This window comes from Caloenas nicobarica, chromosome 5 (assembly GCF_036013445.1).
Source record: "Caloenas nicobarica isolate bCalNic1 chromosome 5, bCalNic1.hap1, whole genome shotgun sequence".
Classification (NCBI taxonomy): domain Eukaryota; kingdom Metazoa; phylum Chordata; class Aves; order Columbiformes; family Columbidae; genus Caloenas; species Caloenas nicobarica.
The window spans coordinates 58,318,486-58,462,664 of record NC_088249.1 but is presented as its reverse complement, the minus strand read 5'-3'; the positions used below and the strand labels follow the sequence as shown (position 1 = coordinate 58,462,664).

At 39.2% G+C, this 144,179-nt stretch overlaps 2 protein-coding genes across 5 annotated transcripts; one reads left to right on the top strand and one right to left on the bottom strand.

Moving 5' to 3' along the window:
* The first annotated feature begins 32,299 nt into the window (after window positions 1–32,299).
* On the top strand, window positions 32,300–64,690 carry DKK3 (dickkopf WNT signaling pathway inhibitor 3). Its single transcript, XM_065637113.1, has 7 exons — window positions 32,300–32,530; window positions 34,479–34,616; window positions 35,127–35,210; window positions 53,934–54,026; window positions 56,073–56,217; window positions 58,956–59,112; window positions 61,268–64,690. The coding sequence occupies exons 1-7, from the start codon at window positions 32,351–32,353 to the stop codon at window positions 61,509–61,511; spliced, it is 1,041 nt and encodes a 346-aa protein (XP_065493185.1). The 5' UTR covers window positions 32,300–32,350; the 3' UTR covers window positions 61,512–64,690.
* USP47 (ubiquitin specific peptidase 47) lies at window positions 63,258–122,784 on the bottom strand. Of its 4 annotated transcripts, none has more exons than XM_065637112.1 (29): window positions 122,607–122,784; window positions 105,730–105,789; window positions 102,199–102,402; window positions 101,145–101,261; window positions 99,875–100,013; window positions 98,201–98,297; window positions 97,518–97,663; window positions 96,611–96,690; window positions 95,623–95,772; window positions 89,377–89,472; window positions 89,134–89,286; window positions 87,331–87,498; window positions 84,930–85,061; window positions 84,143–84,219; window positions 83,780–83,835; window positions 80,508–80,620; window positions 79,504–79,608; window positions 78,277–78,484; window positions 77,728–77,843; window positions 76,557–76,676; window positions 74,587–75,364; window positions 72,626–72,801; window positions 72,359–72,439; window positions 71,184–71,299; window positions 69,752–69,870; window positions 67,999–68,129; window positions 65,928–65,975; window positions 65,705–65,835; window positions 63,258–64,688 (listed from the first exon to the last, which is right to left on the bottom strand). In XM_065637112.1, the coding sequence occupies exons 1-29, from the start codon at window positions 122,643–122,645 to the stop codon at window positions 64,514–64,516; spliced, it is 4,131 nt and encodes a 1,376-aa protein (XP_065493184.1). In that variant the 5' UTR covers window positions 122,646–122,784; the 3' UTR covers window positions 63,258–64,513. The 4 variants fall into 4 exon arrangements, with proteins under 4 accessions (XP_065493184.1, XP_065493181.1, XP_065493182.1 ...); XM_065637109.1 differs by having other exon boundaries at window positions 101,145–101,258; window positions 122,607–122,739; XM_065637110.1 differs by lacking the exon at window positions 122,607–122,784 and adding an exon at window positions 121,574–122,083.
* Window positions 122,785–144,179: the final 21,395 nt, after the last annotated feature.

Below are 144,179 nucleotides of genomic sequence, written 5' to 3'. Positions count from 1 at the left end.
GTCCTGATTCCATGCCAAAAGTGGTCGGAAAAATAAGAATGCCATATCGTCTGACAGATAGCGTCATTCTGATAAACGTCTGAGGTCAAATTCCAGTGCTATCATTGCTGGCCTTTCATCTGCAGAAGCTGTTCTCTCACTTTCACAGCCAGCAGTACAGCAAAGTGACTCAAAAGCAGCTGAAAAACATATAACTACCATAGAAACAGTAGGGGAAAAATAAAAATACTAGCATGTTTTCAGCTACAAATGTAGGTTCAAATGTGCTAATATTTATTTCTACTCCCAGCTTTGTTCGAAGTATCTACCTTTCTACATCACTACAGGCTTACTGTGGGTTCAGTATGGAAAACTGACGGAAGGTATGAAAAATGAACAAGCGCTTACAAAAGCTTTTTATATCAGTATCTGCAAAATGCCACGATTTCTCCCATCTCTGAATGGCATTTCAGGTTCTGCATTCCTCTGCCCCTGATATCAGGTGATATTATTACGGTAATAATGAAGCTTCCTGTCAACACTGCAAAATCTAAACATGCTTTGCTAAGTTTTTGCTGTTAATTAGGAAAAAAATTAAGGCTCTTACATAAGATATGCCCACCTTCCCTCTCTTTACTGAGTCAAAGTTCCCTCAACTGGTCCAATAAGAGACAAGGTAAGCTCGATTTCTCCTGAAAAATAAACATTTTTATAGCTCTATATCATGCATATATTTACTGGGAGAGGAAAGAGAGATGGGTCTGCAATGCCATCACAAGTTTTCCTGCCGACCCAGGGAAAGTACATGTGACCCTCGCCCTATAGCTGCAAGAAGCTTTGATTTAAAGTTTTGTTTTAAAATAGATTTGGATAACTGCCTAAGTCTGACTGCCTGAGGATGTGTTCTGCAACAGAGGGGAAAGAAGGAAAGAAGAGAGAAAGAGGGAGGAAATTGGATTAAAAAGAAAACTCCCCACATAAACATAGGTGAAATAATTAAACAGAGAACTTGGCAAACTCCATCTCCTTGAAAGTTATTAGGAAATAAGGATTCAAAAATACATGCAAGTCCGCCAAAGTATAATTAAATAGTTCAACAGTGTAACTTTTATTTAATAAAATTCATTATGCAAATGCAGTTTTTAGGTTAGACGGAGTGAAATTATATATATACAGTAGAGAACAAAAAGTCAGCTAATACCAGGCACTAGTATTACTTCCAAGGGCCGTGTTTGTATTGTGTTCTTAAACAATTCCTTCACCCTCTTCTGTGGAGGGTAACTTGCTTAGTTTCCCCTTTCCACCTTCCCCCCTACTCTGATCTGGTGAGTTCAGAAGTGGATGCAACAACCAGACCAGCTGGAATTCAGCTTGGTCACATCCCATCCATAGGTAAGTCAGTGTACCTTTCCAGGGAGCTCACAAAAGCAAACTTCATCAAGACACGGCAAATTAAGAAACACAACAAACTGCTATTGGTATCTATCTTGTCAGACAGAATAATAAACCCAAACACTCACCAAGGAGTAATGTATCAGTTGGCCTTTGGTTAAGAAATGCTCAAGAAGCAAGAATTCATCGGTTATACCAGAAATAGTTCCAAAGAAAGCACCAACATCGCATACTCAGAGGCTCTTAGGCAGTAAGCTGGGAAACCTGTCACCACAGGCTGCTGATGTATTCAGCAGGGAGGGAAGACTGCCCAAAGTGACAAGTCAGATTAAAACTTCTTCCCTAACTTGGCCCTGAAAAAGTTTTACGAGACCCAGAGGGAACTCTGTCTCCCAGCCTCAAGGGATGCAGCATGAGCACATTTTTGCACATACAAAAAGTTCACAAGACCAACATCCGTTGAGCTTCATCACACTTCCACTGGCTTCAGTGGTGCAGGATCAGATCTGCATCTGGGTGATAATAACTTAATTTCTTACAACAAATTATAACCATATTCTTCAGTGCACTTTCAGGAAGTGCTCACATATGACAAAAAGATAAAAGGCTGTAGATAGCACAGGATAAGTGATTTCTAAACTCAGTTACACATTCTTTAGGAGTTACTACTCCCCTAGATGCAGCACCTCATCAGACAATAATGCCATTGTCATGCAAAGTAAAAGGATAATCTTAAATCATGCCTTTTACCAAAACTGAACAGTAAAGCACTCAAAGTATTGGCTTATTTTAAAACCACTCAGTAATTTAGCTGGTTCTGATAAACTTCTGTGAATTGTTGCATGTGTAGGTGGAAATAGAATCATAGAAAGGTTTGGGTTGGAAGGACCTTCAAAGGTCATCTAGTCCACCCCCGCCCCGCAACGAGCAGGAACATCTTCAACTAGATCAGGCTCAGAGCCCCGTCCAGCCTGGCCTTGAATATCTCCAGGGATGGGGCATCTACCACCTCTCTGGGCAACCTGGGCCAATGTTTTACCACTCTGTAAAAAATGTCTTCCTCATGTCTAGCCTGAATCTACCCTCTTTTAGTGTCAAACAATTACCCTTTGTCCTGTTGCAACAGAAAATAACAGGAATGGAGCCACATCTTCTACTGTTTTAACACATGTTGAATATACCCTTGACAGCAGAGGTTACTAATAATCAGAAGGAAAATAGGATTCAAGGAAGATAAATACATAGATTAAGACCTGAGGAACTTTATCATCATTTAACTTGACTTCCTATCTAACATGGGCTGTTAATTTTCAACCATATACTTCCTGCTTGCATCATAGTACCCATTTTAGAAATATTTTAGCCTTTATCAAAAGGCTCAAGTATTAAAGAAGTTTGTGCATACCAAAGAAGATTGCACCAAGAAGTAGCTTGCCTCAGAATAAAAAAACCTGCTGCAGGTTATTTGTGGCTTGAAAGTATCTAGTTTCTGCTTCCAAATTTAGGGTGTTTCTTTTGCTTGAGTATAGAACATCCAGTCACCTTTCCTTTACTTGTGGGCTTTGACAAATGTGAACTCTTGGATTAAACAAATAAAGTAGACTTTGTTAGACTCTTCCTCCATAAGCATTGGTTGTTAATATTCAAACACATATTATTCGAATGATCGTGCCTTATCAAATTATTCAGGTCTGGTTTTATAAGTGACTTGCTGTCCTCAGCATTTTCCGTGTTGACTGATAAAAACACGGCATTTCACCAGAGCAAGAACAAATTCCTGGGAGTAACAGAAATAATTCAAGCTAACTAATCTTCTCTTAAACCACTTTTTCAGCCTATCAGTTAATTAGATATTTAACATTGCATTTCTTTCTTTATTTTCTTTTTCTTTAAAGCAGAATGTCCAATGTCCTTAGGATGATTTAATCATATATTAGATCAACATAGGTATATTTATTAGCCACACTTAAAAATGCACATTACATGTCCATTATCAAGCTCTGTCACCTATAAAATTACGTCAACTGATACTAATTATGTTACCATTAATTATTTGTTTTCTTATTGCAGCCCATCTCAGATTTTATCTGATTTTGCCTCTAGAAGTCTTAGAGTAACTACTCTGCAGTTCATGATCCATTTTCCCAGTTTAAGTAATGGTACACCATCTATTTTCAGTACATTGTATCCTAAAATTTGGTAAAATTGCTACTTGATAAAAAAATTATTTAACTGTCCCAGCTATATCCTGTGAATTATTGGACTACAATCAAAGCTGTAAACATCTTTGTATCTACAACAAATTAAAAGTAGAATCAAAAGGGACATGTCATCACATAATGCAAAGAATAAGAACCTGAAAGTTTGAAAAGATTATGAAGTTCTGCTCTCAGTATATTGACTCTAACAAAATCTTTTAATAGCAGTGTCTGGGCGGGAAGTTTGGCAGGAATCACGGTAATCCAGCTCGCAATAAATAAAGGTGTGGGCAAGTTTCAAAACATCCTGGGTGGTGACAGGGTCAAAGCCTAGAGCTCTTCTGCAAATGGTAAAAAGAAAATGATCAAATGCTTGAAATACTGTTCTTGAATGAGAAGTTTCAAAAATAACACAATAGCCTCAATCTGAAAGGATACAGTAGCTGAAAAGTAATTCCATTGACGAAAAAAATTAAAATCAGTAAATACAGTAATGGGCTATATTTAGAAGGCCCTAGTGCCAGCTTTTTTTCTGGTAATGAATTGTTGCCAATCCTCCTCCTCCTAAAGATAAATCATATCAAACAGGTAGCTTTTTGGTCATGAGAAACAAGCATGAAGATGGCGAAGACTTACCTGAAAAAGACAGTGAAAGGCTGCACCAGATCATACATAGTAGCCACTCAAGGGATCAAAACCTGATATTGTGGATTTCTATGGCATTTAGATCAAACAGAAGAAACAATTTCATTCACAGAGCTGACACACTTCACTCTTGGACAGTAAGTCCAGGTTTATACTGGCCCTAAGCCCTTTCACCCTAGGACAAATATGACCCTAAAACAAAATCAGGCCAAAACCAGAACACAAAGTGTGACAAATAACATTTGACTTTGAATAGTCGCAGCAATATTTTGTCTCCTATAAAGAATTTCGATCTTCCAGTAACCTGCAGTTAATATTCTGAAAGCTTTTTCTGAGTTAAGCTACGTTCTTGTCCTATTGATAGATTTTGTTTCTATGCGTTCTCTATACAGTGTGATTGAGTGGATTAGAAGTAATTAGTTATTCACATGAGAGACGACTATTCACCTGGATAAGTATTCTTGTTGTCCCAAACACTGCTGACCAATATGCCAGAATTGGCAATGCATATTGAACAAAATCCAGCTTGTGAAGAAAGACATTTTTAAAACACACAAAACTGCTGAAATTGCATGCATGACATGACAGAATTTTTTTTCTACAAAGCAACAGAACAGACCTGTGTCAGCTGGAGATCCTAAATTCAAACCAAGCAGCATCAGGTTTCAGATATGCACCAAAACCACCTACATTTAAATATTTATTGGGACTTTTGGATTTGTAGATGCATTTGAAAGGAAGAAAGCTGCTGATGGAGAGCAGATGTACTGAGTTTTAATTCCAGTTCCTGTTTGCGTAAACTTGGCCTCTTCTCTCATCTTCAATGGGATGTGAAAGTATATAGAAATGTTTCTTCTGTGTGAGGAAGACCTTACTCATGTGATTACTGGGTTAAGAGGTACAGATTAATGATTGTAAAGTGCTTTGAAATCCTGAGATGAAAGGTATTATGCAACAATGAATGATTATCTTATACTATTTAATATCAGTTTGTTCATGATGATGTTATATAATGAGAAAGGAAGTATTCTTAAACTCAGATCTGGCAAGGGAACTTGTATTCTGGCTGCAACAAATTGTCCATGTCCATGTGGCACAGCTACATCACAAACCCTCACCTTCTTCATCACAATATAGATGTAATTATTCTTTTCCCCCCTCACCCTAGCATTCTTAAGCAAAACTAATGCATGTTTGTAATGGGTGCAAAGGTGCTTGGGTGGAATGGCCATGTAACACATGGTAACAGGACTATCATCATATCAAACAAAACAAGACAACATAATTTCTGTAGTCCTGAGATAAATTGCAAACCACGTGGGGAAAAAGAAATACCATGGGGTTTTTTGTACATAAAATCTTCCAGGCTAGCATGCTTTTACTGGGTCACTGGCCTTTCTAATTCATTAGCAGATTTCTCATGTGCAGAAAAACGACTCACCACAATTTTTTTTTTTTTTCCGCTTAGTCTTCAATCACCTGGTGAACACTTCAGCAATACTGCACCCCTCTCCCATTGTAGGTCATCCTATATCTCCTGCCAGCTGGTGAAACAAAAAAAGTGCCAAATCTCTCCCTGTACCATTTCCCCTGTCCTGTTTGCCACAACTGTGAAATTAAGGTTAGTTTCTCCTGACATATGGAAGGCAGAGAAGTAAGATAAGGATGCAAACTGATGGAAGAAAAGAGAAGGCCACAGAATTTTTCTGTACCAGCAGTGGGAAAAGGGTTATCATGTTTTCTTCCTTTATTATTTAAAAAAGCCTAATATGTACAAGCTGCAGAAGTGCTGCTGCCCTCTCCAAAGGCTTGGTCTCCTGGAGAGCCCTGGGCATGGCGGACCCCAGCGACAGGGCCACCACGGCCTGCTAAGGCCTCCCTGTCGCTGCAGCGGGTAACCCCCTCATCTCAGACACCAGCAAAACTTTCCGTTTCTGCATGACATAGCCTCACACATTATATAAGTAAATACATCTCTCTGTGTATAGCCCCACAGAGGAAATATTTACACTGCTAAGCATTTGGATTATGGAAGCATAAATAAAGTAAAAGCTACTGGAGCCACTGTGAACCATCAGAGTTTTGCTAAGCTTAAGTATGGCGAGATACACTCCGTAATGTGCACTGTTGTATCACATGCTCTGGATGTGTCAATACTAGAACACTGAATTGTGCTTTTAGGAAAACTGTATCTTCAGTAAGCACTGGCAGCATCTTGATCCCGTTAAGTGTGGCTCTGATACGCTGATCACCACAATCTAGGGCAGGCCTCTGAAGTAGTTGGATCAGGCTCTAATACTCCTTTAGATCATAATCCTGCAAAGATTTAACATTTACAAATAACTTTATCATGTGAGTAGTTAAATGGGATGTTGGAGGATCAGGGTCAGAACAGGAACGTTCAACGAATTCCAGCTTTGGTTATATCTATCAAGGATACAACAGAAACAAGAGAAAAGTTAGGGTGGCTTCTGATAGAACCTCATTCTTAAGAATACGCAGCATTTGAGGACTTACATATCAGCTTAAATTCACCCACAACTATTCAGTCCTATCAGCTTCAAAGGATTTTAATTAGCATGCAAAGCTCACTACATAGGCAAAAGATAGGGACCTGGGCTGTAGCAGTCTTTCTTCTGACACAAATATCCTCCACTCTGCTATGACCCAAAGCCTATTTTAGTGTTTTTCCCCCTGTTCCTATGCCTTTTTTTTTTTTTAGCCTTCATCCCCCAAACCATCCAAGAGGATACCTACCTAGATACCTGAGAGTGCAAATGCTGTGAGGCTTTTACTTGTAACAACCACCACCAAGGTAAGGATAGAAACATGAGATCTGAAAGAGAGAAGCTACTCTTGAATTTAAAAGCTCAGCAGTGAGTATTTCTAGCCCACAGCTGAGTTGGGCTACCCTGCCCTTGCCACCTCCAAAATTTTGGCTGTGGATTTAACCTCTTACCTTTTGCGTAAAGCACTGGAACTTTAACTTGAGAGAGAATAGTTGCGTTTCTTGAAGTTTTGTATGGTTTTGCAGGAGTGAGAAAAAACTGAGCAGAAAACGAGGTGTCCAGACAAAATACATTCTAAAACATCAGGCAGACTGCAGATGTGTCAGGTGAGAAGCATTTTCTCTGTCACTGCTAGGTTTCATATTGGATAGTTTAAAAAGATTATCTCATTCTCCATGAGTGTTTCTACCTGGGGATCTGCTACAGCCCTGCTGGGTTTAGTTTGGCATTTGGCATTGGAAAGCCTCTGCCCTGTTGTTTACACAACTTCTCTCACAGACATAAAATCATATAATATTTTAGGAATAAACACCTCAGAAAAATGACAAGCGTTCTGGAAATAAAAGAGAAGGAAAACAGCTACTTGGACCTAGCATCTGGCTTATTCAATTTGTACAGAAAAAATGAATGCCAGTTATTGCATACATTTTTTACTTTTTCATTATGAAGAAAAAAAGACCAGAAAAAAAACCAACAGTGATTATCGCTGGTTTTGCAGATCAGTGTGCAATTAAGATTCAGATACTATTGGAAGAAAAACTGGGCAAGACGAGACTATGAATGGTAAATTCAGAAATTTCTGCCTATTTGAAAATTATGTGTAAGTATTCAAATGCTGAACAGTGCAAGTATTACATGTATAAAGGAACAATCTTTAGCATGTTACCAAGAATCTAATTTTGTGCAGAATCTGTCCTTTATTTATAAAATAGATCCGTCCATTATATAAAACACATGTAAAAATACTTCCACTGGTAACAAAAACATTTGATATGAATGCTTCCCTAGAAGTTATCAGTTCCTATTGTCCTTGTATAGTTCAATTCTAACAGTTGCACAATGGGTCAACTCTTTTTTATAGGCTGCAGTGATACGATGCCTGTAAAACTGAGGTTATGAAATGCAAACTATTTTACAACAACATGTCCCTGCTATCAGAGAGTAGCTTCCACAGCAAATTCACAGCTAAATACATCTTCTGCGCTTGTATATTGATTTCACTGCTGATAAACAAATAAAGGTCCCCCTCTATCATTACAGGATGTCTGCTGTAAAATTCAAGGTTTTGAATAAACCTTCGCTTGAAAGTAATTTATTAAAAGCATTAATCCTAAGGTCTTGAAAAGCTACACAAGCCAGAAATACTGCAGCAGTGGCTAAATGCAGAAAATAAGTCATAATATAATACAAGAATTGTCATTTCTAAATGAGATTGTTAGAGTTCATGAAGATCCCTTATGTGCTTAAATCCTTGCGGACTGAAGGCCTATAGTAGTCTTTCTCCAATATTTTTAACAAGTTTCTAAAATTTTATTTAGACAAAAATATAAAGGTATTAATTAAAGTATTTTTCTATACTTTCTGACTGAAGAATCAAATAAGATGCATTATTTACTAAATAAAATGTTGTGATAATCAAGCTAGGACAGGAAATCTGAATGCTAATTTATTCGTTTTAAATAAAAGAGACAAGGTACAAAAATAGATTGCTGCTTCCAAGCCATACAATGGCCTGGTAAGAAAATAACCCCATGCAAACAAAACCCTGAAAGTTGGGCTTTTTTTTTACAATTTTATATCTAATAAGAAATTTTATCTTAGAAAAGTTTTACAAATCCTATTTTTTCTAGTAATTCCTTAAAATACCATGTGCAGTGTAGGGGTTCTCAGGAACTAAAGGCCACACCCATTAAGTAGCTCAGATATTCCTGGTTTAGAAAAATTTATAAGCAGGAGATGATCTGACAAGCCCATAGAAATAGATCTCATTTTGATAGTAATTGGCTAAATGACAGTCACATTTTTCACGTGTTGAAAACTACCATGTGCTGAAGACAGCACAGTCAGTAAGTGTGACTAAATACTCATTAAATTCCTAATACGAAATTTTCCAGTACAAGAAATCCCGTCCTATTGCTTATCTGCTGATAAACAACGAACAACTGTGTACAAAATGTCACAAATCCCAAACATTCTAAAATCATGGCTCAGGCCCCTCAATCAGAAGTTTTTTTCACTATAGATATGCTTTTAATTTGCTTTCCACGTATAACCAAGCAGGTTATTAAGTGCTTTTCTGCAACCACAAGAGCTTGATGTGGAAGCTATTTTCATGTTTATTTTAAGGAAAAATACCAAGAAGCTGGAGCCCAACAAAAACCACCAAAAATCATGATGAGACATACGGAAAAATGAAGTGATATATGACATTTAAAAAGCTGCTTATTCAGTTTCGTCATAGCATGTCAAATAGACCTCTCCAGCAATTTCAGCATGCATGATAAAAGGGCTCTTTTATCAAAAGGAATTAAGGTAAGACAGGCAAGCTAAAAAAATGAGTCCTGGGAGATCAAAAGGATCCTGGTGGCCTGCAGGAAAGGGAAAACCTCCTTTAACTAAACACCCAGGAGAAAAGGCAGCATGTACATAGCCTGAGAAATTCCTTCAATGGTACAATTTACCCTCTTGATTTCATCAAATGGTAAATGACTATACCTACACATAAGGACAATCGGCTATGTTCTGTTCTAGGTTGTAGTCACGCAGCCCAGGCGTGAGCAAGCAGAACTTAACCAGTGCTTGCTTTTTTACCTCCCTGCATTCAGACGTGTTCATTGTTTATGTGGGTGCAAAAAGACCAGTAGTATCCGTCCCATATTTCTTCCATTGCTGCATCTCAAGCTATTCTTGGAAGAAGGATTCGAGGTACTGCGGAGACAAGAACAACTGATATTGTGAGGATTTTAAATGGGCTCCCCTGAAGAAATGCTGTAAACGTAACTGCTGGGCCAGTGCGAATGGGCTGTCGTCCAGCCCCATCCTCGCACGTAACTCCATCCACTGCAGCGGGATTTCACAAGAGCAACCGAGGGCAGAGTGCAGCCGTTGTGTTTCAAAACATTTGCAGAATGACTGGGTATAATTCTTTGAAGAGCATTTAATTTTCTTAATGAGTCTGAGTAAATCATTAGCCTCCCTAGTTGCAAGGGGAATACTTCGGGAGATTTCATGAGGTGTACTTTAGCAGAGCAAAACAACACCAAGTCATACTTGTTAGGCACAAGGTCTCAGAACAGAGTGAATTGTTCCTCTAATATTTCTACTGCACAGTATATTTTTAAAATACTGAACAAATCTATCACACCAATTGATTTTACTGTACCAGAGACTAAATATAGTTTTTTTCTGACAATATGATTACTATTCCTTCTCATATCATGATTTTACCATAAACATGCATATTGAAGTGTCTTCATCCCTGAGAGCAAATGAAGGAATTATTTTGTAAGTGGAAACATGGAAAAGCGGAAATCTTAAGCAGATGCCTCTGGAGCAAGATCTTTCTCAGTGTTCACTCAGCATATAACATTTGTTTGCTTTCTTTAGTCCAGAAAATGCCTGTCGCAGTGCCTGGACAAATTGCGTTGGTCACAAGTCCACCAGTTCTGGAGTCCAAGCGAAGGAGGCACGATTTAGTCATGCCATTCTCCACGTGCCTCTCTCTGCCTGACTCACCTTTCTGATACTTTTCCCACCCCAACTGGTCATACTCGCACTCTGCCATCTGCTCAGCCTATCTCAGCAAAACCCGGGTCTTGTGCAAGCAGCAGGCTGTTGCAATCTCTCGGTGGGAAGCAGGGGGCCCATGAACAGCGCGCACCATCCAGAACAGGGCAAAACGCTTCCTAAAATAACCATATCCATGAGCCTGTTGTAAAAACTGGCTGTCCTGGGGTTTACTTCTCATCGTCTCCCACCTGCCAACAAAGAACCCGAACCTTTCAAGTCTGCACCGACTTAGGTGGCAGGGAGCCATAGGAAAGCTAGCGCTTCAGGTTAGCACTCCCTTTCCCCTGCTTCAACCTTTACAATCAAATAGCAAAAAGAATGAAAACAAACTGTGGCTGCAGTCATTGGTGTATTACATTTTCTGTTCTCACCAGCACATCTTGTAGGTCACTGTTAGGCCAATGAAACATAACACGGTATTCCTTTACCACCCCACCCGCTCATGCCCCCCTTTTTAAATTTGAAAACAGGTATCTTCTTCCAAGCTAAATAATTTTAACTACTGAACTTCAGAGAAAAAGAAGGTCACAAGCTGACTCATCAACAGCCATAATAAATGTGTTAAAGATCCTGGACAGGACATGAGGTGATATATAAATGCCAGGTACAGAGATACTCACTACCCAAGGAAACAGGTGTATGTGTTCTTAAGGTTTACTATGATTTATGAAGTAATAAACATACTACTCCAAGCCAAAATGTCCTGGGCCTGATCTTCCACTGCTTATCATCCATGTATCTCTATATACATCTTCTACACCCCTTGAGATTTCAAATAAATCAGAGCAGAGGGGGTTATTTGCCTTTGTGTGAGGCATAAACACACAACAGTTGACTTTAGAAGCTGACCTGCTAATTTCACTGACAGAGAGGAGGACAGTTGTTAAAAGGAGTATAAGAAATAACTGTAAAGATGTCTTTATTCCAAACATTCGAAATACAGAAAAAACGTCCTTTGCAGTTAGTATTTGGCACCACCAGCTGGATGCTCTAAGGAACTAAAATATAGATTTTTACTGCTTAAAATTGGAAATACTGGCAATGCGATCTTGTGGCTTACGGTCCTGTATGCTATTTTGTTCTGCTGATAAAGTGTCTATTTTAAATACCTTGTATTTTCCACACAAGAGAATGATCCTGCTGATTTTTTTTTTTTCATTGTGTTGAGCAGCAGTCAAGTGAAACCTTGGAAATACTGAAGGATGCCCATACGTGTGTTGTGTGCCTCTGGTGAGATCTCATGCCGGTGGATACAATATGTACCAGGGTCCCACATGGAAAGGGACTGTCCATTTTACCTGCCTTTCACCCCTATGGATGCAAGCATTTGTGCAGAAGGAGCTGGGTCTCCTTGCTCCCAGCCACACCAGTATTATGTTCTGGGCAAGCAACCGAGCACCCTGTGTCAGGGCAGATGCTCCAGTTTTAAGAACGTTTCACTTTGGCAAATTGCTGTAGCGTGTTGTCATTTCCTGCAGGGCTGTTTCTTGAGCTAGCAGAGGGTGCTAACAGCGACACAGGGAAAGTAAGGGAAAAAGTTTTACAAATCTAGATATCACCTCACCGGATTTTTTTTTTTTGCAAAGCCCATCCTAGTCTAGTTGGAATCTATGACAAATCTGCACTTTGTTACTGTCATAAGTACTTGGCATATATCACTCCTTAGAAGGAATACATAATGTGAGCTAAGTAGGAGCAAAATGTATCATTCCATTTTGCCTGCTGGCAGAAAAACCCTGAAAGGATTAAGTTGTGGGTAATAGAATATACTAGAAGTGTGTAACCTAAGTGATGCAAAAACATTAGTCCTTAATACAGAGCAACACAAACATATCAATTGCTCAGCAGGGTTCTGTTGTCCTTATCCCTTTGCCAGGGGTGATGTATGGCATGAAAGCAAATAAAAACGACCTCCTGTAGATTCAGAATAGGTGTGGTGGTGGCAGGAGATGGTATCTCTACTCCCAGTCCTGGAGGCAAAACTCCTGCATACAAAAGTCCATATTGTCTGAAACTGGATACTACTCTCTACTTAAAAGAAAAAGTAGTTCTGTTGCAAGCACAGAAAGGGAAGGGTAACTCCCCAAGATATGAAATTTTACATCCAGGGAGCTCAAAGGCATCAACCCTTCCCCCAACAATTTTTGGTTGGAGCAGAGTTGGCCCCTAAAGCTTTGCAAGAATCCTTTCCCCTTCCCAGACTGGATTCCTGTGCACTGCACGGTGGAGGTACATAGTGCAGCCCTGAGGAAGCAGGTCAAGTGGCACAGTGACAAGGACTGAGGATAGAAAAGGCTTAGAGAGGCTGAGTCAGTCATAGTAAGCAATGATTAACTTTGGAGTTCTTTGCTTTTGACATTCAGATCATGTAAAATCATGGGATTACTTCAGTGCCAGTCAGCCCCATGTCTGGGCCCTTCCCTTCATAACAGGTGCCATGGACAAGACAGATCATACCAGCAAACTAAAACACAGAAGTTGAAAATGAGTAAAAGTTATTCACAGTAACTTCTGCTCCAATGGCAACATTGCTATACCTTTATCAAATAAACTATAAAATTTGGCACAAGAGGGGCCCAGGACTGGAATAGCAGGAATGTTGCAGATCAAGATTAATGTGCATTGGCAGAGCTACACGGAGAAACATACACGGCACCTGTCTCCACGGTGCCTGTCTTGAGCTAATGACGTTAATCTCCTGGTTTCATAAACACGGTATTGAAACCTGCATTTAAAAACAATACCTTGTAGATTGTAATGTAAACTATTTTGAGGGAAATTTTGCCAAGAAGAAAAAACATGCATACATGTAACAAGCCAGCTGAATAAGAAAGTAATACATATCTATAAATATGTTCATAAAGGATCTTAGCTATTCTTAGGAATATATATGTGCATGTGTGTGTAAAACTATGTATGTTCTGTACATGTTGATAATAAGATAAGCATTAACAAGTGTGACAGGAGAGATGAGGATTTTTTACAATCTCAGTCACTTGAAGTGTTGCATAGTTCCTCTCAGAAGCCTTTCTCACCTTCTACCCGAAACCCCAGAATGTGCTGCAGCCTGGAGTTACGACAGGAATTCCTGGCCTGGATGGGATGCTGGAGAATCAGGAGCCGTGCTTACAAACATCAGCAACAGGCATCTGATTAGTTAGATGCCATTACGTTATTCAACCATCCTTAAATAACTATAACACCATTTCAGCCACTAATCCTTTCTGAGAAAGACAAATAAGAAAGCATTAATTTGGTGACCATTACATGACCACTATACTTTCTTTAGGACTGACTGTACTGCAGGTTTTGCGATGCTGTATTCCTCCCTAAAATGTTCCTCACCAAGCCCTAACTCTATTAATGTCAAAACCCCTACTAACTTTAGTGGGTCTAAGAACAAACTTGCTTTTTTCACCAGCTAAGAACAACTCCCTCAAAAAGATAGGGGAGAGAGTAGACAGGATTTCGTAGCCATGTCTCATATCAGGATAATACCATATTTTCATGTTGCTTTTGGATGTTTTGTCTTGAAGACAATAGTGAATGTTTACAAACATACCAGCTCTCAAATCCCAATGAACTCCTTATGTAAAATATATCCTGAGATAAGCAGTACCTTTAACTGTGGGAAGTGTATGCCAAGCCTGAAAACTTTTCAGTGTTTTTAATTTCTTTTAAAACTCATTCAGAAAATTCCTGGACAAACCATCAGCAATCATTTAGCTTATTTAGCCCTAATGGACTCAGAATACATTCTAGTGAGAAAAGGAGAACAGTTTATGATTGAAAGACCATATTAAATATTGTACATATTTTTAGAATACCCATGTAAAATCTGAAATAATTTTACAGATAATAGGAGGTTCCTGCTTTTGCTGTTTTCTCTCAGGAAAACAACAGATAAGCAACTGCTTTAAAAACTGGACAGGCAGTGTCCTGGTGCGCCAGAGCAGTGTCCTCAGCCCAGTGACACCCACTAGATGGAGATATTTCCATAGGACACTCCCGGATGGCGCTGGCCTCCCCAGCAGCGTTCATCCGTGTGTCATGACCGGACCAACACCAGCTCACACTTGCGTTTCATCTTCTCAAGTTTTGGATAGGAGCAGAGTTAACTTGTTTATTCATTCAGAACAGTAACATGCAGTTTGGGAGAGATTTTCACTTTAAAGAGCAGCAGATCCAAATATTTTTTTTTACATTAGAAATAACAGATGAACACACACCTGTGTGCACACACACACAAACACACACAGATGTATTCAAGAGCCTAAACGGAGCACAGATCTTACTGCTTCTTAGTTGGAGCAAGTGCTTCTACAGCTTTTAACAGGCTACTCAGATGTGCAAGACTTTGGGCACAGACTAATTTTTCAATGGCTCTTATGTGTTTGGTGTTAGTTAAACTCAGTTACAATTTTTAAAAATATTGCAGGTTTGCTTGAAAATCTGACACTTTTCATTTCATTTATGCATGTGCTTATGTGTATGTGGTGTGCACAAAAGACTGCACAATGACTAAGAGACATCTAGTATGTTAAACAGGTGTCAATTATAGTGAAAAAGGCACCAGAATGCATTAATGCTGGTTGCTTTTTGTCATTTCAATGGTCTGATTTTCCAGGACTCAGTACAAGCTACAGAGATCAACTAACCGTGGTGATTAACCAGCCATAAGAAGCATGTTTTTTCCTATCCGGTACTCCTAGTTCTCTGAAAAGCAATATTCACCTCCAGTTTAAATCTTCCATGGCTCACTTTCTCCTGTATGTGTTCAGCCAAGACTGATTTGACAATGTGTAAGATCCTTTTCTGCAGCCCAGTATTTTTTTCAGTCTGTAGGAGTGCAGTCAGTACTTCTATGCCAGGGGATCCACAAAGAATAAGGAGTTAAAGAAATGCTGAGCTTTATGAGGTCCTATTTTATGTATAGGTGTTAACTTCAGAACTGGAAATATGCTTTATTTTCACCCTATGTTGCAGTTTTGAGGAGCTTTGGGGATCTGCTAGATCCACACTCTGTTTGCAAGAATCATAAAATCATTTAGGTTGGAGAAGACCTTTAAGACCATTGAGTGCAACCATTAACTTAGCACTGCCAAGTCCACCACTAAACCATGTCCCTAAGAAACTCATCCACACGTATTTTAAACCCCTCCAGGGATGGTGACTCAACCACTTCCCTGGGCAGCCTGTTCCGATGCCCAACAACCCTTCCTGGGAAGAAGTTTTTCCTAATATCCAATCTAAACCTCCCCTGGTGCAACTTGAGGCCATTTCCTCTTGTCCTATCACTTATTACTTGGGAAGAAACCAACACCAGCCTCACTACAACCTCCTTTCATATGGTTGTAGAGAACAAAGTCTCCCCTCAGCCTCCTTTTCTCCAGGCTAAACACCACATAGTCACGATTTTGAAAGATTTCTGTGTTCTTTTACCAGTATTTCATCTGTGCTCTCTCCACCTCTCAACCTCTCTGTGTTTCTAATGTGTCATACCCAAAATAACTGAAGAACTATTTGTTTGGTATTTTCTTAAATCACTTACAATTAAAATGGTCCTTCCATGAACCTCAGGGAAACCAGGTCATACATGAACTCCACAGGTCCTGTGTGAACTTCATACACTCCACAGCATGAAACAGATTCCACAGACCTAGGAAATTACCACACATACCACTAAGCTGAATCACTGTATAAATGTTATCTTTGTTACCTATTTATTCTCTTACTTCTACAAGCTGGATAAGAGCACAGGAACACACACCTCACTATCAACAGAGCCACACCACTTTTTTTTTTTTGTCTCACCCCTTTTCCATTGCACTGATAACTGTGGATTTGTGCCAGCTGCAAGTAGTTCTTGGCTGGCATTTGAGAAATAACTTGGCTGGTGGCTGGGAAAAGTATGTAGGGATGATCCACCAGAACACATTAACTCCTTGGTCTCTGCTAAATTTCTTTGACATGGCCAGCTTTCCTTTAAGTATTAGGTGTGAATAAAATTCTCTGAAGTGCCTTCCTTTGTCCCCCTCCTAATTTGCTTATTTAGAAGTATTTCAAATGGCAAATTAGAGGTATGCATTAAACTAGAGTGTAACATATGGAAAAAACAACTTTTGGCCCCATCTCATTACTTGTATACACCATGACTAAGAAAACGGACAGTTTACTCACAGCCTACAGTTTTCCTGAAATAAAACATCAGTTAGTAGTCGAGGCAAGCTTAATTCCAGACAGCTTTCCATCATCAGCGATATAACCCAGTGGAACTACCAGAAAAGCTTGTCCAAGACAAGCTAAATCAAAATTTTATTATAAGGCAAGATGCTCTTTGTAAAATCATGTTTTCACAGAAGTGTTTGCCCAGTCTCTATGTTTATCAGCAAACTGATACTTCCTCAAATTGTAACATCCCTTTAACTTAAAAAAAATTAGTGTATTTGAAGTGTTGTGGGAACATCTTACATCTCAGTTTGAGCACACACCATTACAAGAAAACAATCAGAAACACCATTTAAAAAGTTGTTCTTGATACTTACATGGTGTTACATGTCCTTTAAAAAAATGCCTAAATTAACTTCACGCATGTGCAATGTTGATATCCTTCCTCAAATATGTAGAGTGAAAGCTTTCCAAAGACTGAAATGCCTTTGGCAAAAGCTTGCTATGAAGTAGGCAAACAATATTAGATATAAACTACAAAACAGAACATCATCATCACAGTCCAGCAGCTGTGACCGAAGGAAAAACGGGGAGAGGCAGGATGGTAGTACCAGTGACACAGTTCAGCAGCCTTCACGCTGAAGCAAGGATGAGTCTGTGCATGGTGCAGACTCCCGGGTGCCGTGCAGCCCTCTGAGGCACCAGGCAGCTCAACCCTGCAGTTCAACAGAGGTTACAGAATCCCTTACATTAAAAATCACTTTTGTTTTCCAGTCCAATGGGCTGAGAGCAATGCACAGGCAGTTGAGATTCTAGCCCAAACCAGCATATGAAACTATAGAAAGACAAGAGTAAAGGTAGTAATTTCTAATTGTTTATTTTTTAACCCTCACTGTCATTTACGACAAAATATTAGTCACTAGAAAACATTTTTGTTACAGCTTTGTTGTGTTCCATGCTGCAATTATGACCCTCCCTTATCTTTTAATGAAAATGCTAGCAGTATCACGGTTTGTGTTGTTCAACAGCAACTCTCATTTTCACAGTTCCTTATCACACAAACATCTTTATGCTTCCACATCATTCCCACCACAGGGGGGGGAAAACAGTTTCAGTCAAACAAGTGCAGAGCCTATAACAACTGTTTTGACTGTCATTTAAAAGCCAACCTCACCAGCTGAATGGCTGTAGAGATACCGATCATATCGGATCAATCAGCCCCAGTTCTGACCCAGGCTTAGGTCCAGGAATGAGCTCAGTCTGCTCTACTGATCGATCTTAAGCCCACCCCTCCTATCCTAATTTCAGAGACATCTGTCCATGCCAGCCTGAGCCCTGACAAGGAATTTGAAAAGAAACGAGAGGGAGGCTGTAACTGAAATCAGAACTAAGAGTTTGCATGTTTCTTAGCTTTCATGTCAACTTCAGAATAGCTCAAATATCAATAAATAACTGGATGCCACACTGGTGAAAATTAATTAATCAGGGGAGCAGTGTGCTACACTAATGTTATGGCTTCCAGTTTCATGGCATGCTTTTTGTGTCTAACCACGAGCGGCCAAGAGCAAGAAAGGAGAGCTTATTCAACACAAACACATACAGGAATGACAGACCAGTCCATGGAAACATTTCTATGCAAGAGGTGGCAAAAAGATATAAAGTGGTCATTGCTAAAAAAATTCTGAATAAATAACATAGCTGCAAAAGTAGATAGCTTACAGTGAAATCCTTTTCCTTCGAAGGCTGACACAGATGCATTTGCATATAGCAAATGCACCCACTCGTAGGAATTGTGCTGGAAAGAAACATAGACAGGTTAAAAAGTCATAGGAAAACCTGTGCTTTGTGTAGCGTATCATTTTACTAAAGTATATTAAAACCTTGAAATAGATGGCTTATTTACCAATATTTTTATCTAAACAGTGGCAATACTGTAGCCTTCTGGGAATAAGACTCAAGGTGTGTCTGTCCGACAAGGAATTTGAAAAGAAACATCTCTATCACATACCTATCTAGAAGGGGCGAAGGATATATCACCATCAGAAATGGTGCTTTGCTTTTGCAGGTCTTAACTGATCAATAACCCTGTGAAAGTATTTGTCTGACTGGAGACTTGGGAGCAGTCAAGCAGAGACACCAGAAAGGATTCAGTCTTGTGGAAGGCAGAAGCTGAAATATAAATGCTTTATTCCAGCTAAGTAAGAGTGACATGTTCCCAGCCAGCTCCCGGCCACAGGGCTGTCTGCCTTAGGCTGTGTGAACCTAGAAAAAAAGTGACAACTCAACTTGCAAATCACAAGGCAGTTGTTTTGAAATATGTAAGGATATAAAAATCATTATTGTAAACCAGAGTAAGATTCTTTGCATGCTCAGAGGATCCATTGTTCTGACAAGGAGAAAACTGAAACTTCTTCCTGGGGCATTTCCCTTATTAATTGTTTTGCTTCAGTAAGTACCTACAGCAAGATGCATTTTCATGACATAGATAAAATAGAATTGTCAGGTAATACAGTCCAATTTAAAGGTTACCCAAACCCAAATAAATCAAACCTCTTTTTATTTCCTTCCACAATTTTGTTCCAAAGGAGAGATGTTAGCAAAAAAAGTTCTCAACACAGAACAGAATTAACTCTAATTCCTACAGCGCTGTGTCCTCACCGTTTATTATTGCACTGCAGGAATTGTTTTCTGGCATTGCTGCCTTACAGGTCAGTCCGCTTATAGGGATCTGTGGAGCTGCCAGACCACTTTGCAGATGACAAATGCCTTGTTGTCCCAGGACAGGCTTTGCACAGTCATTAGTCTACACTGCAATTGGAAGGGCAATTAAAATCTGAAGCATTCCCTGTAGCTAGCAAAAAACCATCGTAGTAAATGCAAAGTTCAAGATAAATTCTACCATCAGATGAAGCATGCAAAAGCACGGTCTAGACAAGATGGCCCAGCACCCTGTCCAGCTGAATGTGAAAAGCATCCAATGTCGGGGAATCCACCACTTCCCTGGGGAGATTATTCTAACGGCTGATTGTTCTCATTCTGAAAAATTTCCCTCTTACGTCCAATTGGAATCTCCCCAGGAGTAACTTGCACCCATTACCCCTTTTCCACGTGACTCCTTGTAAAAGGGAATCCCCAACTTCTTTATAGCCACGCTTTTAATACTGGAGCACGGTGATGAGGTCTCCTCTAACCTTCTTTTCTCAAAGCTGAACAAACCCAGTTCTCCCAGCCTTTCCTCACGCAGCAGGCTTCCCAGTCCTTTGATCATCTTTGTGGCCCTTTTCTGGACCCTCTCCAGCCTGTCCATATCTTTTTCGCATAGCTGGGAACAAAACTGAACCCAGTGTTCCAGGTGTGGCCTGACAAGCGCTGACTCGATGTCGTGGTTTAACCCGAGCTAGCAATACAACCACAACAGCCGCTCACTCGCCCCTCCCCACTCCCCAAACAGGGGAGAGAATCAAAAGGGAAGGGAGAAACTTGGATTGAGATAAACACAGTTTAATAAAATAAGAAAATACTAATACACTAATAGTAAATATACATATAAAATAGAAATAAAAGATACTCAAGGCAATTCCTCACAAACTCCGTCCACACCAAGCAGCCAGTCCCATGAAGCAGCATCTGGTCCCAAACAGCTGATCCCGTTAGAGAGAAAAAAGGCAAAAGGCAGAAAAGCCCAGAGGCCTCTGCAAAACAGCAGGATGGCAAGAGGCCGAATTAAATGTCCTGAACAGAACTCCTCCAAACAGGTCTCTGAGAGCAAACACAAGACAGCAACCAGAAGATCCCAACTCTCCTTAAATATGAAGCATGATGTTAATGGGATGGAATACTCTTATTGATCAGTCTGGATGTCAGTCAAGCTCTGTCCCACCTATGCCCCCCTTACTCAATGCCTCACACCTGTGGGCAGAGCTCAGAATGTCCTTGGCTCTCAGGCCAGACCAATTAAAAACATTAATTCTGTGCTGGGGTGTCATCTCTTGTTCTCAGACTAAGTCCAAATAATGACAATGCTAACTATGAAAAAGAAAGGTTTCTAACTGCACGAAGAAAATTAACTCATTTTCAGTCAAACCAGCAGAGTAGAGCAGGATAATGACTCCTTTTTCTCTGCTGGTGATGACCTTGCTGATGCAGCCCAGCATCCTGTTGGCTTTCTCTGCTGCAGCAGCAGCACACTGTTCATTCATATGGAGCTTGTTGCTCACCAGGACCCCCGGGCCCCTTTCCACAGAGCTGCTCTCCAGGCGGAAAGATCCCAGCCTGTGCTGCACTCCTGGATTATGTTTTCCCAGGTGCCGGACCTTGCACTTGTCCTTGTTGAACTGCATAAGGCTCCTGTTAGCCCACTGCTCCAGCCTATCCACGTCTTCCTGCAGGGTGGCTCCCCCTCTGAAGTGTCCACTTCCCCACTCAGTTTGGTGTCATCAGCAAAATGCATCAGGGTATTCTTGATCAGATGACTTATAAAGATGATTTATGAAGTCATCCAGATGACTTATGAAGATGTTAAACAGCGCTGGGCCCAATACTGATCCCTGACACATCACCAGTTTGAAAAGGAGCCATTTACCACCACCCTCTGAGTTCAGCCTGTCAGGCAGCTCCTCAACCACCGCACAGATCCCTTGTATAGACCGTACCACATCAGTTTCTCTAGAAGGAGGCTGTGGGAAACAGTATTGAAAACCTTGGAGAAATCCAGGAAGACGATGTCCACCAGTTGCCTCACATCAACCAAGCAGGTTACATTTTCATAGAAGGCGATCAAGTTTGTCAAGCATAATTTGCCCTTGGTGAATCAGTGCTGGCTTTTCCTAATCATGTGCTTCATTTGACTTGTGAAATCCCCCAGGAGGATTCATTCCGTAACTTTCCCAGGGACTGAAATAAGACTGATGGGCCTATAATTTCCTGGATCCTCCTTGAAGCCCTTCTTGTAGATGGGGGCGACATTAGCCTTCTTCCAGTCTTCTGGGACGTCCCTCAAACTCCATGACTTACGGAGAGTGGCCTTGCAGCAACATCAGCCAGCTCTCTTAGCACTCCCGGGTGGATAATGTCAGGGTCCATTGATCTGTAGGGGTCAAGCTCCTGTAATAGTTCACATGCTGACTTTTCCTTGACTGACAGAATGGTGGTCTGTCCCTTACCCAGCCTGGCTCTGAGGTGCTAGGCAGTCTGTTTGTCCACAGGGAGGAGGATGTGACCCAGAAAAATCCAGAAATTATGTGAAATCTGGCCTCTACCAGATTGCATGGCATTGCCCTAAAAAGGCTTTTAACGATGCTATCAGTACAAGGCTTGTATCCTAACCCAAAAGCAGGGCACACAAATCAAAGAGCCTCTTCTCCATAAGGAACAAGGATATAACGTGTAGCCTACTTGCAGAAAGACATTCAAAGGTGCTGAAATAAAAAGTATACTCTTGGAAGACTAATGCACTTCCAAAATCCAGAGAAGTCACATTAATCAAAAATTAAAGGGCTTCACAGGTGAAAAGAATGTGATTTGAGTCACTAGCCCAGTAGATGATTGACTCGTCCTGGGTAAAGCCACAATGCCGCTGAGTCCTTCATTGCCCTGTCTCTGGGTAGTTGTTTCACATCTACTCTGCATCCATTATCTCATCTCATTAGAGCATCATCTAGAAAGTTACCATGACCTGTTTCGCTGCAGGCTGACAACCATGTTGATTCACTAGTTTATTTTAAAATATGACTGATAGTTGTATGTCTGTGTTAGAATCAGTCATTGATTGCCTGGCTCTGTTGGACACATCATTAATGTTCCCTCAGTTCCCCCAGATTCTGTCTTTGTTACTTTGCACAAATGGTCATTTCTTTTATCCATTCATCCATTTTGGGCAAATTATGGGTGTTTTTCCTCTCTTGCATAAGACCATATTAAAGTGGCCATTGTTAATGCTTTTGAGTTGTTTGTAGATGAATTTCAGCTGAAATCAGTATATTCTCTTCCTTCAATAATTCCTCTCTTTCCACAACCTGTACTTTGAAGTTTGAATTTTTCTCCTGCCGCTAATGAACATGTTGCTTTTCTGCGGGCATTGTGATTTTATTGTTTTTTCTTTGTTCAAAGCTTAGTCACATCATCTGTCTTTTGTAATTCTTTCTGACAGCCTGTTTCTAAATGATAAACTTGGTGATACGATATAAACTTCTTCTAACAGTTCTTCCTTCTCCTATCTTTGCACAGTGTAAGATCAGCAACAGGACTATATCTTCAGGGCTTGCAGCTTCCAGCAAATCAAATTTTTGTAGCTTTCAGACCAAGTGCAAAAGCTAAATGCTTGTCAATAGGGCTTTTTAACAGCCGGTGATCCTCTTCAACGGTTGCTGTGCAGCCAGTCATCTACTGATAACATTTACGGCACCTGGCAACAATGGCAAATCGCCCCTTCTCCATCCAAACTGCTCTGGCGTCACCCCTCTCCTGCTCCTTCCAGCTGCAGTGCTGCACCATCTGCTGTTTGTAAAGCATCTTCTTTTAGTGCTTATTTGTAGTTTCTGACGATCGGTTTTGACAGCGTTTTATGGACAATGATAACACTCATGTTCTGGGACATCTTGTCCTGGTTGCTTTCATGGTACCACTTGCCGTTTATTTTCACAGTTCTTGCAGCAATGCAGCAATTCTTGTTGCCATTGCTATCCATATGCTGCTCTTCTAGCACATTTTACCTCTCCTTTGGGTCCTTTGTTTTGTTAACGCGATCGAGATTTAATTTGGTATGGGGCTGACGGCCCCTGGTTCCTAAAATGTGACCACAAATATTTATTTGCACTCCACAGCACAGCACCACTCGGGCCGACTCACATGCTAAGTATTTGAAAATAACTTGCAAAACATAGTAGTTGCCGTAATTTTCATGGTTTGGTCATTTCCTCTGCTCCCAGATCCTTTATGATTCTTAAATAACATAGGATTCAGGCCTCCATCAAAAGTAGAATCCTCCTGCATATTGAAGTACACAGAACTATATGATTTTTTTAAAAATCAAGGTGCTTATTAAAACCTTTCCATGTAGATGCATTTTTTCTTAATGAAATACATGTCTTTGTTCTGAATCATTGAATGGCTTTTTCTTGTGTATTTTAACAAGAACCACATGCAAATTAAATATCAGTGTATCAATTACTTTGTACTTGCACTAGCAACTTTGAGGATACACAGTCAGCTGAGAATACTGGCTAGTCCTACTTTGAGCAAATGGATTAGGGCATCTTTAATTTATGAAATTTAAAAGTCAAATCTTTCCAAATGAAGGATTCATATGTTTTTGTAGCCTCAGGGAAGCATCCAGCTTTGAATGGCTAACCTTTATTGTGGGATTTCTGTTCTTTTCTGTTTAATACACAAACTTATTCACCATAACCACTAAAAACTGTGTGGCATTAAACACTAACAAAAAAAAAAGGCAGAAATGCTCATCCTTGAAGGAATACTAATTCAAGAAAACTTCAATTCCATATCATAAGATATATTTAGAATAGGAAACGAAAAATCAGAATATAGGAACAACTGAATTTCTTTCAAGGTTTTATCACATTGTTCGCATATGACAATGACAACAACAGAAGTTTTGACTATGTACTAAACCAGAAACATTGAATAATGATGTTTACCCATAATGTACTATTTAGAGAGAGTGGAAATCTGGTAGAGAAAGGCTATATATGTTACAGAAGACAAATTACCTTGTTAGGGCTTAATCAATTATACCTGATGTTTTTGATGAAGTTTTAATATATAGTTTTGTATTTCTCCTGACTTCATAAATGTTTAAGATATGCGGCTAAACAACTTCTAGCATAACACTGACATAGCTTCACTAATCAACAAGAGGGAAGATTGGATTGCTTGGATAATTAGGCAAATCCTAAGACAACCTACTGGTGAAATTGTTGCTGCCAAGCTGTGAACTTCATGTGTATTTTGTCATCGCCTACTTGCTTATCGTTGTGAGAAAGACTTGAGGAATAAATGGCTGTGTGACCTTTGGGGGATTTCTTGAATGCCTAACTCTGAAAAGATCGAAGTGGATAGCTGATACATGATCTAGAACATCTTTCTAACACAATTATGATCTTTGGGTTTTTTGGTAGCAGCAAGTGCAATTTATAGCCTAAAAGAGGAGAAAACTGGCCAAGGTACAAAGCACGTTCTTGGGCAAGGGATGAAAAAATTTGTATCCTTGTACACAACCAAAGCACTATTACACATTAGACTCTCTATGTTTTGTTAAAGAAAGAGGCAGGCAATCAATTTTTTTCCTCAAATTAAATGTCTCTTTTTGTGTATTACATATATGATAAAAGTTCTCGATTTCTCACTTTGCATTTGGTTCTTTCTTGTCCTATGTCCTTTATTCCATGCAAACACATTTTCTGTTTTCATTCTCCTTTAAACTAGCCTCATGTTTCACTTCTCCTAGTTATTCGCTTTTCTGAACTAGCTTTTTTTGTTTCCCTGCTAAAGCTCCACTGTGTTGTCCACGTGACTTTCTTTCATACAATCACTCTCAAGTGCTTTTTCTCTGCAGCTCCTTTTTCACACTGCTTCTCTCTTCCCATGTCCCAAGCCAGTCTTCTCACTATCACTTCAAAAACCCCCCTGCTGCTCTAGCGGTTATCTTTTCAGTTCTCCTTCTATGAGTTCCTGTCTACTTTACTTCAACCCATTTCATCTCTTGCTATTTTTGGTTCCTTCTCCTGCAGGCACCTTTTTCATGAGCTACTGTCGGCCCAATTTCACAGCAGCTCTCTGCCCATTTCTTGATTCTTTTGTCTCAGCTCTCATATATGCACGTTACATTTGCCTGTAGTACAATTTCAAGAGCACAACAGGAGAACTGGAGCTAGGAGATGAGATCTGTACTGAAACTCAGGTCATACCTAACTTAATGTTACAAAGTGCTGAAGCTAACAGGAGTGGTCACTTAGTAATGCCATGGAATAGACTGAAAATCTTGACTCCAGGATGGTTTCTCTCTACACGTATCACCTCTGAGCAAAAGGGCACCTGCTTCCCTATGCTATCCAGGCAACATGGCTCAACGGTGGCCTGGAAGGATCCCCTCTCATAGTGAGAGAATGGTTTAATATTTGTTGATACCCAGCCCTCTTGCTTTTTGGAACTGGTATCAACAAAGCTATCAACTATCTACTACAAACTGAGTGAAGACATTGATTTGTTTCATACGAATCACTAAAAACTTTCAACCATTACTTTCTAATCTGAAATACACTCTAAAAAAGATCAGTAGATAGAGGTTCTGTATTTCACTCCCAGTTTTCTTAACCACAAATTCTTAAAAACTTGAACTACAACTGTCCTCAAGAGAGTGTTTGTAGCTATGGACTGTCTGTTGACACTCTCCCCTCTTCCCCAACAAAAACATGTGCACACTTCTGTAAAAATAATGTAGATTTTCATTGATCAGACTATATTGCACAGCCTGGATGGTTAGAATAATTTAGCATGCAGAAGTTTTAAAATGTAGTTTGGTTTTATGAATGCACATGGACAATACATTTGAGTAGTAGCAAAAAGATTTCCATCCATTGCCATGGACTTGTGCACTACAAATAGAAATAAATATTTTCTTGTAACTTTCAGACCCTTATTGCCACTGATGACTATTATTAAACGGAGCCAACGGCTTGGAGTGGCATTTAAAGCATCTAGGACATGTGCTAGAATACAGCCATTTGCCTATGCACATAATTTGCACTTGTGATTGTAGAAAAGAGTCCCTACCAGGCTTTGCAGTTTGCCTACATCAAAGCAAATTCAATATGCTGTATTTCCATGGTCTGGAAAGCAAACACAGTTTAGAGGTTTCATCTGGTCTCTTGTTGTCTCAGCTCTAATAACATCTGGTAGGTGACTCACTGTTCCATCCCTTTGGTCACGAGTAACAGAAACAGTACAAGGCACACTAAAAAAATAGGCACTGATTAGTAAGGTCTTCACCAATTAAAACCTGGAGTATCTGAAAAGGAAAATACAGTCCACAAAGCAATAAAAATGAAATCAAAGCGTGTTCAGATTTCAAATACATGGCTACCCTCTTGCTAAATAATGTGCCATTAAAACAGAACAATATTTGTATTTGCATAATTCTATTTTTCCTGAGTAAAGTACAGCTTCCACATGATGACTGTGTTTGAAAAGACCGTCAAGGACTTACTGTGTGCTGATAGGCTAATATTTCATAAGTTCTTGACATAAGATAATCTGACTTCTAGAAAATCTTATGAACATCCATGAGAAGGTCAAAAGGAGATAATAGAGCTCCACTCTAAAGTCTACAACTGTGAAGATAAAACTAATACAAGTCCCTTTCTTCTTTAAGAAAATAAAATTAAGCAAACCACAAATCTCTTCTTCAATCTATTAAATAAAAGGCCACAAGGTGTTAACCTATACCTGAAAGATACTCTGGTTTGATAAGGCGCGAAGTTAAATAACTGTTCATAATCAAATCTATGTTTGATATTCTTGCCTTTTTTAAACAAGGTCTTAATACTGTGTGATTTAATTAACTTACAAGTTAAATCAAACTAGAACGAGGCACAATGATTCCCAAACAGTCTTAAATTAGGAATTTTTCAGAATATGTAATTCCAAGAGAACTCTATCTGTTGATATTTCTCTCATTGCAGTCAGGTTTTCCCAAACATATTTTAGCATTTCAGTGTCCTTAACACCTATTTACTTGAGCAAGATCTGAAAAAACTATGATTATTAAATGATTCTTCTCTAATTGCTTTGAAATCCCTAATTCTTTCCTAAGTCTTTCCTAAATCTCCTACATCTCAGATTGATCTTAACATTTTATATATGTTTAGCATATAAAAATGGTCAGAAAGTTAAACACTGAGCCGACCCAGCAAAATAACTCTGCATTTTTTTATACTTGCAGATATTCAGGCCTGACATTTACAAGTTTCCATACTGTAAAACCTCATGGGAGTAGAAATTTTCCTACAACTCAGAGCTTTCTAAGTCCAAGCAATCTGATAAAACAAACCATCATTAAAAAGAGTAGGCAATCAGTACTGTTATCATGTCCTGGTCTATCTGGGTAGTGTCTCTCCCATGGAAAACCCCTAACTGATACTGTACTAATAAAGCAATCACTTTCACCAGGGAGTGCAACTTACTACTGACATGCTAAACGATATTTTTCCAGACTGCAGTATGGATGCATAAATTCATTGTAGGCCACAAGCATTCGTTTTGTCACTTCTTGTGTCACTCTGTTGTCCCTCTCTCGTGCTCTCCCAGTCAGCAGGGAATCTGGGCTTTCAGTTTCTGGAATTTTTGCCTGCTGGTGAGAGATTTTGTCTTTGTTGTACAGCTGTTTGATGTTGTTTATACTTACATACTTCAGAAGACTGCCTTTTCTTTTCATATTACAGGTTGCACATTAGCCAGACATCTTGCTATTCTTTTTTTGCTGTAGCTAACTAATCGATTGATTGTCCACAGTACAACTGTTGGAAAGGGAAAATAACTCAATTAATCGGTAAATGAGCATGAAAAATAAAATATGTTTGAAACATAGAAAACAGAATACAATATACTGCCTTTAAATGAATAAAAAATGTGTGGGAAAAAAGAAATCAAACATGCACAACTCCCTATCCTGCTGCTTTCAGGAACATGGCCTATTGTCTCCAAACTCATCCAAGCAGAAGGTGGTTTCTGTTCCCCAGAATCACTGATTCAGATGATGCCTGCCTTGACAACAATGCATTCACCATGACTGGGGGCCATTTTTGCCTCAAATCCACCTTAAGAGTCTTGTATTGAGGCTGACTTAAGCCTTACAAATTCTTTTTATGTAATATTTCTGGGATATGCTTTTCCTAACTATGTTTCCCGCTAAAATTATTCCAGCTTATTATGTCCTTTCTAAATTAATAAATTAATGTCTAAGCATAAATTACATCTCAAGAAAAAGATCACAGGTGTTCTTGTGTAATGCAGGTTTTTGTGTAATATATGTGTTCAGGAAGAGATGCTCTTCAGCTGTATTAGTTTGTCTTGGAAAAATATCAGCTCTCAGGGCTGCATCTTAGCTATGAAAATTTGTTATAGTCCAAAACATATTCTCTGACATCTTTTAGCTAACACAATTTCTAACAAGACTTTGCACCAGTTCAAGGTAAGAATATACTATTTTCATAGTTAATCCTATGTCCTCAGAAGCACATTTTTAAACAGAGCACTATTTTCAATACAGACATGGCTTTCTTCCTGCTGTAAAAATGCAGTAAGGGTAAGCACATTACAGGCTTCTGTTACATTAAATGCAGAAGAATTTTTATCTTGATTTTTTTGTGGTTGTCACTATTTCTTTAACCATACAAGATAAAAATAGTAGAACAAATGCCCAGAAGAGGCGATCAATACTACAAACTCCTTCTGATCCTCAGCAATTCTGTTTAAAGACAGAGTGTAAGCCCCACTGAAAATCACAGGAATTTCTCCACTAACCTCAGTGGAAGATAATCTAGGTTTAACATTTCCAGTATAAGTAATTAAGGTACCTGAAGCTTTGATCTAGGTTGTATGTCAATATAATTATACAAGTGTAGCTATTTTCTGTACTATTGTACACATAGCTATAAAGCTATCATTTTCTACACGGGCATTCAAATTCTGCTGCAAGAAAAATAAACCTGTAACAGCTCTCATGTTAGCAGTGTGCTTTGCTATGTCTTAGTTGTAAATCAAAAAAGCACCTGGGTACTAGAACAGGAGTACAGACTTGGGGGTTTATAGTAATGCAACAATATTAAAATAAATGTGCACCCTCAAAATTTTCCATGGAAATGGAAATAAATCCTTGTGCACAGGCACGCAGGACTGAGCCGAGGAGGAAGCTAATGATTAATCATTACAAATCCTAAGTTTGAGGGCTATGACATCTACGGCAGTTTTGGCCACTTAGTTTGCAACATCCCTATACCCAGCGGATCAAGCGATACTGAGGGGAAAAGCACCGAGCTCCAAATGCAGGGAGGAACCTAATCACGCTGGGAACCACGTCAGACTGCTGGCACAGCACCGTGCGCCAACATACACACCTGCCTTTCGGGAAGGCTAATGAGCTCAGGCACAACGAGGGGTCACTGTGAACTAGACCTGGCTTGTGCCTCGCCGGCTCAGCACACGAGCGTGGCTCAGCTCCCCTGTGCCCACGGCTGTCCTTGCACACACACGGTTAGGGGTGCAGGGGACTCCAGCAGCGCCAGGGTGAGGTGCAAATCTAAGCAGGTGCTCTAGGCTGCTGCAGGTCGAGCTTAGAAGCCATAATTTGGCTCTCCTGGTTACGATCATAGTCAGTCTAAAGCCTCGTGTGCATAAGGAATTTATTATGAAGTAAACCAAGGTGACAGCAGAAAACCAGGAGAGCTGCTCTGCACTGACTTCAGGTGCAGATCTCCCATTCTGGGGTACAAGTGCACCCTCACCACTCAGCTCAGTCCCTGTCCAAAAAAACTCACTCAAAGAAGCTATGAAAATGGAGTTCAAGTCTGTGAAAACAGCCAGAGTAACTGTGATTGCATTGTAAGCTTATTCCACAATACTTCTCCATATTGAAAGATGAATGTATTCTTAATTCACTGCAACAGTACTGAATAAAGTGTATGCTGCAGCATCTTGTTAATGGGTCAAAAAATGCATCACTTTGCACCCTCTTAGCCCTGTAGGTGTCAGAGTTGTTTTTTTAAAATCACATTCATCAAAGGCAGCATGGGAGAGTCTTGCCTGCAAGCCAGGGTTTGGGACTATGGCCCTCATCTCACTGCTAGAGAGGGAGACTCGCTCTTTAGACCCACCTCTTCTAAAGTATTTAGGCAATTAACACTTACATGTGCTTGGAATGTTTGAAAAATTGGTCTCACACCCAAATTTACAAAGATATTACAAAGAAGCATCTAGCTTCTATTCAATTTCCTTGGGAGTCCAATGACTAAATAAATACCTTTGGGATTTGAGCCTCAGGTCCTTTTCTAAAATGTTTTCATTGTGGCTTCAGTTACTCCTCAAAGCCAAGAAAACTACAATTCTAAATGTTATTTAAATGTCACCCGTACATTGTCAATATTACTAAGCTGATTTGAGGCAGTGGAGGAACTGGAAACCTACCCATAAAGACGGAGGTGGAAAAGAAGAGTGGGTTGTCTAAACATTTCTCTGCTGGTACAGGATTGTTTCATATGCCAAAGTTCCCGCAATGTGATGGGACACATTTAAACTGTTAATTCATTCCAGATAATTCCTAACACTATTACTTAAATTGTGGAGTCCAAGAGGTTTACATTTAAAAAATCAAACTATTGTGTGACTAAACTCGGATGTACAGTGTGCCCACAATGAAACCTTCTGTCGCACTGAAGTATGATGTGCTGTGTCTGGGAGACTGAGGGAAAGGTTTCGCTCTGGGGACACAAGGGGCCTTCCCATCTCCACTGTTCTCTACAGCATTCTGTGAGCAGTCAGAGGTGATGGAAGCTGCCCTAGGCTGCCAGTAACACTGGATTGTATATTGGTGATTATTGTAATAATGCACCTGCAGGAAATTTTCAGGATTTAAATAGTTTCTGCAGAAATACTTTACTTACTATTACCTCTCACCCAGGATCCAAAATGAGATGTACAGGCCAGTTCTCACTTGGCACAACAATGTTGCCTCCGAGCAGTGAGTTGACTGCAGTAAAAACCATCCAGGAAATTCTTGGGGTGCAGTACAAAGAGGAAAAATAATGTGGAAACTGGGGAATATGCACATAGATACAAAATGATGATGTTGTCTGATCTTTTTTTTTAAAGGCAAGCAGGGTGCTGGCCAGCCGGGTGCAGGATGTGCCACCTCCCACAGACCCAGCTGATCCTCGAAGCTGAAAACATCTTTTCAAAAGCTTCGCTGAAGACTGGAAAGCAAAATACATCATGGAGACGTCGGGCAGCTCCTACCACTCTCTTTGCATCAAACCTGTTCAAAAAATCAACAGAAGGAAGGTCTCGGGTCTGAACGGGAAACTCATCCTGCCCCCTTCCCTCAGCATCTCTCCCGCGCCTCCCTCCCAAAAGTCATTCCCGCTCCCCGCCACCGCGGGGGCTGCGCCCTCCGTGCCGCTCTCCAGCGGGGGCTGCGGGGCCGGGCCGGGCCCGTGTGGGCCGGCGCTGCGGGAGGCTGCGGGGCCGGGCCGGGCCCGTGTGGGCCGGCGCTGCGGGAGGCTGCGGGGCCGGGCCGGCGCTGCGGAGCCGCCCGCTCCCGCCCCACCTCCGCGCCGCCAGCCCGCACCGTTGAGGGGCGGCGGCGGGAGCGGCGCCACCGGGATGCGGCGCGGAGCGGGGCCGGGGCCGCGATGGCTGCTGCTGGCGGCCCTGCTGGGGGGTCTGTGCTGCGCCGCGGGGGGCGGCGGGCGGCGGCGGGCGGCCAGCCTGGGAGAGATGCTGCGGGAGGTGGAGGCGCTTATGGAGGACACGCAGCACAAGCTGCGCAACGCGGTGCAGGAGGTGAGGGGGAGGCGGGGGGGGGCGGCACGGGGGAACCCCGAAAGGTGTGGGGGGGGTCCCTTCCTCCCTCACCCCCCGGGTCGGGCCGCACCGCACCTGCGGCACCGGCGTCTCAGCCGCCTTCGTCAAGTCCTGCGGGCAGCCGCCTCTCCGCGTCCCCGCGGCGGGGCCGGGCCGCTGCTGCCACAAAGAAGCCGTGGCCGCTGCCCGGGGCGGCGACCTCCGCGTTCTGGGCTGGGGAGGCGCGGAAATCCCCGGTGCTGCCGCCCTTCTCGGGACGCGCGGCTGCGAGGGAAGGTCTCTCCGCCGCTTCTGGCGCTGTTTTCTGCTCGCCGCGGGGTTCTCCCGCCCCGCCCCGCACATCGGCCCCGCTGCTGCGCGGCCCCGGGCTCGCCGTGTGTCCGCGCTGCGGGGGAGCGCGCTGCAAAGGCACCTTCTTGCCGCGGTGCAGGCTCACAGCGGGGCAGAAATGCAGGGAGATGGTCCGTCTGGGTCCTGAAGTGAGGAAATAACAGTGCGTGGCAAGGGGAGGAGTGCAGAGTGGTTTTATTGTCTTTCTGCAGCGCAAACTAAGGCACGAGAGGTTATCCCAAGCCAGGATTCAAAGGTGTAAGACAGTCCTGAAAACACGTGTGGAGAAGCAGCTTACTTTTGATGTAATTCCTTGCCTTGATCTCAAATTCTTTGCCCAGAATTGAACAGGACCTGTTTTAAAGCCAGGTCATGCATCTAGACCCCGAGCCATTGTCTCGTATGGCAGTTAAAAGACCCGGTTCCCGCATTGCCCTTGCTTCCGTGCTTCTTTCCCTTCATGCTAAGGATCTTTCTTCCAAGTTCTGTTTTCCTCTCTCTCATTCAAAAATACATAGTCCAAAAAAGCCCTTTTACTGACAGCCCACTGGGGAAACAAACCTTTGTTTGCTATAATTAGATAATTTCTGAACTTTTCCTGCCATCTGGACAGTTGCTGAAGTGTGTGTCTGTTATCCACTTCATTTACACTGCATATACACTGAGACAAACTAGCTTTTTTTTTTTTTTTAAGTATTCTTTATAATGCCAAAAGTAATCTTAGTTATAAATAAGGATGTAGTAAAAATTTCTGCCTGTTTTACTCTAGCCAGCTCTGGATTGAGGAATGGTCTATGTACAGCAAGAAATGTGGATTGTCTGAACTGCAGTTTAGCAGATAAATGCTTTACACTTATAAAGCTTTGCAGCTGTCATTTAAAATAAACAGACACACCAGAAAGACAAATTTCGTCTTGGGGAAACATTCTGTTGTTCAGCCTGGCTAAACTTATGGCCTCCCAGCTCCGTTGCAAATAACAAAGGGATGCAACATTCAGAGTTTGTGTTGTTTACAAGATTTGTGCCCTTTTGCTGAGCTTACTCCGTTTTCTGATTCAGAGAGCGCCCCTGTTCCATGCCGAGTCTTCGTCTGGCAAACAAAGACAGTGGGAACTGAAACAGAATGAAATTCTGGATGCACAATCCCTGATCAGGAGGACTCCTGCTGTTGACTGCAAGAGGCTTTGGCTACGGCTCTGTCCTGCCAGAATATTTTCTCTTCTTTGTCAGATGGGAAAGTCTGTCTTAAGTGTTTAGTGGTTTTCTGGGAAAAATAGAAAGCCGGGATCTTGACAGGCATCAGCCTGTGCAGATACCAAATTGCCACGACTTTTCGCACAGCTTTTCCTCACAGGGACTGACTTTGGCTTAGATAGTCCAGAGCTCAAGGGTTTAACTCTCCAGTGTTTCTCTAGTCCATTAAAAGAACTGCTGTGGTCGCTGGCTGAAACAGCTGAGTAAGCGTTCCCATACAGGAGCATCACTAACAGCATCACGTAATTAAACAGGACATTACTGGGGACTGCACAAGAAGTGTTGCCTGTTCTCTTTTCTGTGATTGTTGCTAATTTTCAGTTGGTTTATTTACGTTTGGCAGATGGAAGCTGAAGAGGAAGGGGCAAAAAAACTGTCGGAAGTAAACTTTGAAGACTTACCTCCCAACTACCATAATGAGTCCCACACGGAAACCAGGATTGGTAATAAAACTGTTCAGACGCATCAAGAAATTGATAAGGTATGAGAAAACATGTCCAGCAAGCTTCTGGCTCTGACAAAATCTTTTCTTCAGAAACAAAACAAATTTTGCATGTTTTGGGGAGCAATAAGATAATTTGGAGCATAAACTTCCCTGATGATAATTACTTTGGGGTTTTATTGTATCTTATTTGCTTGCCTAATGACCGTGTAGGGTACATGTCATAAAAAGTTAAGTGAAATAATAATTTATTTTTTAAAAAGTGCCTGCTAAATATAGAACACAGATACAGCTATTACATGGGTCATAAAGGAATGACCATCTCCCACTCATTTAGCTTAATTACAGTGACATTTTAAACAAATAAAGAGGTAGGCATCATCTACTTTTGCCTCCCAGGTTAGGATTTTATGAGTGACAGCAAAATGGGAAAAAAAGGAGGGGGTGAGGGTGCATTAATTGTTGCAGAACTTTATTATTGCGGGACTGAGAATAACAAAAGACTAATACAAAAATGTAATATGATATTTTGTTCTTTTGCCGTATCAGGTTACGGATAACAAAACTGGATCAACAGTCTTTTCTGAGACAGTTATTACATCTATAAAAGATGGAGAAAACAAAAGAAATCATGTAAGTGAACACGTTTTCCTCTTGAGAATTAAACAAATGCTTTGGGCTCATCATTCAGAAGAAGGTGATATAGTTCACCTAGCAAAATTTCTGAATGCTTTAAAACACACAAAACCATTAGGGGTAAGCAGTCAAAAAATGTCTTTTTTTTAAAATTAGTTTAACTTGAGAATATTCTATTATGGATTGGGAGCAGAGTTTCAATGTTGTGGTTAACTGAGGTGCTTGATCTGAACATTCAGTTTGTCTGTCAAATATAAATATTGTACTCGGATAGCAAAGAGAGTTACACAGGCCTTTCCAGTGAGTGTGAATAAACCCTTGGTATAACAGTGCTTCATGTAGGTCCTCTCTGTGCTTTTGGGTTTCATAAAAAAATTGCTTTACAGACTTTAAACACTGGAAAATAAACCTCGAATTCTCGATTGTGAAGAGTCTGTGGAAAAATATATGGCTTTTTTTGCTTTTCAGTCTAACGTAGTGATGGACAACTGGTTGCAAAATGTTACTTTGAGGAGGGGAAGAAGGGCCAGACAATAAATCCCTCTCCCCTCTGGAAATATGGTTGTTTAAGGATTCTCAAAGAAGTTTAAAAGATTGAGAATATTCTTTCCCTGAGTCTTGCAGACATGGGTACGTTTGCTAAATATCACTAGTCCCATGAGAAATTCAGCACATGCCATATTTAAAATAACTGTTAGGTTTTCTTCGGTTATGGTCTTACCAAAATTGATTTTTTTATGCTCTAAGAGAGGACTTGCCAGTGTTTCCTCAGATAGCTGGCTTCATCTGACTAATAGTTTGTGTTTTAATATAGTTTAACATGCCCTGTCTTTTTTTTAGAGGAACCTTCTTTCAGCACTTTCACAGAAGCAGCTGTATAACTATTGCATAAGTCATTAAAAGAAGAAAAAAAATAGGATGGTAGCTCCTATTTTTAATAGGTGTAAAACCTGAAGTTAGTGCATCTTTTCTGCTATCATCCTCTGACTAAGTTTTCCCTCTTTCAGCTGATATTTTTATACTGCTATTAAAGTTGAGAATGGCAAGTAGGAAAATAAAGTTGCTTGTGTGTGCTATACTTTTTTTACTATTTGGCAAAGCTTACAGATTTGGTGGTAAGTCAAGGCATAAAATAAATTGCAACTACAGCTTGGTTTTATAGAAAGTGTTAACATATTGTGCAATGCTTTTTAATAATGAAATATGTGTAAAGATGGCAATTAATTTTATTTTTCATGCAAGTATGATCCTGATCTTGAAAACCAATGTACAAAGGCAAACCTTTCAATCTTCTTAGCACTGAGACACAACACGGCTGTTGTTTCATAATGTATTTGGCTTCCTTGTCATCTCTAGTCATTCTTCACAGCTGTAAAAAATATTTCCAAGTTAGCTTTCCCCAACAATCATACAAAGTTCCTTATAAGCTTCATATATCAAGTGACATTATCTGCATTTTCCATATGGGAAGGTTGCCTCACCAAGCCAGTGCTGCATCCAGAACCAATACTACTATTAGTCTTTAAGCTAAAGAATTTGAGGGCTGAATACAAATTTTTGTCAGACTTCATGGTGGCAGTCTTTATTCAGTTATGAAGTAGGCATAATGAGAGTTGCTCATGTTAACTTCTAATCATTTAAATCCTGGGGCGCTTTATTTATCAACATCGTTACTGCAACAGCTGCTGAAACAAAACTGCATTTGTTAATGTTTATTTCCCCTCTCACACTCATTTTGAACTTCCAGCATGCCCATGGTACAAGTACCTTATTTAGAGGTTGCCAAGTTAGAGAAAAAGCTAAATGGGAAAAGCAACCAAAAGACGTATTTTGTTGTTATTTAAGGAGAGTGGGCAAACGTGCATATATTAATTTGACTAAGAGACGCCTAATAGAAGTAAATCTGAAAATACTTGACAACTTTAGACATTAAGGAGGAATATGAATTATTTAGCGTACCACGAGAGTGAAGAGCTATTGTAGGAGTAATGACATGAGACTGAGAATTGAAAAAATTTGGTTACTGCAAGAAAAATGTGCTGCCAAGGGGAGGTCTACCAAGTGGGAGAAAAATTTTGTCCAAATTAAAAAGCACTATTGCTTAGATCTGTAAATTTAAGACAAAAGTATTAGGAAAATGTTGTGGAAAACTTTACACTTGGCTCCTTTTTATATACATAAATTTTCCTAGTTGAAGTGTTGTGTGACATTGTGGGATGTCCCGGGCACTTTCCGGGCCACAGGCTTCCCAGTCCACTGGATGGTGGAAGAGTCATTTCTGCTTCTTTGCTGCTTATTTTAAACATTAGCAACAAAGTAATACATATATAAGGTATTGTATTCTCCAGGCAGATGTAAATGGAAAATTTGAAATCTGCTTGGAGATTATGTCGGTGGACCTCTAAGTACAGCCAGCATACGCTGTTCTGTAATACTCATCCTTAATACCCACACGTCATTCATCCTGCTGTGTAGTACAGTGCAACAAGAGGTTTGTATAATCGTAGCTGCAAGTATTGTCAGTCATTTGAAAAGGACAATGCTGACATTTTGTTCTGGGGATGGGAGTTTGGCAGCGGAGGCTGTAGGGAGCCATCGCGAACAGGACCTCAGTTCTGATGCTGCTCCTGTAGCCTTCAGATTGGTGCCTCTTCAGAACAGCTCTTCTGTTTTTACTGTTCATCTGCTAAGTAAAAAAAAATAGGCACATACTATCACACTGCCTGTGTTTATAGGGAAACTGAATGCTGAAGAAGAGGTTTGGTTTATAGGCTTACCTTATAAAAGTTAAGGATTCCCAGAGCTCCTGCTCTTTTGGTACAAAATTGGGTGGTAAATACAGGAATTCATCAAACACCTCAGCAAACCACCTGCTCTGAAATGTGAACTCTGTATCATTGATTATTTCAGTAATCAGTGATAACTTGAACCCTACAACCGTCCGTTCACTTTTTTTCTCTGAGCTGAGTTAAAAGCCACTTGAGATCACTGAACGTTTTTTCTAGTGATATTTTTGGGCTTTGAGACATGATGTGTCTTGTGATGGGTCTTTGTTGCAATAATAAATCCACATACTGGCTGGTATGAAATTAAGCACTGCAGAAGCAGCTTCATGGGAAATAGGTTGTATCTGCTTTTTAAATCACAGTGCCCGTGTCACCCCTATGTCCTCCTGCAAACAGGTACAAATACATGCATACGTAGTACATATAAATATATATGTGTATACACTTATATAATGCAGATACACTATTACAGAAACATAAGGCATAATCTTCCCTCCACACACACTTTTCCCTGTCAGGCAGTATTTCTTCTTGGCCTTGCATCACAGAAGTATTCCCTTTAGACTGTGTTCTTTGTTACTGAATGGCTTGCTTGTCAGTATTTTGATGGCCAGAAGACTATCAGTATTTTAAGTCTCCAGAAGAAGAACTGGGCTGCTTACCATTTCTGGCAACGCAATCCAGTTCTTCAGAGGTGCTGCATTATTTGGAGGTGCCGTTTACATTCCCAGACTAACATTCACTTTCTCAGATGTCAGTGAGGACTGACAATCACCAGCATAGATGTCAGGCTGGGATCCAACACTCTTCTCTCTTTAAAGAGACCAAACAGAGGCAAGAGGTAGCTGGACGTGTATGTTTTTATGTCTGTGCAGGGGTTTACATCCACTTGCTCCTGCGTTTAAGGTTCCAATATTCTATAATTTACTTCTCCAGGGAATATTAGTTAGATTGCAAATTAATAGAGTAACTCCAGTAGTATTTTCAAGTATAGGACACAGATGAAGTAACAGCACTCTTTATTACCATGTGAAAATCGAAATGTTTTCTGGGTTGTTGACTAATTCTGTTTCAATTGTGATGCATTGACCTAACCAATGAAAAGCAGGCATGAAAATTAAAAGGGAGCAAAATTGGTACTGGTAAGATTTGCTGCACAAATATTAGTTGCATTTCTTCCCAGTTGTGTTCAGAGCAGTGTTTTATATAAGCTCTCTGTTCTAATTCAAGCTGGTGTACCTAAGATTTTTTTTTCTTCTGTGTATTAACTTGATAAATAAAAATAGCAACAGCTTCTTTTTAGCAGGTTTGGTGTGGGGTTTTTTCGTTTGTTTGGTTTGTTTTGTTTTTCCCAACTCTCTGCAGCTCTGGGCAGAGAGGACCGTATCACTGTGGAATTGCTTTCACAGCTGACTTGGAAGGTTCTGGAGGTGACCGTCAGTCAGGTCACTGGTGTATCTCTAGAGGTAGAGTGGATAGCATGCCCGTTATACTGGTCTTATTTAAAGCATTTTTCAGCCTTTATCTTCAGTTTCACAGTGAGATGGTAAAAAAAAAAAAAAAAAAAAAAAAAGAAAATAGTAGAAAAATTAAACAGTAATCTTTGGGGTTCTATGTCCCCTTTTTCTAGAGAGAAATCTGTTTTAAATGGCCAAGCTGTGGCACTTAATAACCAAGCTCCCACTTCTCTTCAGAACTACTGAAGCAACCGCTTGATTCCTATTTGAGCAACATTTGTGTGATTTCACTGCTCATATTGTCAGCCCCATATACTGGAGTTGCTCTCTTTTGAGATTCATGCTGCTCCAGGGAAAGGAGTTCCTACCAGTACTGAAGAGAAAAGGAGCTTTGAAAACTGAGAAGCAAGCATTCATGGAATGGCAATTGCAATTTTTCCATCAGCAGCACTGCAGGAGAGCAGCTGATAGCAGAAATTTGAACATCCAGCATCTTGATGTTGGCTTCTGCTCCCTTTGGCATGCTAGTGTCTCAGGGAAGACATTTGTTTTGGACATCTCGGTCCTACATTTGGGTCCAATTTCTGTCTCATTTTTCACAGAACTTTTAGTCCCTGGTGACTTGCACTCAGCAACCTTAAGCTATCAATAGACACACTAAGTGCATTCTTGGGTTGAAATCCTGGTCTCTGTCTAGCCAAAAATCCCGTAATATCTAAAGCCAGTAGTTTTTGTATACTTAATAATTTAATTTATTAGCAATCTGCTCATAGTCTGCACTTAATCCACTGAGAGAGATACAAAGTAGCCACGCAAACTGAACCAGAGTTTTGACCTTCTTGAGCCCAGTTAGTGAAAGAGCATTGGGACAGTGATCCTGAGCGGCCTGAATATGTGTCCTGTTTTGAAACAAGCAAATCCATTCTTTTGCTGCTTGTAGAGAGCCAGGGCTCTTCAGCCAGGCAGGATTCAAACATTCTGAACGTTTTACTGAAACCCTCTTTTTTTCCTGTCCTTTTCCATTTCAAGCTTGACCATGTAGAATGTGAAACTGAGGGGAAGACGCAGATAGCTCATGAGGACAAGTACCTTGTGTTTGTAGAAAATTATGTGGAGAAGGGTGCAAAGGGAATGAGGATGTAGCCAAAGATGAGAAAAATTTTGCAATTAGTATTTTGAATTGCTCTCTAATCTGGAATACCTTTTGGTCATGAATCTTGTTGTAGAGCAAGGGACATATCCTTCTTGGATGAAAGGTGTGATGGCCTGTGTGCATTCCTAAATGCAAATGCTTCGTAGTGATGCAAAAGCTGTTAAGAGGTTTAATTTAGCTTGTGGATGATAGGATGGCCTTATTGCAGTCAGATTAAGACCGAAGTTTTTCCTGGTCATCTGATGTTCACTGGACTATAGCCAAAAAATCTGAGTGTTAGCTTTAGTGACTGCAAAGACCTGACATAAGGAGTTTGAAAAATGTATGTCGTCTCTGATCCTGCAGGAAGAAAGTTCTCCAAGGAAGAAGGTGGGAAATCTCTGTAACTGCCAGCTGAGGTGTGTGTCATACAGCTCTGTCCACATCTTTACTGAACTTAGTCCATTCTGAGTTGGTTTGTTTGCACAGAGAGGATGTGATGTAGAAAGTTAAGGATCCACACAGTCAGGAATGGATAGTGTGTACAAACACAAGATGGTTTTGTAATACTAGAGTGCTGCAATGGCCATGATGTGGAGAAAAGTGAGACCATTTTCCATGGACTCAGATGTCGTGCTTGGTGACCCTGCACAAACAAGCAGGTGTAAACAGCTGTTAGACCTTATCAGGGTGGAGAGAAGCAACACGCCTTTTGCTGAGGGATGAGGCAAACCAGGCAGGTGTTTCAGCTGAAAACACAACAATCAAAGGTCAGAGAACACAGATCATTATCACATTTTTTTTGTCTTAAATAGTGGCTTGGATTTATAGGCAAAGAACCGATGCAACTGCAAGGGGGTTACTCCTGATTGAAGGTATCAAATCCTACCCTTATTTGTATTAGTGGGAATCTGAAGTAATTCAGATTACTTTAGTAAATTTACTTTGCTAGTGACAAAAAAGATTTAAAAGAGCGACTAGGATTTCTTTCATATTTCCTATTGATCTAGCTTGGCGTAAGTTTTTTTTTCTGTCAAGTGAGGCAAACAAAACTGTGTAGTACTAATTTACATTCTGAAAGTAAGTCTTCTTTGGTAATTCAGGTCTATACCTGTGTTGAGAATTGTTTTAAAATTTGTGGATCCTCATGTGCTATAATGTGAAATTTCTGTTCCATTTAAACTCCAGAGAACAAGAGTATTTTTACGCAAAATCAAGTTGGCTGAAGAACTGCCTTACTGTTTTTATGTATCTGGACGGTTACCCTTTGAGTAGCCGAATATGGAGAGGAGGAAGATTTTCTTGGAATAAATTTATCCTCACCAAAAATGTGGTATTACTGTACCACAGTAACAGTGCCTAGAATTGATTCAATGTTCTAGGTGATAGTGTTAGTGAAAACACAACAGCATCCAGTACATTTATCTGCAGAAGGCTACAGAACAGACTTTCATTCAGAGAGTCAGTGCCCACCCACTGCTTCATCAGTGTCCATTCAAGAGCCACGCACCACTTCTGAAGCTAACAGTGTTCTTGTTAGTTGTGGAAATAAATTCTGGCTTGTCGGCGACTTTTCATCTGTGGGGAGGTACGCATCGTGTTCGGTTACCGGCTTCTTCCTTGTTTGCATGTTGGTTGGTACAACTTTTCTGCAAACAAGCCGTGGTGAGGGTGTAGTGTAACTCAAAGGGCAGTTGTTTACCTTTTCCCTGGTTTTAGTTCAGTCTTCTCACACTTAACAAGCTGGGCTTAGGGAACTGAAGCATCCAAATGTCCTTTACAGATCACGTCCAACTTGTAGGGAGACATAAAAACAAATCGCCATGAATCCTTTTACTTTCTGCCTCTACTGAATCTACCTATTTATCCTAAGATAAATTAAATGTTTTTTTAATCTTCTCCGTAAGGTAAAAGATAAATCAGGAGAGTGAATCTTTTATGTGGGCTGGAGTCAACCCTGTGATCTGCGGATGTCTGTTAAGAGATCGTTGTATGGACTGTCTTTAGACAGCACTGAAAGTTCAGCATCAATGTTTCTTTCCTCTGGTCAGACTCATGTAGCAAAATTAACCACATGAGAGGAAAAGCTTTAAAGCTTTAAAGCGAAAGAGAAAAATTTTCCACTGGTTTTGATTACATGCTGTAATCCATTGGCTCCAGCAGATGCTTATTTGAGATTTTAGCTGAAACCATGTTATCTAATTAAGCAGTAAGCTTTAGCTGGTAGGATGACAACAGTAGCAAAGGCTTTTGGAAATACACGCTATGGATGTAAAGCATAAATGGGGTTTTATTTTTTATTTACATCTGTTGTAATCTTAGAATGATTGAGATACAAAGGATACAGACAAATGGACTAAATCTGCAACTGGTTTACATCTGTATTGTCATCTGTAAGGTGGCAGAATGGTACTGATTCACCATGGCTGGGAGGTTGGCCCAACACATAGTTCCATATGCAATGAGCCTGGGTGTTCTCTAACCTTCTCCTGGACTGTAGGAGAAGCAGAATAATCAAAATCAGTAGAATGACACTGGTTTTGCACCAGTGAGTAGGAGGAGACAGAATTAATATGATCTGTGATCTCTTGGCCTGTGTGCAGTGGTTTATGGTCAGGAGGCCGTGCGAGGTGCTACTAGTCCAGCTTGATGGTGTTTTGTACTATTAATACAGTTGACTAAGGTAAACTGTGGAAATTGGAGGAAAGTGGTGAATTGAAGTCTGTTTCTGTTTGGTTCAGTTTCTTCAAAGGTTTAGCGATGTGAGAAAAGAAGCACTGTAGAATGGTGGCTTCAAATGTATTCCCTGAGAAATGCATTTGTATGTCAGCTTAGTAAGTCTCAGTTTATCCTTCCACCCATCTGATTCGAAAGCAGCATTTTGGCATCTTTTGCAGAGTGAGTGTCTGACTCACTGTGGTAGTTAGCCCTGAGGAAAACCACATCAGCTGTCAAGTCATGGTTGCTCACTGCAGCCTATAGAGACAACCCCCCTCCAACTTTTCTGTCTGTCCCAGTTCTTACCTTAATAACAAATCCACTTCTCCCTTCCAATTGGTAATATATTGTTACAGACCATAATTGGTAAAAATATATACAGGGTGGGGTGGGAGTTTCAGATTTGTTTACTTGTTATTCCGTCTGGAAATGACTCAGAGCCTGTTCTGTGAATTTATGTCACGCGAGGAATCCCTCAGACTTGTTTCCTCAGAAAGTCCACTCATCCCAGGGGGAGGAAGAAGCATCTGACGGCATGTGGAGAGGCTGATGTCGTGGTGTCAGGCAAAGGGGAACCTCGCTGGTCTTTCTGTGTCCAAGATATTTCACAGCCGTCAGCGAGGGAAAGTTTTGGTCCCCTAGTAGGTGTTTATCTTGGACTTCGTGCATTGCAAAAATCTATAACACATTCAAACTCTTATGTCCTTTTTGGAAGGACATAAATGGTATGCTGAAGAGCCTTTTTCATTTCTTCTTCATTGGAATTCGTTTAGGAAATAAAATTAATGTTCATTAGTAGTCATCATCTCATGCTGTTGCTATCCTCTAGATATTTTAGGACTGAATAAATGTAGGATTAGGTACATTTATACAGTCCTAAAATTATATTTGGCCCTTTGAAGGCAACCGCAAGGCTGATGTGCCCCCCGGTGAAAATGAGTTTGACACCCCTGCTCTAGATGTATGATTTCAGACAGAGAATTAAATTAAGAAAAAGCAAAAGGCTCTATTGTAATTCCAACAAATGTCCCAAAGAGGAAGTCTGGAAGAAGGCTCAAAAAGTCAACATCTACAACCCAGATGCCTCCTCCATCCTTAGACATTCATCTCATCTGTTCTCTAAATCTGTAAGTGCCGGAGACAACTTATTCCAATGCTGTTCTGTGCTCACTCTATTGCTGTAATTTGAACCCCTTTTTCTTCCATCTACAGCTCATGGAAAAGAAATTATTCCCTTTCTTCTACAGTAACAGCAGTCTGCCACACCGTCAACTCTGCTATGGGCAAAATCCATTGTAGATGAATTCTTACCCATGTATTTATCTTCTGGTATTGTTATCTTTGTTTGACACCTTCATCAGTAAGTCAGTCTCTTGAAAATGTAAGATACCAAAAAAGTATATAATGTAAGAAAAAGTCACATGTGATAGATTTGGCACAGGTTGGCATCTTACTCTGAGTTCTACTCTTTAATTTAGTGCTTAAGAGAAGGAAGCAGCTATTAAGTACAGAGATCTTGTTTTGAACTGGTTTTGCACAGCTGTTTCACATCCTTGCTGTGTACAGCTACTCTGGGTTGTTTTGCTTTTATAAATTTTCAAAATTTACATAGTTTGGTAGTGAATCATGGAAACTTTGTAGCTGCCAATTGTAGAGAGAACAGACTCCTGCATTGAAGTTCACCCCCCCCCCAGGCACACAGCTACATGAAAGCGGTATCTTTATGTGATTGCTGACTACTTACAAATAATGGCACTTCAGAGCTTTGTTGCACAGTTTTGCAGTGTTCCCTTAACTGTTGCTGTATCTCAAGACATTTAGAATAAAAACCAAGATCTTTTAGACCACGAGGTTTAAGACACACCTTCTGGTTATCAAAGGTCAAAGCATTGTTCTCTGATTAATAGACAGGTAGATGCATTTCTCTATTAAGACTATTAATTGCAAAACCATTAGGAAAACCTTGTTTATAAATGTGCATCAGTATTTTGACCTCATTTGATAATCTCATACTGTGTGAAAAAGCTTTTCTTAACATGGACCAGTTAAACATGAAGCACATGGCTGTTGGTTTTGAGTATCAGATTGTCTAATTTCAGAATATTCCTTCGCTGTCTAATTATGGATATAGAAGATTATAGAGTATCTGTGTATTTAAAAAAATGGACTGAGTATATAGCATGGCACCAAGTTTCCTGAAGGCTGCAGGGAAGATTTTGTTGTCAGAATTTCTACCATCCTGCTCTGCCTAGAGTACACCTGGCAAACAGGAGAAGAGAAATTTCATGTTAGAACCTGTCCTGCCTGCTCTAGGGCAAATGTCTGGGACAACACGAGACTTCTGCTATTGCAGTCACTGCAATATGTAGCCCTAATGGTTGTATACACACGTATATATGTGTATGTGTATATATGTCGACACAGACCTTTGCTTCTAGGAGCTCTTAGTTTCCAGACTAAGTTAATTACCTGTTAGATTATAGTTTGTGGGGTTTTTCTACCGAATTTGATCAGTTCTTCTAGTGTGCTTCCTCTGATACCGCTGCAAAATAGACTGCAGTAAGTACTTCGCACTGTGTTTCCTGCTCAGAAGCATTTTCAGAGGCTGTAGCCTTGCCAGGATCAGATTAGTATGTTGCTTACTGAGAAAAAGAGGGGGTGAGAAAAGAAAATTAAGTGACTGCTTCTGCAGTGGCCTGCCGTGAAATGATTACATGGCATACAGAGATTTTGACGGTATAGAGCATCAAGGCATCACTTTTCTCACTGTCTTGAGGCATTTTTCAGGAATTGGGTGACTTCAACCTGCCTCGATTAATTCCCTGGGCTTTTTGACAGCATGTTAAGGCTAACCTTGCTATGTTGCTTTTGGTACCTAAAGCCAAGCTCAAGTGCCTTCGGGCTATCTTCAGTTATGTCATGTGGACATATTTTTTCATCCATTCATGTTGTATCACGTAGAGAGCCAGAAATGAAGTTTTTCCAGTTAAAATGTTTCTGTTTTCTTGGCGGGGGAAAGGGAAACAGGTGAGATTAGCTCTCTGGAGAAGTTCAAGACAAAACTGCAGAAGTCACTTGTACTTTCCTATTTATTAGTTTTGAGCTCAGAAGTCCCATTCCTGTTGAACAGCCACAGAAATAGCTGACTTCTCCCACATAGCACGGGGATGTGACTAATACCATAGTTCGTAGTTCACATGTCTGCCCTTTTTAGTATGTCTTTTTTTAACAGTAGTCCTTATTTTTATGAGTGCTATGTGCTTGGCAGAACAGCAGTAAGAGGTTTGCTCTGCTGGAAAGTATTACAGAGGTTTTGAGGTATTTCAAGGCAAGTTAATTCGTATCTCATTAAAGACAAATGCAGTATGTGCTCTGTCTAGACAACTAAGAGATTAGGAACTGCAACGCTACTGCAATTCAAACTGTGGTAGTAGTTTCCATAAAACAATATTCCATTCTATGTAATTCTGCCATTTTTCTAATACAGATAGTATATGTAGGATAGAAAACAGTTTTTCTGCTTTTTTTCCTTACTACTCAGCAGTTTTTGCCATGTGCTGCAGTAATGGAGACCAGCCCTACGTGAAAGGACTTGTAGAAATTAAAACAAAACCTAGAGGGGGTTATGTAAACACAGAAGTAACCATTGCCTCTTAGAAGTGCTAATTGCTAAGAAATGTCAGTTTGAAGGAGAACAAGTGGCTTTGCCAGAGCACTTCAGCTGTGGCCGAAGTTATCATCATCTCACAGATAGAGCTGGGCGAGCTCTGGAGCTGTTTGGGAAGGATCTCCAGCTTCTCTTTATGGAGGTTAACACTGAGTTTTACTTGACCTACAGATTTTTTGAAAAAGAAATTTATTTATATCAGGAGCTTTTAAGAAACATGTAAATGGTCTTTTTGTGCAGCGGAGTTTTTGAGGCATAGTTGTCCCAGCGGACTGGGAGAGGTATCTCGATGCATTTCCAAGGTTGTTACTAAAAATCATTTTCTAATTGTTGCACCAAATGCTTTTGTAGCATGGCTTCCTATGTTGTGTGCCTCCTGGCAAAAAAACTTCCTCACCTCTCTGAAATCAGTGAATTTTGCCTCTATACTTTATGGCTTGTGAACTTGAAATCCATAGAGGGTTAGGAATGAACCCTGGAATGGCTGTTTTGGCTTACAACTGTACAGACAGTGCCAAGGCAAAAAAAAAAAAAAAAAAAAAAACAGGCCTGCCTCTCCTTCAGCTTTTAGACAGTTTGCAAAGGTCATGTAGCTTCAAAAGCAGGGGAAAAGTGGTTCTCCCATTGGAATCCCACTTACTGTACTGTTCTGTCAGTGCAGTCAGTGACCTTGGCAGACAACTGCTACGGAGTTTCTCCAGTTTCTCCAGTACCGCTGCCCCTTGCCCAGGGGGGCATTTTCTCTTCCATGTACTCTCCCCCTCCCCATTACTGTGCCATGTCTGGCTTTGATAAATGTATTAATCACCACTGAAGAGTTGTGTATAAAGTCATCAGTGAAGCCTTCCTCTGCTTTCGTGGGTTCTAACCTAAAGTGTCGAGAGCCCCGAAGGAAAGGAAAGCTCATTTGCCTGTCCCTGACAACTATTGGCTGAAGATACGAAAAGCGAAGAGAGAGTTTTGTTTAAAATTATCGTTGAGGAAAGACTTTTTGAGAATGTGGGAGGTTGGGTGAGTGTGAGTGGGAAGAAGGAATAGACATTTCAATTTTGAATGTAAAATCAATTATTCCATTTTGAAAGTCAGTATCAGACTTGAGCATGTTTTCTAGTGTATGCTTGGGTCCTTAGTTAGGAATTGAAAGAAAAAGAGCAAAAAGCAAAATGAGCATGATTTCAGTCTATACCATATCACCAGTGAAACAGAGTATTAAAAATATTACCCTGGTGAGGTACAGAAACCAGATGAACACTGCAAACAAAAGTGGGTTTCTATGTGAAAGTAGGTTAACTCCGGCCTTGTAGTTCTGCTTTCTTAACTTGAACTGTGAAATTCTTTGCTTCTCCTTCTTTATCCACAGTGTGTTACATCGGCAGAGGATGATGTGGCCGACACCACGGTTGGCCACACTCCACCTGTCAAGTGCAGTTGGCCAAAATAGCCCGTAGTGCTGTCCTTGGCAAAGTCGTGCTGCTGGGCAGAGCGTGAACATTGTCATATCCCATTGAAAGAATTTTTATTTTTTTTTTCTTCTGTGCCTTTCCATGAACATTCAGCCATTGGGAAAGTGCTCTTGTCAAAACCTGTGACACCAGCTCTGACCTGTACATGCCTGCGCTGTCTCGCACTCGGGCATCTGTGGCAGCTTTCTGGTAGCTGTGGTACTGTCATGGTACTATCACTACATCTCTCACTTTCGTATTCTCAAGTGTGGAGACTAAACCACTATTTAGGAAAGCAAATGATAGCTTGGCATAATCTGCCAAAGTCATTAAAATTGAAATTTCTTCCAGCAGCAGTTGTTTTAGCAGTTTTATAATACAAGGAACTTTTTCCATGAGTTTCAATGTTTTGTTGAGGGTTTGTTTGTTTGGTTTTTTCCTATTGGTTTTGGAGCCGATCTAACCCCCCAAACTGCTTTCAGGTGTTGCAGGATATTCACTTCAGAGTACAGTCCTATAATAAGAGCCCACAGGATGCTGAGTGTGTACTGACAGGTACATAACATGCTCTTCTCCATCCTGGCATCTGTTGTTTATGGGTCCTGCTATACTCATTAATATATAGACTATTCTGCTTTCACGCTGCATTATTCTTTAGTACTTCTCAAACAGCATATGCCTTTGCTGCTACGTTAAATTAACTGGTGTAACAATGTAATGGATTTCAGAGAGAAGCGCACCATTTTAAGCTTAGCTAATTCTGTCTTTAAGCTATTTGCTCAATTTGTATGCTCTGCTGCATGTCAGAAGCCAGTGGTCCCCCTCCTCAGTTTACACACTGTTGCTCCTGAAAAGACAAAATATTCTGAGAAATGACTTAGTTTACAGAATTCCAGAAGAAAATGGTTTGTTCAGAATCCGTTGCAGCTGATGAAGATGTTTAGGTTTGCTCCTTGTCCAGCAACTGTTGTGTCTCAAGGTACCCTGATTAGAAAAGGTCTGTAGCCTGAATAAGGAAAAAAAGAACAAGACAAAAAAGATAAATGGTTACACATATGTGTGTATAAGCACTACTCAGTTCTGCATTATATATATAATACCTGGGTGAAGGAAGTTGATTTGGAGTGTGGCATAAAATTTCAGAGAGCATATGAAAGCAAGCTTTTTCCATGCCAGGAAAGAAAACCATGAAGTGATTTTTTTCCCCCAACCAAAAACCCTCATAAAACTGGAGGTCTGAGTTGGTGGGACACAATTCAGTGAGAGGAGAAAAAAAATTTTTGGCAAGGGACTCATGAGTGCAAGAGGAAGCGGTGACTGCAGAATTGCAGCTTTGATGTTAGGTGGTTTTAGAGCTTGAGAGAGTTATTCCATGAGCTAAAAAATGATTATGGCAAGATTTCTCCTCTGTGGAAAGGCACAATTGGAAAAACTGACTATATTGAGACCTGGCTGTTTGCCTGAGAGTGGATGGAACAGGAGTGAAACGGTATAGTTTATTCTGAGTATGGTTTGTATAGTGGGAATCATAAAAGAAGCTGACAAAGCTACAGACAGAAAATTGGCCAGAAAGAGCACGGCTGCTGAAGAGAGGTGGCCAACTGCTAACTTGGAACCACAAAACCTCAAACATACTGTATAACGTTTAGATTTTGACCCACCTGATTACGTAGTGACAAAAAAGCAAACAAGCAGAACACACACTGTACTGGAATGATGAAGCTGCAAAAACATTAGAATTTACAGCAGCTTAGACCTGGTGATACTAATGTCTCAAAATAGTTGAAATGACTGCTTCTTAATTATAAACACATAACCTGGATATCATGTCATTGACTTGAAAAGAATCAGGCCCCAGGCTGTGTTTGGCTTCTGTTCTGTGTTCTGGGTAATCAAACTGTTTGAAAACATCTCAGATGGCCAAAATGTGCAACTTAGTCGCAGCATTGCTCCTCGTGCAGAGCAGCCCTGTCTCACACGGTGCAAGGAGCTTCCGTAAGGTTTAATCTGGAGATATTATTGCTGAGATAATTTTCAGCCCAGCTGAAACACAAAACCCAGCTGGGATGGGGTGGAAGAAGTCAGCAGTTTGGGGAGAAATGGTCTGAAAAAGTAGAAATAGAAAATTAAAAGCTTAGTAGAAACTTTCGATAAAGGTTACGCAGATGACAGTTCGTCTGCTCCAGCAAATGAGATTAACATCTGCCAAGTGGTTTCTTCAGAGAATTCAGGGATTTTGTATAATTCCTTTTTTTTTTTTAATTGACTAATTTGCCAATTTTTTTAATTGGCAAAAAAGTTGCATCAACCTTACGATGATGCAAACCAGTGATGAGGTACAAGTGACTCAGAACAGTGCCATGAGTTTTTCTTCTGTCGGCTAGATGTTTCCAGCCTGGAGAAAACATATTTTAGAGAACAGGGTTAATCAGGTGATTTTAAAGAGGAAACCACTAGATGGGAAGAGGAAACACCCCCTCGCTGTGAACCAGTCACTTCTGGGGCACACAACCATGAACGCTCTGCATCATCCTCACTTCCATACCCGCAGAGTGGTGTTCTGGGAAGAGTTTCTGGCCAGTTTGTATGTTGACTCAGTGCAGCAGGAATGAATGGTGACCCATCTCCACCCTAGCGCCTGTGGGACTCTGGGTGAAGAAACTTCGGTCTGAGTTTGCCATTCAGATGGGAACTTGGGTGTCGGCTCTCACATGAACATTTTTATTAAGGCCGTGAAATGATTCCGGGTTTGAAAAGCTAAACATGGGCTCGAGCACTGTGCTGGCTTGAGGCCTTCTCTAGTGCCTTAGCTGGGTAGCAAAGGCTGATGCATTAGGAAACCGTGAGGCTTCTCTTTCCCCATGATGTATGTGGCTCTTCAGTATTTGTCAATCTTAAATTAGTGTTCAGACCTGTCTGCTGAATACTCCTGTGCAGCAAACAAGGTGTTGAGGGGGGAAACACTGAGTTTGTTGTGTGCATTTCAAAATCACATCATGTAGAAATCACATTTTTCGACAGGCTGGAATGTCATTAAAGGTAAATTAGCTCCATCAACAGCAGGGAGATGCCAGAGGAATTATGTCAACTGAGAATCTGCTCCCGCGTATTTTGCTATATTAAAATCAAAGTAAGGATTAAAAAATTACATGTGTAGGTATTTGCAGCTGTGAACTTGCAGGTGATGGGCTGTGGTGATAGGTACATGAGAGCCATGTCGTCAGCCAAGAAAAGGAAATCAAATGGTGTGTGACATCTACTGCTGCTGTTAACGTGAGGCCCCCGGAACATTTAAAGTTGCCAGTGCCGTGGAAAGAAGCACCGCACTTTTCAGCATAGCAGCTATTGCTTACAAAAATGCTCAGGCCCTGCAAAGATGCTTACGTTTGCCTGAGAGGAATTTGTCTGCAAAGGGGAGCGGAAGAGCAATTAGAAGGAAAAGGAAATACATTTCTCTTTTCCCTGGAGCTGTTCTCGCTGCCTTGGGAATTAACCCTGCTGCAGAGATCCTGAGGTCAGCACTAGTGTTGGTGGGGAAGAGGAGGGAGACAGCGGAAAGCTCCCTGGCCCGGGACCAAGCGAGCTGGTGCAGAATGGCCTCCCACGGAGCAGAGATGCCCTTGGCTGCTGCAGCCGCTCTAGTGTAGCCTCTTTCCATTGGTCTTTCCCCTGTCCAAAAAACCAGTAATGAATCACAGCTGTACTCCAATACAAGTGGAACAGATTTAATGCAAATGTTCTTCACCACCTTCTCCTCACCCCACCCCCCAAAAAAACCCCAAAAACCTACCGCGGGAGGTTGACCCTGGCTGGACGGCAGGTGCCCCCCAAGGCTGCTCTATCACTCCCCTCCTAAGCTGGACAGGGGAGAGGAGATATGACAAAAGGCTCATGGGTCAAGGTAAGGACAGGGAGAGGCCACTCACCAATTACTGTCATGGGCAAAACAGACTTGACTTGGGGAAAAAGAATTTAATTTATTAACAATCACATCAGAGTAGGATAATGAGAAACAAAAACATCTTAAAATACCTTCCCCCCCACCCCTCTCTTCTTCCTGGAATTAACTTTACTCCCAAATTCTCAACCTTTTTCCCCCCAGCAGCACAGGGGGACAGGGAATAGGGGTTGTGGTCAGGTCATCACACACTGTCTGTGCCACCCCTTCATTCTCGGGGGAAGGACTCTTCACACTCTTTTGCTCCAGCGTGGGGTCCCTCCCACAGGAGACAACCCTCCCCATTTTTCTCCACATGAGACCTTCCCACGGGCCGCAGTTCTTCATGAACTGCCACAGCGTGGGTCCCTTCCATGGCGTGCGTCCAGCACGGGTCCCCCACGGGGTCACCAGTCCTGCCAGCAAACCTGCTCCAGTGTGGGCTCCTCTCTCCACGGGGCCACAGGTCCTGCCAGGAGCTGCTCCAGCGCGGGCTGCCCACGGGGTCACAGCCTCCTTTGGACACATCCACCTGCTCTGGTGTGGGGTCCTCCCTGGGCTGCAGGTGGAGATCTGCTCCACCATGGGCCTCCCTGGGCTGCAGGTGGAGATCTGCTCCACCATGGGCCTCCCTGGGCTGCAGGGGGAGATCTGCTCCACCATGGGCCTCCATGGGCTGCAGGGGGAGATGTGCTCCACCATGGGCTGCAGGTGGAGATCTGCTCCACCATGGGCCTCCATGGGCTGCAGGTGGAGATCTGCTCCACCATGGGCCTCCATGGGCTGCAGGTGGAGATCTGCTCCACCATGGGCCTCCCTGGGCTGCAGGGGGAGATCTGCTCCACCATGGGCCTCCATGGGCTGCAGGGGGAGATGTGCTCCACCATGGGCTGCAGGTGGAGATCTGCTCCACCATGGGCCTCCATGGGCTGCAGGGGGAGATCTGCTCCACCATGGGCCTCCCTGGGCTGCACCACGGGCTGCAGGGCAATCTCTGCCCCGGCGCTTGGAGCACCTCCTGCTCCTCCTTCTCCACTGTCCTTGCTGTCTGCAGGGCTGCTTCACATATTTTCACTTTTCTCCCTGGCTGCAATTGTGCAAGTTTTTTTCCCCTTAGATATGTTATCACCGAGGCACTACCACCATCACTGATGGGCTTGGCCTTGGCCAGTGGCGAGTCCGTCTTGAAGCTGGTGGCATTTGCTCCATCAGATGTAGGGGAAGCTTCTAGCAGCTTCTCACAGAAGCCACCCCTGTAACCACCCTGCTACCAAGACCTGGCCACGCAAACCCAGTACACCTGCAGAACAACATAGTTTATTTTCTTGAGGTTGCTGGTATTAGTATTTATACAAGAAGTGAAGCCACCTTACGCTTTGAGGCCACAATATTTAGGTACACCAGGGAGATATTGATAGCATTGTTCTGTTACAGAACTGTGGTTGTATGAAGAACTGAAGCAAGCTTTTTTTCTTGGTTCCCAAATAAGAAATGTAGCCAATTGAGACCTTCTGGTATTTGAAGAAGAGGTATGGGTTTGTGTCACACAGTGGCAAATTACGCTTTCATCCTTTTCTTCAGGAGTGTATCATTGACGAAGACTGTGAAACAGGGAAATACTGCCAGTTCTCCACCTTCGAATACAAGTGCCAGCTCTGTAAAACCCAGCATACAGTAAGTCCTGTTGTGGTCTTTAAAAACTCAAAGTTACTGTTGCTAATGTCAGCAAATCAAAACTGAGGGAAAACAAGAAGCTTTCTGCATGAGGCTCAAAAATGTATGTGTAGAGTGGTTTGGGTTGGTTTGTTGTTTGTTTGTTTGTTGTGGTTGGTTGGTTGGGGGTTTTTTTTGTGGTTTTGTTTGTTTGTTTGTCTCTACCTGTTAACTAAGTTGTAAGGTTTCTGTTCTCATATGCGTTAAAATCTGCACTCTGGTCCTCCTGACTCAAGCTCGACTTGTTCGGTGGCCTAAGGGCAGCGTAAACTGAGAGTTGTAGGCTGGCCCTGGGACGGGCGAAGAGGACACGCTGAGCCAGCTCCGCTGAGCTGGTCACGTCCAGCTCTCCGTTCACAAAGGGAATTGCTGCAGCCCACGCTCCTCCCCTCACTGACCACTTGCACAATGCTGTAGCACCGTTGGTACTGTAAATGATCCGCTTACATGGATCATTTACATTATTTGAACCTGTGAACCTCAGGAAGCAGAAAATTCCTGTCTTTTGAGCTAAAAGATAAATGTCCTTGGTAGTAGCCGTGGTTAGCTTATCTTCAGTAGGTGACAGGTGCCTGAGAAGTTCAGGATTTTTGTGTGGTGAAAATGCAGTTTAAGAGCGATCTGATGAAAAAGGATTTTTATCTGACTGTCCCTTTTTATCTGAGTTCTGCTGCTGGCCTCTTGTGAAACGAATTCATTCCTCAAAGCATTTGCAGACAGTTAAGACTACAAGCAAGCAAACCTTGCTGTAAAGTCATGTAATCAATAGGATTATTATAATGTAAAAGCACCAGGCTGTTCCTGAAATTATTTAAATAGTTACTTACCTTGATAACTTTGGGGAGCTCTGTTGACTTCAGTGGAGTGAATGCTTGCTTAAATACAGGTCATGAACTTATGCTTGATAATAAGAAGGCTTATTCTTCATATTTCAGAGAATGTTAAAACTGAAAGTTTTTCATGTTAACGTGGAAGAATTAAAAATGAAGATTGGGATGACCTAACACCTATCCCACCCTTTTCTTTGCAGTCATCAGCAGAACGTTTGTAGGATGAAGAAAACAAAAACTGGGTCCTAGCTACACTCCTGTTCTAAAGTGAGCTCAGACTGAAGATGGTGGGATCAATTCCCTGACTTTAGAACCCTCCAATTAAAAAACCCACTTTTTAATTAGCAGGTCTTAATAGTGCTAGTGTAGTCCTACTTCTTGCCCTGTGTTAAGCATTTTCTGTGGGATTCACTGGAAAAGAAATTCTGGTTTTGTATGGCTCCCCAGTCGGGGCTTTACACAGACAGAAAAAAAGCTGCTAGAACGCTGACCTACCAGGAATCCTTAAGATGTTAATCAAACTACCTAAAAAAAGAAACTAAAGGGACACACCTTTTTCATTAGGTTGATTTATTAGGTGTATATAGTTGAAACACTGGGACAATTGTCATACAAAGCTATCTTTAGCTAGAGGTTTGCATTTCTGATTGTCAAAGAGAATTTTTTCTCAGTGGGGTTTTTTTTCAAGGATTCTTGGTTACAAATGAGATCAGGTTCTTATTACAACTAAAATGGGATTTTAGTAAGATTCTTCTGCTTTTCTCTTTGAAAGCAATCCTTCCGAACAAACTGTAAAGTACTGACTGCATTTTACAACGGAAAAAAATCAGTAATGTTTTCTGTTGATAATGTTTCGTTTATTAATTTTTGTTTCCCTTGACTGCGACAGACTGTGAATGCTAAAATAAGAATTGAGGTTTTGTAAGATTAAAAGTACAATGGTACAGAGGAGCGCTGTTACTCTGCTGCCGGGCTCTGGCAAATACTTCTGTGGATGCTCGAGGCTGAGAACCTGCGCAGTTCTGTTTAAACAGTGGCCAGACGACATGCATGTGTTTAAAGCACATATATGCAATTGTCTTCAGGACCAGGGTGTAATTCTGTGTTGAGCTGTCTGTTGGTAAATGCCACCGGTGCTAGAGTGACAGTTTTGCCGTGTGCTTTTCCCGTTTGCAAGCGCTGCTCCCGGGACGTGGAGTGCTGCGGGGACCAGCTCTGCGTGTGGGGCGAGTGCAGGACATCCACTGCCAGAGGAGAGAACGGCACCATCTGTGAGAGCCAGCACGACTGCAACCCTGGGACGTGCTGTGCGTTTCAGAAAGGTACAGAGGTCTGGCTTTTTGTCCCATTCATTTTGTCATGCAGGAGTGTGAACATTTAGCTCTTTTGCCCAGGTGAAGTGGTTACATCTCTACAGAATCAATAGGTCATTCTGCCTGGGCCCATGGAGCGCACTCCATTATAAAACCTTGATTGATTTAGGAGTGAGGAACAGTCTGATAGGGGTGCACAGTGGTGAAAGAAAAGCCTATTGCACAATAGAGAGGAGACCAGCATGAGAAGCACAAAAATTTACTCTTTCTGAAAGAGGCTTAGACATTTAGAAGTAGCAGAGCTCTGTGTCAAATTTTCACCCGGTAGAGCAAAAATAAGAGAATTAAAAAAGGTACAAAATGAGATTACTGAAAGTGGCTTCGCTGTTATATCAGCAAGCAGCCCATCAGAATCAGACTGCAGATACATTTCATACTTTTTCTGAGCCTTTATATGAGCCTTCCAGAGCACCATGCTATGCAAATACTGACCAGGCAGCCAAGACAGGTAGAGGAATGATGTTCCAGATTATGTTGTCAGTCCACACGGGAACGTGAAACTTGATTTACAGAAGGGAGGAGAGAAGGAGAAGGTATCAGGCCTGAAATCAGTCCTAAATCCTGCCTGGTCAAGGCCCAGCTTCTTCTGTTGTTGGGTATTTATTAATTCCTCACTGCTTTTATCATAGTGCACCTTAATTTTATAGACAGGATACAATTCCAGCCATCTTCCTACAGCAGGTAGAGAGTTCCCTAGATAGCTTTTCTCCTGGCTCTTGCTGTAAGCAAGAGGTGACCTCGTACCTTCACGGAAGGTTGGGCTGCCTGTCCACCTGCTGGTGACCTGGCTACTGCAGCATTCCAGGAAAACCAAGGAAAACCTCTAACGCCGTTTAAAGGCAAGTGGGTCTGCTCAGCCTTTCCTTGTTAATTTTGAGCATTACATAGTGGACTTTTGACATTAAGTGAGTTTGGTTTCAGCAAGTTTTGGTTAGAGCAGTTTTATTTTCCCTTCATCGGGTTTCTGCCTAAAGCGTTTACAGGTTTTTCTAAGCTCCGTCAGAGATTTCTTTGTACTCTGTTTTCAGAATCAGGCAGAAAGAACACTTTTAACAAGTGCCTATTACTTTTACTATGCAGGACTTTGAATCTGCTTATGCTGCAGAGATCAGTAAATTAGTAGTTTGCATCGCATTGGTGTTATCCTGTTTCCCTGAAAATAAGACCTACCCCAAAAATAAGCCCTAGTATGATTTTTCAGGATTTTTGAGGATGCTCAAAATACAAGCCCTACTCCAAAAGTAAGTCCTAGTTACAGTTAACAAAAAAAGTCAATTTAAATAGTGTCCAGGCAGCTATACATGTAAAAATGCAGTAAGTTTTGGAGCAAAAATTAATTTAAGACCCTGTCTTATTTTCGGGGAAACAGGGTAGTAGGACTAGGCTGGTTTGCTGTGAGGGTGATACGGCTTCTGTAGCCCTGATTTGCTATGGGATCCAAACAAGCCGTGTCTTCATGGTGATTATTTCAGCTGCAGAAGACATGCACGCTCATTTGAGTATGTTAATGCTTGACTTGAAATGAAATTTAATACAAACCTGTAACTCAGGAAAGAACTATACAATAGATAAGAATATTGACTAAAATTGATGGAACACTGTTACTAAAACTTTAAATAGAGCTATCGATTAAAGCAATGGGTTTTTATTCCCTATGGTTATCTGCTTTAGCAGTGCCTTAGGGGTTTTCAGGTTAGGCCTAACCTTCAGGCCTTTCGCCATCACTAGAATATTGCAAAAGGTTGTCCTAATAATGATTGGACTGTCTTTACATATATATTTTGTATATAAAACTGTAGTAAACTATGGAGCATTTGCTGCTTAAGATACAATCTGTTTTGGAATTAGGAACTGATAAGTCATACACATTAAAGCATGTGTGCATGTCTGTGTACACACACACACACAGAGATATATTTTAACATAGCTGGTTTTAAAAACTTAGATTCTGAACTCTTCACATATTTTATTCTGCCATACCACAAAAATAAGGTGAATGAAGACAAGAGGAGGAAGGGAGGTTTGATAGGAAAAACTGGAAGAGCTGAATTCAAGATTGACGCTGTAAGTTCCTAGTGTCAGGAAACCCAAATGACCTTATGCTTCTAAATACTTTCTTACATAGGCTGAAATTTCCCTCTGTGCAGAAACAAGGGTGCCGAGCCCCAAATGCCGTCAACTTTGCCTGTTGTAGAATTACTATAACAAATCAAATAGCTCAGTAGTAGTTCTTGTAACCTCATTATTTAGTCTCTGAACAATTGCTCTGAATTTGTAACCTCCGCAAAGAAATAGGAAATATAACAGAGTTCTAAAATGTATATTTCTCTACTCAGATTTTAAACCATTAATGCTACGCACTGCAAAGGATTCACTGCAATGTTAGATTTCTTGGTTTTAGAATAGTCTTTCAGACCTCCAAGGGATGGAGTTGTGCAGCACTACTGTATTGACAGTAGTCTCTTGGTGAAGCAGGAGGAGTTGATGTTGGTCATTAAGCATAAACTTCAAATGTCTTGCTCCCACCTAGTGGAAAGAACATCAGGTTATGGCTCCCTGACATGTAAGGAGACTTTAAAAGGGGTCAAGTCTGTGTTATTGTATCTTCCATATAGACTGAAAGATTAGGTCATCTGACTTTAGCAGACAGTTAACGACTCCTCATAAAATTAATTTACTCTCTGTAGAACTGCTGTTTCCTGTGTGCACTCCACTACCCGAAGAAGGTGAACCCTGCTACGATCCTTCAAACAGACTCCTCAACCTGATCACCTGGGAACTGGAACCCGACGGAGTCCTTGAGCAATGCCCATGTGCAAGTGGCTTGATCTGCCAACCGCGGAGGTAAAGATCAAAGCTGGGCAAGCAACCCGCTTGGAATTCAGGAGGGGTCTCTTTCTGTGGTAAATAGATACAGAACTTGCAGATTCTTCCTCACTAGGAGGTGTTTTGACAGCTTCTTTTCTCATCCGTAACACTGGAAACTTTCTCAAACTTACTGCTTTGTCCCACACAGATGTGCCAATGAGCTTGGCAACACCTTAACCCAGTGTGAATTGAGTTTGTGAATTAATCAGGCTGGTAATGCTTTTTAATCAATCAGAAGAGGTATCATTCCAATTTAATTATCTACATACAGCTCTTGTCCACCAACATGTCAGATGTTTTGTATGCTTTCAGAGGTAAGACATATTAAATAGTTTCATACATGCAGTAAGTATAAACAGGCACGTTCCTGTGCTACTGATCAGTTTTAGAGAAGGTCACTTCTATTACAAAACCAGGTATCTTTGCTTGCACTTTCTTTCAGTTTTTGAACTAACCTGAGAAGTCAGTTTTCCTACAGCTGACTTAAGATCTGCTATTCAGACTTGTAACACTTACTGTGGTGCAGACATCTTCAATGTCGTGGAGTTTCGTGGAGTAGGAAGCCGGCTGACTCCGTATTTTCTGCTCTAAGCTAAAACTTTTAATCTATCATGCTTTTAAGCATTCTTTTAAGGGAAAGTTATTTGCATGATCCGCAATTTCACTGGAAGAAAGTGAGGTCACTGCAGTTTTGCACTAAAAGCATTTTTAGAAAACCTACGTGTTATGTATGAAATAAGCTCTCCCAAGTTTGTTCCTACGCTACTGTTTTCATTACATTAACTTTGAACAAGACAGCATAGCTGTGACAGAAATGTAGATAAGTATTTCTCTCTTGTGTGTCCAACTCTGTTTCTCCATTTTTTTTGTGCATGAAAAGTAATTGGATCAGAGTCGATCCCATCCCATCCTTTCAGCACCAAAATTTTAGTTAACGTTTAAGTACCATTAACCTCAGGGAAAAGTAAATCAGCAAATGTCACATCTAGTAAGAAGGAAAACATTTCAGATGAGGATATAGAAACACAGAAATGAAGTGGGGTGTGAATATAGCTGAACTATCCAGCTGCAGTCACAAGAGTTATTTGTCTGTTGAGGGTTATCACAAATAGATTAACACTGTGCATACTGCCTGCCCGTGATGTGCATGGACAGTAAGATAAAGCACCTTCTATGAATTTTTATGGTGAATTTGAAGATTCAGAGAAATTTTTTTATTAAAAGAAACAGCCCATCTCTGCTTGCAGTGTCCCTTGGCTAAATATTACTCCTGAGGGATAAAACACTGAAACTTATACCCTAGAGAATACAGGATACTCTGCCCACAAATGGAAATCTTAGAAACTCCTAGAAAGCAAAACATAGAAGAATTCAAAACGTACACAAAATCAGCTCCAGAACATCTTTAGTTCCTTTCCCCTGTGTTTCCAGCGAGCGAGGGTGCAGCGTTAAGCAGTTGTTGGGGGTGCCTGGTACGAGCCGTGGTCACCTCGCACTGTCACGGGACCCGCAGCCTCGGTCTGTCCCCTGGAGAGCAGAGAATGGATGCACCATCATCAAGTTCTATTCCCCTGCCTCATGTCAACAAATAGAAATCATTCCCTTCTAAAGTTCCTACGAGTGTGGGATGTTTGCAGGCAACTGAAACCACTTTTCTGAAGAGAGCAGCAAATACAGTTATTACACTGTCCTATTTAACACCAAATATATAATGCTCACAGCTTTCTCAACTCTACAGCTTGACAGCAAGCATTTTTTCTGCATTCCTTTTACGCTAGAGTATCATGTTTCTTAACTTGGTATAATATTACAACATGAACGAGTAGTCGCCACGAGTGCTTGTACGTGGAAGGGCCAGGTTGTGCTGGGGCCACTGCCAACCTTGTGTCCCCGTATGAAACATTTTGTGCCACCAGGGTCTTCGTTCTAGCTCTGTACGTGGAAATCTCATCTTTTAACTTTCCAGCTGTCACACATGTAAAAATCAGATGTTTATTAAGTCAGCTATGGTAGATCTGACAGTATTTAACATGCTTTCATGTGGGGAAGGAATGAAGAGTTCTATAAAAGAACTAGCAAAAGAACATGGAAAGATGTGCTATATAACCAGATGGCTCCCTTTTTCCAACAGCCACAGCACCACATCTGTGTGCGAGCTCTCGGCCAATGAAACCAGGAAGGATGAAAAAGAAGATCCCTTAATCATGGATGAGATGCCGTTTCTCAGCTTGATACCCCAAGAGATTCTTTCGGATTACGAAGAAAGCAGCGTCATCCAGGAAGTGCGCAAAGAGTTAGAAACTCTGGAGGACCAAGCAGGGTTGAAGCCTGAGCCTGACTCAGCTGCTGACCTGTTTTTGGGAGATGAAATTTGAAGTTCAATCACCAGACCATTTAGTTAGTTATTTCTAGATTTTTTTGTCTAGTGTCTTGCTTATATAAACCCTGAACACATACTGCTGGATAGAAGTGCAATAAACAAGGTCTCCAACAAGCATCCTTTCCTGTGCACCACACCTGCATGTTCATGATTGCTGAATTCATTCAGTCCTTGGACCAAACCTTCTGTCAAAGACAAATAAGAAATGTATCAGTGTTTCTTCTGGATTAGTACTTTCCCCTTGTACATTAGAAATAAACTTATCAGCACTTGTACTCATTAAAAAACACATAAGCATACACAATCTTAAGTTACTAGTGACTGTAGAAGCGACTTTTGAGTATGTATCTTTAGAGTCATTTATTTTTCTAGAGTAAGAACCATCTACTTTAGACTGGTCTAGGCATTGATTTTAAGCAATTTTTAATCTTTCCTTTAGGAAATGTAGTCAGTGAAGCTGCAACACACAGAACTGGGGTGTCCTGTTTGCCCCTCCCCGCCCCCCGTTTTGGAAGGATGGAAAAGAAAGGATGCTGAGTGACCCTTTTAGATGGATGTAGCCAGAGCTGCTTTCCAGCTGTGTACAGAGTATCCCTTGAGTTTTATACTTGCATACACAATGGTTGGTGGCTTCCCCCACTACATGAGGGGCACACTATCAGAAACAAAGCCTACAACATTCTCCATATAAATAGCAAATCGTATGCATATACTAACATCCATAGAGCACACTGGTTTCTGTATAGAAACTTGCAACTTGACTGTTGAGAGCTCACATCTCTCAAGGGCAAAATACACTATTTAAAAATGGACATCAAACAGCGCAGTGGGCTGGATACAAAGAATCTAGATTCTCTGTTGAACGCAAAATATGTAAATATTGATAGATAGGAGAATAGTGCAGCTGCAGTTACAAGGCTGTGCCTAAGCTAGAGCTAAACGCGGTGCCACGTGTATGGCAGCATTCTGCACTCCATGAACCTACCTTCTTGGGTAACGTCAGTTAAAGGATCTGTTAACAGACTATATTCCATCACCACCCACCCTTTTTGAGAGGTAGAGGCAGTGAACATAAATTCAGTACTTCAGTTTAGCAGTAAGACAACCTGAATAAATAGCTTGTTGCACTTAGAGACTTCTACTTCTCCTGCTTGATTATATTACATGCAGAGAAAAAGGGAGAAATGGTTTGTGCTTTTAATACACTTCATAGGCATAAATATGTGCATGTTACAAAATGTGGTTACATTACCAGCTTAACAGGTTATTGATTTAAGAAATCAATAGCTAAGAGTAAAATCTGATCCACCCAGCTCCCTGGTTGCCAGCTGTCACAGCAGTTTGCTACAATGACTCTTCCACTGTTGTTTTTTCGGGACATAGATTTCAGCATCTGTTATTGCACATGGTAAAAGATGAAAGGAGGCTCCAAGCCAAGGAACTTTTCATGGAGCTTCTTCCCAAATAATTCCTACTGCTTATATCCAGTTTGGAACAGCAGAGCACCAATAACTAACAAGAGCCGCTGGACTGTGCTACCAGCCTGTGAGTCTTTCACCACTTCTGGTCTATGAAAGCTTTTCAGCAAATTCCTTGGGTACCTACCAGAATTAATGGTAATAGCCATTATCATTATGAACGGGAAGGATATTTCATCGGAACAGTCTTTGTTTCAGGATTCATTTCTACCACTAGGAAATAATTCCGTAATTTTTCAAATAAGAACAACACCGCTTACTGATTAAAATAACACAACAGAATGAACAAATGTTTTATTGGCATGTTCATTGTTGTAAACAGCATCTGGCATGAAAAATTTTACCAAAATCTTTTGATTGTTATAAATTAGGTGGTTTTCCAAAAGCTACGGAGAATTGTTCTCTATTGATCTTTATGGACAAAAGCAAAAAATTGCTGTTCCTAGGCTTTGCAATGAAATCATGTTGACTGCATCAGTCTTTGTACCACAACCTGAAGTATCAAGTTTGTATGTTGAGGTGTTAGAGGTCGCCCCAATACTTGACTACGTTTAGCTACAGAATCAACTCTGGGAAAAATAAAATGACTTTCAGTGGGTGGAGAAGATGCAAACTTGTAATAGTCTCAAAACCAAAATGTACAAAAAGTAGCTGAACAAAACAGAAACTTCAGTAACAAGGGGAAAACACAACCCTAAAGTACCCAGCATCAAACATATAATGAATACAAATTTAAATAGGCAACTACACTTCCAAATGTACACAATGAATGTTGATATGTGAAAAGAAATACCATGGTAAATAGCTGAACTGCAGTTCTGTTAACTGGATAGGGCAAGTTTTATTTACACATTGAACACAATACAATAGAGCTGCTCATTGGCTTCCGTAACCTATTAAAAACCAGTTTACCTTACAACAGCACTTCTGCAAAATGAACCAACACTTGCTGGCAGCTTTCTGCAGGCACCTCTCAGGCCACCTCTTTCATGGAAGAAGAGTCTAAAAACCTTACAGTCGCAGCACATCCATTTCATCTTCGCCCCTTTTCTGCTGCTTTGCCAGAACCAACGTGTTAACATTGACTTCAGACTCTTTGATGAGGTAATGTGTGTATCAGCGAAACAAAGAGAAAAAAGGATTCTTTCATGGCCTTTGCACAGCTTTTATTATTAAGCTATGAGTATCCTGTTGGAGGCTAGTTTCACTAGCTACTATGTGCACACTGTCCTCAAAGATTTCCACTCATTTCCCTCCCCGCCCACTTGTTACTTCTAATCTTTTATTTGCACATCCCTTTTAGCTTTACAGTACATTTGACTATAGTGCACAACATGATTCCAAGTCGAGCAGTGACCCAACGGGGCCACTGCGCTTCTGAGTGGGAACACAGCCCAGTCAGTGCTGGTGTCAGCGCTTTACACCTAATGAGTGTCCTGCCGTAACGGCACTACACAGTAGTAGTGAACCTTTTTATTTTAAACAAAAAAATTCCCCAGGGAAAATGCTATAGCGAGTATCAGTCTTGAGTCAAATCTTTATTCGGTGCTCCATCCAGATAAATTTTTAGTGCTTTTTCTTTACGAGGAGAGTAGGTTACCCGGTGTCCAGTTTTCTGGAGTCTGCTGCTTTCTTTTTTCATCAGTTCATTTCTCTGCTCATCTGTTAATTCCATTAATTCTTCAGTTTTATCCCTGAAATGAAAATAGATGTTAAAATTCAGAATAATACAATGGCCATTAGACTTCTGCATTTTTTTTTACTTGGAGCAACTCAGTAAAAAATATGACCAAGCATAATACTCCTTACAAATTATTTTTTTCTGCTGCAGAAACTATCTGTCAAAACCTGCTTTTCTAACAGACAATCAGTATTCTAACAGACAGCAGACCCAGGGGAAAGCAGCAAGAAACAAGCCTATACTCCTCCATCTACCTGGTAACTCCTATTCTTTACAGACAACTATGACTGTGCTCTTTATTTGGTCACAGCACCAAGAGCTGGAAGCAGTTATGTCAGCCAGCCCCTGCTAGAAACTACCAGCTCCTGTCCCAAATAATTTTCTTCAAGGCGAGCACATTACCAACAAGCTGGTTCCCCCAATCTCATGTGTAATTATGAAAAATACTGTAGAAACAATGTGTTCATGAAGGTCTCTCACCCCCCAACTTTAGCAGAAATGACAATATTCAAGCTCTTAGTCCTCAAACACTGCGTTTGGGCTACCACCACCAGCTGATGAATGTTTTTCAAGTTAACAAAATTTTTAATATAACACCTTTTTCTCCAAAGAAGCCATATTAATTTCTCAAAGAAATAAACTCAGAAAATAAAATCCTTGTTCTCTAAAACCTCTGGCAAGACTCTCCCAGACTCCACAAGGCATATGGTTCTGTTTTAAGAGATTAAATCCAGGTATACACTCAAGCGTAGCAACTAGTTTTGCATTCAGCATTATTGTCAATGGTTTGGGAGGGAGGAGTGGGTAAAAGGCTGCAGTCTTTCTTTGCTTAAACAATAAACACAGTGCGTATTCAGGGTTTTAGGAAGATGAAGAGCATTTCAGCTCAATGTTTTAAACACTCTTCCATAAGCATTTTTCCTTTAAGACAATAGCAGAAGTGTTTTTGGGCTTCTGTCGATTACATCATGCCTCAAATCTTATACACAGATTTTTCGCATGGTTATGGTACTGTAATAAAAGACATACCTATAAAATATTACTGCACCATCATCACAAATGTATAGGGGCCAGACATTCAGTGTAGATACTTTAGGATTCCAGTCCAAGTCTTGGTGAATCTCTAGTATGGAAATGTCACATGGAAACGTTCCTCTACCCTGAAAATAAACAATTGTTTAGTATATAAAATAAAACTCATAATCACACATCCATGCCATTAAAATGTAAAACCAGACAAAATCTTACTTACCTTTGCAAATTCTATGTTTTCTAAAGGTATTCCACTTATTTCACTCAGCTGTAAAGAAAAATGGTGCATTTAATACTATTCCACAACAATGTTACACAGTGTCTACATAAAGTCAATGGACCTGCCCAATCTAGAAGTCACAATATTTGAAAGTCCTCAAATGATAAAAAAAATATTAGTACAAAATTGCAGTGACAAGGTACAATTTCTTTACATTTCTGAAGTTGCTAGTGCATCACAAGTGACACTTTTGTGACAGTATTTCATCACACTTAACAGTGAAAGGGTGACAGAAAAAAGTTAACAGAAACCAACGGTAACATCCAAGTTCCAAGATACAAAGAGACCAACTGTCTCACATTAAACCTCCATGTCCATCATTAGCCCTCAGCAGTTTCCCTGTATGAAAAGAAAGCTACTATCCAGTTGATGTGGGAAGAGGCAAAGCCGTAAAATATACACGACTAAATCCCATCTCCATACTCCTGCACTTCCAAACGTAACAACCCCACAACTCCCACACAAACACCTGTGGCTGCTCTTCCCCCTTGCAGCTGCCCCTGCTGTGCACCCCTGGGGCACAGAGGCCGTTGCCCATCCCCTGCCACTGCTGCCTGGTCCCCGCATCCGTCATGGGGTGACCGGCTGTGCCTGGCACGGCCCTGGAGCAGCCTCACGGTGCACACAGGCTCACGGCCACTTTGCCCTTAACCCCAGCGGGGCTGCAGTCCCGTCTCTGTGGCAATGCAGACACCAGCTTACATCTGTGTTTATCTCTGGCTGCTTATTTTCCCCAAAACTTGATGTGATTTCCTCTAAATCAAATCTGCTGTTAAAACAGTCATGTTCAAATTAAAGTGATGGTGAGAAAAGTCTAACAGCCAGTATAATTTTTTAACTCTCGCATCCTTAGGAAACTAGGATAAATAAACAATAGTGACAAAAGCCAGACAAATTCTGAAATGTGTTACTAGCCCAACACTCTGCTAATAAAATTTGCCTGAAAGAGAAGCACTGGCTGAACACATCTGTTACTACAGATGTGTCAAATTCAAATTTCACTTATTACTGCTGGGAGTAAAAAGATTAAGGACTTTCAGAGAGAATGCTGCTAAAATTGCTCCCTGCACATCAGTTCTTAAGATAAGAAAACAAGAAGATCCAACCCTTTCTTCAGATACAAGTAAAGAGGCGATCTTGAGGACTGCATGCAACCTGCAGTCATAACTTCATTTCTACCTGAAGCATACAAGAAATCAGGCCATAGCTTAATCTGTCAACATAGACCAAGCCAAGGCTGTTGCATTCCATGGTAGCTGAACAACGTTCCTCTTTCCAGCCTATGAACTAACCCCTAACTTAATAAGGCCAGACTTCACTGATACTAGGATTTTTGCTGACCTCAGCATTCAAGGAAGCCTTCTTATATCTGGGTACTGCCACATAAAAACAACCACTTTTCTATAAGCAAAACCTTGTGATATAATAGATTAATAAAACAGTCTCAATACGAGACACAGTTCTACTCTAGATTTCTGCGAGGATGGCCCATGTCTGCTTACCTGGTACAGGGTCCTGGCCTTAAGGAAAACACCTGCAAAGTCATATTTCTTTTCAATCAAAATATAGCTCAATCTACTTGGTACAGTTACACCATCCCTGAGCAACAGCGGTCAAATTCAAAGATGAGGAGACTGAAAGGTTTGGTATTTTGCAACACCAAAATACTGGCTTGAAAATACAAAGTGACGGTAGTTTAGCTTTTCTTTCACATGTGTTTTTCAAGGATAAGGGACACAGGTAATATTATGCTTCATAAACTTCCAAGATATGTCTCTTTTTTTTTTAACACACATTCACCTTAATACTTTGATACTAGACCATTATAAAAAACTAAGAACTAAAGCTGATAATTCATATGGCTTTATTAATAGGATGGGACAGGTTCTCAATTCCTGTGGAAAAAAATAATCAGCACGCGACAAGGCTTTTGTAGCTATGACACCTCTCTGCAGACATCAATAAGGCTCTTAGAAACCACAAGAAACTTGCATCATGTCACACATTTTACCTTCTCTTTTAGTTCTTCAACACTGCTGCTTTCTAGCACTACTTCCTGGAAAGAATCTAGTTTCATCTCGGATGGCCTCCATCGTCTTGATAGAACAGCAAGTTGTGACATGGATTTCATCTTTTCTATTCCTAGGAAAGAAAGAAATTTATCACATTAACATCACAAAATATCCTGTTTAAAATGTGGAGGTTTCCATTGCATAAGCATATCCCAATATGGAAGACTGCACTAATAAACACACAAAGTAACCTAGTAGGTGTGCTGCAGGTAGTCCACCAAAGGAAAACAAACAAAAAACCAAAAACCAAACACAGGGGGAGGGAAGAAACGAGGAGTTAGTTGAACTTTCCTTTGTTATCAATTCCTTTAAGGGAATTTTTCATAGGCGCCATCTCTTAGAAGCCATTTATTCTTCTTTTGCACATTTTTCCATCACACCCGGCTCAGTTATACAGACAATATGAATAAACCTAACCAGTGGCTACCTCCAGATCTTCCACCTGCACGACACCTTCCTCAGCAATCTGATATTTATTCATGTGCTTGACTTTCTTTACCAAAGCAAGCTTTCCATGCCCGACTTCTAGATTTCACACATCAACTATATGCTTGCTATTAAAGCCTGCTCTACACCCATCACCTTGAAGAGTTTAATATGTACTGCCTCCAGCCTTTTTGTATCAGTTTCAGGCAAATGCTTTCTCTGGTTGACAGGGTAATGCTGTTAATGTTACAATCAGATAAGCAGAAGTGATAACAGAAGGCTGGTTTTGGTTTTATTTTAAATTAGCCTACAATTTTGTAATTTAGCATGCAGAATTTGTGGCTTAAACATTTAGGTCTACCCTTACATGCTTGTTTTGCATGAAACCACCAGCACTCTTTAAAGTACTCCCTAGATACCTTTTACAGTCTTGCCTACGACTACATTTGTGCTGCCTTTCAACACTACTGTCTGAAAGGAAGATACAGCCACCTAGTGCTTCTTGGCATTTATTTCAAGTCTGAAGCAATTACAGAAGTTTTCTTCAGAGCCAGAGAACAACTACTTTAAATATGTCTGCAACAACACAATGTAAAGCTGCTATGCTAAGAAACTTAACTGCAAATTATTCTAAGTTGCCTTATTTACCTGCCTAATGTCTTCAGCATTTAGCTGAAAAACAAGATTGAAGCAATGGTGATGGTAAAAGGTCTTACAAACTGTTCTAAAGAAATTGCCTTTTCACTCTGCCAACAACCTCTGTGGTAGCAGCGGGTACACACAACTTCATTTTCTCAGAATATAGTGGGATCTAACTGCATCTTCTACAACTGGATTTAACTGGCACCTTTTAGGCAGAGCTAGACAGTCATACAAGATATTACAGAATACCTGAAAGCCCTCTAGTCTATGATAAGGCATATAATAAGGTGTATAATATAGGCATTCCTATAGCTTTTATGTACAATGAAAACACACACATGCAAAAAACTGCCTCCAGAACTACACTATGTCCAAAAGTTTCCAATAAACCTACAAAACAGTACTGCTGTTAGACCTTTAGCATATCATAGTCCCAGGAAATCTGCACTTGCACAACCTCCAGTCTCTCAGTTTCATGCAAAGTTTTCTATTTTTTCCTAATAAAATGCTACCAAATGGCAATCTTTAAAACAAAAGGAAAAAAGGGAAAGTACATTTTCCAATGCTCTCTAAAGACAAAAAGTCTCTAACATTATCTTTCTCTTGACATTGTATCATTATTACCATCAAGTATTTCTAAGAAGACCTCCCAATTGCTTGAAATATTGATATCTTCTTCATAGATATGATAATCCAGAAACACAGTGCCTGGGTTCTTCCAGGTTTTCTTTCGTAGGCGAAACCTGTAAACACATTGTGAAGAAAACACTTGAGTTTTTATCTGCTCATAAACATCACTGCCAGAGATCAAAACTGAATATTTTCTGACAAAACTGAAGTACAACTCATTTATGTGAAGTTTGGTTAGGTCTATCAGGAATGAGCTGAACATTCTGCAATAGCCTGACAGCAAGGTATCACTACCTCTTAGTGCTGCACCACTCCTAAACACAAGGAAAATGAGCGTATGTTGTGTTTGTTCAGTGCAAGAAAACTGTAGGGATTTAGAAGAATAGTTTCCTATTTAGGATAAGAAAACAGAATATTCCCAAACACTGCTGAGAATTTTTTTTTTTGAGGAGGAAATGGGGAAGAAAAAGAGGGGTGGAGGATTAGAAAAAGATTGGTGTCTGATTTATGTACGTACTTCTACTGCATCAATCCACTGACAATATAAAAGGATTTAGATATGGGGTAAAGAAAGGTATAAATGACTAAAATGAGATTAAACACAAGTACAAAGCTTTAACTGTAATTGTTTCTCCACACACAAAAGCAGACAAATTTTGTGATGCAGTCCATAACTACAGGCCACTAGAGAACATAAACCCAAGTATGGCAGTCAAAAATCCTGTAGTCCAGTCACGGCGAGGAAAGGAGAAAAAAAACTGGTCCAGAACTAGGTTTCTTCTCCTTTTCTCAACAGGAAAAGGCCAACACTTGCTCCAGTCTAAATTCAGGCTCACACCAAGGCCCCACCAGCTTGTTTACCACATCTTACAGGTTTTCTTTATTCTAGTGATGCAGTGTCAGCTATTCTACAATAAATACTGCACCCCTTGTAACTGACAGCAGAGAGTATGTGCAATTAAGGCCCCAAAGCGAGTTCAGCCTTGATGAGATAATCGCTTATGGGTAAAGGGAAGATGGTGCTGGACCAATGCTGTACACACCCCCTGTGATAATGCTTGAGGCAGTTTGCTGCAGTGATCTATGCTGAGTGTGCAACTAGAGAGAAGGTGGCTTTATGTGAATTGATTTACTTAATCCCCTCCTTTCTGAAGAAAATCATCCTTAGAGAGAACAACACTTCCCAGATCTAAACCTGTAGACATGTTGCACACAGGCAGTTCTATGTCAATATTATTGCCTATGTCATTCTATATGAGACGAAAGCCAAGAATTGCTAAATTAACGTTTGTATCCACAAACTGATTCAAAAGACCACAGTAAATATTTCCGCTCCTTTCAAACTTCCTTTCTCCACAAAAGAAAAAACCCCACATTTTAAAGTAATATTTAATCAGGTAACTTCAATGGATTGCTGTCTCTTTACCTGTCAATTGTCAAGTCTAGGCCGCATTGTTCTCGAAGCTGAGGAAGCAGCTCCTCTTTTGACTGTCGGACAGTCATTCCTTTAGCAAAAACTGCATCTAGAAGAAACTTGCATGGCTGTGAAGATAGATACAAAGTGATTAAAGACAATTTTTTTTGAACACAATCAAGTAGATTTACCTCCTGTTCATGTTTTGTGACCAGTCCCATCCACCTGGCAAAATGACCATTAGAATGATTTTCATAAACAAGGTAGGCAATTAATTGATTAAAATTAGGCTTAACTAATTTGTGTAGTAGCAGCCCTTTGACAGGTCATTCAAACACTCTGAACACACTGCAGAAAATAATGTCTTGTGTCTGTATTACTTATTGCTAGCATTACATTAAAATTCTAAACAATTTGAAAGGAGCTTTTAAAGTAAATAAGCCACATGATAACACGAGTGCCACTTTCTTGACTTTCATTGATCAGACAGACCAGAACTCCATGACTAGAATTTACTTTTAAATTTATCTTATTGCCTGCTTTATCAGTTTAGCTTCAGTCTCTTGTGCTTATCCATTATTAATGTGTATTCTGCAGTTTGGTCCAAAAAAATAAAATCAGAAATTCAGGTGCATAGAAAGTCAGCTTTCGAAGACTGCAATACATACAGTGAATCACTTTTATACTTTTCATGTCCCGAAAGATGTAACAAGCAAGTAAACTACATTATTGCAAGAGAGGCATTTTTGTTTCAGGCTTGTTTCACATAGGGAGGACTATTATCCAGCTGACCATTCTGATAAGCGCTGTCTGCAGTGAATGAATGTGACAAATTTTATCAGTGCAATATTACTGAAAACTGCAACCGTGAGCAAAAACAGTTTCCTATTTGGAAAGAATTCTTCATGACTTTCATACATTTAAGGAAAACAGTTATTTTCATTTGTCCTCCATTTATACTGCACAGAGACACTTCAGAGAGATGTTGATCACATTCCAATTGTATACTTAGAACAGCATAAACAGAAATAATATCAAGTTCCCTTTCTAAATCCAGGAAAACTTGCAGGAAAATGCAGAGGAAAGAGGGAATTTCTTTTTTTTCCCCCAAGATTTCAGAGGAAAACCTTGGTCAAGGGACATACTAATATTTTCATAAATCAATCTTGAAATATTCCATGCCTTACCTCTGGCTCATTTACCAAAAGCTGATAGACTTTGACTCTGTATTCACCCTTCTTAAGAGCTCTTCCAAGTCTAATAGTTATCTAGAAGGCAAAAGGAGTATCTGTTAGAACTGATAACAAAATCAAAATTACATTTTGGAACACACTACCAAGACCAATGTAATGATTTAACCTGGTAAGTTAACTGGAAGTTGTAAATTATGTTTTTTAAGTTTGTCTATATTGTACCAATATATTTTTAATGATTCAAAATAACTGCTGAATAACCTTGTTGTCATCAGAAAATGACGAAAGTGTCTCATTCAGCCGAACACTCTCGAATTCTTGATTGCTGGCATAGACTCTGAAGACTTTGAAGTGAGAAGACGGAACTCCAACAAAAGGCTCCAGATGTTGCTTGAAGGCGGACAGGGTAATTCTTTTATCAACATGCACCACCAGCCCTAAGTAAAAATAAAAATGGCATGAAACACCGCACCGCCACCAAAAAAAAAAAGCACTCCAGTGTATTATTTCCATATATTCAGAGTTACCACTTGCAGCAAACCAGTACCGAAGTGTCAGAATTACAGCCACATTTACCTTCTATCTGAGGGTGTTACTGTAACCTATAAGAGCTTTGTTGTATTTTAAGTGTTTATGGGTAGATGCTCCTGGAAGACACCACAGCACCAAACTGCCCTGTTCTGCAAGCAGTGAAGCAGGGGAGCAAAGTGGTTTCTTCTCCATTTGGTAAGACAACAAAACGAGAATCAGATGGGGAGTCTGCAGATAATCCCACTACAGGTTTCTCCTGCCTCAAGGGAAGGAGGGAAGTGCTGCTGAGCTGGGGCTGGCCAGGCACATCCCACTAAACCTTTTTTTTTAATCCTGGCTTTCAGGATTAAAAAGTTTGGTTAACTCTGTTCTGGAAGGCCACACGATATCACATGGCAAGTTCTAGTCTAGATTAAGGGATTTTTTCATGGAATAATTTTGTAATTAAGGAAAAGCCACTATAGTAATATGAAATTCTGGACAGCGAAGTGAATAGTTTATCTTTAGAAATTGTGTTTCTTAAGATACGTAATATGGACTATGCTACAAACTACAGTATGATTATATTGTGTCATGACTAATTAGAACAAAAAACCTGCTATTCATACTATTTAATTGAACAAATAAGTTATTTGAATTATAAATCTGTTCATGTTGTCATACTAAAAATACATAAAAGCTTTCCCCCCAGGATAGTCATTTATAGAGCATACTACGAAAGCGTCAAAATTACCGTTATAAATAATTCCTGCATCCAACTAGACTTATCAAAAGAGACAAATTGAACTAGTTCAAGATCAACCCCAAAGAAAGACCCTTTCAGGCTAAAGGAGTAATTTTATTAGAACTTTAGTAGTTGTAATTAAACTTCTCTCTGGTTTTAAGAATTAAAATATTAATTAAAAAAATAATCACCAAAACCTATTTTACTCTTTATCTATTATTATTACATAAGGATTTATGAATTGACATGGAAATCTTTGCCTTTCAAAATATTTATCTTATATCCTGCTATTCTTTAATTACTCTTCTGTTAGTTATAATACAATACACAGTACTGAGCACTGTTTAAATTCTTTATCTTTATGACCATCAATATACTACTCAGGCTCCTACACTGAACTTGTTTGGACATTTTCATGTCATCCATACATTTCATTGTACCTATTGTACTTCAGTCAATGAAAAGCAACAGTCTACTGATTTAAATGATCAATATCAAGTGTATTTGAATTTTATTTACAGTCGAATGACTAGGAGTTTTCAGGTTTGTTTATCTAAATGTTAACAGAATTACAGCTCTGTGAACCACAGTAAATAATTGCATTCTGAAACGGGTGAATCGTCATCAACAAATGCAACAATTTTCCTTTCACCAAGAGACAATTCAGCTTGCTCTCCAGAAAACACTTTCAATATAAGGAAACAGAAGTATCATAGAGGTAGCTGTTCATTTTCTTAAAAACAAAAAAGCAAGATGCTGTTCAAATAAATAAACACTTACTACAAGATCAAAATTAGGCTAGATTTTTGCTGAATGTGACACCATGTCCCATCTTCGCACTTTCATTAGCTTTAAATTGACATTATCAGGTTTTTAAATACTGTCATTAGACTTTTAAACACAGCATGTGAGTTAAATAGTAACAAAAGCTGGATTATTTTAAGGCACTTAAAAAAAGAATACATACATTTTTGCCCTTCTCCTGAACCTTCGTCTGCAGGGTAGGGTTCTGACTTAAAGTACATATATTGTGCTTCTCCTCTGCTCTTGCCACTTTCATCATATTCACTATCTGTTCCAGAATCTTCTTCCGCTGTGTCCCAGGTTTCTTTCTTCCCCTGATTTGCTTTTGATCGCCTACTACTTGTGATACTATGAGAATCAAGTCCATTAGCCAAGGGAAGCGGCGCATTGTCCACGTTGCATAAGGTGTCACTGCTGTGACTGGAGCTGAGGATGTCACTGTCCACCGAACTTGTGCTCCTGTCGTTATTTACATCCGAATCTGACCGTTCCTCAGACGGCAGGTTTTCTGGATCGGAAATCTGAATTTGGTTTTCAAGTTCTCTGTTTTCTGCTGATGCTGAAGAGTCTATTTCATTTAAAGGTGATTCGATGTTTTCAAAATCACTGGCTTCTGTGCTTTTGCTGCTGTCCCCGTTATCTCCCTCCTGCTGCTGCTGCAGGGACAAGCTTTTGAGTTTTTCAGTGCTTTCTTCCAGAATGGCCTCTACAGATTTCATACTACCTACAGGTCCTTTTACTCTTTCACAGGCTTCATCCAAGTTGCCTACATCTCCACTAGACTTCTGATAAACTGCTCGTCTAAATTGAGATCCAGGTGATTGCTCTGGTAATGAAACATACAGTCTGATTGTATTTGCATGACGATCCAAAAGTTTCCATAAATGAGAATCTGTATATGCCACATGTCGATCTAAAGACTCTGAGCTTTCAATAAATACCTGAACATAAAATAAGTGTTTTATCATGTAGTGTTATTTTAAATAAAAGTAAAAATAACAATAGCAAATTGAGCACACATTAGAAATTACATCACTAGGAAACACCACCTTTTATAAAAAAATTAATACACGTTTAAAAAGAGATAGCCTAAGGAGTCTGTAGTTCAATAACTATTTCACTTTTCCTTATTTTCATAATCATGTTAAGATTGGAGTGAACTGTAACCAGACTGACCAGCTGCAGTAAACACTTTTATGTTTAGAAGTGTATTTATGTATCACTTCACATGCACCCTTCACCTGTACACTAAGACTAGTTATAGTAGTAAGGAGCCCCAGAACTACAGATGGCAGTCTTTATTTTCTAGCATAGTATCATAAATAAGAAATCTTGAAATGCATACATGGGTAAGAAACGGCACAAATTAGAACACAAGGGAGCAAATTTCTCATTTCCCTTTGTCAGAGGCCATTGTGCGTAGTGACAAGACAAATGCGAAAGGGCTTGAAGTAACTGAGTAACAAGTCAACGCCATTGTTTTGCTCAGCTATAACCCATTAAAGCCGTCACTAATATTTCTTCATCAAGGATAGCGTGTTCTTGAGCTTAAATTTCAGAGACACAACATGTGCAAAATGTACTAAAAGATGTGATTATAACTACTGTAGTAAAAAGGGCAATGCTATGGATGTTATTTAAGCACTAAGTTACTCCTTTTCTGAATAGATTACACAACTACTATTGAACCATTTACTAGAAGTCTATTTGGAAAAACAATATAAATTCGGCTGGGGGGGGAATTTCCATAGTAAAAACTACTGAATTTAAGACAAAATCCCATCAAAAACTTGCTCTTAGTTTTGAAATTTGTTTCTTAAGAACACTAATACTGAGAGCAGGCACAGCTGTTAAGTAGTTTTAGAAAGCAAATTAGGTGGGTTCCATAGTAATACACCAACCTTTGTTCCCCAAGAAGGGCTGACTTTAAAAAAAATCTTCACCACAAGGTTGTTAACCTCACCATCATTTTAACCACTGAGTATCAACCAGGTGTTCAATTCTGAACCTGCTCTACCTTGTTATGTATACTTGGTTTCATATGCAGCCGATACACATGTCCATACCTTTTACAACACAACGGTGAAGCCTACTAATACATGAAATGAACAATTTAAAAAACAGAGCATGTACCTTGTTACTTCTAAAAAAGCCTTCAGCTTTCAGTGTTTTGCTGGAAACATTCAGAAGACGCAAGTCATTGTAGCAACGCTCTAACACTACTCGCATTGTTTCAGCGGGCAGGTGTGTGGCCTAAAATAAGACACCGAGAGTGAGGTAACATGCACATTATACATAATTTCAAACACTGGAACAAGTATTTAATTTTTAAGGTTATTAGTAGGGAAAGGACATTTGTTTATTGACTTATAAATTGCAAAAGACAACATGGGGGAAAACTTCCCAAACATGTTCAGTCCCAGGTCCTTTCTGCCATCCTTTGCTAAGTAGCAATTGTTAGTTTTTCCAAAAGGTCAGTAGTCTAAAACGGCTTGGCTTTGCAGAGACCTGGCAAATTGTTAATGTCCAGGAATATAAGGAATTGGTCTTATTATTTAGGGTATGAAACAACTGAAAAGAGAAAAAAAATCTCAAGCATCAGGTTTTGCATACTGTTCACTTAATTCTTAAGAAGACTTGATTCGAATTACTGAAATCACATTTCATAACAAATATTATGAAATTACACCAACCACTGAACTATTTTAGACTGAACTGACCATGTAACATGTCTGTCTGCCCATTCAACGGAAGCAATAACATCCCACGGTTTAAGACCATGTAAAACTTGATCTGCATCTTAATATCAAGTAGTTGCTGGGATGAAAAGGGGGGTTTGTATGGAGAATGTGGACAGCTTTGGATGGTAAATTGCAATTCCTGAGGCCAATGGGGGAAGTTACATGTTGGTTCAGTTCTATAGTAACAGTTCACTGGTTCTGCCACTGACTGGATACTCAGTGAGGTCATTCAGGGTATTAACTCAAAAGAACATGAACTTGACTCTTCAGATTACCCAAAAAACTTACTATCTGGTAAGCTAGTAAGCAATATGGCCAGACAGGGGCTCAGCTCATGCAAAAGCCAGGGCAGAACTCTGGATGGAAGCAAAAAGCAGATTGCTGCCTTTAGCAGCAGTGAGCAGACAAACGCAGCTGAACAACTGACCTAACCCCACTGGACATGATGCACAGATGAACTGCAAAAGGTGCAGGCTCTCATTTTAGATATTTAAATCACAACACACTTTCAGTCAGAATGAATGAAAACTCTGTAATACAAGTCCTTAATGACTGCAAATTACCTTTGAAATTAGCTGTTTAAATTCTGAAACTGTTTGATTCAAATAAGCTCGTATGCTTATTGGAGGAGCAACAGATTCAGTCTTCAGGTCAACTACATGAACCTTTACCATGACCTCTGTAGGGAAGAGGAAAAAGAAAACAAAACCACATCTATATGTAAGACAGAATTCAACAGTCAAGGAAAACACACATATGCTTGTCTTATGTAGTGAACAAGGGGTTGCATTAAATACATAGAAACAGTAATGAATTTGAAAAGCAGTTCAATTGCAGAATTTCTTTTTCAAGTCAATTTTAACACCAAAGAAGCAAAAATGTTCCACGGTTTTGACAAATTTTAGTATACCTTAGAACTGCTTCAATTAAAAACAAGTTGACAACACAGCACAGTAGGTAGTTCTGAGTATTGGCTTTATAAAATTTAGTGCAACAAAGTTTTTCTTTCATACATTATAATACAGTTCTACATTTTACGAGTTTTATTTCCATGCCATCATGCAATATATGATTTCAGTCTAACCGTCTCTATATGTAATTAGATGTCTTACCTCCAGGTTTATAGCACTGGAAAATTTGGTCAGGTCTTCTTGTTTCCAACAGTAAGTCAAACATGTAGGTTGATTTGACACCTCCAAGTAATAAACCCATTGGCGTATCCTCTTCTCCTTCATAAGAGCGTTCCAAGTAGTCATGAAACTCATCGTATTTGACAAGACGACAGCAATCCAAAGGAACAGCCTCTTCTAAATCCATTAACTAAATCATGCACACATACACACAAAAAACCCCAAAACATTTAATAATGGCTTACTTGTGAGTTTAGTCTTCCCCTTGTAAGCTAGAAATGTCTCAGTACATGTACATCCAGAAATCTTTTGAATTCACAAATTTCAATTTGGTTTTAGAAAAAACACATGCATACATCATACATATTATATACACACGCATGCAATACACATGTTTTCAAAATCCAAAGAGAAGCCTGCATCAAGATGTAGAGAAGAGGGACATTTGTAAAGTATGTAAATAAGCACATGAAGAGAGGTCCCAGAAGTATATTCAAAGGAACACGAAGCCTATCCATTATACCAAATGGTATCTTAGAGGCCTGAGGACGTCGTATCCACTATCTCCTGTGCATCCCAAGGAGTTGTCAACACATTCCAGATCTCTAACTGCCTTGCTGGTACTCTCCCAGCCACAGACGCATATGGCAAGAACCAAAGACTACAAGAATAGATGTCTTCAACTTCTACCCGTTTGTGGAAGGCAAACATCACCATATCCTTTGATGCCCACTGATGTTACTGTATTAGCTATGCAGGAAGCTTCTTGAAAGAATTCTCTTATTACATATCTAACACAACATTTTTACTGCAATACAAATATAAGTGTTAAGAATTATTTCCACCTACTGAGACTACAGTGAATCTAACAGCACTTCTCACTATCTGATTTTAAAATAACGGCATGTAAGATCATACTGCCTTTTACGAGGGCAGGCTATATCATTCCAATCAGAAATTATCTGATGGCTACTAACAGAAAACTCAGTCAATAATCCCCAACAAACACATCTCTTAAAAAAACCCGCAAAAACACACCACAAAAAATCCAAACCAACCCCAAAAAACAACTCACAAAAAGCCCCACAGCCAGCTCCCCCAAACACACCCACAGCATTAGAAATTTAAAAACTGAAGATACACAACAGCAGAAAAAAAAAAAAAAAAATCACATCTAACAATTAAACTATTCTGTTATCCATAGCATACCTTGTAAGCTATTTCCACAGCTTCCTTCAGTGTCCTGTCCTTATGAACTTCTAATCTGTTCTCTATCATTATTTGTTTTGTAGGGTGCATGCAGAACAACTTTATCTATGAAATACAAAAGTAAGAAAAATTATCACAAAGGTATTTGCAAATACCTTTCATATTACAGTACTTTTAAATTTATGACCCTATGTTCAAACAATGTAATGTAAAATACATATTTAGCTCTACTCTAGCTATCGGACAGTTTCTTTTCAGCTTGTTACACAACAGCAGATATAAAACATCAAAGGCACAGTAGATAGCACATGTGTATATATGCATATCTGTATCTTTTGCAAGGTAGGGTACCAACTAGAACACATTTAAACTGTAGGCATCTTGCAAATCCTCCAAAACAAAATGCACATAGGAATAATGAATGTGAAATTCCTTTTTCATATACAGTTACATATTTCGCAACCATTAAGAACCTTCTACTAAAACAATCACTTTATTCATAGGCAGACCAGCTGACTGTCATGCTTTTTAAGTCATGTCATATTTTGTTTGTTACTATCGAATCTATGGTTCGAAAAAGATTCTGCTCTTTCTGCCAAATAACTATTTTAAATTAGTTTAAGAAACATCATTTCACAAAGTAAAGAGCCACAATTTGAAGAGATTTAACAGTATGAAACATGTAACATACAGCATTACATACTCTTTAGAATTCATTTTGCTGAAATCAAGTGACACCAGATTAACTATAGTTTTGTTTTGGTTTTAATACCAATTCAAATTCACAAGGAAGACATGAACTCAAAAGTCTCTGGTGAATACCTCTAACAGATGCCTCCATCATGTACAGCCTTCCAATAGGCGTACAATTCATTTTAAAGAGTTATTAATACCAATACACTTACCATTAAAAAGTCCTTGTATTGTAGTGAAAAATTACAATTTATTATAGAAACATTTCTGACTAGAAATGTATTTTTACTTTATTCAGCAGAAATTCTAACCTTGCAAGTGTTCCGCTCAATTTCACGTTGCCTCTTTTCTTGTTCTTCCAATTCTCTCTCTTTCTGTACCAATTGTTTAATATGCTCTGGATACTCATGTGCCTCAAGAAACTCTGCCAGTAAAAACAAAGCAACAGTTTAAAAATTTTTTTCCCCATGGTGGGCAACATCTTAGGAACTATGGATATATTTCATACTTATCTTTCTTGCCTTCTTCCCCCTTTCTTCGCCACCCAAATTTCCAACTATACTATGTCCTGTTCTCTTTTTAATGATTTAAATGAAACCAAAGTCAGCCTTTTATTCCCTCTAATTATACATCAGCAACATAAGAAAATACTATTAGTGCAAGATTAATATTCCAGTGTCAATAATGGAAGCTTTACTGTTGTAAAGAAATACACTAAGGCTGATGACTCTACTTGAGCCTGTTTGTGCAATAAAGGTAAAATGTGTTTTAGAAAGTGAATTAGCTGATAATAGAAGTCACAAGATATCACCTATATAATGATAAAATAAATATTGCACTTTATACAGATCAGTGTACTTCATGAGATTTTGTTTCATAAAGAGAAACAAAACCAAAACATGCAATACTTCAAGCTAAAAAAAAAATAAAATAAAATCAACTTTTGCAAATACAGTTGCCTTCTAATCCTGGTGCCCCTCCTATCATAAGGAATTGGGCAAATATTTCTTTGGACTTAAAAATGGGCTTGGCATGTTCAAGCAATCAATAGAGTTAAGTTTCTTCATTTGCTTGTTGAGGAATTAAGAATCACAGCACTTACAGGAAAATCTATTTTCAAAGACAGATCTTGACTCATAGACTTTGTCTATGGCTGCTGTTTAAGAATAAACTATACACAATTTACATCCACTTCTTGTTCAGAATGAATAATACTGTTTCAAGGGTTCAAATACTGAAACAATATTATTTTTTGTTGCTCTTAAGACTTACTACTATATCAAGTTGTTGACAAAAGGCTTTAACAGTACCCTTCTTGTGTTGAATCCACTTCAAAACTGTATAAAGCATCTACTTAAGATACTGTTAAATTAAAACCAAATAATGTATTTTTATAACTTTACTGTCCCCCATATAATGAATTCTCAAAGAGAAGCCAGCAAAATTGACTTTGTGAGATACTTTGTTTTTCCCCTCCCTGAAAATACGATTGTTAACTTCATGGAGAAAATAACGGAAAACAAAAAAGTAGAAAAGTAGAAAATAATAACATGTCTGAATGTACTTTATGTATGATGAAATAAGATTGCTGCTAAAAATAAACATGGTTTGTGTTTATTAGGATGTTGAAATGACATGACAAATTTGCTCCAAGTATCATAAAACACTTTTAAAAATATATTGATAGAGAAGTAGTTGCAAGTCTACTTTTCCTAATTTTAGGATTTTTTAAAAAATAAAATTTAGTATAAGCTTCGGGGTTTTTTAATAGTTTGTATTCCAAATAAACACTAAAGATTATTTTACTCAACCTTGCATTGCTAATTTCTTTCCATATTCTTGCTATTAGTCATCCTCAGTTTCTCAGAGTGGAATTAAAAATTTTACCCCAAAAGAAGCAGTTAAAGGAAGGAGACAACTACCCTTCTCCCTCTTAAATTATTTACAGCAGCAGAATAAGACAAACAAAATGTTATTTTCAAAGATCTTTATTCCATCCTCCACTGGACACATTACAAGCTGGTGTGTTACAAATTCTCTGAAGTATGCAAGTCTTTTCCATGCTTGCACGCTCTTGAAAAATAGTGAGAATGCCCCAAAATGAGCTACACAATGTGAGATGCCAAACGTTTCAGTTGTGACGTTCTATTTTGTTAAGTAATACATATTTTTAGTTTACCAATTAAGAGTAAAATAAATCCAGCTATCAAAATATTCACCCTACAGAAGACGATTTTAAGATTATCGAGAGCTGATCTTCAGGACACCAAGCCTCCTGAGCATTTAATGAAGAAGGAAAATAATAATAATAATAATAAAAAAAGAGAGGAATGCAGAGGCATTGGAGGCTTTTTACCTGCCTTTGAAAGTTTATGTGGCTTCTCATCTGTTCAAGCTATTAGGAAAAATTATTCACAGACTGGATTTTTTATGCACTTCAGGGCGTTAAAAGTTCTGGTAATTAAAATATATACATCCCGAAAACAATCTACATGGTCTATCAGCCTAACTTCAACCAGGCTGCAAACTGACATGTTTCCCTTTATAAGGGCAGACTACTGAATCGTTCCTTTAAGAAAAACTGAATGCATCTTTTGATACTGCAAGCAAATTAATCTCTGGCTGAATTCAGCCAAAACACTTGATTCTTCAATGCACACAGCTGATGAGGGTGAGTGTAGCCAGTTACTGCCCTTCTGGTTTCCTTCTACAGTTGCGCACGGGATTGACAAGAAGGGGAAAAATTGCAAACTAACATGCTTCCTTCTATCTTGATATTAGTTTAAAAAGCTCTATCAAACTTTCATTTACTGCTGCATCATTTAGGTGTGATCAGATTTTAAATGACAAACATTAAATGTTTTCAAGTAAATTATAATACAGTATTACCTACAACAAGATAAATCCTGGAATTTTACAGTTATTACTAATCTGATCAGTTTAAGCCCCTATGAAATTAGCCAAAACTGGAATGAAGCCTCCAACCACACATTCCTGTTTTGAATCAAACCAGAATCTTCATTTTCTGCTGTATCATATTTCAAAGATGAATCGACCTGTCAGCTATTACATGGGACCAGGCATCCTCTGAGCCTTCGTGAACTCAGCGATGATAAAAGACCATAACATCCAAAATCCGTTTCTGACTATACAACTTACCTCCCAACTGAAACACAAACAATAAGGCTGGTTATAAATTGTAAAACTTTGTCATTATGAAGTTCTCAGAGACGGATCAAAAAAAAAAATGTTTTTTGTCCACTATCAATCGTGACACTATATAGCATTCCATTATAGTTTATTCAGTATCACTCAGTGTATCTGTTTTTCGTTTCCATGGTATCCAAAATACTACAAAGTTAGAGAATTTATTTTGCGATGACCTTCTAATGAAGCATACAGGTTTACTATAAAAAGAGTAATGAAAAGCTACAAAAGAAGGCTTCCTATATGTAAGTTACTTTAGCTTACTCTAAAAATACCAATACCACCATCCTCACAAAAATTAGTACACATCACATGCAAAACATCTCCTTATTCCACAACAGAATCTTACTAGTTAAGAACTGCAAAACATACTTACTTGCATTTCTCGTTGGATCCTTCAGTCTATATATAAGCATGTATGCATTTGTGGAGCTGGTGGAGAAAAGAACAGTTATCCAAATGTAGCAGATAGCAGGACAATACTGACTTCAGAAGTTGTTTTGTTTGGGTTTTTTTTTTCTCTGTCCAATATATCTTGGCAATACACTAACCAAAAAGGATTTTCAAAAATAAGTATCATATTATTTTATGATCTGAAACAGCAGTCAGGAGAGTTCTTACAACTATTTGAAGCCCCTATCAGTTTTACGCTAACACATTAAGCACATGCATCTTGACCATTCATTTGATTACGCTAAAACACCACCAGAAAGAAAAGTAATATTACAGTACTACTAACCTAGCAAAAGCACTGGAATAATAGCCTCGGCTTCCAGAAGATCCACCGTATGTTTTCTTAATATCTTCCTGAGTTATCTAAGAGAAAAATCAATTTAATGATTATTTGACAAAATTGCACTAATGGAGATGCGTTTATTCTCATTAGAAAAAACAGCATTATATAATTAACACACAATATTAATAATTTTAATTTAAAAAAAATATTTCTGCTTATTTGCTGACTGAAAAAAAAACCTGTTTCAAAGTGACTTGTCTTTTCATTTTACAGTGAATGTAAACTTTTTTTTTTAAAAAAGTAGGAACTTCCTAGAAAAACACAACATCCAGGTTCTTGACTGCAATAATGCTTACGGATACATCAAACACCTGAAATGCATCAGCAGCACAGGTTTAACAGCACCACCTGAGTTGTGACAGATCTATGAATATACTTTTCTATGCAAGAAATATTCCTCACATGTATAGAAGACAAAATTCTAAATCCAGCTTGGTCTATACATGAATAAAGGCTTCTTTACGAACCATCAAGAAGAAACACTCCTCCCACCCAAAGCACAAAACCCCATACAGAAATTTTTAAAACTCCTAGAAATCAGTTAAGCTAACGAGTGAAATGTACGTATGTGGCAGCATATTAGGATGAAAAGATGAAACAAAGTAAATGCTTGAAATACACACACATAAAACCAATTTCATTACACGCAAGTGAAAAATCACATGCAAAAAAAAAAACCTTATTAGCACATCTATGAGTACACAAGATAACAAAAAAATACTATTTTTACCTTGCTAACATGCTGATCATTAAAGCTGTACCACTGGTCATCACTAAAAGATTTTATACAGGCATAATAATGGCCACCAGCAGCACTTCCAGAATGAACCATAACAGAAAAAAGCTCATACAGTAAAGAACTCTGGGGAGAGAGGAAAAAGGTGTGATATATATTAAGTAAGGAAAGGGTAACCAAATGGTGATTTTTAAAAGTTTTAAAACAATTACACTAACCCAAATACACAAAAAGTTGTATGTTACAAAACAGATGTGTGTAACAAAAATGCATTACTGCAATAGATGCTGAACAAAATCAGAGCTCTTGTATGCTAAATGTTATACGAGAGTATGTAATAATGGAAATAAAGAGGAATTTCCCCCTTTGCTGGTGGAAAGAGAGAAAATACCAAATCACTTCAGAAAAAAAAAATCATGGAAATATTTTTCAACTGGCTTAATGCATTACTGTTACTTCTCTTCTGTATCAGCACTGAATTCATTAATTCTTAGCTAGATAGGTATTAAGCATTATCTGCACACAAGAAGGAAAAGTAATGATGAACTCGCTCACAGCTACAAAGTTTAGGCATATTTGCATTCTTGAAGACTACTTTTGGCTCCTTCACGTCTATTGCAAACCAGCAACATATCATTCAATGCTTATCAGCACTCTGCACTAATGCCTCTCACACCACTGAGTTTACTGTCATAAACTTCTATTCTCATAGATAAAAGGATGGAAATAAAGGGTACTAAGGACATACCTTCAGTGTCGTATATACATTACAAAATAAAACTGAACAATACTGCCTCACGCAAGTGTTACAAGAATGAAATATTTTTAGATTATATAGAGGAAGTTCTGCAACTTCTTAGCATCCATTATTAAGATATCCAAAGCCAAAAGTTACAACATGGTTTGACAGCTAATTTGCCTTGAGAGCGGGTAGTATGAATTAGTTGGTGAAAACTATTGTCAATACTAGGACAGAACATTTGCATTACAGATACATTATGACACTCTGTTCCTGTTCCAGTCAAGCGACTATTAATTTCTTTCTTTTTTTGCAGCTAAGATTGACAGTATTGCGAACATTTATTAAAAAAACCACTCTCAAATGGTTTAAGGTAAATGTAAACAGGGACAGATGTGCAGATTAAAATAAAAGTCAGCCTTTAAGTATTTATGAAAGTAATAGCTACAGAACAGCTTCCTAAGAAGTCTGAATGAAAGCTATTGGCCAAATTTCAGATGAGGTCACCGAATAACAAAACATGAAGTACACATTGTATACAGCACCATAAAACTGAAGATTTTTGATTAATTTTGTACTGGCAAGAAAACTCAATCATGTTTCTCGAAGATCTCTGCTAACCTGTGTTCCACAGCAGAATGACTGCTATCCTAGACTGACTTGCTGCTCAATTCCTTTATATTAACTCAAGCTGACCAAATAAATATTTAATGTTCAGACCCACAGCCTCATCTATATGACCATTTTTATAGGGGCATGAAACAGATGGCAGAGACTGATCAAAACTTTCCAGTCTTCTACTAAGCTTCAAGACACTTTTAAAGCCAAAGCTAGTAAGGCCTTTGACAGTTGGCCTCAAAGAAAACCACTGCATAATACAAAACAGTCTTCAGTCTGAGGTTCTGCTGCCAAAACAAGTTATCTGGGAATTCTCAGTCTGACAAGCTGGGAAGACCTTTATTCTCAGGTGACCTCCAAATCAGTTGCATGCTTGCCTTTGCTGTAGTGTCAATTTTTGGGATTTGAATAAAAACATATGCTCTCATCCCCTCACTCCAGCCCCAATATCAGAATTAATTATACTTTTATCATTTACATCTGTGATGGGTTGACCCTGGCCAGTAACTACCCACCCACCCAGTCACTCACTCAAGTGGGATGGTGGAGAGAATCAGAAAAGCAAAAGTGACAAGACTTGTGGCTGGAGATAATGAAAGATTAATGTGAAGGAAATATGAAAAAAATAAAAGATGCAGTGATGCAAAGGTATTACCATCTCCCACCAGTGGGAGACCAACGCACAGCCAGTCTCCAAGCAATGGCAACTTCGGAAAACCCCGGGTTTTTACTGCTGAGCATGACACTACATGGCAGGGAATATGCCACAGACAACCCTCCAGCCAATTCAGGTCAGCCGTCTCAGCTACATTCCCCCTCCAGCCTCTTGCCCACTCCCGACCCTTCTCATTACATGGACAGAATGAGAAGGTGAGAAAGCCTTGGTGCTGTGCAACACTGTTCAGCAAGAGTTAACACTCTGCTGTGCTATCAACACTGCTTCAGTCACAAATCCAAAACAAAGCACCCTATGGGCTGCTATGAAGAAAATTAACTCCATTCTAATCAGATCCAGTACAACATTTTTTTAAAACATACCTTTTCGCTGCCAGCTTTAGAAATTCTTTCTGCTGCACTATTGCTTTCAAGGCAGATTCCTTCATCAACTCCATCATCATTAGAAAAGTCATTGCTCATCTGATCACTGTGACAACTGCCTTCATTTTCAGCTCCACTATCAGTGCAACTCTCAGTCTGAGGAGATTTCTTAAAAATAAGAGATACATACTAATATTACACAACATTTAAAGTTACACAGAACAAGAAATAATGCCTTTGTGAAATGAAAAAATTCCAATGTGCAAAACAGTGAAACTCCTCAAAAACCAAGAGACCTCTGCAATTCAGCATCAAGAACAGACTTGTTTCTGTTAGTACCCTGTTTCCCCAAAAATAAGACCTAGCATGATTTTTCAGGATTTTTGAGGATGCTTGAAATATAAGCCCTCCTCCAAAAATAAGCTCTAGTTACAGTTAATAAAAAAGTCAATTTAAATAGTGCCCAGGCAGCTACACGCCTGAAAAAGCAAGCATCTTTTGGAGCAAAAATTAATATAAGACCCTGTCTTATTTTCAGGGAAACGGGGTAACTGCCTTTGGTCCATCTCTTAGGATCAATCTTTTCTGGTCTCATGTGCAACTGAATGGTAATTATCTGGTTTCATACTTGACAAGATTGTATCTGTCAGTAGCCTATTCCATTTACTAGTTAATTCAATTAAACACCTGGAAGTCTAACACCAGATAACAAATCCTATTGTAACATAGCCCTGTTAATGAGAACTGATTTGACTGGAAATGTTCTCACCCACAGTCAAAGATTTTCTCCATTTCAACTCATTGGACAGAGTCAAGATATTACAGTAAGACTGATTAGTGTTCTATTAGCATAAAAGCGTGATGTCAACACCACTATGTACATAGTTCAGTTTGTGCAAGTCAGTCTACCTCTAACCTGATCCTCTTTCCTCTGGATAATTCTTTTGGTTTTCTGACATTTAATTGTGTTTCAAGTTCTAGTCTCCCAGATCAATCTTCATTCGCATTTAACCACCCCAGTAACACTTTGAGGGACACCAAGTTGCTTAAATGGCATAATTTTATCATAAAACAAAGGTCTGTACAGAGTCAGAAAAGCCTCTCCATGTGCATATCAATGCAGTATTTATATGACTATACTTATAAATTTACATGACTACTAGCAAAGCAACAATGTTCTCAGGAATGGAATTAGGGGAATAAAAATAGTCTTTAATGAAGAACGCACATTAAATACTTTTTGGTGAATGTAATTATACAACATGAATTTTGACCAAAACCAAAAGGATTAAAAGCCAGAAAAAGATGCAGGTGAAGAACATATTTTTTAAAATATACATATACATATACAACATCGTAAGTCAGAGGGAAGGAATTAATGATTAATGTTTTTTGGACTAAGTTCAGCATTCAGAGTTTCAAAACTTTACACCACCTCTTGTGACCAAAACAGATTCAGGCACAAGTTTAAGAAATATGCTTCATTCTGGATTTGTAGTATGTGCAGAAGCCCCAAGACTTGTGCTTTTAGATCACTCATGTGAAGATGTAAGAAATCAGAAACAGCTTCTTTATGGAAGCATGGGAACTATACAGTGATTAGAGAACATGCTTCTTTTTCAATATAATGAAAATCCACATGGACAGATTTTAAAACTTCAAATTAAAACACACCATGGCTAAAGAACATTTTATGTAGATGAGTGACATTGTTAAAATGGGTTTATTACACCAACATTTTAATTTTCTTAATGAAAAACTTCAAGAAAGTTAAGGACTTTTCTGTGACACCAAACACGTTACCTCATCTTCAACATCAATGAAGACACTCATGTCTAACTCCTCAGGAAAAGTCATACGATCATTGAGTTTAATTCTGTGCATAGTGGTATAATCGAAGTCAAATCTCTTCAGCTGCAATGTCAGCAGATATGGAAAATGCAAGAACCGCAGACCCTAAATGAAGCAAAGACAAGATTATGCTACCATTGTCAGGATTGGTATTTACCAAAAAGTAATTTTGCAAATAATCTGGACAGTCTTTACCTTCCTTGCGTCACATTTCTTCTTGCATCGTTCACAAAAATACTGATTGGGGCCATCAAGAATCTCAGGCTGAATGAAAGCATGCAGTGCTTCTTCCTAATAATAAAAAGACGTTACCTGATTTTTAAAGAATGTTTACTATGTAGGTATAAATCAGAATGATAAATTTACAACGAGATTGCAAAGACATAGAAATTGAACTAATTAAATCTACAACCAAAATGCAATTGACATAAACTTTGATACAGACACATAGCCAAGAAAATATGAAGAGAAACCAACTCTTCTATGCAACCCAAGGTTAAACAGTCAAACCACAATTACTGCTAATGGTATTCCATTCAGTATTTGATGAATCCAAATTGTCTTTATTTTAATAAACATACAATATAAAATGACATTTACTCCTGTTATCTTGCACATCACATTTAGTTATGTATGTTCGGTCGACTGCTGTGAAAACAAGCTGATTTTTTAACCCTGCTTTGGCCCTGTTCTCCCAGAATTCTGAGATGGTTCTTCTGCATTTCAAGAGGAGTTTTTCCCCACAGATATCATCTAATAATTACTGGGGTGGGGGGGTGACAGGAAAAAAAATGTTACTCGGTTCCCTGTCTGAAGACAGCCTTAGTCCCATTCCACAAAGGGACTTAGGAAAGTACATATGAAGATACTACTTTTAAGTGAAAGGTGGGAAAGGATAGAGGGAAACTGAGCTTTACTCCCAAAGGAGTGAGCATCAGATATGGCCATCTCCTAGAAAGACAGAACCAGCTTCCTAGCACAAACCTTGTGAGGCAGCTGACTAATAACTGGAATTTTGTCCTGACAGCTGCCTAAGAGTTCTGTCACTAATGCTTAAGTCCAGGAGTTTAATGATTTCTACTTTACTCCTCTCTACAGCAAACAATATTCAAAATACAACCAAACTGATCACTAGTCTTCCCTCTAACCTAATTTGCAACAATGACACTGCACATAAGTTGTACAGACTTGAGAACAAACTTGTTCAAACAAAATTCACTAAGAATACGGAGATGGGTTCAGTGAAGAATTTTACCCGGAGATTTCAAAAGTTAAAACCTTGAACCCAGCCAGCTCGCAAGCCAATAGGCTCTGGGTTTCTGAACTCCATGTGGAACCCAGAAGTTCACTGTTCGCCTATGGAGGTGAAAACAAATACAACTTGCGAGTTTTGATGTTCAGTTTAAAGCAAAGACGACCAACAGAAACACTGCTTTTTAAAGCATCTTCTCTTACAAAGGACTGTAGCTGTTCCCCAAAATCTGAATACATAAGAAGGGGCTTAACTGGCCAGAGTAAGCTCATCAGTTGTAAGGTGGCTGGCACAGAACTTCAGATTACTATATAAATCATGTTATTTGGTTAAGTCACATTTTGGGAAGAAATCAACGATATGCCAAGTTCTTCAATTCTTCCCTTCTCCTTCCTTTCAGAGAACTCAGGGATGCGGCAAGAACAATAATAAAACAAAAGCTCTGTTGCTGTTCTAGGAGAAAGGACTTTTTAAAAAAGGACTGTATTCCAGGGGACATCTACTCACAAACCAAAAATGTGCCGAATTCGATAGAACAATTGTACACTGAAGGCAGTCATCTCACGTTACCATTTTTGGATCTAGCCAGAAAAGCCTTTGAACAGCCCTGAAATCACAGTTCTTAGGCAAAGAGACTCTCCAGACATGTGGAAACATTTTAGAGTCTGAATTGAACTGTCTACATATTTACTTCCTAAACACTACAGAGGCTGAGTTCCTTTTTACTCAAGGGCAACAAATACCTAATATTTAGTGAGATTATATACTGAAATGTGAGGAATCTCATCCTAAAATACAAGAAAGAAAACTAAGCAAGTTATAACCCTGCTTAAAAAGAAAGCAGAAGAAACAGATTACTGCACTTTGACTATTCTGTAAACTAGTTATGGAATTAACATTCAGAACTATTTGAATGAAAGCAAAAAAAGTTAATAACCAACACAGAAAACACGAAACGCAGAAAATATCACATGATGACAACAGAACTATATCTTATGAATCAAATGCCAGTTACAATCAATGTATTTGTATTGTCTTAAGAAAGAAGTTGGAATTAATGCATTACACGAATATGAGTGAATGAGAATATATGAATGATGGAAGATAAATGATTACGTAATGCTTATGTAGACTCATGTGATGTGCAATTTAACATAGAAACAAAAAAACTTTTACATATGGAAAAAAAATTAAGGTCCTTCAGACCCCCCAAAACTGAATGAAGTATCATTACATTACTCTTGTGGTTTCACTGCTTACCACACGTAGTGAGCTGTGCTCTGAAAAACCTGATTAAAACTCTTGAGAACTCCATGATTTTTAAGCTATATGAATATTCACATTTTTTTTTAATCCTTGTGTAAGGAACATCACTGTTCCTCGGGTCTACTCGTTTGTGTCTCTCCCAGTTTTCTTCTATATAATCTTTACACCAGTTAGTTTTGCTGACTAGGGTGTTTCTTAATAAAATTCCTATTCTAATGCAGTTCACCATTTTCTACTCTGACAGTTTACTCAGCAAAACCAGTGACAAAGCTTCTACGCTGTGCAACCTATCACATGACGTCCCACAGCTTTGTGCAACTCTAATGTTATCTCTGAAGTTATCTTTGAAGAAGCAACGAGTAGTGTTGAGCTACTAAGCATTTCCAACATTCCCAACACAAACTCCAAAATATACCATAAATGATCAAGTAATAGGTTAGTATGACAAAGGCTATTTAAACTTCTTTTATAGTTCACAGAATCAAAAGAACAATATAGGCTGAAAGAGACTTCTGGAGATCAACTAATCCTAACTCTCTGCTCAAAGCAGGTCCAACTTAAAAGCACATTACTCAGGGCCTTGTCCAGTCAAGTTCTGAGTATCTCCAGGTTTTAATTCTGACTATGAGATTTGTAACACATAGCATACTAAAATTCCAAAACAAACAGTTCAAACTTATTATCATCTGGCTAAAGATAGGCACTTAGGACACACTTCTTCACAAAAATACTTTGTGATACAATCGGTAGTTCAACAGGTGCAAGCATTTGTGAATATGCAAATTTGTCAAACCTGTGAATAGGAGCAGTGGAATCTTTATGAAAAGTTACACAAAAAATAGCAATTTGGTAAAACTGTTCTTGGGGAAAAAAAAAAAAACCAAACACCTAGAAACTAAATGCTATCTCAGATTTTCAGAGCTCATCTAGTTTTCCCACGTTCAAAGTATAAGCTCAACCGAAAATACAAGACCTGATTGTTACCAATCTAGTTTAAAAAAGTAAATATCATATCATCCACACTCTAACTGCCTTCAACTGTTAGTTTGGCAATGACGCCACAAAGTAAGTTTACATAGAAGTCCAAAATAATTTCTGCCCAAAAAAGGTCTATTTGTATGCACACTTACACCATCAATAAAAAAGTTAACATACAAAAGATGGTGAAAACTAACAACACTTAACAAAACAGAACTGTGCTTGGTACATCTCCAGAATACTTGTATTATTACTAGACTTCTGGTATTACAAAGCAATTTCCACTGTTTTCCAGTAACATAATTTCAGCATGCCAGCTAGTTGCCCATCGCATCCACTCTTCCCTCAGCTGTTCTTCATTTGCAAAATAAATAGCTTACGTCTAATGCTGTTAAATTCAGGCATCTACAAAAAATACACTACCACCAACAAAAACCGGTGTGTGAATTGCTGCTCTTGTTTACCTCCCTGAAATATGCGATATATTTTATGTCTATATTTCTACTGACCTCAAGAAAAGACTGATTTAGGTTTTTTTTAAACCATTCCCTTGAACAATACAGATAGTATGAGTACTTTTTCAGAAACTACCTTGAGATACATACTGACAAGATCTCAGTGCCCCAGAGCTGCCCTAATGAGTCTGTAGCTATGTAGTGTAACTCCATTAACTTGGGGGACAGAGGGAGGAATCCAAAAAAAAAAAAAAAAAAATTTCAAAATGCAAACCTTGAAAACACACTGCAGAATTTCAGATTCATTCATATTAGGAAATAAAGCAAGCATAACATTATCCTTCCCAGTTCTTCAATGTTTCCATGTATTTAGAAGTAATACATATGTATTTATAGGTAAAAGCAACATTTCAGTTATCTACATTTTTTTGGTAGTACACAATGTCGAACAGTGGGATAATACACTTTATGTGGCATTCTACAGATTAACCTTACTTAAAGCTCATATATCCATTCTCTCTTATTAGAAAGTAATGGAAAATCACTTACCTCTAACTAGAGTTCTTTGAAGGTAGTATCCTCCTTAGATCCCCTATCTTGGGTTGTGTCGCCTGCTGCAAGTTCCCTCAGGAGCTGACTAGCAAGGTCTAAAAAGTTTTACATTCCCTTCTATAAGCCCTATTAGCGCATGTGTGAAGTTTTTGATTTCTCACTTGTACCCTTTTACCTACACCTACTAAATCACTATCATCTATGGATCAATGGAGGATACTACCTTCAGAGAATTCCATTTAGAAACAGGCGATTTTTCCCTTCTCCAAAAGCAAGTATCCTCCATATCTCCCCACTGTTGAAGACTACAAAACTAAAAATTACATCTGCTATAGATAAAACAAATGCAGGGTGGAGAATCAACTGAATATAATCAGCATATGAATTAAAAAAGCTCAAAAATTGAAGCATTAATACAAATTGCAACCATGTAACTCTGTGTAACAAAAAATCTTAAAACTATTTTCTTCAATGTAGTAAACCCAGTAAATGCTGATTTACAGGAGAAATATCAAATACTACTAAAAGTAATCTGATATTTAAATTCTTAATTGCCAAAGCTTTCTGTATTTTTACAAAAGGTTTTTTTCTGCATTCCACTATAAACTTCTCTTTAAAGAAAAAAAAAATTCATTTTGAGACCCAAGTACAATGCATTGTTAAATGCAAAATACAACTGCATGAACTGAATAGTTTTCATTACTCCATTAGATCAGAAAAATCTCATTGAATAAAAATTACTATAAAAATTTTTGGTAAGGAATATTTCTAGAAATGAGTTTTAAAAGGTAAAAAGGGAAACCATCTGTGTAAAAGATCAATCTGTATCAATATAGCTTAAATTAGCTGGATAGTTCTAAAAATGTTAATGCAATCTTAAAAAGAATTCAAAGGACTTCACTAACTTGAATCCTTTTTGTGAGACTAATGTCACTCATCTTTACTACTTCTCAAGATTGCTGTTTAAAGTTCTAAAGTCTGAAGTACTTTGAGCATATGCTGCACTTTAACCTAATTCTAACAATTCTTTTCTTAACAGAATTACTGTTAAGAATTATGGATTATTATTGCTCAAAAATATTGCTAGCTGACTAAATACAAAAGGAAAACTATTTTATATATAATAAATAATCTTGGTAAGCCAATTACAGAACAAGTGCTTGTTTAAAACAACCTTTACTGAAATACTTGTTTGATTTATTCCTCCTCACAACTTCATCCATAGCATGGGTATTTAAAGCCACAACAGTGGAACTTCATGGTTTGTAATCACTTCTTTTCAAGGGGGGTGGAAAAAATAAAATAAAAACCTTCCACAGATTCACTAAGCAATATATATGCTTGCCAACATCAGTAATGCTGGAGCAAAAGTGACCAAGAACACACATGTACAATAGGATTTTTCTATTATCATTAAATCGCTTGTTAAAAGCATATGGTATTTGAGAAGTGAACTTTAAAAACCACAGCAACAACATGGTAATTAAATAAAAATTTTAAGTCAACATTCTGTTCTTTCACTAAGACTTTCAACAACGCTGTAAAAATTTAGCAGATGTGCCAATAAAGAGAACAACTCAAATAAAACTTAGTGATCTTATAAAAATATCTCAAGTTAAATGCTGAAGATTTTATCAGGAAGAAAATAATTGATTACTGCAGCCTTACGGCAATAAAGTTGCATTTCCCCATCCCTTATACATGCACCAGTAGGACTCATTGAAGGGCAAAAGAAAAAAAAGAATAAAACAAAAAATAAACCAAAAAGCCAAAAAAAAAAAATCTTCTAGAACTTGCTAGCTGGTTCACTGCACAAAGACGAACACCCCAAGATGGAGTATCTAGGATGATACTTACCATGTAACAAATTATACCACTGTCGCATTATGTATTCTATGTGTGTATGGATGCACTATTAGTCAGCATAATAGTACACACCACGCTAGCAAACGCCTGGCTGGAGCCGTATGGCCGGATGACCAAAGGAATATCCAGGTAAGTGTCGATTCTCCAGCCTTCATAGCCACATTCTAGACACCTTACATAGTCCTTCAGTTTGCCTTGATACAGCTGATTTATAAGATCGGCCTAAAACAAACAGATATTCAACAGAGCTTTAAACGAATGAAACAGAACATTTTTATTTTCTTTAGTTTTACAAGAAAATGCCTTTTAAAATTAAGTCTTAATTGCAGCTACACATTTAGAATACCATTCCCCAGCAGGACATCAACCTCTTGATTTCTTGTTTTCCACTGCCCCAAATGAGCTTCGGAAACCACGTTAAGTTTCACAGTGTATTGAACAGTCAAGTCTTAAGAGTGACTAGAAAACTACCAAAATTGAAGTTTCTTTTTGAAACCAAGCCTGATCTTGCAGACTTGTTAACAGACTGATACTGCAGTCCCTCCCTGCATCTCCAGAGGTAGGAGCACAAAGATAAATGAAATATTTACCAATCTACAGATCTGAAAATTGGCCTACAACAAGTTGGCCACTTACCAGAATATAGCGCACGTTCCAAATATACTCCTAACTTTCTCCTACATTAGAAGAGTGCGCTTGCGCTTCAAGAGCCCTCAACAGAGCCTAGTAGATACTGACAGCAAGGAAGCTATCACAGGAGTTACACAACTACTTGCTGTTCATCACATAAAGACTAAGTATCCAGAGTTCAGAATATTCCACTCTTAACTGGGGGAGGAACACATAAGCAACACAGAAACTGGTAACCATTGCAGACTTTCAATAACCTGGTATTTAAAACTCAGTTAACATCTGTCACATTCATCCTTAAAAAAACAAACCACAACACACACACAAAAAAACCCCAAAACCAAACAAACACACACCAAACCAACAAAAAAACCCCACCACAACAATACCACACGGGTGAATGAAAGGGAGAGAGTTTTTATAGGCTTACCTGCTCTGTTTGCTTCCATTTCTGCTCCAAAGCATCAAACATGACTCTACAAAGCTCCTGTACATCATGTTGCTGCCATGCTGTTAGAAATTGAAATTCATCTTAATTAAAACAAGATATGTTAGCAGCCCCAATACTAACTGTAATCTGAAAATACTTCCTAAAAAGCTACCAATTTGTTTAAGTATGTACCCATTTACTACATTATTCACTACTGGGTGAGTGTTCAATTCCACAAGCAGCTGCCTCTCAAGTTAAGTTAGAAAAACAAGCAGCCGGCTTGCTAACAAAGCTTACACATAAACAAGAATTGCGTACATAAGCAGGAATATGTAAAAAATACAGAAATGCTAATATGCACATCTTAAAGATAAGTCAGAACCAGTTTATTTCCCACTTTGCACTGATTCTCTAAAACTCAGTTTTCAACTCCTTATCCTCATGTGATTACTCCAAGAAAAGTTAGCAGGTTATGGGGCAAAATTACACTATACAAGTGTCAAAAAGACAAATACAGTGTTTGATTTTATGCAACTATCCATATTATTTTCTATTTAAGTGGAAACGTGAGCATTTGATATTTGTGGTTCAAAACAGATCCAGGTTTCTCATAAAGAGCTACTTCTTTAGAAAAAATTAACAACTGCAGTGATAGCTTAACAACAAAAATATAATGCTTTTTAATTTAACCTTACTTTAACAGCCTAAAACTCACAGACATAATTGCTTTAAAAATCAGAACACACACCACAACAAAGTATCCAACATTTAGACTACTTTGTTTCCAGTGAAACTAAGTGGATTCTAATAATTATTTTTGCAGTATCTTTCCCCTATTGACAGCAGTTTAAGCCCCCAAAAGATAGCTGCTGAAGCAAATGACACAAGCTTAATAGCTGCACATTACCCTCACTACTATCCCATCCAAAACTCCGTGTAACATCTGTTGTTTCAATTGCTCTTTTTTTGCTGGTCTGCAGTAAAACAAAGAGTCTTTGAAGCTGATAGGGAATACTTGTCACAGGATCCTCTTCAGATTCTTCAAATTCCCATCTATTCACAACACAAAGGTGTTTGACAATTAAAAAAGCTTTGAAGATAGTACTAAAAAGGGGATTTAAATCAGCAATTTTTACATTTCAAGAGGTCTGCCAGGTTACAGAGGTTAACTGAAGCTCTTCTTCTTGGGAAAAGTCAAATGAAATTGCTTTCCACTTCTGTAGTAAATTACAATACTATTCTTTAAATGTACAAATCTAACACAAACGAATGAAATAATTTTGAAGCCATTCATTGCACAGAGACAGGGACTACACTTAGCATGAAATTTAATTTCAAGTTTGATGTTTTCAAGATGGGGCATATTCTTTAAAAAGCTTGTCCGTGCCACAACCAATAACATATCTTAGTATTTTAGTAAGAATCTGAAGCTTTTAAGCAGATATAATTTGCAATAGTCTATCCAGCTTGACTTCAAGTATGCCCTTCAGTATCCAAACAAGGAAATTTTGACAGGACTTATTCAAAAGGGTCTCCCACCAATACATTACAGCACAAATTTAAGAACAGGTTTTGATTACATATACTCACTTATACAACGCATTTCTAAATTCAGGAGTCATGAAAAGTGTTTGTAGAAGGCTGTTCAAGTAGCAAGTCATTGCTTGATTTACTAGCCCCACATAACCTAAAAATACAAGGAGAATGAGATGGAAATAACACAAAAAGATGCAAAATCACGTCAAGAATTAAAACATTTGACAAGAAAACGATTCTGTGATAATGTTTATTTAAGAACTGCATCCATCTGTTGTAATTTACTGTTATTTATACTGTAAAAATTAAGGGAATATTACAATTGCTCACTTCTGAAAGCAGTAGTTTACACAACCATAACAGTTTTAATAGTTTACACAACAGAAATAATCTCCCTGAATGACATGAAGCTATTTCAGTGATCATGAATTATGTTTCACAATATTAACCAATATTTAATGTTGAATGCTGCACCAATAGGGAAATAACTGTAAATATTTTAATAGCAGATTTAAATATTTTACAGAATAAAATAGAATTTGTTAAGAAACAATTGTGTAGTAGTAGCTTACTTTTGCCTGATGTCAACTAAAAATATCCTAATTATAATTTAAATATAATTTTATCTGCATTTGTTTGTACTATCATCTCAGAACTATAACTAAAAAAGAAATCTCTAAAGTGCCTACACACATGTATCTTCTAAAACCTTCTCCCGTAATAACCAATTAAAACTGTCAGTTTCAGTGTCATTTTCATTAGCTGAAAAGGGAATTGTTTACTTATATCCACATTACCGCAATTTTAAGATTTTCTCTAAAATATTAATATACAATTATTAACAGCCATTGATAAGCGAGCAGCATATACTGAAGCATAGTGTAATAAAGAAATTAAATATGCCTATTTAGACTCTGAAGCTTCTAGTAAGTATTAAAAATAAAAGAAATCTCAGTTCCATACTAGTAATGAAAAGGCAGCTACTTCATGCAAAACACAGGCATCTTCTGTAAAGAGGCCCACATAGAACACAGGCATTTTGTTTATTACTCTACCCTATACAGCTCGTCTTTGCACGGTTACATTAAATGAAAAATAGGTATGTGCCAGATAAACTTCCTTATCTCTCAAAAAAACCTTCAACGTGCATGAACTGGCGTAATATGAATGTTGTTTTTGTGTCTGCTCAACAAATTTGTTATGAGGAGTTTGTCTCATTACTGAGCTATAACTTGCTGTGCACCAGCCTGGGATTGCTCCCGGGACCTGCCCTGGCACTGACCTGCATGGCAGAGCTGCTTGTCCCCCCGAGAGGGACTCCCCACCTGCTGTGGGGCACCAGGCAGCAGAGGATGAACCTCTTGGGGAACCACGGTGCAGGCAGAGAAACTGCAACTACAGGAGAAGACTTCAGCTAATGCGGAGTGCAGAGATTTGGCAACAGCCCCTCCAGAACAGAACATCAAGTACTCATTCAGCTGTGAGTGAACACAGCTTGAGGTGAAGTGGTTTTGGTAATACAATCCTGACTACTCAGCCAGGGACACAGCAACAGATTAATACTGAAAAGGAGAGCCCCCAAAAGAGAGTTTGAATTGCGCTGCCCCAAGTAAGAAAAGGATGAATATAGCTCTTTTGCAATTTACTTCAAAAACCATGAAGTGCTATTTGAAAATATACTAAAATAATGAGAAATTAGCATTGCCTTAACAAGAGAGAACACCATACCTGTCTCCGATTTGCTCAGGACTGAAGAATAAGAATAGCTCTGACTGACATAGTCATTGGTACAGCCAACAGAGACTTCTCTTGGAAGAGGACCTATAAATCTGTCTTGTGCACTGTCATCTGTTGTACCTGACGCCTCCTGAAACCAGAAATACGCTAATTTTATGCAAAAATTAGACAACAAATTTTTACTGAAGCACCTACAAATTTTACTTCTTTCCCTCATGGCAAACAAATCAGTTTTGCCAAGTGCATCACACAAATTTTACTGAATTGAAGATATACGGTTTGTGTAACATTAATTCTGCCCTCCAAATTCTCAATCTTCTGAGAAACCATTCTTCACATGAATGGAAGGAAATGCCCCGTAGAATACTGTACAATCAAATACAGTACTATAATGCATACAACAAGCAATTTTGCAATTAGCATCTCCTATGTCTCAAGTTTTCTGCACTGAAATACAGAATAAGATTTTTTTCATATACAAAAATTACAATTTAATATTCTTTCAGAATCACCCTCAAATTTTGATCTCATGCACAGTTATTTAGACAAGGAGTTTTTTTCCCTTTTTCAGATAATTCAGTCCACAACAAAGCCTAAGTAGGCCAGCATTATGCTGACACGAGAGATGAGTAATAAATCTTTATATATCACCAGTCTATCCAAACCCTGATTTAAATAAATTGCAGCTGTGTTCATCTTTCACTGAATCACATACTTGAGAAATAGGAAATTTTAAGTATTTTGTTATTGCAGACAGTTGCTTCTAGCAACACTGACAACTCTTTTATAATATTTTTTTCCTTAAAGGTACATTTGGAAGCAGGTGACTGCTGTTGATACAGGACTGCTGTTTCTGAGAATTCTGTTGGAGTGGCCTAATACTGCTTTCAAACACCCAGAGGAAAAGGATTAGGTATATGATTAAACCTGTAATGTTAAGACTTATCTCTAAACATGTGAAAGATTAATTAATTATATAATCTTAGAAAATTACAGCAAAGCATTACATAAGTATTTGACAAGCATGAATAAAAAGTGACAGCAAATCATTACTAATGGAATCAGTCCTACTCAGGAGAAACCTAAGTGTAAAACAGTAGTCTGTTGAGATGGTTCCTGAAGCTTATGGTATGAAATATACAGTCCAATTTTATTTCACTTTCTTATTTTTTTTTCTTATTTTCACTCATAAGAGCAATACACAGAACATATGTGTCTCCCCCCTAACACTATTGCTCATGTAGCTGAGTATTTTACTTACTGGCATTATATGAGGCTGCTCACCATCTCTCTCTGTCAAATGCAGAAAGTTCTTCTTCCCTGGCTCAAAACCAGCATCAAGAATAGTTTTGTCACTGTTCTGGTCTATTGGAGTCTGCTAAAAATAAACCACAACACTTTAAAAAAAAACCCACCCACAAACATACCTATACACAATTAACAGATTCCATCCAAGTATAATACACTGCTTTAAGTAGCTTCTGACACACAAAGACGAAATGAAAATAACTAACAATCCAATATAAACAAAACATACTCATCATTAATACTGAAAGAACTTTGGAACAGTTTAAGAAACAGTGTAAATTAAGTATTACAGTGCAGTTTAAACCTTAGAAGTTGGTTAATCTATTCAGGAATCAAGACATTGGTCTATAACCTTCTTGCAGAACATCAAACCATCTAATGTCCTATATAGCTTGCATACACTTTTTAAAAGAAAAAAATAAAATTAAAATCGTCAAGCATAAACAAGACCTGAAATAAAATAATGTCTGTTTCTTAAGGAATCTTACAAAGTTTTCTAGGTGCATCTATAGAAAGCATATTAACTAAAACCAATGTTGATTTACAATAAAGCTCTTAAGTTATATTAATCATAATTTTGGGGTGTATAATAAATTAAAAAAGGTATAATAAACATGGAAAGTCACTACACGACAGGCTTCTGTTGAGAATAAAATATTTCTCAAAGACCGCCACAGGAAATAGAGATTAATTATCATGGTTATTATCAATAAAAATACATGTTGATAATGAAAACTAGCATTACATCTGAATGATCATATTCATTTCTTTTGTTTAATGAATAAATATGTGTATCAATTAAGAGCACATCTTGAGATTAAAATGTAGATATAATACAAAATAAAATTCTGCCAAATCAAAATGGTGGCATCAGTCTGCTCTGGTGCACCTACTACAAATTTTTAAAGGAATTAAATGAGCACTACACAATATAGACAGCACTTTTCTACAATGTAAATGTTTAAATATTTGCTATCAAGAGGAAATAAAAAGCACTTTTGCCATACCGTATCGGTTACATTATCTCCATTTCCCCAAACCAAATCAAAAGTTCCATTCGCGTAGCCCACTTTTGAAGCCACATCTTCAAACAGCCTTTTAAGTGGTGTGGAAGCTGGCAGGTTCAAGGTAACACGCTCATTCGCTGCCTTGGAATTTGTGGTATCTTGTATTATACACAGCACCCTGGGTTCCTCAGCAGCACTTTCCACCTGGAATGACAGTAGGCAACAATTCATGAGTAAAGTTAAGAACATTTTGGAGTTTAATTGAAAAAAATCAAACCAAGCCTTCCCCAATAAAATGTAGTATACTTTTACAACCTAAGGATCCTAAAAACAGCTGTTATTTTTGAAAGCAGGCATAAGAAAGTTAAGAACCTTCCAGTTTTGGAAAACATATGTAAAAACAAGCTCAATTTTTAGAGAACAAGAAGGAATTTGTGTGGGTGGATCACTATATAGAGATACACTGGCTCAAGTTCTGTCTGCTTACTGGCTGGAATTCTATGCAGAAGTCAACTTCAAATCAGAAATGGACTTTAAAATCATCACTTCAAGCTCATTTTTTGCTTTGACATGATCATAAGTGATAGGACAAGAGGAAATGGCCTCAAGTTGTGCCAGGGAGGTTTAGATTGGATATTAGGAAAAAATTCTTCATGGAAAGGGTTGTCAGGCATTGGAACAGGCTGCCCAGGGAAGTGGTGGAGTCACCATCCCTGGAGGTGTTTAAAAGGTGTTTAGATGAGGTTCTTAGGGACATGGTTTAGTGCTAGAGTTAGGTTAGGTTACGGTTGGACTTGATGATCCTGAGGCTCTCTTCCAACTGAAATGATTCTATGATTCTGCTGAGGCAGAAGTATAACTTTTGTGACTTTTAGAAACGCCACCCAGAAGATCTGCAAGCTTCCAAATAATCTTGGAAGCTGACCAGTAGACAAAAAGTTTCATAATCAAGCCACCAACTTTCTTCTACTAAATCCACTGCTGCAAGAGTCACAGGAGAAATTCTTCTGCCGGAACAGAGTTAAGAAAATGAACATTACCAAATGGCTACTAGACAAAGTGAAGACTTTAAGCAGCAACTTCAATATATCCAAAATGTAACTATCTTGAATGAAGGTGGCAACGGAATAGTGATAAAATTTTATGGACCCAGGAAAGCCAAGAAAATGGTGTTTTCCCAACACTGAAAACCCAGGAAGTCAAAGATCTAAGCACTATCAATAAATTCTCCCAATTAGCCAAAGCTGTAGAATAATAAGGAATAACTAATATTTAAATACAGGTTACACAAGAAAGCATCGGGTCAGTAAAAGGAATAATTAGCACCCAAGGACTCAGCCTTTTCAACACACAGAAAAAAGCATTAGCAATGCATGTCAGAGCACCCAAATCTCAGTCCATGGCTAAAGGGCACATCACCTAAAAAGGCAAAAAGATACACGCAGTGCTACCACAATTTTCAGTGGATAAAAACACTAATAGCAAGAACAATGTTCACACTAAAACTGTCAGTCATGTCATGACCATCTTTTAGAGAATAAAGAACTACAAAGAACTAAACAACTTCAGCATCTCTGGCATTTCTACACAACCAGCCTCTACACAACACAGACGACCAAAGTGAAATAGTCCCTTATGAGAGCTCTTCTATCAGTAAACCTTTTAAAAGGGAACAGAAACATTCTAGTTGATGCTGTGTCCCTTCATTTTACAAAATTTCAAGATCAGCTGAATCTTACATGTAACTATAAAATGAAATGTTACCTGACTGCAGTGTCTATTCCTATCATAAACAGAAAAAAGTTAGCAGAGAAAGGCAAATAAAACTACACATCCCTCAATCTGTATTACCTTACTTTGCTTTAGACTCTGATTTTTCTTAAGGCTTTAAAGGTCAATTTCTGTAAGTTTTTCAAATCTACTATCCTTTGTGGAAATCTTCATTAACTGCATGCTCAAAAACATGCAAGGCACCATTTCCAGCAAATCTGCAACACTTCATCTCCATACATTTAAACTTTACTGAAGAATTTTAGGTTTATGAACTACTCCCCAAGAAGACAGACAAACTATTCCTGAAACATTAACCAGACATTATAAAGAAAACACAATTTAGAAGTCAAAGTCATTTGACATATTATGTCCTCACTTTCATGCACAGCCCCCACAGAGACACACAGGGCTGTACTTGAGTAGACTAAAATTAAATTTCACCAATGATTACTTCTCCTGGGTTCTTGCCTTTAAATTTCCCAGCAGAGCTTCATTTTTCCTTTTTTTTTTTCCTCTTCTAAACAACAAGCACACAATTTGTCTCTTTCATCATGTGGTTACAAAAGAGAAGATGAAGCTTGTTCAGTGGTCTGCTTTCTTGATTTTTCTGGAGAAGACAAGCAGCAGCTAAACCCCAACAAACTCATAAGCTCAACCTACATTTCTGACCCAGATTCCCCCACAAGCCCACACTCCTCTACAGAACAGTGCAGAGAGGTGAAGAGCCATTTGCTACTATTTATACAGCTTCATCTAGAAAAATATAAGTTAACTCAGACTTAATGATTCCCACAGTAATTTTGTACTGATCATACAACTTGACCTGACACTGTATATGAGCATGTCAGGAACAGAAGTTTTCTGTTGGAGGCTCGATTCCTCGCTGTTCTACTGCCTGCACATAACCAACACCTTCGCTCCCCTCCTCTCTGCAGGAGACACCTATAAATTCAACTCCTCCTCACACTTTCTCCACTGCCCTTGATAGCAAATCAGTTGTGACTTACATGGGAGTTGCTACCGAAAATAATTAGACACGCAGTATCTGACGTATGGAAATAACATTAAGCAAACAAATTATAGAAGATTACAGAAGATTTGCTGGTTGGGTTGCTGGGATGTTTTGTGTCAGATAAATCCTCTCTTCCTTATTCACAGATGTAATTCGGACAGACTGAACTGGTTTAACTCAGGGTTAGTATAGCAAAGGGTATTAAGCCATCATTCGTGCTGCCACTGCTTCATGTTGTTCATAGTAAATAGATAAAGCAAAAATAACCTCAGTCCTATTCTATTCATGGCAAGCATTCCCTATATCATCTGAACTATCAGGCAACAATGTAAACATCTTTTTTGTGGCAAGGTTACTATAAAAATAGCATAAAAGGCAATACTGGCCTCTAAAACCTATTTTGACAAGCTGTTATCAAACTGAGTCCACAAAGTAAACACAAAACTTAATTTTAATCATTACATAATCTGATATATTCTGACAACTACACAATTCTATGTTTTTAACGAAAGGCTACAGAGGCTCAAACGCACACACACCAGTGTAAAAGCATCTAAACACATACTAAATTCAAAGCTTCTACTGTTAAGACTGCATTTAATATGTACATAAACTTTGTATTCAAGAACATGCACAAAAAAATTCAATAGCTCATGCTCATGTTAAGAAATAAACCAAAGCTACAGTATCATGCTGTTACTATGTATCTTGGTTATCATTTTATAAAGTTGATTTCATCTGTCTACCTGTGAAAATTTCTTCTTCATTTCAGCAAAGATACTTTGTCTGCAACTCCAAAACATATCCTATAGTATATAAAAACAAAATTATCAAGTCATAATCTTTTAAAATAGCAAATTGACTTTTTTGCATAAAGTCAGTTTTATAGTGTAAGTAAAATATGATTACTGAGGCCCAAGCCACCATTCACAGAATAACTTTAAAAGGAATAGCCTCCAGATATTGTTAAAAAGTTCTCTATTAACATGAACTTCAATGGACGCTATTTTAACATTTACATGATCATAGGAGCAGTGTTACATAAAATATTAGTTAATTTGTAATACATAACAGACTACATTTCATGAAGTAAAAAAAGAAGCGAATGGATAAGAAAAGAAACAACAATTCAAGATATAAATTCACACTAACGAATTCCTTCATTAAAAAAGGCCTCCAGATATAGGTAAACATTTTACCTCAGATGGCTCAAGCACAAGATTAGCATATAACCCTGTAATTCAGTTTATTATTGCCTTTATAACTTATGAAGCTATCCAGTTTCATGTGAAATTGTCCCTTCATGCCTGAATTATTTCCTGTAGGAAAGTTTTTATTAACATGAACCCATTTTGAAGTATGCCGCCGAAGGTAGCAAAGTGATGAAGTTCATGACTTTTCTTATTCCTAACGGTCTTCAGAAAACCTGCCTTAGTATCTCTGTTGTACCATCAAAACCACAACAATAAAATTACCTGTACAAAAATGTTTTCTGACTATGGACAAACATTAAATTAACTTGTTTGTGAATCTGAAGCACTGCACTTTGTATTTTTCCAGAAAGGAAAAACAGGAAGTGAGAATGAAGATACTATTAACATCCAAATTTCTTCAACTGCACCTTCAGTCAAGATTATCGAAACAAAATTCTGACATAACCTTTACTGACATGCCCTATCTGCCCCACAATAGCCCAAATTAGACCACTGTATTTCTCAACAGGATGATACATAAGGCAAGACTTCTTCCTTTGCATAGAGAAAACTTAAGTTCCAGTTTTCAAGTTTCCATAATCCAGGATTAGTACTTGTATCTAGCAATTGTTTTCTTTACATACCATTTTGTAATTTCAGATTCAACAGAGGTTTTGGAAATGAAAAAAAAAAAAACCAAAACAAAAAAAACCCCAACCAACAACAACAACAAAACCCCAAAACAAAACAAACACCAAAAAACCCCACACTACCCACACCACAAAACCAAACCCACAAAAAAAATCCCACAAACCAAAACACACACATAAAAAAATACCAAACAAAACAAAGAAAAGAAAGCAAAACACACACACAAACACCACCACAATTTAAATGTTTTGTTGCTTACTAGTTTTACCTGGTCTCAGTTGAAAGTTATATACACTTTGCTAAACTGATGTAAAGGTTAACAGAGTCTTGGAAGCATAATTTTGAAACTGCTGATTTATAATGTTATGATAGCTATCAAGAATACTGCCCTGTGTGGAAGACTTGTCTTCCAATCTTCCTCCCTATTGGTGTTGCCAAAGAGCCCTGACTTTAGCCTGAATCCCTTCTCTCCAGAGACAGGAGAGTCTGTGGCACATGTGATCTTCTAGTGTGCTACTTTCCTTGGTGCATGCAGTGGAGAATGGAAGGGGATGATGGGCTCCAGGTATCACCTGAACTGGACACATATATCCACAGGTTGCTTCTGGTATAAGAATGCTCTTATGCTGGGTTCTCAGCTCTCGATTTCTCAGTGAAGGACTGCTGGAAGTTTTTCAACAGTTATTTTACTCTAAACAAATTCTGAGTGGCAAAAGTTGATTTTCAATATTCCACATGACACAAACAAAGGATTTTTACAAATTATACTGTTTATATGATGTTCAGGAATTTAAGAAGTAACTAAGAGCCTTCAGCTGCTCTGACAAATGACAAAAATCACACAGATGTGTCAGTCTTTCAATTGCAGTGTTCCCTACTTTTCAGTTAAAGCATTCATTCTACCATTTGATGAATATACTGTATAATAACCACTACTTCAATTCTACATTTTGCAGAGAAGCTCCTTTCACCATAGAAATTTATGCTTTAAGGTACAATTAAGAGAACAACGACCATACTATACATAAAGTTGCCTAAATTTTACCCTGACAAAAATGACACTGGAGTTCACCAAACCAATTATTCATTACACCTCACAAAATAGATGAGCATATTAACCACACAGATCAAGGGTTTCAAACTAACATACACATGGTATTCACAGATGCACCCAAAAATATCCTACTGCCTTTTCCTCAGAGAAGAGCAACCACTCAGGTAGTAAGCATGTCTATTCTGTACTCAGGCAGTAAGCACATCTATTCTGTACTCAGGTAGTAAGCACATCTATTCTGTACTTGTGAGAAATCCTCAAAGCTAGATGTTCCTACTTTGCCATCCTGTGACACAGCATGCACACCACCAGCAGCTTAGTAAAATAAGTTGCAGACCCTCAACTGTATAAGCATCTAAAAAGGCAAATGCAGATTGCTACTGAAGGCTACAATTTAGGAAACCATCCTATGATTATTTTACTGTAGTAGACTTCTCAAGCTATTATTTTGGTTAATAAATATTTAAAATTGTAATTTCAAATGTTAAACTTCTAAAAATATGGAAACACCGACCCTTTCATCCCATCACTCCATCTCTTACACTCTTTCTGGAAAGGAGATGACATTCCCAAGCCTGCATGTGGTTTTCTGGCTATGTATTAGACCAGAACTGCAAAAGACTCTTTATAATACAAACATGCAATCAACATGCACGTCTGACAAGGGTAGACATTCTAGAGCAGCATTCTACATAAGCACTTTCCCCATATATCTTTCTAAAATTTTTTTTTCCATGAAATATCTGCATTTCTAAGTTGCAGAGCATAAAGCATATTGTACCACTGAAGTAATTCAAGCTGTAATTCTGTATATACTAACAAAGGAAGCATTGTTATTAGTGCCATCTGCAAGACTGAAACATTAGCTTCGACCATATAGGTTCTGTATTTGTTGAAAATAGAGGAACAAAAAAATTAGTGTTACTACATCTGTCAAAACAATATTCAAATGCAAGACTGTAGTGGTTTTAACACTGCATTTAGATGTGGATTGCTACTTTTCGTCTTCGAATCACTCAGTTCATTAAAATTCTATAGAAGCATTTTAATAACCTTATGAGGGCAAAACAATATGAACATACTTTATTTTTCAAATGGCATAAGATTCTCCCAAGATTTTAACTCCTGGTGCGGTTCTTTTATAAAATTATTTTCAGAGATTGAAAGTGAAACCTAAAGCTAAGCTCAAACTTCACATAGATTCTAACCAACGTTTCCAAATTCCAATATTTCCAACAGACAAAAATATTGACAGCATGAATCAGTAAGTAAAATCACAAGTTTTGGGTCAAGAGTTTAAATAACAGATGTGTGAGGTTTGACTGCCAAGTAAAGTTAATGGCCTACTGAGATCTAAAACGATCACCAGTAGAGAAGTTCCTACATGTCCACACTCTACAAATAATTCTCACAAATCAGTGCAATCCAGAGGAAAGACAGACATCAGTAGCAAGTGGCAATGGCAGACATCATGCTTACATTCACAAAATGACTTGGATGATTAAGCCTAAAACAGTAATTCTCAAATTTCATGTAGCTTCAGCAACTTAAGAATACCATATGAAATGCACACAAGTGACTACTGCCTAGCACATTAATGCTGGTCAAACTTTGGGGCGTATATACCAAGTTTGTGTAACTGATTTGGTGCACATTTCCAGCAATTACAAGCGTGAAGTGAAATTCGGTAGCTTCGGTCACAAAAAAGGAGTCTGCACTTGTACCTTTAACTTCTGAAGTGTCATAGCATAGAAACATTCAGACATTATTTACAGTTCAAAGGAAGTTTGTTTCAACTCTCTTTCTCAGCAATGACAAATTGCTATCAAAGCAGCTCCTTGAGAACCCACAACCATATTCCAGGAATTCCTTCACCTATTCCAAGAGGTCCAACGCATTAAACACCACACTGGATATACACACCGACAGCACTGCATTCCGCACAAAATGCGAAAGCCAAGGACCTTTCAAATACACAGCAAGTAAGGGGAGAATAATCAGAGTGAGCTGGGTTACCATCTCCACTCTGAAAACTCTACTCTGTGCATTTTGAACTATTTGAACATTCAGAGCGCCCTTACAGCCCACAACTCCCTTCTCCCCCTCAGCTGGGCTAGTCCTGCTCCATGTTTTTCCCAGCCCAGCAAAGCTCTTTTTCCAGCGGCCACCTTCCCTGGCACAGCCAGGTGAGCACATCACTGCCCTGGGGAGTAAACAAGGGGTGATGAAGCAAAGCATTGAACAGGTCTCTATGGTTTTGGGCACTGCTGTAGTCAGCTACCGAAGAAAAGAGAAAATGGACTCACGTTAGGCTTTATTTTAGAGGAAAGCAGCAACTTCTTTTTGAAAGACATTTTACTAGACTAATTCTGTCAGGGCATTGTGAGTTGTCACTCAACACCCATGCCCCACTGCAGCCCAGTTGGAGTTCATGAGCAAACAGTGCACTTAGAATTCTGTTACAAATGCCTGAATCAAAGCATACTTTACAAAGGAGTATTTTATAGTACTCTTCTGGCAAACTAAATATCCTTTCTTTAAACACTGATCTCAGGAGGTCTCAATAAACAGAATCATTTTGAGCTGTTAACTTGATATACCTTGTGTTGGAACATTTCCCAAGGCAAAATAATTGTGCACAACCTTTAGATACAATTATTTAATTTTGAATCTGACTGACTGATTTTGTGGTATCGGGTTTATGAGTACCTGAATAACATACTGTTATCCTCAACTTCAAATTCTTCATTCTACCTGGAGAGACTTCAGGCAAAATCCACAAACTGTGCTTTGAAGCCAGTGAAACTAAAGAGAGGTTTTCTGTCCCATTACTAGTGAGGAAAAAGTACTTCATGCAGAGCCTAACATACCATCCACCTTCAAGAATATATATCCTGACCACTTTCCTAGTAATTGAACCTTTGCAAGCTCCCTTTTTTTTTTTTCTGGGATAGGATATGAAGGATTCACAAGACTTAGGGAAGCCTTTTCAGTCTATCCTCTTGACTAGGAACAAGACTGGAAAATAGGAAGGAAAACTACCAGAAGGGTATGTACTAGGCCAGGCTATGGTAATTTTTTTCATAGATTCCTCTAAGGTACTGCGTTTTAGATTTGCGACTGAAAAAATGCTGATAACACAATAATGGTTTAGCTCTTGCTGAACAGTATTTGCACAGTGTCAAGACCTTCTCTGATTCTTACTCTGCCCCTGCAGTGAATAGATTGGGCGCTGCGCAAGAGGCTGGGAGGGGACATGACCAGGCAGGTGACCTGAACTAACCAAAGAGGTATTCCATGCCATATAACACCATGCTCAGCAACAAAAGGGAAAGAGGAGGTTTAGAAAGGTTCCATCGCCTACCCACAGGAAAAGGCAAATGATTGCCTTTGCATCCCTTGTTTAATTTTTTTCCTCTGTTCTTCCACTTTTTCATTTATTAAACAATTTTATCTTGACCCTCAAGTTTTCTTGCTCTTTCTCTTCCTCTGTCCCACTGAGGGTGGGAAGCGAGCAAGCTTAGCTGCCTACCAGGGCTAACACACAACAGGGTGATTTTAAAATATAATCTTGAAAGTGATAGCATTATTGTTTTAATTTGGCACAACTGAAATGTGGCTTTATTCTTAGAGTTTTATTGTCATTGCTTAACTAACTTTAGTACTCATCCACCTCTTCTGGATCACAAAGATTTCAGACAACTTGCCCATCCCCACAATTATAGTTAGACTTTAAAAACAGTGTAAAGAAAGGAGAGTCAATAATAATTGACAAAATATTTTTGAAAATTGCCAATATAGTAAAAATCTGAGAGACTGAAAAACACACATGCAAGTTAGCCCACCTACGTCCCTCAACACAAAGCCTGAACTCTGATGTTAACCTTGTGAACCCTCATCTATTTCAGTGCACGCAAACTGCTTCACTGTTTCAACACATTCACAGCATTACATTCCTGGTTATACTGTTGCCCTCTACTTCTAGCTGTGCTCTCCTCTAATGTGATGTACTTTAAAAGAACAAAATTGATGCCTGGATGAAATACTTCATTGAAAGCCACAGCAATTAAAGAAAAAATTATGATACTCTTATATATTAATATGAACATACCCATCTTTTTTGGATACTCAACAAGAAGAGTTTACAGTGCAGTAATAACATTTCACACATACACAGCAGCTTAAAAACTTAAAACACAGCAATGCTACAGTTATAGAAGCACTTAAAGCTTGAATAACTGCAACTACTGCCAGAAGCAGCAGTCTTGCTCCCACCTGCTTATTTCCACCCCCACACTGTCCCCTTTCTTGTGCTGGTACAAATGGTCATGCAGCTACAAGTTGAGGAGGCTCAGATAGCTAATCCTTCTTAAAATTAATAATTTCTGGTTGATTTTTCAGTGAGTTAGTGTTAACCTGAGTAAGCCCTCTAGCTTCTCAACAGAATCCTGAACTCTCCTGGAAAAGGACTGAGCAATATAACAGTACCAGCAGAGAAGTAGCATTAGTAGTATTTTAAACACATGTATTATATGTAGTAGTACTTAAATTACTAAATACCAACACCACCTGGACATAGTGCCACTTCCTTTGGTATCCTGAAAGACAGAAACTACACCCTCCATCCTTAGGTACAACCCTCTGTAAATGTCAGTGCTGCTCACAGGACAACAGGAATAACTCGCCCTCTTCTATCCTGAATGGCCTAGAAGAGCAAAAAGTGTCACTGCTGCAGCATTCCTATTGCTTTTGCCCTCACGCGATGCTGTTTTCCAGCTTGCTGTAGGTACAGAAAAACTGCTGGACATTACAGAAGAAAGCCAAGGCCATACTAAGACTAACAGCCCTGGCTAAGTGAAGCCTAAGAATGCCTTCCTGTGGTGGATGACCCAATGCAGAAATGAGAATAGGTACAAAATAAAATTCTGTAGTAGGGCCTCGGTCACCTTGTTCCTTTTGGAAAAAGGGGTATGTGTTTTACTCTCTTCTCTGCCTCATGTAGATTATGGACTCATGTTGTTTTCAAAGACCATCTCCTCAGAAATGCTTCTCTAGTTACAAGATTTTAATTTTTAAAAAATTAACAGAAGTGTTTGCCATCTCACTGAAACAGAGTTGCATGACAGCTGTGAACTGTCACTCCTGTAAAACGCATATGGGCAAATTCTTTTTCTAATACATATCACACTTCAAAGTCTAATACTTCCAACTCTAAACATGTCCAAAAATAACACTATGCCTCAGAAATAAAGAGTATGTTATGAGGCCAGCGTTTACCTTTGAGAGTTTGTTCCTACTATCATGGACTACTTGGTCATTTGTAAAAGGCATTTGTAAAAGAATATAAATGACAACCAGAAAAAGTTGGTATGGGGCCAGAGATAAGTACATGTATCCAGGGTATTCAAAAGACTACAGAGAAGCATATGGTGGGGGGGCACATTTCTGGGGACAGCTGAACTGAAGAACAAAACATTTACTTTTCAGTTTTAGGCTATTTTCCATTCAAGTTCTGTATGTTGAAAGGTTTTAAATATGTCTTACTTAAGAATGCCTTGAAGAACCAGTCTTCTTACATTTATCTCCAAACAGTATTTTAAATATGGTAAATTAAGGTAATTCAAGATAAATTACTTCCCTTAAAAATCGAACGTAGCAACTGTCAATAACAAAAGAATAGAAATATTTCCTGGTCATGCCTACAGATCACACAAGAACTCTAATAAAGTTTCCTGTTATGAAATTAAGGGGTAACAAAAAATACATCCACAGTAGTTAACAGATTGAGTTTTGAAATCTAAATAGTTTGCTCTTAACCACTGGACACTGAATATTTCAACCTCTTATTCTTAAAGGTTATAATTTCACCCAATTCACCTTTTTTATCCTATGACCCTGAATTGTTTAATTTCCAGGCATTTTTGTAACCGGACTAAAATTGTGAGAATTAAATGTAAATGTTTGCTCTTTTTGGAAACTATTTGCCAGCCTTTATACATTCATTACAATACAAACTTTATATTCAGATCTGCAACAGCCTCATCTTTATATGGCTTCCTTTTGTTTGTATCTTCTTTCCACCTTCCTAATCAGCACATTCCTTGTTTTTCCTTAAAAAACCAAAAAGCTGGGAAAAAAGGGGATGCAAGAACATCCCAAGATATAATACATATTACACTTTTATATATTAACGTATAATCACATCATTCGTTTCCTATGGAGAGTCACAGAAGCACTGGATGTGCTTTCACACTTGCCCTCCCTTCAAGTATGGAACTACCATGAACTTCATTTAAACATTTGCCTATGCTGCTAATATTCTAAAAGACTTTCTGCTGGATTGAATTACAAGTGCAATGTTGGCATAAAAACAAACTAGAGTTCGAGCAAAAGATAATAACAGAAGAACAGTTTTCTCTTTTTGGACAACTTTGAAATGAAGGTTTACTTCACTACAATATCGCCAGACAGGTATGTTAAAACAATGAAATTCTTGTATAGTTTAGAGATTAAAACTCATTAATACAGGGGTAATTTTAAATTCCAATAACTCTAGTTTTTAACTGTCCATCTCCTGCTGGGGAAGGATAAAGAGAAACTGAATAGTGAGGCGGGTCAGCAGGAATTCTTTGTATAGTTCTCTAGCAATACTGCACAGAATGAAGGATAACAGCTAAGAACACAAGCACCCATGAAGCCTTGGCATAACCTCTGCTGCCACCACAAAGGACTCCAAGGAGAACAGGGAACTCTGAGGCACATCATCTCCATAGAAAGTACAGATAAGAAAATGTATATATGAAAAAGGACATAGATGATTTTTACATATATTAACTGATGAAAATATTTCATTTGCAAAAACCAGGTATTACTTTAAGTTGTTATACCTACTGGTTTTTTTATTTTCCTTCAAACATTGTTACTGATCTCAACACAATACCTGTACGAATCAGTAAACACACCTGCCTTCCATTTCTTTAGCTCCTGCAGTACTCTGCCAGATTTCTCAAAAAATGCTATGTACATCTGTTTTTAGACATTATTTACAGTGAAAACTTTCACAGTATGTCACATATATTTCTCACAGCTTCAAAATCAGAGCATTCACCGATCCAATGGATTCATGCATGCTTCCTCATGCTACTTAAAAGACTTTCATCGCATGTGATTATTGAGAAGATAAACCTGAACTGCAGCATGATAACCAGTTCTAAGCTACTCAAAGAACTACCTATCTAAAAATAATCTGTTGACATTTTTCAGAAGCACCTAAAGTATCTTTGTGGTCACAATCTCAAAGATTAAATGGAACTGAATATTTTTTACCAATTTTACCCCTTAATTTTTTACAACACAGCCAACATGTCCTTTTCAGCTGTTATTTCATCTGCCAATACTGTGCAAGACCAGTTGTTCAGTGCAATCTGATTACATCCCAAACACTGCAAAAAAGAAAATACTACACACTTCAGTGGCTGAAACTGTGATCCAATTGGTTATCATTACATCAGAAGTTTACAAAAATATTACAGACTTATTAGTATTTTCAATCATCAGTTCTTTAGTCACTAGTGGCATTGTTTTGAGAAGATTTTGTTCAAGACAAGAAAAAAACCAAAATGCTAAATAGCTCACCTGAAGGTATACCATACTAATTATCAAAGGAATAAAGTGTAAAATATCAGGTTCAAGTATTCACAAAAGGAATTGTGCTGGATTGACTGAAAACAAGTTAATTTGCTTCAGGCAGTTAGAAACCTTTTTTTTTGTAGCTAGCACGGTCATTGTTTGAATTTAGTTTGAGAACAAGAGATAACAACCCCAGGACAGAGTTAATGTTTTTAACTGTGCTGGTCTGAGAGCCAAGGATGTTCTGAGCTCTCTGCCCACAGGTGTGAGACAGCTGGGAAGGGGGGAATGGATGGGGCAGAGCTTGACTGATATCCAGATGGATCAATAAGAGTATTCCATCCCATTAGCGTCATGCTTCGTATTTAAGCAGAGTCGGGATCTTCCGATTTCTCTCTCTCTCTTTGTCGGAGCCAGGAAAGACACCTGTTTGGGGGAGTCCTGTTCGGGACTTTCCTTAGTTCGGCCTCTTGCCATCCTGTTTTGCAGAGGCCTCTGGGCCTTTCCGCCTTTTTTTTTTTTTCCTCCCTCTCTTCTTTCTCTGGGATCAGCTGCTCGAGATCAGGGAGCTGCTGCCTGGGACTGACTGCCTGATGTGGATGGAGTTTGTGAGGAATTGCATTGAGTATCTGTTATTTAATATTCTATTTCTATTTTATACATATATTTACTACTAGTGTATTAGTATTTTGTTATTTTATTAAACTGTGTTTATCTCAATCCAATTTTCTCCCTACCCTTTCAATTCTCTCCCCTATTTGGGGGGGTGGAGGGAGGGTGAGTGAGCAGCTATCGTGGTTATATTGCTAGCTCGGGTTAAACCACGACAGGAATTAAAAATTTTTTCAAAAGGAATATGTATATGTAACTCACTCAATTTTCTAGAGACATAACTTTCACACTTAGTTTCTTACATAAAATCCAGTATATTTTCAAATACAACAGAAAGAATGGAGCTGTGACTGGATATGTGAACATCTGTACATATTTTAGTGCATTATTGTACCAATTGTAATGTACTGGGAAAAAGATTTGAAATAATAACTCCCCCTCCATTCCAAGTTTAATTCTGACAGGACTAAAACATGCAAGTCAAAGATAATGCAAAGTCAAGGTATTGCTCTATTTCAGTAAGTCTCCACAAGTTTTAACCTTATACTAATATCAATACATTCTATCAGCAAAAGGAAGTTGGATAACAATGATTTTCATCAGTATTTGTGTGGCAGGATGATTCCTGTTAGAACTATGATACAAGGCCACATTGATCTAAATCCACAGGTACTTAGGTTTTAGAAACGAAAAAACAGAATTAGTGGACTTCATTTAAAAATGGCAACAAAGCACTAGAAACTGTTGTCATACACTAAAATTCTGAAAGACAGTGTAGAACACAGGTATCAAACACCCGGCCCGCAGGCCGAATCTGGCCCTCCACCTTGTTTTATCCTGCCCAGTGTTTTGTTTCTACCCGGGGCAGTGCTGAGGTCTTTGCCCCCAGGCTCCTGCCAGCCCTGGTCAGTGCGCAGCATGTGTGACACGGGTTGCTGCAGGAGCTGCGGCTGTAGCTGCAGGAGAGCAGTGAGCCTGTGTAAGAAGAGTAATAGATGAGACTGATGGGGGACACTAGTTACTGCCTTAGGGCATTGAAAGATAAGATAGACAAGAATTACACTGGCATGGGGGAATAGGGTGGTGGGAGGCGCTTAAAAGGGTACTCTCAACTGGGCAAACGTTTAATTTTGTAATAAATTAGCCAGATACATGATCTTTAGCAATTACATGTTATTTTTTTAAAGTGCCTGTAAAAAGACATTTTGTAACCAGTAGCCAGGGTCCCACTCATGAATTCAAACATGTCCAGTAAGGTTGATGCAGAAGGAAGGCAATTTAATGACAGATGGGAAAGCGAATACATGTTTGTTTAAAGGAGAAAAACCAGTACGTCTTTTGTGTTATGACACAGTGTTGGTGATAAAAGGAGTACAATGCACATAACCCAGTGGCAAACACAAGGTGCAGGCCAAATCCTAAAATTACATTTGGCCCTTGGAAGGCAACCGTGAGGCTGATGTGGCCTCTAGTGAAAATGAGTTTGACATCCCTGGTGCAGAATGTAACACTGACAGATCTTTAAAGTATACTCTGCCTTCAACTACTTCACAGCTTTGGAAAAAGTCCATTACTAGTTTGAGAAACAGTGTGTAGCTGCACAAAAAAATAAGGATTATACCTGTACCACTGTACTCATTTGATCTAGAAACTTGAATCACAAGTGACAGACAAAACTCTAAAGAAAACTGCATTTCTTGTTTGTGGTGATGTTCAAAATGTATTACCATAGCAAAACAAATAAATAAATAAATAGAGGAATATGTTATTTAGTCATCAGACTATTCTACTGAGTAATAACTTTACCTAGCAGCATTTAAAGACTGAGATTCCAGTACCAAGTACTACCCAAGAGGTAGCTGGTACCTCTTCGGTAAAAACTTTCCATCAGATGATCTCGAGGTGTTATTAGATAACAATCTATAAGAAAGATGTTCAGGATAAAACACTCAGATGCAAGGGGGACTAAACTGTGACTGAGAAGTGCAGTGGCTGAACTAAGCAGGGAAAGTGCTTGCATTCTACCCTCATGCCTTATTCACCAAACCAAATTACTACCTGAATATCATTCAGAAAGCACCTGTTTGCAAGGAACACATGACTTGGTAGAATTCTGTGTGGATTTTCTGTTTGCTTCGTAAATTTGGTTTCCAAAATATCTGCTCGGTGAATGAAGTAGTCAGTTTCTCTATTTGTCACAATCACACCTTTATGTTTTACAACTGAGCACACCAGAAGGAAAGCAGGAAAAAATGATAAGTTACACAAGCTGTAACCACTTGTAGAATCTCTTCATACACAGGAATGAAAGAACAAGGATGTCATCAGCACTGAAAAGAACAGCATCCCTTTACTAAAAAGAATTGCAAAATATCTTAATCATATTCCTGCTCTTCTAATGAAGAAATTAGAGCGATACCCATCAAGAAACATATTTTGTTTATCCAATGCAGAAGATTAAAATGGATTCATTAGTGAAGGGATGAAAAGACTCACATTAGTTAAGAGAGAACTCACAGTACCTTCTTTGATTTAATGGCAGCAAGTACAAAGCACACGTATATATTTATTCTGACAGGTGTACTTTGGATAGCTCATGCTGGAACATGTTGAGAAAGTTTCTGCACAGCATTTATTTAATTAGTGGCACAGACACTTCAAAAACCTCATAGCAGAACATACTTTTAATATTTTATATAATATTTTACACTTTTTATAGCCTGACCAATTCTTTTTATATTCTGACTGGTTCTGGGCAATAACCACTAAGTTCTGATTACATCTTGATTTTCATGAAAAGTCTTAGTAAAGTTCACTTACATTACCAGTAATCAAACACACACATCTAACTTTCTCATCAACTGCGCTGATCGGAATATTTTGTTATTTTCTATTTGAGGTAGATTTGCCCAAAATAAGCTTCAAGGCTACTTTTCCTCTAAGAAACACTGAAAGACACAGAAGTGTTTTTCCTTCTAATACCACCATTTTCTTCTTATTTCCATTATTATCTTAAACTATTCCCCCTCCCTCCACAGGGTTACTGTTTTACTAAACCAACAGGGGAAAAATTTACATCTAATAACAAGGCAATTTTTAAAGAACATGCTTACCATTTACTACCAGGGTTCAGCAATGTTCTGTATGTTACTCAATGCCCTCTGTTTTATTGGATATAAAAGACTAAGCTGCATGACTTAGCTCTAAGATGGAAGGAGAAAAGGAATTGAGGATTGGAAGGAAAAGGAACATGGACCAGTTCATGATGAACCCCAGATCTATCACAGCGAACAGGAATTCTCATTGCCCCCACCATAAGGAATTACAAGAACAGCTGGGAAAGTGTTAGGCAGTGGTAGGGATGCAGGAACAAATTTACTAAATTTACTAAATGCCTGTATAACTTGGGCAAAAATAAATATTAAAAAAAAAATAAAAAGAAATCCCAACACTAGGTTATCAGAAACTGCTTTAATACATCTGTTCCAAATGAAAGAGAACTTTATGCCAAAGTTATGAGCAAGAGAAAATAACAAGTCCCTGACCACCTGCACTTCAGAGATGCAGCTGAACCTATGCAATGTCCAAAAGAAACATTTTCATAAGAGACAAATAAAAGATACCCTAAGTGCAGCTGTGAAACTACTAGTATTTTGTATCCATGAAAACATGCTATTACTCTTTACAAAAGCTAATGAGAAAATCCATGCACTATACTTTCAAAATGACAATCTGAGCTGTTAGGATACACAGATATATATACATACAAACACAAACTGAAGACTTAAAAATAACCTAATATCTAGCTTTACATTCTTAAAATACAGAGGCTGTTCAAGTTAGAGATACCTCCTACTACTATATCTATCATGGCATCAAATAAGCTTGTAGACAAAAACCAAAGTCCTTTTCCTATCCCCTTCTTTAGATGATTAGTCATTCCCCAGACCAGCCCAAGCAAACAACACTGCATTTCTTCTTGCTCTTTTACACTGGAATGCAAACAAAAAATATGGTTGTGTACTCATCTTTAGCAGACATTGGTTCACATCCCAGTTTAGTCTTTGAAACAGCACAAGACAGTGAGCTATACAAGTGATACCACTCAGCCCATTGGGAAGGGACAAAAAACATGAACTGCCATCCCTTATCCACCTCTAAAGGGCAGAACTGAAACTCCAAATTATCTGCTTTGCCTCCAGTTGCTGATAATGGTATAATAGTAATATTTAGGATAGGGCTGTTGAGAGCACAGAGACATGGAGAATTCTGTTTGCCCATAACTCACAGTGTTCTCTGCAGTTAGACTATTAACGAATTTCAGAAGGACTTAATGTGAACGCTGTAGCATAACATTTGTTAAACTTCCTATCACTGAAATAAAAATGAAGGCATACTGAAAAAAACATCGGAAAAGTTGAAGGTAGTCTTTTATTACAACAGCTATATATATATAAAAACAGATGCGCTTAACAAACCGCTAATCTCTTTTCCTCCTTAATTTCACTTTTCTTCTATTCAGCTTCATTTACTTACAAAATGCACAGGTGCATAATAACTTGAGAAAACTTGCTGAGAAAAAGCAACTCACACTAGCATTATCAATGTACAAAGTTCATAGATTTCACACTGTGTATTTAAGATATTCATATCTATAATAACATGTATTCATCTTCCTTTACCCATACTTCCCCTCCCTACAGATAAAAGTGCATTCAAAATCCTAGTCCAATGAGTCAGTTAAAAATACACATCTGAATCATATGTTTATTCTGAATACAATTTGAAAGCCAACAGGGATACTATTAATACATATAACTAAAGAAACAGCCTCAGCTAGCTGCTTTTATTAATCACCTTGTCTGTTCCAGTTAACTACAACTAATGCCACAAGGTTTCTCCTGACAGTCTCCTTTATCTCTATGTTTGTTTGTTTTTAAAATGAAACCTTTAATTGTAGTAGCTACTGTCTTCTATCCCTGGTCTTATGTTTTGGGGGATTTTTTCTAAGCAAATATTTAGGCATACTAGCTACTACACTCCATCCCTTGTTTGAACTTTCTGGAGATTACTCTTTCCTAGAGAAAGACTTAACGTAGTCCTTTAGAGCTTAGGATTTTAAGAAAGCAAACAAGAGGTAAAGTTACCTTTGTCCTACATACATCCTGTACTTGCCTGTACAATTGTATGTGCAAAAGTTTGTTTCTAAAAATCCAGTATTGGTATTTGTTTCACAGTTCTGCTCAATAATACCATTTAAGGATCAGCACCCAATTTTGCTCAACTCTGTAAAATTGAAGCCCTTGCCTCTCAAAGCCTCCCGTAAGAATATACGATGGAACAGGCAGACGTAACAAACCACTGACTTTAATGAAAAATAACAGGACGAGTTTGAGTAATTTATCAGAACAGTAAAACTGTCAAAAAAGTTGACTAAATACGTAAGCATACCTGCTCGTGAAATAAAATGTCTGTTAATACTGCTCTACAAAAAACTGTTCCCAAACATTTCGCAGCATCACTCCAGGAGCCTCTTCCCTGAACGGTCTCACTCTTAGTTGACACGTGTCATTCGCCTATCGCTGCAGGACAGAGCCTTGGCCTTCCTCCTTCCCGCGGGCCCTTATCTTTCGCCTATGGCCAGAAACAAGCCTTCTCCTTCCTCCTGCAGCAGAGACGAGGGGCCCGCAATAGAGGAAACCCCATCAAGCCGCTGCTGAGCGGGGCCGCGTTTCCTCCGGCACCCACCGCAGGCACAACCGCCCGCTTTGTGCGGCGCTCCGTCCCGGCGCTGGGCAGGCACGGAGCGGCCCCACAAACTCGGCAGCGGCCCCCAGGGCTGCCACTGAGCACGCCGGTCCCTTTCCCTCGACGGAGGACGCCGGCAGGCACCCAGAGACCCGCCTCGCCGCCGGGGCCGGGGCCGGCTCTCCGCTCTGCTCTCTCAGCTCCGGGCCCTGCCCCGCCCGCCGGAGGGCTGCCCGCCCGGGGGGCTCCGCACAAACCGTGTGACACTGGGAGCGGCCCGGCCCGCGGCCGAGCGCAGGCGCCGCGGGCCCAGCCGCAGCCCCGCCGCCACGCAGGCCGGCCTCCCGCATGCCGCGGCACAGACAGGTGCAGCTCTCCGGCCGCCCCCGAGGCCTTGCGCAGCCCCGGCTCGGCCCCAGCCGCGGCCTCCTCCTCCCCGCGCCGGCCCACACGGAACAGCCTCCCCGTCTCCTCCGCGCACCACCATTCGCCCCCGCCCGGCCCCCCGCGGGCCAAGGGCTGCACGGCCCCCTCACAAAGACGGGCCCTCCCTCCCGCCGGGCCTCGCACGGAGACGGCGAAGCCGCGCCAGGCCAGGCTGGGCCTCCTCCTCCGCGCCCGCCCCCCCCCCCGCCTCGGCCGGCTCCGGCACCGCGGGCCTCCAGCACGCCGCAGGGACGGCGGCCGCCACCTCCCGCTGCGGCGCCCAGCCTGAGGCGACCCCGCTCCGCCTCACCTCTTTGGGGACGAGCTGGTTCTCCTCGCTGGGCACCATGGCCGGTGGCGCGGCGCTGAGCCCGCAGCAAGCTGAGCTGAGCAGCGGCGTCGTCGTCACCAGCGGGAGGCGGGGGGACGCCAGCGGCTCATCCTCCGCCGCCGCCCCAGCCGGCGAGGGCAGCGCCCGAGCGCCCGCCTCCTCCGCCAATCAATGGGGAAAATGGCCGCCGGCGCCGCTCTCGCGAGAGCCGGCCCGCTCCTGCCGCTGCGGGGCGCGTCCGCCGGCGCCTTTGCCGCGGCCATCGGTCCGCTCCCTCGCCCAGCGCCGGCCTGGCCCGGCCGAGGTGCACAGTGTTCGGCAAAGAACGAGGAGCTGTGCAGGAGACGCAGCGCGTTGACCGGGGTAGAGCCGTCCCGCCCGCTGCCGCGCCCTGGAGGGCTGTAAATGGCGCTCGGCTGCTGCCACCCACCCCCGTCATGTTCCCCTGCCCCGGAGAGCAGCGGCGGGAAGCGCCGCCCGTGAGGAGACGGGCACGGGAGGGGGACTCTGCCGCCGCGCTTGGTCTCCTCGCGCCTCTGTGGCGGGGCCCTCAGGCTTGCAGCGGGCGATTAAAGTTGAGTTTCACTAATCAAGTGGGGAGGTAGCGTGTCCAGAGGTCATGGCTTGCAGGTGCAAGCCTGGAGGGAGCCCAGCGGTGGGCTACAAAGATGATTGGGGGCCTAGAGCACCTTTCTTATTAAGAGATACTGAGAGAGCTGGGTCTGTTCAGCCTGGAGAAGTGAACGCTGAGAGGGGATCTCATCAATGGTTATAAATATCTCCAGGGTGGGTGTCAAGAGGATGGACCAGACTCCTTTCAGCGGTGCCCAGTGACAGGATGAGGGGCAACGGGCACAGACTGAAGCACAGGAGGTTCCATCTGAATATGAGGAGAAAGTTCTTTGAGGGTGCCAGAGCCCTGGAACAGGCTGCCCAGAGAGGTTGTGGAGTCTCCTTCTCTGGAGACGTTCAAGACCCGCCTGGACATGTTCCTGTGCGATCTGCTCTGAGTGAACCTGCTTTGGCAGGTGGGTTGGACTAGATGATCTCCAGAGGTCCCTTCCAACCCCAACCATTCTGTGCTCCTGTGCAGGAGAAAGCTGATGAGGGCTTCCCATGGGTGTCGGGGCCTTCAGCCGCCTGTAAGACCAGGGCTGGCAGCCTCTGCTCGGGCGCTTGGCCTCTGTCCTGAGGTAAGGGCAGGTGTAGGAGCCAGCGAGCTCCCCACACCACAAAGGCCGCCTTCCTTTCGCACGGCTTCCCTTTGCACGGCTTCCCTTTGCACAGCTTCCCTGCTCTGCCGCCTGTGAGGGGCCCGTGTCCCAGCCGAGGGGCACAAGGACTGCGGGCTGCAGTTTCAGTTGGTTTTACTCTTTTCCTCTCTCATCTGGATACACACTTGCCTGTGCTTGGCTGTGGAGTTAGGAGGCCAGCAGGAGTGGAAGAGTAAGCACAGCCTGGTCCCACTAGCACGTGGGTCCTCCTCTTGATGCGCAGGAGCTGTTCTTTGAAGTCACGCTGTAAAGTTAAGCATGTGCTTGCTTCTCTCTAAATTTAGGCTTAATAGTAAATTTTCAAATGAAATGCGAGGGTATTTCCGCGACATGACTTAACTGTTGATTTTTGTCTACAACACGCTTAAATATATCTGGTTTTCATGCTACCCGAGGCACGCCAAAAACCAAATGCTTATCTCTAGAATGACTAAAATGCACATTAGTAGAAAAGTAATTATACATTAATGTCTACCTCACTGCAGAATAGTTCTTAAGTGAAAAACATTCTACTTAGCTAATGAAGAATGGTGCATGGTAGTTGTACATTTTTGTGCAACTACTTTTGTCATTATTTTAGTGTCCTCTTGTGGAAAAATGCAGAATTGAGGATACTTTTTGGTTTTGTGTCTAAGAAACTTTGTGTTTTGAGGTAGTTTTTGAAACATATTGTGCCAAAGGTTATTGAAAATCTATTGTGAATATTTAGTAAAATAAAATGACCTCCCTTTTCATGTTTAAAGTATGTAATTTCTCAGGTTCCTCTCCATCACCCTGCTTTCTCAAAGGTGAGATAAGTAGCATGTTATGAAGTTAGGATATGTTATTAGTATTTATATTAGTTTAGTATTTAAACACTTTAGAAAAGGCTTCAAAGTGGTCATTTCTGTAACAACATCAGTAGTTTTATTTTCATCTTTCAGGTGTGCTATGATAGGTGCTAGGTTCCTTTTTTTTTCAGTTCTGCTCTGTGAAATAAGGACAGAAATCCTGTCACTGAAAACTTACTCAAAGCAGTTTTTAAGTGTATTTCTGACCTGCTTTTCATTACATAACTTAATAGGATCAAGTTATTTATGTAGTAAAGGTCAGGAGGTTCTTTGAGACAGGAGCTCTTGCTCTCTAGTTTTAAAATATGTTGCAACTGAAAGCCCCTCACCTTAGACATTTGATCTGTAATACGATGAAATCAAGCACCAAGGCAGGAACCTGGGGGTCCCTTGCTTTTAATGATACTTTATGTTAAGCATAGGGCCGTGTAGAGCTACACCTCTACAAGAGGCAAAAGTATGTAAAATAGCTGGGGTTTTTTTAATAGGATGGACAGTGTGGAATTCGTGAACTCATGTCTTTTAGAAAAGAGAGTTTTTTATAAATGCTTATCAGCTGTTTTGATTAAAAGGTTTGCAATTTAGTTGGGGTTTTTACGGCGGCCTTTTGTAAACATCTGGGTGTGAGAAATGGTATAATTGCAGAAGAAATGAAAAATGGTATTAACATTTGTAGATATTTGAAGAAGCATAGCTGCCTGGTGATCTACTGTCCAGTGGTGTCCAAAGATCCATGGGATAAGTGAGCAAGTACTTGAGTTGAAGAACCAGAGGAGAGACATAAGCTTGCAATAGGTGACAATCATCAAAGCATTGGCTGGAAGACTCCAACAGCGGTATGTGAATAACAGGCCTGGTGTTACTTTTTTGCGGGGGGTTATACACCAAAACCTCTGGAACTTGGGGGATTCTTCCTCTCTTTTGTAAGGAACCCAGAATTCAGGAATGAGAAGCTTTCAGAGATGTTACTTTTGAAAGTTCTTTTGACTGCCTAAAGTGTTATGTTCTGAATGAGGTTTTTTGCTGGCAGTTGTGCTTAACAAAGGGCAAAGCTATGGGACTCAGTGAGTTTAATTAAAATATATTATTCTGTTGGGATAAAGAGGTAGCTGCCAGAGATATGTGCCTACTAGATAAGAATCGGGAGTTTGTTTTTTAAAGAAATAATCTGTTAGATTCACCTGCCAGCCTTTAAAACTGTGCAAACATCTAGTATAGAGTGTGTTCATGAAACATCTTTAATGGAGTAATAATCTCTAGTTAATAATTAAATCTCCAGGAGCTTTTGTAATTTGTGGACCCTACAGTACTTAATTTCTTTACGTGAGACTTCTTAAAGTGGAATATTCAGAATGTGAGTTTTATGAAGGGAATCTTAGCCTTATGTAAAGACTGATTCAACATACCACAGGTTTAACTTGTTATTAGTGTAAAGAAGAAAAATAGGTATCTCAGACTAAAAATGATGCTGGATTTGCAATTACAGGTAAATTTATTAGACTGACTGTCAAACTATTTTTCAAAGATGCATTAGTGAGTCACAAGTGCTGAAGAGTGTCAGTTTTCAGTCACTGACACTTGGCTAGTTTTAGTCAATACAGTACTTATCACAGTAATGTATGCATCATATTAATGGCAATGTAGTTGTGCAACATCAGTACGCTAGAGTAAATAGCAGGCCTTCATTATAAGACATGATGAACTTTTAAATTAGTCTGTGAGAAAAGGATACCTCCCCTCCCTCTGCAGCCTCTTTTAAACTTTATGCTTTATGCTTTAATCATTTCTCTGTAAAAATTCACTCCGTCCTGTCCAAACATCTGTATCCAAGATCTGACAAATAATGAAAAAAGTTATAAAAACTAAACGGAGGGAGTGCTGCCATCTAGCTCTTTCATATGTGCAGCCATATGCTAAGAACTCTAGGAGTACAAATTTTAAGAAAACAGGTAAATGTCAAAATACAAACTGGTGTTGTCTTTCCCAAGTTTAGCTGTTTGAAATAGAAAGCCTATATAAAGAGGACTGTGTAGATGAATACCATTGATTTGGGATGTCTTCTCTGAAGCACTTCAGTTTTGATTTTTCAAATAGAGTGTTGGTGGGAGATCCATGGGCTGTTTCAGAGGTTGATGGCCTTATTTGTAGAGCCAGCATTGCAGTGCTCAGTTTCTTCTGTACTGTTCTGTTAAAAAAAAAAAATGCAAAAAAACCCACCACACCCCCTAAAACCAAAGCAAACAACCCAAACCTGAAGTTTGCAACCCTTGGCAGGTTGCTGATGAATTATCAAAATGACACAGCTATTCTGTATTTGCCAGCAGTAGAAACGTAGCCAATGCTGATGCAGTGTTCTTTTAGAGCCCTTCCGCACTGTCAGCACTTAAGGAAAACCAGTCGAAGGTCTCTCCCCTTTTCAGTCTTTGGCAAGTGTGAAAGTTCAGGATATTACAATCCAACAGTTCGTTGCACTGGCGGTTACTTTGCTGTTTGAGCCTCAAGTAGCTTTTCCAGAATTGCACAGGAAGTTTTGAAGCAATTCTCTGAAAATCTGCAGCCTGCTGACTGCACCATCCTGTCCATTCAATAAGGGAAAAAAAAAAAAAATCAGTAAATCTGGCCCTTATATGGATGGAGTGATGGTAGGGTGATGGAAGAACAGGGAAGAATTATTAGAGTGAATAGAGTAGAATTACTACAAGGTAGAGAAGGCAAAATTATAGTATTCTGCATCTTTAAAGGTGCTTTTTGCTAGATCTCCATTTCTTTGATCTTAGCTCCTTGAATATGTATCATGGTTCAACCCCAGCCAGCAACTGGGACCACCCAGCTGCTTGTTCACTCATTCCCCCGCCAAGCGGAATGGGGGAGAGAATCAGAAAGGGAAAAAAAATCAAAAACCAAACCAAAACAAAACTCCCCCAAACAAACAAAAAAACCACACAACCACCTTGTGGGTTGAGATAAGAACAGTTTAAAAGGACAGCAAAGGAAGAGTAAATAATGATAATGATAGAATATGCAAAACAAGTGCTGCACAATGCAATTCATCACCACTTATGACACTGATAACGTGTTCATTCCGAGCAGCGGTATTTGCACCCCAGACCGACTCCAGTTTATATGCTGAGCGTAATGTCCCATGGTAAGGAATGCCCCTGGGGTCAGCTGTCCTGGCTTTGCTCCCTCCCAGCTGTTTCTGTACCTGGTAGAACATGGGAAGCCAAAAAGTCCTTGACTACCCAAAACAACAAAACCATCAGTATATTATCAACATTCTTCTTATACTAAGTCGAAACACAGCTACTAGAAAAAAGTTAACTCTATCCCAGCTGAAACCAGGACAGGATGAAGTGGGACAATAAAAGGCTAAAGAACAAATTAAGATCTTTAAAAAGGGAACACTGATTATTTTTAATTCTTCTGTAGCTGTTGTTAGAAGGCAGCTTTTACATTTTAGCTTTTTAGACTGTTTATTGAATGCATTAAACACTGGAATCAAGGCATTAATTTAAAGAATCATTAAACAATTTTCTATAGTCTGTATCTTTAAAAAAAGAGAATATAGTCTTCCGTGTCTAAAGAAGTGTATGCGGAATTTTAGGAAATGGAAAAAAACCAGTTCTGAAGAGTTGAGAATGCTGTGGGAAATTAAAGTTTTAAATGGGAATTTTACTAGGGGAAAAGTATTCTTTCACTTTACCAAGACCATTGTAGTAAACAGTCTTCTAGGTCTAATAGGTAGACAAGCAGCCCTCTGAAGTTAAACTTCATGAGATTAAGAAAAAACCTCAGTTTTAAGTTCAGTGCTGAACATTGTGTTCTGCTGTTCTTAAATAGTGTTTTCTGCTATAATCTTTACGAGCATGCAAGTGCTTTTCTGTCCTCTGACATGGTAATTCATGCCAAGACCTTTTTAATCAAACCAGTAGGGGATTATTTTAATTAATTAAAATAAGCAGCCAAGATTCATTTACATTTTTGTTCAATATTATCTTTTTACTTTAGCTTCAAGACACCGAGTGTTCAGATATTAGCTTAGGAAGTTTAGTTTTCTTTTCCATGATAGCGTTAATCTTATGTATGAATTCCCAAAGGCGTTTGGAGCTGAAATTACAGTTGTAAAGAGAAATAGAAATCCCGCAGAGAGTTTTGCAGGACTGTGGCTACCTTTATTAACATTGAATTTTTTTATCAGCTTGACTTACGATTTTTCACATTGTGTACTTAAAACTACAGAGCAGTTTTTAGCAGTAGTCTAAACAAAACAGAGTTTCAGCATGTTTGACCCCTTGATGCACTTGTGGAAATCTTTGTGGTGTCATTCGGAGCAAAACACATGCACTAGAAGACCGAATTCCACTTTGTGCAGTGAGAGTTTGGAAACACGTGGACTGGTACCACGTAGAGTTTGTGAGATCCAAGCAAATCTCACATGGAGTTTCCTGGCTATAGGCTCACGGCCAGACCATAACTCATCTATCTAGAATGCATGCAGTAGCTTGGAAATCTGCTGTCTTTTTTAAGTGTGCAGACTAGTAGGGTGTCCTGCATACATCCTTTCTGGAATATGGGCTAGTATGTTATCTAACCCCCTTCTCTAAGGCCAGGAGTTGTTGGTGGTGGGGGGACGTATCTCTAAGCCCAGTGACACAGCAAAGGGTTACTTATGGGAGAAACGAGAGTTGCCTTGAATGCATACTGTGATGGTAAAGTCAGTCACCAAAATGGCTCAGTTATTTCAGAGGTTCAAAAAAAGCTGACAGTGACATAGCCAGTATATTTTAAAACATTGAATTAACACTTATTGCATATTGCTCTTGGAAAGTCACCAGAAGAGTGTGAAGGCAGCACTGAGTAGGACTACGTAATGTGCAAAAATAACAGAATAGCGTAGCTTCACATGGGGCTGCTCTCAGGATGGACACTTGAAGTATTTATAACTGCCTTTGGGTCCAGGGGCATTAAACAGTTCAGATTTGCATTAGGGTTTCCCAGTGACCCTTCAGATTAAATCTGGTGACGTTTAATGTTATGAGGAGGTGCTAATTATACTGTGTACAGCTCTTTGGGTGAGCAGGAAGTGGTTTCCCATCCTCAGCAAGCCCCAGCACATAGAGAACATTCCTTCATCCCGGATTAAATTCCTAGGTGGCCTTCAACGCAACATGTTTTCTTCACCTTTTTTTGTAAGGTGTCATCACCAGTGTGAAGCAGTAGTTCGCAGCTGCCTGGGCTTTACCTCATCCCCTCACTGAGCAGAGGGGGCACAACAGTTGTTGTCTTTCGAATGTGCTGTCTCCTGGCTTTGGGTGCAAGGGCAGGATCCGCAGCAGGGTCTGTGCCCTGGGCTGCCTTGTGGTGTGGCCTGCCCTTGGCCTCTCTGCTCTGCCCTGGAGCAGAGACCTGCCAGCTGGGGCAGGGGCGGAAAGCAGGAGGGGGCTGCTGCCTCTCTTGCCGTTTCTCTGTGAATGCTGCTTACTGACAGTGCTTGACATCACTTTCTGCTTTGCTTTGTGCCCTCATGAATAATTTTCTTCCACTGATGATGGGGGAAACTTTGTATTTTGAGTATTGGGGTGGGCTGGGTTATTTTATAACTGTTTGGAGATCATCTCCATCTGTGGTCATTCCTTGTGCCAGGGCTCCCTCCTCCCCATCACAGGAGGGCCATGTGCCTGCAGCCCTGCAGCTTCCTGCTGTGCAGTCTGCATGGCACGGCGTACGTTGTGTCCCCAAAGTGGCAGGGGCTCAGTGTCCTGCACTGAGATGTCTCTAAAGTGGCTTTCAGGTAGTGTGTGCATAGCTGCTGGGAGGCCTCATCTAAGACCTGCTACTGGCTCTGTGGTTCTCCAAGCTCAGCCTTGTCCTCATTTTGAAAGGCTGTCCCTTGAACATCTGCAGCTTTTTTGGGCTTTAAGGGCTAGTCTGCCGTGGGGGTTGCTGAGCTCTTTCTTGCATGAATTAATGTAACTTTACCTTTGGCAGCAGCAAAAGGAGCTGCCAGAGGTCTTACATAGCATTTAAAATGTCAGCTGCCAGTCCAGAGCAGCTGCCAGCGCTGGAGCTCTGGCAGGGGGAATGTTGTCACAGGGTGAACATGGGGAATGTCAGTGTGGACACAGCGTGAGTCAGGCTGGGCAGGGACTTGTGTACAGAGTTTCCTGACGTTGGTAAAATGCCCTTTTCAGTCTTCTAGCAAGTTGTCTTCTGTGTTGCTTGGGTCATGCATGAGGAAATGTTACTGGCTCTTGACTATTGTGTTTTGTATTCAGACCTGACTGGAAGTAGCCTGTCAGAGCGTGGGGTCTACGTTGAAGAAGTAATCCCGTGGAACTGGTCATTTCTCTTCCGGGTGGCAAAGCACTAGGGAGTGAGAGTCTTAGGAAAGATTGTAGTTTCTGAAAACGATCATTTCGTTCACAGGTATCTTCATTTTAAATGTTTTTTGAATTTAAAGGTTTGGCATTCATCTGTTGGTTGGACTGAATTAACATGGAAAAAATAATTTAAAAAATTTGTAACTACTGTCCTTGTTTGTCATCATTGCCTTTGTGTGAAGATGCCTCTGGAGGGCAGGTGTGTCTCCTCAACACTTTGATTGGAAGGCTTGGCTGCAGAACTTTGAAATGCACATTTATGCTAAATTTGGATCTCATTTGCTTTTAACATGGGAAATAAATTTCTCTTTGTACTGTTACTACTCTGCAATTAATTGTGCCAGCTGTTATAAGTTAGGTGCATACCTATTTGCCTATCACCTGTGATTTAAGCCAGGCTTGTTAATTGGGCCTGTTAGATGTAAGCATGTCTACCAGAGATGCCCAGATAGGTAGAGACAAATTCCAGATCATTTGGATTGGATCCAAATCCATTTGTGGGTCTTAGCTCTTCAGCAGAGGGTTCTTTTATATGGCCATGTTAAAGGAGCAGGGCTCATTGGGGTTTTTTGTTTGGCTGGTTAGCAATGTAGGGTGCATCCATGGAATGCAGGGGTGCGTGACTTAGAAGGGTCTCAATGCCAGACTCATAGATATAATAATAGGCTGGGTACTGTGGTATTTACCAGAATTTTTTACATATGGAGTTAATCTATGCCCTTCCTTGCCCTGGAAATGTGTGCCTTTTGTGCCTTATGCCTTTGCATATATGCTGGGTTTGTGTTCCTCATGGTAACAAAAGGTTGAAATTAGGCAGCCCAAAACAATTTTAAATACTAGCAAGCATATAGAACTGTACTTTTGATACCCCCAGTAATGGAAATACTGGAAACAAAATTCCAGACTCGGTGATGAGAATGCTGTCTACCAGGATAAGAGTGAGCCAAAAGCATCCGTGAACTTTTTGATGTTCCAGTTTTACTTCTACGTACAGCAGAACTTGCATATACAATAAAGCCTCCATCCAATTCTGCATCCAAGATCTGGGTTGTATTGCAGATTTTTTTTTTAAAGTCTAGGAGAGCTCCTGAAATGGGAAAGTGCAAATCTCAAATCATCAGAGGGTTATCATCGAAACTGTCCAAGAAGTTCTAAACAAATATAATCAAGTCAGTCATATTTGTCTTTTAGAATTTGTTTTGTCTGTTCTGACCACGAATTCTAGAAAAAATAGAAGATTGATTATAATATACTTTTCCAACTGCAAAATTTTTGCTAATACCCTCACCATCCTTCAATCTGGGCTTCCCTATTTTATTGCTACTCCTTTCCTGTTCTTGCTGATCCTGGACATTTTTGAAGACAGGCTGAAACAATAGTGGCCTGTCTTTTGTTTCTCTGCTTTTTGTGTTTCCATGTTATTTATTTTCATGTCTTTGAATTTATTCAGAGTGGCACTAATGTAGTATGCATGTTTCAGACATGAAGAGGTTAATGAAGCTATAACTATCTCATAAAATCATTTGTGTTCTTGGCAGCCTTGGGGTGGCAGTTATTGCCTGCAGTCACATACAAGGACTATTATCCTTTTTGATCGCCACATTTCTGTACAGCCAAAATAGATTTAACAGAATCTTTATGGTCCTTTCGTACATTCCTCAGCAGGAATGGCAATTTTATGCTGCCTTTTTTGAAATCAAAAGGGCAACTTTTAGTAAACAGTTAATCAAAGCAAGAATTCCTATGTTGAAATGGATAAAATAATATTCAGGAAAATGTATTTTCAATATTTTATTTTTGAGAATAAGAAATTCATGGTGTAGGAAACAATTCTCAAAGCTTCACTGCTTGTTGGATTCTGATTCTTTGGCTGCTTAAATGTGGCTTTACCATAGGATGAGGTAACTAGCTTTTTTTTATTATTATTTGAGGAAGGGAGAAAAGAGAAAGCCATAAGAATTAAAGTGGACAGGTTATTTTTTATTAATCTCCAATGGAAGTGAGTATTTTGGGAAATTTCAGAGTAATTACTAGTTACTTGTGCTGTGCTGGCTATTTCAAATCCATCACATGACTGAGAATGATGCCTCTCAATGCACTTGCATTGCTTAATGACCTTTTTCTAGGCAATGTTATGTTGTAAAACAGTACTTAGGTAAGATGTTGTTTCAACCACAGAGTTAGTCTGGTACTAACATGCAGTCTGAAGAAATTTTATTAAAACCTTAATACCTGCGGGACATTCATAGGCAGAACTAAAGAGCTAGATAGGAGGTGAAAAAACAAGCCAGTGTTTCTTATGCAATACTCACTTCATCTGTATAAAGACTTGAGAAGTGAGAAGTATGATTTCAAATAGCTGGTTGTGTTTTTGGTCCTGTCGTTCCCATGACTGTTTGCCTGTGTGCATTTCAGGAGTCTGTAACTGTTGTTAAATACCCAAGATGTTTAACGTATCTGCGTGTTGCTGCAGCCTTAAATCTTGGAAATAGCTGAGATTTGTGGTTTTGAAACTACCCACTTAACATTTCAATAGCTATTTTGCATTTTCTTACATTTTTAAGGGAGGAGTGCTTTTACTTATTATATGCTACTTTTTGTTTATTAGCATTAGCTAGTACTACTTAGCAAACATATTCTGTCATAGCTGAAGTATCTAAACTTAGAGGTTTGTAACAAGTGTGCCAATCCTGAGTATGGATGAGTTCTGCTATTTTGAACCTAGAGAAGGAAATCTGTTTTTTACAACTGATAGTAACTTGGGCGATCTTTTCTACTCTAAGATAGATGTATCTATACATTAAAAGAAGCTCAATGTTAGAATACTGTTGTGAAATGTTAACTACAGCATGATATCCTTTCATTTCTTTGAATTTATAACGTCTTAATCTTGTTTAAAGAAAAAGAACCAACCAAAGATTTTCTTGAAAGCGTGATTAGACCTTCCTCTATCACTATCCTAAGAGACTGGATGTGAGTAGATTAACGTCTCTCTGGGTATGCAGAGAGACTATTTTTATTTTAATAGTGTGCTCTAACATCATATTAACAATGTTTCCTTGTGCTTAGTGAACATTATATCATCAGAAAGCACCCAAAAAGAATATTGAAATTTCAGGTATGGGAACAGCATAACATAGCTGTGTGTGAACATCAGACTTTACTATGCGTGATGTAATTCATGACACTCAGAATTTTGCAAGTTACTATATATACTAGATTTTTGACATTAATTTCAAGACTTTTTTCTAAGCTCTCCCATTTAAACCCGAAAGAAGAAACTAAATGTGCTTATTTTATGTAAATTTGAAGCTTAGCTTGATGCTAGAGAACCCTTTAGAAAAGGATATGGTAGAGTGAAAGGGAAATCCAAAAAGTTTGGAAAAGAATGGGAGACAAAGGAAGAAGAATAGAAAAATTAAGTCTAATTTCTATAAAATAAAAGAAAACCTAAATGCATGGGGGGGAATGCTCAGGTAGCTGTGACACTACTCATAAAAGGAATAAACATCTTTAAAAGAACAAGCATGATACAGTCCAGCTGCTTGTTTGTTTCTGTATCCAAAGAGATTCTGGGAAGAATCAAACACTTCTCCATGGGCCTTGATAGGAAAGAAGGCAAAAGCAAAAAAGCTCCTTCTTGGTACTGCAGCGGTGATAATTAAGAAAGCTTTTGATAAGAAGATTTACTATATTATAAATATGCTAAAACTCTAATATTAAGCAAAACCATCTCTGCCTCCTTTCTTTATCACAACAGCCTTTTGCTGCTGAGCAAACTGTAGCACTGGATCCCTGAGGCAGCTCCAGGTGTCAGGCACCTTGATACCAGGAGGGTCGTGATTCTGCCGTGAGCTGCTCTGGCGGTGGAATCAGAGCGAGGTTGGAGCAGAACAGGGAATTGCATGAAGACATCTCTGTTGGTTGTTTACTGGTAGCCAATGCCACTGGAATAAACAGCTGTACTGGGAGCACAGTGTCTCTTTTGTCATCGAGTCAAGCAGCACTGGAGATGAAAACTTAAAGCTCCAGCCTTGAATTCAGTGGAGGAAACCTAAGGGATAAGGGACTTTGTCATATGACTTTAAAAACTGAAGCAATATGTAGTAGTTTTGGTCATAGGCAAGAGCTTTTTAAATCCAGAAGTTGTTTTTGCCAGTATAGCTCTGTGGACAAAACTTTAATAGACAAACGTAGAAGTTGAAACCCTTGCCCCACCCTACCTCCCAAAACAAACACCTTCCACCTCTCTTTCCTTATGCTGTAGAGGTATCTTACAGGTTTTTCAGGGCGCTTTGGGCATAGAAACCTGTGATGGAGAGCGTCAGGTTTGTCATTACAGTACAACAGCGAGATGAGAAAGAGAAATTCCTCAACAAGAGACTGTGCAATGCAAACAGACCTTTCTCACTTCTCCAGCCTCTTTATTAAGTAGGGAAAGGTTTGCAGAGTGATTCGAACAGTTTGCCTTGCAGAATTAGAACAGGTGATGATAGTGCAGGAGTGCTTTCCTCATTAGAAGTTACTGGTGATGGTTCCACATTTTTTGTAAGCATATATAAACATTTGGATCCACTCAACGTCCGCCTGCAGGCATAGTGTTTTCACGGGAAAGGGAAAATCATCGTTTCAACAAGTCACGGGTATTTAATGAGGTAAACTATGTTCAGATGCTGCTTAATTAGTCTTGTTTCTTTACAGTGAAAGGTGATTCAGGTACTGAGTTTTCTAGAACACCATGCGTGAATCCAGTGCCAGAAAACAGGGGAAAAAGAAATCGGGAATTTCATAAGACTAAAACATCCTTGTTGTTTCACTGCTGGGCAAACTAAAAGGAATGTATTTATGTGGATCACTGGAGGTTGTTAAGGCTGACTTATTATTTCAGTATAGCAGAATGTAGTGAGTGGGTTGGAAAGAACTATGCTCTTCTCTTGAAATTATTACACCTCTAGCAGGGGTAAAGAATGCTTGATTTACCTTACTGAAGTCTGTATTCTCCCCAGACCTTCTGGACAATGACATCCAGAGACTTCTGTGCTTTGTTCTACATCATCAGCCAGTTAAGATGTGTTATAAGAATATAACCTTACCTTTTTGTAATTTCTGAGGTGGGAATAGTTTAATTAGGTGTTCTTAGCTGAATAACTGAAGTTCAGTGACCATGTTTCAATGTTAATGTTAATTTTTGTAATTGGAGAGAAAGGTCAACTAAATAGGAAAAGATTTCGTTAACACTATAGAAAAACATTGATGTTGTTGTTTTATGATGCTCTGTACGTTATATTTAGACACTTTTATTTTGTTATTTTCAAGGAACGTCTGGCGAGTCTGTGTTTCTGTGTAGTTAGTAGTATTTTGACTTTTTTGAGGAAAGGAGAAAGAGAGGCAGAAAGTTGAACTGAATTAGACTTTGTTGGATTTAGATCTAGCAAATTTAAAGAAGGTTAAAGTACAAGAAAGAAATGCTATGCGTTCTTGCTATTTTAAAAAATACTTTAACACTAGTCCAAAACCAACAAAGGTATTATGAAAGTATTTTACTTGCCTTGTTAATGTTTTATTTTTGTGGCAAATGAGTTTCTTTTTTATTAAAATACATACTAGCTTTTGATTTAAGCATTGCAGCTATAAAGCTCTTATCTACTGCTACTTGTATGTTTTCTACAGGGTTCTATATTAATTTGAAATTCAGTATTTCATTTATATGTAGGGAAACACAATCCTTCTCCTTCATCTAGCAATCTGCCCTGCCCATATATATATTTATATATTTTAGTCTTCAGTTGTAATGTTCTTGAATACTTAAAGCATAGCTCCAACAAAACAGTGGTAATCTGCTCTTCTGTTAACTTTGCACTCTCTCTTTTATAATTCTTATTGAAATACTCAAGGTGCTGTAGTTACCACAGTCTGAAGACCTCTTGTTTTCTAGTCTGATTTACTACTGGTTTTGAAAATGCAAATAAATTTTTAAGAAAGGATAAGGTATTAAGTGTGTTTTGTTCAATTTGTAAAATATGGTAACTTCAGATTCTTATTTATATAAATCTGTCAGATCCAGTGTTGCTGATGAAAGGGAAATTATGTGCTTTCCGGGTGTTAAGAATAGATGGGAAGGCAATATAGGGATCCAGAGAATGGAGTGATGGGGGGTGCAGTTTCATATCTCTGGGTTTGTGATCGCAGTCAGGTTTTCTGTGCCTATTCCATTTGTGGTATTGAGGCAAGTAACCCATTCCCCAAGCTATTGTTGATTTGTGTGCAATGTTTGTATGTGGAAGGAATATGAAGTACCTGGGATAGCAGAGTCACCGTGGCCAAAATACCAGCTTCTGTAATGATCTCTTATTACAAACTTGCTATCTCCAGTAAACTAGATTTTCTTTTTGTCTGAACAGATACATGGTAAGTGGTTAACATCCTTCATTGACAACAGGGAAAGTCAGACTTGTGTTAACAAGTTAAGCATAAACAGATTTGGTTAAATATGGGTGGCAGAAGCGTTCCTAATTAAACAGATAAGGTAAGGATAACATGCAGGAAACAGAGAAGGCAAGAGAAGACAGTTTTAAATTTGGCAATGTTGCTATCAAAGTGCAGAGAAGGTGCAGGCATTCTTAACATTTCTACACTTCTACTCACTTCCACTGTGCCAATTTATCTGCCTGCTGATTTTGATCTACTTTTGATAAAGTTCTTACATAGAGGTAGTATTTTATGTTTCTTATATAGCAACATTTTCAGAGTAGAAATTCTTCCTTTGCTCAGTTAGCACTTAACATACTGGAATTTGGATGTTTAGATATTCCTGTAATAAGTTTAATAACGTTAAGGATTTATTCCTCTAATAGTTTTTGTACGTAGTCATTAAACTCTTCCTCAATAACTTGAGGCTCCAACCTTGTGCAAAGGACTGCTTATTTATTCCTTCTTTTTTAATAGAGACTTTGAAATTAATTTGGTAGCACTTCGAAGGGAATGGTTGGAAGGATGAGATCTCAGTTAAAAGCAAAAGACCATCCAGATGGTCTCTTCAACATGAAGTCACTTATGTGTTTCCACCAAATTCTGGTGGGACTGAACCAGATGCAAGGACTAAACAAGAGTATTATAAAGACTCTTCTTATATCCCAATTTCCAAATTTCTAAAATATGCAGGGTGCATGTATGTTTTAATTCAGATCAGGAATGTGCTTTTGGAGTAAATCTCCTAGTTATTACTATTTACTGTTCTTTAGCTCAATTTGTCAAACAGTCTCTACAAATGCATGTAGTCTGTGGATGTAAAGTCCTCAGCAGCACTGATTTATTCTACAGACCTTCTGGTGGGTGGGTTGCGCTATCTGCAGATTCCCAACTGTTATAGAGAAGTTCTGCAAGTGATATCCTACATTGCCCAAAATTCAAAGCAGCGTGACATGCCTTTTTCCTTTGCATCCGTGGTAAAACCTTTCAGCAGTTTTTGGCTCCTCTGTGGTTGCTTTGCTGTGTATACTCAAATTATTTACTTCCTGTGTGGAAATATTTACTGCAGCTAGGAATGGTAACCAAAGAAGAAATAAATAAAGAGAAAGTAGTTCAATATGCAGTCCCAAGCTTAAAGTATGTAGAATAGTTAAAGTGAAGATTGTTTGTTCTAGGAATCAATGTTGTTGGGCAGCCTAGTGGTCAAAAATATGAGTTGTCTTTTTTTTTTTTTTTTTTTTTTTACCTTTGTACTTTCTTTTCTTTAATGTATGTTGCTTTTCTTAAATCTCATTTTGGGCAAATAATGTGATACTGTTTGTGTGTAGCATTAGTAATTGTGGACATGCTCAAGGGATCTATAAGAAAATACCTGTTTAAAAACCTCAGTTTAGGTAAGTAGTCATTGTTTACTTGACATTTGCAACACACTGAACTATACCTGCAAAGTGAAATACTTTGCATTTTATCTTAATTCTTTGAGGGAGGACCAATTGTACCCTGAATAGATCAGAATACTTCACTTTTGATTCAGGAAATAATTTCTTTTCAGCAACTCTCATGGAGATTCTTCTTAGAACTCTGCATTCCTTACCATACTCTCTTAAATGGCTAAAAATAGTTTCAACGTGCACAATACGTAATAGATTTATGGAAAATTCTTGCTGCAATATTCTCAAAATGTACTTTGTGAATCTGTTGGAATAAGATGCGTCATATTTAGTCATGGTTTAGGATGAGCAAGGATCTACATCTTAAATTCTATGGATATTTTAAAATGCTGAATTACATTACTGAAAAATGCTTAGAAACATTGTCTTGCCAAACAGTTTTGTGGTAAGAATTCCTCTAGTTTCAGGAAGTGATTTTTCATTTTTCTGGTAATAAAGAAGGCCAATTAGAATAAAAACCAGCCAGTTAAATTCTGAATATTCCTGATGTATTCAGAGACAGGTGATAGTTCCGTCTCACTGCAGGTGTGTGGGTATTTGGCTGAACTCAGCCTGTAGATGCTTTTGTAGATCTCCCCAATGAACATATAGCCATAATTGACACTCAAGGAAGGAAGGAAGGAAAAGAGAAAGAAAGAAAGGCTTTGAAAAATAAAATAATGGAAGTAGAATTTTGTAACACTAGAAGTAGCTTGGTCTTTTCAGCCCCTTTTAACTTCAAACAGAGTTGTGAATTTTCACCGCTTGCCAAAAAAATGGTAGTTCTGACATGAGAATCCGTGGAAGAAGCTCAGATCAGCTCAGAGGGGTCTCAGACCTTTCAGTCCTCATTCTGGTACCTGAACTTGTGGCACTTTTTGGAGCAGAGTTTGGGTCGTCCAGGTTGTAAGAGCTGTTAGTGGCACTTCCAGGAGGGTGTTTTGGGGCCAACACCGAATCGAAGGCTGGAAGGCTGAGGGCACAATGACACGTGGACTCTACAAGCTGACTCCTCTGCTGGGCATTTTCTCACTCTGGAGATGTTCTTAGTTGGTCAGTTAAATAAGCTTCATGGCTTTTTATTGTTTGAAGGAAGCACAGTGTACACATACCAGGAGCCATGTCCTGGAGTGTTATAAAACTGATCTAGCTGTAGAGGTAGTGAGGCACTGACATTTTTAGTTTGGGCTGTACTGTAATAGGTGTGGGTTTTTTTACTGCGTCCTTCTGTCTGCAAAAAAATCGGAAAAGACAAATCCTATGTATAAGATCATTAGCTTTGAATTTGTTTCTTAAATTCCTCCTCATTTAATAGCCTCTATTACTAAGTTCCTACTGCAATTATCCCTTCCTTTGAAGGGCTTCTGCAGATCCCGACCACTGCTAAAGATGGGATTCTCTGTAGAAGGCTAATTGGTCTGGTCAGCTATGTGAATTTGTGCAGTGTTACTGAAATCTTATGCTTTATAAAACATCTCACCCATGCAAACATGTCCCACAGTTCTCATACTTCTGACTTTTTTTAATAGGTTCAAGAGAGCAAAGTAAGCAAAGTAGGGAGAGGCAAAATATATGAGGGCAGACTAACATTTGGAGGTGAGATATACAGGTAAAACACATTAAAACCAAAGCCCCTTAACTTTAAAGGGACATTGTAAATGCTGACATCGTAAGGTGGCTTTGCAAGTGAAATATATACATCTCCTTAGTCCATTTTTTTAAGAGCTCTCTAACTCCATCGAAGAAAAAAAATCTCAAATTGTCAGCTGAGTAACGAGTATCTGGAAATATAACAAGTGGGTTTTTGTTTTCAAATGTGGGTAAGCACACTCATGCTTATCACATCATCCCTCTTCTTTCCTCATACCTGCTCTTTTCTTAGGCCAGAAGCATCCATATTTACAGGAATTAAAATTGTGATTCAGAGCATCAGATTCAGAGGCTGTTAGCCATGAATTGAAGACAGCTTTACAGAGGGAGGAGAAATACAGCATATTCTCATCTCTCCTTAAACATGATTTGGTTTAGGCATTGGTTTCAGATTGAACAAATAACTGAATACAGAGTTTAGAGAGTCCAGACACCTAAAGTAAATAGAGTTAAAAAAATAAGGGGACGTAGTTGTAGTGAATAGAAGGCGATGTGTTTTACAGAGAAGTGGGTATACTTCCAAGTAATTACTAGGAGCAGATCCTGCTGCTAATTCAAACAACAATAACATTTTCTAATTATATAGGGCCAGATTTTCTGGTTTACAGTTTCCCAGAGAAAAACTCTTCTTTGGGAAGGCTGGGGTAGAATTTTCCCTCCTCTGCCCATCCTTCTGCAGGAGCAGGGAAATAGGAAAAGGTGTTCTTGGCTTATGTGATGCATGCCGGGGTGGCGATGCAAGCTAATGAATATGTTACACCTAGTTTTCAATTAGTATGTGCCAAAATGCCTGATAATTGAGGCTGTAGTGCCTTTCAGAGATACCCAAGCATTTTACATTTGTATAAATAGCTGTGTTACTCAAGTATGCATAGCAAGATGGTGTTTTCTACTCTTTTTCAAAGGAATAAATGAAGACCCAGAGTTGTAATAGACTGTGACAGAGCAAGAATAAAATCTAACATTACATAGCGATGTTGGAAACCAGAAGTCCTCTGTCTATTAGCCAGTTACTTCAACTGGAAAGTAACACATTCCTTTTAGTAACACCTGTGAGGAATTATTTTAATAACTCCTTGTAATATCTTATAACAAATGTACGTATTAGGAGAGTGGAGATGTTACTGTCTATAGCTACAACCCAACTAGTATGAAGCTGTTTCTGATTTGAGAGGTTTGCAGGGAGACATAGATTTTGCAACCAGGAAGAGCAGGTGATTTTTTTTTTTTCTTTCTGGCAACACAGGAAATCTTCAGGCATGCGAATAAAATTCATTTTAGGAGACTTTCAGTATTCCCAGGTGAAAGCTGAGTGTCCATGCAGACTCTATGGCATATGGTCATTGTAATACTAGAAACTTTCTTCCTACTTTCACTTAGGTAAAATGAAACATTTTAAAATTTTCTTTTCTGCATTACACAATTTAAACATGGAGAAAGAAGACTGACATATTCCATTCACAAAGGTGAGGTCAGAATATTTTGATCTTATTAAAGCTACTTTATTTGTTTTCAAAACAGATTCCAGCTGAGGGTGTGTAACACTTGTTGAAGTGACATTTTCAGCTGTAAAAACATTGTTTGAAAATTGTACTCTAGGTTTAATAGCAGTTGGTGTTTCTTTAGCCCATCCTATTGAAGTCAATCCAACTGTAGGTGGTCACAGTTCTCGCCTTGAAATCTCTGTATGTGCTTTAGAATTGGAATATAGAGAATTAGAGAAAGAATATTGGAAGGAAGGCTATTAGTACACACTCCTGACTTCCTGGTGAGAAAATACAAGTGAAAACATCTGTCTGTAAACAGTGACCTGCTATTTGGTCCATGACCTAAGAAAGTACTTTGTTCCCTTAAACTGCACTCTGTCCCTTCATCCCTAATGTCAAGGATGGATGGACATAACTTTGAGAACTGAGTTAAATATCTGACCTTGCAAAATCAATTTTTTAAATTGCTTGGATTTTTAAAAAGTGGCAATACAAGATACCAGCTGCATAGTGCAAGTTAAAAGAAAGGGAGTGGAATGCACCAACTTTCAGCATGGGCTGGCTTTGCTTTCATTTTCACCTGAAATGCAAGTTCACTTAGTTTTGAATTTCCCACCGCAATGCTGAATGTTTTGCTTGCTACCGAAGATAGAGCTGACTTTTAAGAATTCTTAATTCTTGGACAATATTTCTTATCATCTTCACTTTGGTTTTAGACAAAGATGTATTTATGTGGAGAGTGTGCAAATGCCAAGTTCACATCCTTGTTGATTCCTTTCCTCTGTGTTTCATAAACCCCTGGTCATTTAGGGTCAATCTAGAAAACTAAAACTGTGGTTTAAGCATTTCCCTCGCAAGATGGCAGCATTGCTTCAGGGAATAAAATTGACTGCACCTTTCAGGATGTCTTGAAGTTTTTAATATTCCCTTTTTATCCAGTAGGTGAGAGAAACTCTGACAGATGTGTTCATTTGTGTTCTCTGAATTTACATATAACATCAGTCACGGGACTGGGTGAGTGTCATTCATTCGCTTCGATGTTTGCAGGCTTTGTGATGGAAATTACTTACCAGGACTGTAATGAGTTTTGTGAATTGCATTGAAATGATATAATTATTTTGATTCTTTACCATTATTATAGTGATTGTAGTTAATACTGTAGTTACATTTCTTGAGACTTCGGCTTCAAACCTGGAATTTGATTGTTTCAGTTGCACTAAGTAGAAATATCTTACAGGAATTTTCATTTCAGATTCATCCATGTTTCTCTTCCCATGCACTGAGTGCTTTTATTCTTTCAGGACTTGATCCTAATCTCTGAAGTCAATGGCTGAGTCAGAATTTTAGGGTGAGTCCTGTAAGGAGATAGGAAAAGCAAATAAGAAAGGTGAATAAAGTAGGTTTTGGTGGGGTTTTTTGTGTTGTTTTTTGTTTTTTGGTTTTTTTAAATTTTCTTTCCTGTATAAATAATCAGGCATGATGAAAGAGCTGATGTTTGAACCATTAGAACCTTCCGTTACCTCTGGGCAATCCATTTCAGGGCAGCACTGATTGACTTCTAAAGGACTTATGTCAAGTTTATTTCTGATTCTAAAAACAGGTCTACCAATTTGGCCTTAGCCATAAAGAATAAAAACTTTGGAAATACAGGAATCCTCACTATGCTCTCTTGGATGCAGTTGAGCCCAAGAATATAGATTTTTGCCTATGGTTCTGATTTTACAGCATGAGTTGTGAGCTGAAGGATATTTTCTAATTCATATGGCTGCTTTATAGCTGTTCAGATATTCCACTTGGCAAAAATTCTAACAAGACCATTTTCATTCTTAAATCAGGAAAGCATTTTCCATGATTGCCTGGAGAAATGTCTCTTTTATGCTGAAAGTACTGAAGAAAATGTACTTTGCTATCCTGAGTAGCAATGGTTATTATTTCAAGGAAATACTGGGTGGTATGTTATAACACTTTAACAACAACAAAAATTATTTGAAGTCTTTTATTTTAATTTTCTTGAAGATTTTATGCTGAGCACA

What these genes read in the sequence shown, in the direction of transcription:
- DKK3 (XM_065637113.1), top strand. Translation starts at nt 32,351, where the DNA reads ATGCGGCGCGGAGCGGGGCCGGGGCCGCGATGGCTGCTGCTGGCGGCC. An exon ending in TGCGCAACGCGGTGCAGGAG is followed by an intron (nt 32,531 to 34,478) that starts GTGAGGGGGAGG and finishes TACGTTTGGCAG; the next exon opens with ATGGAAGCTGAAGAGGAAGG. An exon ending in TCTGTAAAACCCAGCATACA is followed by an intron (nt 54,027 to 56,072) that starts GTAAGTCCTGTT and finishes CCCGTTTGCAAG; the next exon opens with CGCTGCTCCCGGGACGTGGA.
- USP47 (XM_065637112.1), bottom strand. Translation starts at nt 122,645, where the DNA reads ATGGTGCCCAGCGAGGAGAACCAGCTCGTCCCCAAAGAG. An exon ending in ACCAGCTCGTCCCCAAAGAG is followed by an intron (nt 105,790 to 122,606) that starts GTGAGGCGGAGC and finishes TATATACTATAG; the next exon opens with GATATGTTTTGGAGTTGCAG. An exon ending in TGAAGAAGAAATTTTCACAG is followed by an intron (nt 102,403 to 105,729) that starts GTAGACAGATGA and finishes CTGTCATTCCAG; the next exon opens with GTGGAAAGTGCTGCTGAGGA.